Genomic DNA, 142,485 nt, shown 5'->3' with positions numbered 1-142,485 from the left:
AGGCTTCTCTGTCCCCACCCCAAGCCCTCTCCAAACACCTGATCCTCACAAGGAAGGATGCTGCCGCGAGGTGATGTCGATTCTGGGGCAGCACCAGGGGCTCCAGCAGGAGCTGGCTCCTAGAGTCCAAGCCTGACTCTGCATCCCGCAGGCCCCAGCTTCACCCATGGGAGAGTGATTTCCAGCACAGCTCATAGCTCACTTCTACCTAGCCAACCCCAGAGTCTGCCCGGTGGACAGAGGATTCCAGCCAGGTGTCCCATGCAGGCAGGGTCTGGGCCCTCACTGGCCACCTGCTTCCTCACCGGGGAGGGGTCAGGTGTGGGTACCCGGGCGTGTGCTTGGAGGCCCAAGAGCCCAAAGCAGCCCAGTGAGCTCTGCTGGGCAGACAGAGGGTAGGGGACTTCGCCCTGAATCCCCTGACACAGAGTGAAGGCTCCAAATATGCGAGCTGAATGGAAAAAATAAATGAATGATGAGAAATACCATGAAGAAAGGAGAATGGAGAGCTTTCTGGGAGTAAGGTGGGGGCTGGGAGAGAGAATGGTAAAATATGCAAGAGGTCTGCTGTGTTCTGGAATGTTCAAAGAGAGGGCCGGACCCCTGGGCCATGGAAACCAGTTTTCCCAAAGATGATCAGATTTTGACCATTTCTGCTCCAAAGTAGGATATTTTTTTTTTATCTTTTTACTTTGGAATCACTTAAAGGTTTACAGAAAAATTACAAAGATAGTATGGAGACTTCCCATACACCCTTCACCCAGCTTCCCCACAGCATCTTACTTAACCCTGGCGCACCTGTCAGAACAAAGGAAGTTGCAACAATTTTACAATGATACCAATTACACTCAGACTTATTTAGGTTTCACCTGTTTTCCACTAATGACTTTGTTGTTGTTATTGTTCACCCAGATGTCCTATCTCCTGACTCTCCTCTGTTGCGTGACAGCTTCCCCTTTACTCGTTTGTCATGACCTTGACAATTTTGAAGGACAAATATTCTGCAGCCTGCCCCTTGGTTTGGGTTTGTCTCATGACTAGACTGGGATTATGGGTTTGGGGGAAGAACAGCACAGATGTGAAGGGCTTCTCTCCTGGCAGCCAAACTTGCACACCACAACATGACTCATCCCTGGGGAGGTTAACCTTGACCACGTGGCTGAGGAGCTCTAGCCAGGATCCTCCACTCTAGACTCACTGTTTCCCTTTCCTCTACGAAGTCCAGTTCCCACTCAAGCTGAGGGGAATCAGGCTCCTTCCAGGAGAGAGAAGTGTCAACATATGTCATGCCAACTTCTCTATAACCACAGAAGGCCAGCGACAACAATTCTTTATTCCTTGGTAAAGTGGGCAGATGAGGTTGCATGCAGTGGCCAGTTAGAACACAACTGGAAAATTTGTCAAAATCCTAGAATTTAAAAAATCCTCTCAAAACCTGTTATCAACTCGTCTTTCTTTTTCACGGTTGGCCAAATCGATCTCTTAGCCCCAAAGGCCATCTTAGGCCTACTTCATCACCCCACCCCCAAATGTCTGAAAAATGGAAAACTTTACTTTAAAAAACCCCACACGAAACAAAAGCAACAACCAATCATTGACCTTGAGACAGTCACTTCCGTGCATCATTGCTGGCCTCCGTCAGCTCTGAACCGTGGTAACTTTATGCTGGTTTACAGGGAGGCCGAGTAACTGGCCAGGAACCCTCCACTGCCACGGGAGTCCTCGCAACTCCCCAGCCCACAGCCTCCTCCTGTCTTTCCTCTGTGGCACATTCACTGCCTTTTCCAGCTTAGAAAGCCCGAGAAGCAGAACCTGCCCTGGATGGAATAACTTTTATAAATCAGAAAACTTTCCAAAATAGAAACAAATGATGGGGCAACCTATTCATAGCTGTGGCTCAGATCGTACGGAATGTCTTCTCTCTCCGTCTGTAACATCCACAGGGATGCCCCCGCCCGCTCTCCCACCCACAGGCCCCCAAGCACTGTTTGCACGACTAGTTCGAGGAAATGAGACGGTCAGGAAGGAGGGAGATGCATCTTACCTTAGCGGCGCTCAGCGGCCTCTCACCATAGCGCTTAAACCCCGGCGCCTCGTGGTGCAGCGCCCTTCTAGCTGCGACCAGCCACTCCCGAGCAACCCTAGAGGAGGAGCCCCTCGCAGGAGTCCCGATCAGACCGGTAGCTCGTGGCTTCCTGCCGGCGGCGAGCACCCGGCCAAGGTGGCAGGATCCCCGGTCTGTGGTCACAGCCTCACCGGCCGCCCCCGAGGAGCCCCGCCCCTGCCGCCCAGCCCTTCGAAAGCTTCCGCGGGATCCGTGGGTCCAGGAGAAGCCCGTGAGGAAGGACCGAGAGCAGCCGGCCTTTCTCCGGACCTGGGCCACGCCGGTCACGATGCCCCTCTGCCACCAGAAGGTTTTCTCATGAGGTTTTGGTTTAACGACACGGGTGGTGTTTTTCCTGTAGCGAAGCTCTGGAAGGGAAAATAAACCTCCAGGCTGACTCTGCAAGGGATTTCGCTCTGGTCTGTCTGCAGGTCAGGCCGGCTTGGGCTCTGCTGCCTGGTGCCTTCTGTGTGAGCAGGACCGCCATTCTCCAGCCTTGCTGGGTTTGTTTTGTCTTTCAAAGGGTCCTGATGACTCCCTAGCCCACACGACACTAAGAGTACAAATGACAGACGGGGTGTGTCTGGCTCTCAGTACAGCGAACCTCTGTTCTCAGAGCACCCTGGCCAGTCCTTGACTCTGATCTCAGAGCCTCTTTCTTCAATTGTGCTGCTTCACTGGCCATGAAAAGTCAGAGGAGCAGAGAATGATGGAGGCGGTGGGGAAAGGACCCTAACATCTAGGGGGTGAGATGCTGTCCTGTACCACACCAGCTGAGGACCGGTGGGACCAGGAAGGCTGCTGAGATGACCTCCGGAGACTCACTGGTCCAGCCGGACATGCCGAGCCACTGACCACCTGCTTTCTGATCCATGGACCAAAGGGAGCCGATGTGTGGTCTCCTTTCCTGCCTTTATGTCTGGGAACCGTGGAGGCAGAAGGATGGAATTCAGACAAATCTGCTTCTATTCCGCCCTGGGATCACAGTCCCAAATCTCAGCTTTCTCATGGAGTTTCTTTCCTTGGATTTTAGGACTGAGACAATAATTTGCTGCAAGTTTCTGGTAGGAAAGAGCTTTTTGATGGATGTTCTGAGCGACAGCAGTAGCAACATAGAGTTCTTGGGTTCTAAGTCTCCTTGGAAATCACCTGCTTCATTTCCTCCAAAAAGCTTTTTTGAGAATAAGTGGATTAATGTATTAAAAAGTATCTATTGTGGTATTTAGCACATAGTGAGCTCCAAATAACTGGCAGCTGGTGTGACTATGCCCCCTTTAATTCCCGAATCTGATCTTAAAAAAAAAACAAAAACCAAAAACTGCATTGTAGTCTTCCTTCCTTGATGGCAAAGGGCCCAGACAGCGCCCAGGACCGGCCGTGCTCAGTGAATCGGAGGTGTTGTTCATCTATTTTTGTATTCACTTCCTGGCACCTGAGATGTGGACCAAAGCACTTAAACACAAGTTCAAAGAATCCCAAACTCCTTCCACTGAATGATTGAAAAGTTACTGGTTTGAGATGAGATTATTCAGTCTTGTTATTTCAATTTAACTAACACAACAAACTTTTGTGAATGTTTGCACACACTAGAGGCTGGGGGTACAGATACAAATAGACATGACCCTCCTCTGAGGCACTCAGCCTAAGGAGCCTGGGAAGGGGTCTGCTAGAGAGAGAACCATGAAGGGGTGTGGTGGGTGCAGCCACAGATACCTCAACAAGGCAGTGTTACAGCAGAGGCAGGAACCAGAACTCCATCAGGGGTTACTGGGGGAAGTTACCAGGGAGACGGCTTTGAACATGATTTGCCACTAAGGATCCTGCAGACATATCTCAGAGGCAGATACCAGGGTTAAGCCTTTTACTGACCAAGGGCCCAGGGATGAGGCCTGAATTACGTTCAATTTTTTTTTTTTTTTTTTTACCAATGGGGCTTAAATAAGTGAGTTTTGAACAACTTTTATATACTTGGACCCAAGGATTCAGAGAATCCAGTGGTGAGCAGGAAATCCACCTTCCTAAAGAGAAAATCCGTTTTCCTTGAACTCCAGTTCATCGATTCAAAGTTAGAGTGAGAGGGGATGTGAGAAGTTTATGGAGAATGGAGGTCCAGGTAAGCTGGGTTTTGTATGATCTGGGGAAAAAAAACCTTCACCTTTCTGTCCACCCCCAATAGACAGGGGTCGGAAAAAAGACCAAAAATGGATTCCATCAGTCACTCAGAAAAGAACGAGGAAATGACCTTGCTGTTGGTTTCAGTTGCCTGAGCAGAAGTGAAAGCTACTTTCAGCCATTTTCACCCCTGTAGTGTCACAGAATCCATCAGAAAGGCAGGGGAGGTGGGGGAGGGCCCCAGGGAGAAGAAGGGAAGCAGCAAATGTGTTAGTGAGGCGAGGGGTGTCCTGGGCAGAAACTTTTGTTGAGAACCTCAGAGAAGGCTCCCAGGGCTGCACTGAGACTGGACCCCAGCTCTGAACCCTCAGCTCAGGGTTCAGCCTCACTGGCTCCCCCATTTATTTTTGCACTTTTGAGGTGGCTTATGCAAAATTCAGAGCCATCCTTCCATGTGTCTGCACCAGCCTCCTGACATCAGGACACTTCTGATCAAACTCCACAGCTAAGGGCAATAGAATATTCGGATGGAAGAGACATTAAAATCATCTCGTCCAAGATTCACTTAGGAACAGTGCTGTGAGAAGCTGGGCGGTTCCCCTCCGAAGAAAACAAGTGTACAACCAAAGTTCAGGACCAGCCATTTAAAGACACCAGAGCACAACCAGAGGCAGATGGCAAATTGAGCAGTGCTTCATCTTGAACAACTGCTCCTGCGTCAGAATAGCCATGTGTCTGTGGTCTTGCTTTGGGGGGGGGGTCTTCTCCCCACCACCCAACACCGTGATGTGAACCACAGCATCACCTGTGGAAGTGATGGACCCTACTGGAGGGCTGGTAGTGAAAACCAGCAGCCAGCTGGAGGTGACAGATTTGGGCTGGAATGCGGGAGGTGAAAACCTGCCATTTATGGGTTAAAGGTCAGGGAATCAATTTCCAACTTAGAAGTCTGTCTGAAGCTGAACTAGTGAGTAGAATAAAGACATTTTGAGGGCATGCAAAGTCTCAGAACATGGATTCCACGTTCCCTTTTTCGGGAAGGGACCTGGTGACGTACATCATTAAAATGAGGAAAGAAGTCAAAAGAAGAACAGATCTGGGATCTAGGAGACAAAGCCGGCAACGTGTGAGAGGTGAACGAGAGTCCCAAGAAACTCAGGAAGAGAAATCCAAGCAGGCACAGGAGGCAAAGCCCACACCCTGGAGTAGCCCAGAGGATTCTGGGGGATTTCCGCAGGAAGGTTCATATTGCCTGGTGTGTTTGAATGTATTTGGGAGACACACACACAACCAGGGACAACTATTTGGAGGGTTGAATTAATGATAAACACATAGATAAAAAATGAAGTCAGTTATATCCAGGGAAAACTTCATGCTGTGTTTGAATGTTTGAAAGGACAACACAGGATACTGCATGGCTCAGCCGTGAGTAGCGTTTATATCATCATCATACAGACACTGAGCACTTCATAAAAATTATGTAGCTGTACTGGAAAGATGATGGGATGTGGGTGTGTTACACCAAAAAAGAGCTCCATTTACTTCATAAGAAGAAATAAAAAGATCATGTCTAGAACTGAAAAATCAAGAAGCAGCCATCTAAGCATGCTATTTGGCGAAATGGAGGTAAATGTCACAAGTATCCGCTGAAAATTCTGAACGCGTGGACTCCGGGCAGCGGAAAACAGCAGGCAATTAGCAGAGGCAAGGAGCCCTTTTTTCACGGCCAACCTCTTTGTGTCTTCAAACTACACACGTGTCTGACCCTGACAGACACTGAAAGAGAAGAGAAGGATGGAGAGAGAGAACAGGATTTTTTTTTAATTTACTTTTTGGTGGGGGGAGGTAACTAGGTTTACTTATTTATTTATTGTCAGAGGTGGTGCTGGGGATTGAACCCAGGACCTCGTGCTTGCTAAGCACGTGCTCTACCACTTGAGCTACACCCTGCCCCCACAGCATAAGGCCGCTTGAATAGCACACCTGTACCTCATTTTGGTGGGATGGCCTTTTGTATCCACTGGCTCCGGATGAAAGTCAGATGTCACAGGAAGCCTCTCCAGGCACTTGTGAGCACGTCCTTGCCCAGCTAGGAATCTGAGGGCACGCTGGTGTTTAAAGTTTCCGTTCCTGGTGAAGGCCCATCCCAAACCCCTTGTCTCACCCTGGAGGAGAGTGGACAGTGTGGCTTTGTGAGAAGAACTTAGTACTGGCTCTGCACTGCCTAAAGGTGACCTTGGTCAAGTGACTTAAGTCTTTGGATTTTTAATTTTCTCCTTTGCAAAACTGAACTAGCAATCCCTAGTCCAAAGTACGGCTGTTATTAAGACAAATGTGAACATTTGTACAAAGCCTGGCTGACAGTCCCAGGTCCCTCCATAAGTGGCCATCCTGCCCTCGATTGCAAAGGGGGATCTGCCAGACAGAGTGACCATGGGCTTCAGCAATGAACTGACGTGGGAAAGGGTCTCATCTGAGCGAGGAGCAGGTGTTCATTTGGGACCCCCATTATTTTAGTACAACTGAGACAGGGGAGCTCATTTCTAGAATTGCTAAGATGCTTCTTTATGCCAGAGTTCATGGACCCTGGCTGTCACCAGAACCCAAACCTGTAATTTTCATCCTCAATGCAAGGGTGAGAGTCACTATGCAGGGTGTCTGGGGCGCCTTCTCCCAGGAGCCAGCATCCTCTTTGTCTTCTAAAGCTCCCTCTGGAAAAGGGGCCCTCCCTGCCCCGCAAAGCTTCTCCCACCCAGACCCAAGGCCTCTGAGGGTTCTGAACTGCTCAAAGCCAGGCCCCAACCTGAACACCCCAACAACTCCATCAGTAACGCCTTTGGGCGGGAGCAGTGTTCTTTTGCCCCTTCCCAACCCCCACCCCCCAAAAGGAGAGGGAAAAATACCCTACCAGCAAACAAGCTGCCCCGTGTCACCGACACTTCAGTGGAAGGTCGTCTGCTTTCCTACTTGTCAGCTCATGGGAGCCAGGCCGTGGGCCCAGGAGATAACAGGTGCGGATTTTGTGCTGAGAAGTGGGAACAGGCCCAGAGCCACCTGCAGGGTAAGCTTGGAGCCAGCACTGGGATGCTCATGGCATGGAGTGGGGGTGGGGGCGATGTGAGGGCATTTGAAAGGGGACGGGCAGGCAGGAGGTGTGTCAAGAGCCCTGAAAACCTGTGTCCACCCCTCGGGAGCCCTTCCCGTGCGTGAGCGCCTCCTCTCTGCTCCCCGTCTCTGCACCACGCTCCGAAACGGGAGCCTGCCTGCCCTCGCCTCATCCCCACTGGGCATCAGCTTAGGCTCTCAGGCCTCACAAGCCCAAGACCAGTCTCTAGATTTCCACCCCCTCCCAGATCCACTTCTTCCCCTAGTCAGTGAATCAATACTGTCCAAAATGCCTGGTGGTCATCCTCTCCATCCCTCCCCGCGGGACAGCAAACCCTAGGCCCCACCCCTACGTGATCTAGAGTCGGCCTCCTCCCCTCCCCCAGTGCTGTCACCCCCGCAAGGTGCCACTGGCCTGGACAGTGGCCTTCTCTGGTCACTTTTAGCTCCCCCCTCCCCAGTTCCCTCCCTGCATCCCTGTTTTATCTCCTGGCTGGTGCTTATCCAGAGGCAGAGTTACCATGTTGATTGGCGAGGTGACTGTCATTGCCCGCCCCCCTTGCTGACTAACCACAGGTCAGCGCCACCAGAAGGGCCCTTAGGTTCTCTGTGTCCCCAGCCCCTCCAGCAGTTCTTTGCACACAGAGGCTGCTTGGTCATTGTTACTGAATGATTGACTGAGTCCTCCTCGGGGTCCTACTGTACCCATTTTACAGGGTTAAGAGAAGGAGAGAGATTTGCTCAGGCTGCAGGCTAGCAAGCAGGGACACCGGGACGAGATCTCGGGTCCCCTGACCCGCAGTCCTGTCCTCTTTTCTCCCCAGTGCTCAGCCGCTTAGCAGACTCCTCCCAGACTTCCATTCCGCAGTCCCACTAATGACGGGTTTGCGTGGAGAGCAGATGTTCTGGGAGCTTCCAACCCCAAAGGCTGAGCTGCCACAAATCAGACTTTCTCCATAGTTTAAAGAGAGGTCAGCAACGTGTGCAGCTCGGGAGCCCTGGGCCCTCCCCAGGCCCCCGAGGGGCCACCCCGGCCTGCGGGGCCCAGCCCTGGGGAGACACGCTGAGTCAGTGGAAGCTCGTGCAGGGCAGCAGCAGAAGCTGAGAGCCAGGCGGGTGACTCAGTGGAGCCCAGACCGAGCCCCAGGAGCACGAGGAAGCAGGCGTGGCCGGGTGGGATCTGGAAAGTTCTCCCCAGTGGGGCGGGGAGGCCCATGAAGGCCTTGGAATTTCCTGACTCACTGGGCTCAAGCCTCCAGGAGCTCCCACCCCTGCCTGAAACACTCCGCTTTAACTCCTCACTCACAGGCCGCTGTGCCACATTGTTCCAAAAAGGGCTGCCATCGAACTAAAGAGACACACGTCTACGACACACTGACAGGTAGTGTTTGTAAAGTAGACGGGTTCGGGGTCGGGGGAGTGAGTCAAAGGGGAGAATGAGAGTAGAAAAGTCAGATGGAGCCAGGCGTGACAGGAGGAGGTCTGCTCCTTTTGCTCAGGGGGCCACACACTTGGCTCCGGGTCCCCTAGAAGCCACAGGCAAGAGCGCAGCCCCGCAGCTCAAGAACCCCGGCGCCCAAAAGAGCGGAATGAACCAGCCGCTCTGAGAAGCCCAGCTCTCCTGGGGCTGAGGTCCCAGAAAAGCCATTGAGGCACAGAGTTGTCCGGTGGGTCCCCTTTGGGGGGAACACTACACAGGGTCAGACCTGACCCCTCCAAGCTCTCAAAGAAGCTTGGGCACAAGGCCCACGACCATCAGTTCAGGTCATGCCAAGGGCTGGCAGGGCCCGGGGAAAAGAGAGCAGGCAGAGGAAACAGCAAAGCCTCGTCTGAAGCCCCTTTTGGCCTTGGGTGCTGGGTGAGACAGGCCATGGGCAAATCACTTCACCTCTTCAATTTCCTTATCTATCACAAGAGAATAATACTTGTCTTGCAGGTTTTCTATAGGGATTAGCTGAATTATATTAGCACCGTTATGTGTCCCTCCAGCATTCATATATGGCAATCCCAGCCCCCAGTGAGATGGGATGAGGAGGGTGGGGCCTTGGGGAGGTGCTCGGTCATGAGGGTGGAGCCCCCACGAATGGGATTAGTGCCTTCATAGTAAGAAACTCGGGAGAGATTATTGTCTCTTCCCCGTGTGAGGACTCCATGGGAAGGTGGTCATTTGCAAACTAGGAAGAGGGCCCTCGCCAGACACTGGATCTGCCAGGCTCCACAAATGTGAGAAATACGTGCATGTTGTTTAAGCCACCCAGCCTGCAGCGAGAGGGGCCTGAATTCTCTCCCCTTGCTCACGTATTGGGAAGGGCTATACCCCCACAGGAATGAACTCCAGGCCCGGAAGTGTATGGGACCCCCTCTTTCCTTGCTCTGCCCCCACTCAGCGCTCACACCCATCCCACATACCCAGGTAAAAACGCCTCAGCTGCCAGGGCCTGGGGGGAAGGTGGGGAAGGTCGTGGAATTTTCCCAAGTCCTAATCACTGAGTGGAAAACACGTTTATGTCCGCTGCTCCTGCACTCAGAGCTGGCGGGGGATGACAAGCCCCGGCCTTGCACCAGGACGCTGGCAGCTGCGGGCCACTTGGAGAAATGCCCACTTGATAGCCTCAGCCTCTTCATCTGCAGAAAGGACAGAGCAAAGCTTACCCTTTGCTGATTTCCTGAAAGAGAAGATGGTGTAACCTACTACCCTCTTTTAGCTCCTTAGGAAAGAGGAGTCATCACACGGGCCCATTAACAATAGGGGAGCGAGCCCTTCCTGTCTTTCTGTAAGTCAGTGTCGGGGAGGCCAGAGGTGGCCAGACCGCAGCCAAGGCGAACTAAGGGAGCCCCATCGACACGCCTAGGGTGGGAGAGAACGGCTCTCAAACTACCAGCCCCACGGCCAGCAGCCCATCCCGGACACCCTGGCATCCCCTGCTCGCTTGTTTCCTCATTCCTTCTTTGGCAGAGGAGACTAGACACAAGGGTTTATAAGAATGTGTGCTCATTCATTCATTCACTTCTACAAGCACCATGACTATACCCTCCGTGTTCCAACCCTGTGCTGCACTGGGGGCGTTTCCAGGGGTAGAAACGAGTAAGACATCGTCCCTGGTCTCCCAGGCTTGGAATCTATTAGGAGAGATGGACAAGAGATCGGTGACCTCAGGGTGAGGTGTCAGAATAGCATTTTGCCTCGGATGACAGGGAAGCATAGAGGAGGGGCAGCCATTCAAGTTAGAGGAGTGGCTCATGGGGAGAAGACAGTGGAAATACACTCAGGGAGAGATTTGAGGATCAGTGTGTTCTAGGACCCAAATAGGTACATCCAACCAGATTTATTAAACACGTCTCTACTCCCTACTAACACTTAAGATGATCACACAGGTGTAAATACCCAGCCCAGAGCCTCGTGTTTTGCAGGCACCAGAGAGATTCATGTGGGCATGTTTGTATGTGAGTGGGTTTTTTAAATCAAACGGTTCTTCTGACGGCAAGAAGTCTTTTGTACAGACATAGTGCAGAAGGACTAAGATGTTTAAAATTTTGGATCTGAAATGTGTTTTAAACTTGGCCTCTGCCTGGTTTCTTTGGGGCTCCATCTGATTTCTCTTATTAGACTCTAAGTCCCACAGGACTGAGTTGTTTGCAAGGCAGGGCTTCAGGGTAAGAGGGCCAGGTTGAAGGGTGGGGATGGTGGGAGGTGAGAGGATTCCATAGGCGCTCTGGGATGCTGTTCATCCCGAACTGCCAACACGTCATTTTCCCCCTTGGAAAACTTCAAAGACAGTCCTCCCCCTTCAGTGCATGAGTCCTGACTTGCAAAAATGCAGAAATGCCCAGAGGGGAAACTGGCTCTGAAAACCAAGGTCAGGTCCAAGGAGAGCAGAATGGGTCCTACAGAGAGAAAGCAGGATGAATCCGGCTGAGGTCAGGGTGCACCGCAAAGGGTGGGGATAGGGGCTGGTCTCTGCAGAGCTCTCGGCCCCAGGCTGACCTGACCTTCCCGGGACAGCCAGCCCACCTGGCCTGTGTGGACCAAGGCCTTCCTGAGGGGCAGGGAGAGGAGTAGCACTGCTGGTTCATCCTGCCAGTGTCCTGTCCGCTCACACAGCCCTGACTCCGGGACCCCGGGCCACTGACGAGGAATGTATCCCACTGTCTCAGTCCATTCAAGCTGTTCTAAGAAAACAGCACAGATTGGATGGCTTATAAACAATAGAACTTTACTTCTCACAGTTCTGGAGGCCAGACGTCCAAGATCAAGGCGCCAGCAGATTGAGTGTCTGGCGAGAGCCTGCTTCCTGGGTCATAGCCCCTGTCTCCTTGCTGTGAGGGAGCTCTGGGGGTCTCCTTATAAAGGCACTAACCCCATTCACGAGGGCTCCACCTCGAAACCTAATCAGCTCCCAGAGGTCTCGCCTCCTAAAACCATCACATTTGGGATTATGATGTCAGCATATGGATTTGGGGGGGTACATTCAGACCAAGCACCTTTCCACCATTCGGAACATTTTCCTTCTTTTTTCCTCTTTCTCCCCTCCTCCTCCTCCTTCTCTCTCTCTCTTCCTTTTCATAAGCCGAAGGCATCATCGCAAACAACCATTTTCCAGGAGGGCTGATTCTGTGCACTAAACATTTTGATCCGATCATGAAAGTGGCTCATCAGGGCGTCGTGCAGAAGTGATTTCTCTGTGTGTTCACTGCCTTTCAGCGGGCCCTTGGTTCCCCTCACCCTTAGTCACGTTGTCAGCCTGTCTCTGGGCGCCTGCATCTTTTTTCCTCTCCTTGTCTTCTGCCAGTTCTCTCTGTGGACCAGAAGCAGTCCTGGTCCTAAGATGTGAATGCAGTGACAGCCGACCACGGCTGCATCCCCGCCAGGAAGTGCTCTGAGTCTGTGCCTGAGGACAGTGGCTGGACCGCGGGGCATGTTTGTCTGCTCCATGCTCCGTCTTGTTTTCCTAGTGTCAGGTTCCAAACGGAGCTACCTCGTGTTGGGGGAAGACAAACAAGGCAGCTAAAATATTCAGAATGTATTGTCCTTGGGGTACCATTCTTGGAAAGGGAATGAAGACCCACAGGCCCGCTTCCCCCAGAATCCCTCCCTTTTTTTTTTTTTTTCTGGCTTATTTTTAACGACTTTTAGAGAAACAAAATTAGAATCATATCATACATACTAATTTTCTATTCATTTCACTTCACATGGTTAACAACCACTCCACTGTCTTTCATGATTTGGGCTTGTTTCTGCCACTAAAGCACATGCTTCTAGTGGAGGTTTTCTTAGTGACTGAACATCAAGTTCAACTTCATCCCTCTGTGTGACAACTCCTCCTCCTGACCCCCACCTTGGCCTCTGCATCATCAGAGACAGGCTGGTGGAAATGAAAAGAATAAACTCATCAACCACTAGGAGTGCTGTTGAGTTCGTGAAGCAAGTGGACATCAGGGCAGTGCTTCCAGAAGGGGCAGGGTTCTCCTGCAGGCCCTGGACTTCTTCATCCCGCCTTCAGGTGGGGATCATCACCCCCTGTCCTGGATTAAAGCAAGGCAGAGGACAAGCAAGCTGGCCCCAGGATGTGGGGTGCAGCCTTGTCCATGAGTGGCTCACCTGCTGGCTCTCACTCCAGCCTCAGGGCAAGCCCCCAGGACACTTTTCTCCGGCTAGCTGGCCTCGACTTCTTTCTGACCCAGACCTGCAGTGTCTGCCAGACCCTCCCACTTTCCAGTTTCTGGTCCTGCCTTCTGCCCAGCAAAACATATTATATTCAGTGGGAAGGGGGTATCATGGAATCGTGCATCAGAAGATGTCAAAGCTTGAACCTCTCACTCCAGTAATTGACAAGGTTTAATTAGTAACAGAGCCAGGACTGAAGACTGGATGCCCTGGTTTCTACCACCCAAGGCTCTTTCCATTGTTCAAAGGAGGCGAGGCGATGCTCAGAGGAGTCTAGAAGGCGCTCCCCTGCTCGTCAGGGCTGCTTCACAGCTGTCATGAGTAGCATCATTTCTGCTTTCCTCCCAGGGCCGCGCATGCCCAGAGAGGCCTCACTCCAGCTGTCACTCAAATGTGCTGGTGCTGAGTCTGGAAATACTCTGCGGCCTCTTCTAGATGGTGATTCTTAGAAGTGTCCAGAAGATAAGGCTGCAAACTCTGCCGGAGATGTCACAATGGAGAGAAGTGTGCCCTGGTGACAAGAGCCCATGTTTGTGTGCAGCATTCTTGGCTTCTTAAACAAACCAGCAAGCCCAGCCTGTAATCAGACCCACCCCTAACATTCGAGAGATCCAAAGCCAGTGCACAAATGGAGGCCCACATGCCATGTGTCTAAATGTTTGAGAGTTGTAAACCAAGCTAACAAACTGTTAGACAATGTTTGTTCTTCCCTCTGGGCTAAACAAACACATCTTTATAAAAACCTCAAAGGTAGGTTCCACTTCCAAATACTTGGACGCCTGGAATGCCAGAGGTGGGAGGGTACAGCCTTGGCCCCACCTGTGGCCTGCCTTCTTTCTTTTCCCACAGAAGGGCCCTTGTGCTCACACAGGGGAAGCCCCATCCTGAGAGTCCAGCCTTCACTCATGCTCCAGAGACCAGGAAAGAGGCCTGTGCTGGCCCGAGTGTGGGCCTGGGGGTCCTGGATCCTGGTACTTAGAGCACAGAGCAGGGAAGGTGTGGACTTGGAGTGGGCGTGGCCTCTGGCCCCATGGCCACCGTACCTGGAGGAGACCCCGAGCAGGGCTGTCTAAAGCATGGGGTCCCAGGCAAGCCCTCTTGCCCGTGTCTCAGGACAGCACTACTACCATGAGTTCCCTTTTACAGATGGTGTACCTGCAGCTCAGAAGACTGGAGTGACTTCTTACAGACACACACCAGGAACAGGAGAGCCAGGGCTGGAACCTGAGCCTGCCTGCTCCAGCTGCCCCGCTGTGCCCCTTCCCCACGCTTGTCCGGCAACACCTGGGAAGTGCAGTGAGCCACTCCCCGCAGGGGGCTGGGCTTCCTCTCACCTCTGGTAAGATGGACACAATCTCTGTATCCGTCTCCTGGCCTCCTGTCTTGCCCCCTCATCCATCCAGATGTTCTAAGACACCAAAGCCATGACACGCATCCTTCTTAACCGGCCGCCTTCAGGATCACATCCAGAGACCTCACCTGACCCATCTCACCCTCTTACACTCTTTACCTTGACCGTGGTCAAGCCCCTTGGGGCCTGCACTCACTCTTGCAAATGCCCTCCCTGCCCTGCTCCGTGCCGGGCCTCCGGGCCACCTCTCCCAGCCAGCTCTCTCATCCTGCTGGGCTTAGATGGCATATGTCACCACCTCACCTCCAGTTCTAAGGGGGGTGCTTTGTTAATGGTCTTCCTACACCAGTAGGCTGCAGGTGCCGCGCCCTGACACTTCACAGCGGCTGCTACGGAGCGAACTGCCCATAAATGCTCGTTGAACTAATGGGTTCCCCACAGGATGGGAAGCTGGTCCCCATCTTCCTTCTGGGCCTCAGCCTGAATCAACTCCTCCTGAGAGATTAAGGCAGCAAAGAGCCATTACCGTTGCCAGCATCAATGCCTCCGGATGACAAACACTTCCTGGATCCTCTTGAAATGCTGGGCTCACGATGGAAAAGTCCCTGCTAAAGGCAGATGGTGAAAGCTAGCGGACTCTGACCCGGGCCTGCGAGTTCTCACTGCTCCCTGGAGCGGGGGAGGAAGTCACCACCCTCTGTGCCTTCCGGAAATAAGGCCAAACAGAGATTGCTTCTTTCTTTCCTTCTCTCATTTAATGAACAGGGACCACATTTGAATCACCAGGAGGGATTCACAGGAGATTGAGACAAAGTAGTTTGTCCTTGAGTAGCTTAAAAACTCCGGTGGGAACAGGTGAGACTAATTTAGAGAGTGCGTTGTGCGGTGGGAGTGACAGCGGCAGAGACCCCCCCCCCCCCCAGCTGTGCATTCTCTGCATTCCCTGGGGAAAGGTGAGTCCTTACCACGGTCTGCCAGGCCCAGGGCACCTGACCAGCACCTGTGCCTGGTCACCTCTCAGCATCATCCTCCCCCATGGTCGTTACCCCCTGCTCAGTGCACTCCAGCGCGAGGCCCCCTTGCTCTTCCTTGATTGTCTCAGGCGTGTGTGCTCCCAAGGTGCCTTCGCACTGGCTGTTCCCTCTGCCTGGACACCCTTCCCCCCAGTACCTCATGACCAGCTCCCACCTCTCCTTCAAATCTTTGCTCCAAAGTCACCCTATTCATGAGGCCATCCCTGGCCACTGCGCTTGGACTGAGCACATTGTGGTCACTAAGGCTGCCTTGCCCACTGCTTGGAGGGACAACGGGGTCAGTGCGACGCAGAACAAAGTGCCCTAGCTCGGGGTCAGACCGGCTGAGTCTAACCTCTCCATGTTTGGTGTCCTCCCAGGTAGGACAGGGAGGCTCTATCCAGGTTCTTCTCTTGCACAGGACTCCTGTAGGATCAGAAGAGACATCATCTTCCTCATCTTGCCTCTTGAAAGTCAAGTTGGATCCACAGGACTGAGCCAAAAGGCAGCTCTCGAATCAGTGTGCTGTTGCCAAGTCCAGACTCACTCTCCTGGGCTCGGCCCAATGTTCTGGGGTCCAAAGGGCCAACTGGAGGGGAAGAGCCCCAGGGTGGCCCCGCCGCCCCGCGCTCCAGTCCGGCCTCATAGCACCACACATAAAAGGCAGTTCCAAACAGAGCAGGAGACCTCAGGTATGTACCCAAACAGAGGCCATCCTCTCATTATGGTAGTGTTTCTTGAGGTTGCTTATTGCAAAAACTCTTCATTGTCAAAAACTTAGAAAATTAATGCAAGCCTATAGAGGAAATTTTAAATCCTCTGTTATCCCACCACCCAGAGATCACCACAGCTAATATTTGAATATACACTCCAAATATTTTTTCCATACAGATTAAAGAATTAGATACTAAATATTAGAATTAAAGGTTTCATAATGCCTTATTTACTCACACATTTGGTGTTCCAGTCTTATTTACTGAGAATGAAATCATTAGCATCTTCCTATGTCATCAAATATTTTTTGAGAATATTATTTGCGTGGCCACACACTAGCCAAAGCTGGAGCTCTAACTGTAACTCATTAGACCCCTGCATGTGGTTAGACATGAGAGTCGAGACGGTTCCAACAGAGACCAGGCTATTCTTCCTCCTCTTTCTCATCCCTCCCTCCCTGACCCTCCTGGTCCTCATCACTGACCACCCTCCCATCCAGGCAGAATGCGGGGCATGAGAGGAAGACCCCATCCGTGCCCTGGACAGGCTGCCTGTCTGTGTGACGACAGAAGATAATGTCCCCACAAGAAACAGGAGCTCTGTACCAAAGGAGGGGCTGGGAGGGTGAAGACGGGAGAAAGCATTTCCAGATGGGGTGGGACGGCTGCACCAAGAAGACACACGCTGGGGCCGGACTACACTGGTGAGTGGTGGGGCAAAGCCTGAGTGTTCAGCACAGGGTCGCATGGCCAGGGCCAGCCAGCTCCCCGAGTCGGGACCAGGTCTTCTGCCGGCAGACATGATTCCTGCCCCGCAGAGCCTACAGTCTTAGAAGAGACAGACACTAATCCAATAAGCTCACAAATAAAGATAAAATGACAACTGGTCCACAAGGGAGAGGTAAGTGGGGCAATGGGGTCATGTCACCTGGGGTTCCCTCAAGAGGCAGAAGTGCAGCCCCTCCCCCACATGTGGGAGGAGCGTCTGTCTGGAGAGCAGAGTGTCCAGCGACACCGGGCCCAAGAGGCAGACAGAGCCAGACCACACAGCCTGGCGGCCAGGCCGGGTTTTGATCCTGGGAGGGATGGGAGCGGCTGGGGGGCTGTAAGCAGGGGGAAGTGGGGATCAGATTTCCATTTTGCAGAGTTTGCTCTGGCTGTGGAGGAAGAGCTGGCTCAGGGGAAGGGGTGGGGAGCCAGGATTGGGTGCAGGGCAGCGGGCAGGGGCTGTTGCTGCAGTTGGGGCAGCTGACACGGGCCAGGACAGTGGCAGAGGGGATGGGAAGAAGTGGGGAGACTGGATCCGTATTTAGGAGCTGGGGTCAAGGGACTGGGTCGATAACGTGACTCTCCAGAAAAGCCCTGCTCAAGTACACCTGCTGGTTTAGAAGCATCAGCCCGTTGGCATGAAGAGGTGTTCCCATTAGCGGGATGTCTCCTTAGACAAAGTCCCTTAGCGGATGTCCTATTGAAGTGGGGAAGGAAGGAAGTAGGACCACCCGGAAGGGGAGTTGCAGTGAAGGATGCAGACACCAGGGGACAGCACAAGGATCTCGAGCATCTTGGGGGCTGAGTCCCACAGAAAACAAGGCCAGCCACCTGGGGTCAAGTCACTTTGCAGCCCCACGACTCAGTGTGTACATCTGTCCTGGAAATAATGACACCTGCCCTGCGTCCCCAGTGCTGTTGTGAGGATGACAGATTAGGTAACTTTGAAGGACCCCCGCAAACCCCAAGAGTCTAGGCAAAGAACTTGGCCGTGTCTAGCTTGCCCTGAGAGTGAGGCCAACTTCCAGTAATCAGCCCTGGGGTGGGAGGTCCCAGGAGAAGGCAGACCCAACCCCACCTCCCAACATGACCTGGACTGGAGTCCCCCATCTGCAGTCAGGACTTATCCTAAAGCCCAGGCTGGGACAGCTGTGGCTGCTGTCCTGTGTGTGTCATGGTGCCTGGAGCCCTTGGCTCTGGTAGAGCAGGGACAGGATCGTAGAATGCAGCTCTCCAGCGGTTGACACAGTACAAGGTATTCTATGCCCCGAGGCAAGCTGTTCTTAGTGGGGGAAACACATGCTCTGGGGCAGGCTTCCCTGGACTACTCCCAGCCGGTCTGGGAGACAGATCTGGGAGAAGGTCTGTTTCTACTTAGCCTCTCTGAGCTTCAGTTTCCTCATCTGTGAGCTGGAGATGCCCACATCTGCCCTGCCCAGTGGCTGTAATGGGGTGGCACGTGCTAGGCACTGGGCCCGGGCGTTGCCAGCTGGTAGCTGGAACTCAAACCGCTGGTGGGTGGAGTGTAGGCTCCGGGCTTGCCCACCCGCTGGAAGGGGGTTCTCCAGCCCCCTCCACGCAGGCAAACTGCTGACAGTGGCAAAGCCACGTTGCCATGCTTGGGGGAATACTGCCTTGGTTTCGGGTTTTGTTTTGTTTGTTTGTTTTTTAATCTGTTTGGGTTTGGTTTCGTCTAGGGTTTGGCCATCGCGTGTGGTTTGCTTCTGCTTGCGGCGGGGCGGCTGCTCGGGTTCAGGTCCTGGCCGGGAACGAGCCGCCTGGAGGGCTTTAGGACCCGGCGCGGGTCTCCCGGCCCCGGCGCGTCCCGGTCCCCGGAGCCGCGGGCGGAGAGGCTTGAATGAGAGGCTGGAGGGGATCGCGCCTGAAAGGGCTCGCGGTGGAATAGCTCCGCCGTCGCCAGGCAACCGCCCTGACGCAACGCAAAAAAAAAAAAAAAAAAAAAAAGTCCCTTAAAAAAAAAAGAATAGTGCTGAGAATTCACAGGAGCAAGAGAGAAAGGGAGGCAGAAGCCGGCTCAGCCCCGAAGCTGGGGCCAGAGGCTGCCGAGCGCGGAGCCCGCGTCGAAAGGAGGAGGCGGGGACCTGGGTGGCACCCTTGGAAGGGGCCTCCGGGTGCCCCGGGAAGGTGGGTTCGCGGCAGGGCGGGGACGATTTCAGGGCCGGGGGTCCGGCTGCGGTGATGTGTCTGTGGCGGGCGGCATGTGTGATGTGTCCAGGGGAGGGAGCTTAGGGGCGCCTCAGGTCCCCAGAGCAGGCAGTGGCGCGAGCAGCCCGGCCCGGGGCTGAGGGAGCACCCATTCCAACGTCCGCTGGGGTGGACACCCTGCACCTGCCCGCAGGAGACGGGGTCCTGCGTCACCGGCTCCTGGGGGCTTGTTCCCCTCAAGGGGGAGTGAGACAGCTCGGCCAGAGTCCATCTCCCATGTCTGGGCTGGCCCTTTCCGGGTTAAGATCTGGGTAGAGGTTTGGGGTTTGAGGTCTGGAAGGGAGGAGCCCCACTCAGTCTCTCCAAGTCGACTCCCAGACCGCTGGTCACCTCCAAGCCCACCTTGTCCCCTCTGTCTACTTCAGGCTCAGTAATGTGGGCGTTCCTGCTCCTAGGATGCAACCCCTAACTCAGGAGAAGTGACTCAGGGCACTTGGGGCCGGTGGCTGAGGCCTCAAGGGCTGAGGCCAGTGCAATCAGAGGAAACTGCTCAGCTTGAAGGGCCTGGGAATGGGCAGGTCAGCTCTGAGGCCGGGCACCCTGTCACTGGGAGAAGGTGGGAGGGTCTGTGGCTCCAGGCAAGGGGGCAGGTGTCTCCATGCCCTGTCAGGTTGGGCATTCTGTTTTTCAAAAAAAATCCTTATTGCCTGTATCTGTTTTTCATTCCTCCTGAGAAGATCTGGAAGGGGGCGGAGGGTTGTTCTAGGTGGATGGGCCACAGCCACTGTCAAAGCCACAGGTCTGTTCTCCCAGATTAAGTTTACACCAGCTCCCAGAGGATCCTGGTGGATCCCAGGCAGGATGAGTTCAGGTCCCACCAACAGGACAGTACCCAAAGTGCCAAAGGGAGGCGTGGCTCTAAAGCAGCTTCCCTTCTGATGCCCCAGAGACAGTCCCGCTGCCCACAGTCACGGGATGGAGGGTGGAGAGCTGAGCAAAGTCCTGGGAGAACAGAGGTGGCCGTAGCACCTCCAGCCTGACCGCATCTGCAGGATGAGAACTTCTGCTAGTGTGTTTTTAAGGGATTTTGCAAAGCAGCCACAGCTGTACTTGGAGTGCATATAGGTGATGGCAATTGTCTCCTGAGTGCATTTATCAGTCAGACACTGCTTAAGAACCCTTCACACCCACTGGTCATTTTATCCTCACCATCGCCCTTTGGGGGATGTTATACCCTGCTTTTGCTGATGGGTCTCCAAGAGATTCAGTAACTTGGTGCAGCTCATGGGGCTGGTGAAGGAGCAGAGAGATTCAGGCCCACGTGCATGACTTCTAAGACAGTGCTCTCCAAGGAAGGCTGCTTTTGGAGATCCGAGCAGAGAGGTCCAGAGCGGGGACCTGTGACCTGTGAATGCCCCTTGCCATCTTGAGGGCCCTGTGGAGCCAGAAAGCCATTTCTTGTATCAGGAGCCTGAGAGGCTCTGCATTGGTCCTGGCTGGCTTCAACCCGGCTCCCCTGAAGCAGAGGGAAGGGTCCTCCCTCATCCCCCTCTTCCTCCTTGCCCACTCGAAGACCCCCAACTTCTCATGCACTTGGCTCCTGTCTCATCCTCTCAATTACATGCATGGATTTCCACTAAATTAACATATCTACCAGCTTGGCCTCCTTCCAAGGGGGACTCTGGCAAGGAAGTAAATTAAGGCGGTGCCTGTTTGCTGAGAGAGCTCCACTGAGCCCCGGGCCGATGAAGGAGAAGCTGCTTGTTGGGCTCCTCACACATGCAGGCGGCTTTCTCTAGGTAAATTTTGATCGTGGAAAACTCCCTCGGCCCCCTAAGAGCGTCTGGAACCCCCAGAACCCTCTGGGAGCTGTATTCTCCCCAGAAATGCCTCTTGGCTTGCCTGGGATATAGAGCTATTTGCAAAGGTGGAGGATGAGTGATGATCAGAGCAGTTTGCCCCCCGGTTTACAGGCTCGGGGTGAGAAGTTCTCACTCACGAATCCGACATCCTTTAGGATCAACTTGGATGGCTCTTAACATGCACGTGTGCCCCGGGATTTGGATTGGGGTGAGGAGAAAGGAAGGAAGGCACATTCTGAAGCAGACTTCGAAGGGGTGAGCATTTGGCTACATCAAGGGCAGTGGGCATGGGGGAGCCAGAGGATGCGACTAGAGATGGGAAAGGGGTTTAGAAGGAACTTTGCCATCAGCCTGGAGAGTTGGAGCTGCGTCAGGAGGTCAAGTTGCCAACATGAGTTAGGAAGACTGCAAACGTTAGCTTTTACGTGGTTATGACAGCCGCCCTGGTTCGTGAAGGCCTAGTGTCTCCATGCTTGTCTCTGGAGAGATTCGGGAGAGGAAGGAAAGAAAAATTAAAGAAATGGGCAAGAGGAGAAGTTACAGGTGTGAGCTGCCCCCCACCAGCCCCTTTCCTACTGATGGCTACCTGACACCCCTCAACCCCACAAGGCTCATGCATGAAAACCTCCTTAAGGAAGGGAACCCAGGGCGCAGCAACCATCTCCCTGTGGGCACACCCACCCAGGAAGTAGGCAGGCAGTGAGCTCCCAGCATCAGAGGCCGCTTCACTCCCGGGCCCCTGCCCAGCAGCCTTCGCAGAGCCCTAGGAAGGGGTGGGGGTTCGGCTTCTCCAGGGGGAAAATATGAGTCCCCATTTCTTCAAGGTGATCTTTCCAGGATGGCCAGAAATTCCCCTCGGGTATCCTGATCCAAATGTGGGAGCTGGTCACGCGTTCCTGGAGACTCTGTCATAGGTCTTGTCCCTTACGTCCTGAAAGGCCCAGCTTAGATCTGGTTTCCAGGTACGTAATAGGCCCAGGCCACGACCTCCCTGGCGGCCACAGCTCAGGGCCCACGGAAGGCTGGTCAGCGTTTCCTCACGCCAGGAAGCCAGCAGGGCCTCTGAATGTGAGCTGGGCACTTCATCCCTGGAAGGCCAGCTGGGGAACTCCCAGGGTGAGGAGGATCCAGGAAGGTTCTGGAAGGTTCTAGATCAGGATCCTTGACCAGGAGGCCACTTCAGGCCCTGGTCACCCTTGTCCATCATCAAGGTAAAAGTGACACTGTCTCCCTCGTCCTGTGAGCATTTACATGTGCCTCACCCTGGGGACACCGCCTTACTGTACACTGACCTACCGTTTTGGTCTAAAATCTCAGATTTTGTTGTGTTGTTTGTTTCTTTGTTTGATGGCAGCCACTGAAAACTTTGAGGAAGGTGAGAGCCAATCTCATTATCAATCCGAATGAAAACAAGGCTCAGACTGAATTCTGCCACACGCGTAGACATTTCCCCAACACTGTCTGCAAACGGGCCCTGCAGAGTTCAGCCGGCCTGGTCTCTGGGCTTGGTGAAGTCACAGTCACCTGTCTCTCTAAGGTGCCGACCACATCTCCCCCGAGATCTCACCAGATTCTTTCACCTTGTTCTTTTAAGAGTCAAGAGTGGCTCAGTATTTGTTTGGCCCACATACCTTGAATACCTCTGTTTTCACCAAGGAGAGAGCATTTCTAACATTACTCTGCTAATTATCCAATGTCTGCTGTTGAGCAGAGAGAAAGACAGCCAGGGGCCTACCAGAGCCCTGTCAGGAGTGGGGAGTCTGCATGAGGCTGCCGGCCGGGGTTAGGGGGTCCCAGTTTGAACGCACCCTTGTTGAATGCAGCCAGTTGCGGCTGGCCCGGTGACACCACACGGAGTTTCCCACCGGGTCTGGGAAGGGCTATAAGATCAGTAACTGACATCCCACCTGGAAAGCACATGACAGCGGCCCTGCCCTCAAGGAGTGCGGAGTCTGGTCAAAGTTGCCGGTGAGGAAAGACAATTTGTGAAACCCTGAGTCCCGAGCTGACTGTCAGGTGATGTTGTGCTCCGTCTGGAGCACACAGAAACACAGAGCTAACTTTAGTGGTTCGGCAGCCAGGGAGAGGTCCAGCCAAGGGCTGTCGTGGGCAGGAGGTGACAGTCCTGAGAGGCATAACTAAGAATTCGCATCTCCTCTGTCTCATCGGATCCTTCCAAGACTTTGCAGTAGGTTCCATTGTGATCCCAAGGTCATAGAATTAGTGTCAGGGCTGAGCTATCAACCCACGTCCATCAAGACCCAGCCCTGCCCCATACCTAACCCTCTCCATCTCTTCCTCCTGCTCCTGATCCCTTCCCTCTGTAAGGGGTGAACTCAGGCAGCTCAGCGGCCCAGCTGTGATCAGCTCCAGCCGACAGGAACGGGGAGCCAAGTCACACATTCCTACTTTCTCTGCTGCCTGGGCCCTAGAGAGGGTGCAGGGCGGCCCCTGGGCTAGCTGCAGGCAGAGCTGGAACGGTCCCCGCACCTCTGCATCCTTAGGACGGGCCCTGCCCATACACAGGGACACTCTGAGGTCACGCCCTCCCTGGAGGTCAGCACGCCCAGGCCGAGTGCGCACGTGAGGCAACCTAAGCAAGCGCAAGCACGTCGTGCAGCTTCTTAGGAAGTCCTTGCGACACCCTCGGGCTTTGGATCTTGTGATGCAGAGTGAAACAGAAAGGCAGTCGTCCAGCAGTTCCCCAGTTGAGCTGGAGCTGGTTGCTTCTGCTTATTTGAGATTGGAGGCAATTATCCTGTGGACTCGGCTTGTTCAAACCCTGCCTTGGTTGGGGGCCAAGACAAATGCCAGTTAGGAGATACCGGGGTGGGGGGGGTGGGGGGACGCACACCACGGGGGAGGAGGTAGCCCCAGCATGGTTTGCTGAGAAATGCTGCCTGAGTTTCAGTCAGCTGTGAAATGTGCCCGGAGCACCCGTTCGAAATGCCGCCTGCTTTGATCTCTGCAAATTGCTCGAAAGGCCACTCCGTATCTGCTTTCTGTCCCCTAAACCCCGCTGCCACGGCCTGTGGCCAGAAGAGTCCTGAGGTCACATGAGGCACGGCGACAGGCTGCCTCAGTCCTCCTGGGCATCTCTGCCTCATCAGGGGTTCTCATGGGGGAGAACTTCCGCTTCAGACTCTGCATTTCCCACAGTGAATCCCCCCACTCCCCCCAGAGGACTCTCAGATTCTCAGGCACCTTTCTCCCTGCCTATCGGAGCCAGCAGCCCTTTCCCAGGGCCTCAGAGCCTTGGAAGGGTCACGGTGGTGGTGATTCTGGGTGGCCCGTAGCTCCCCCCCCACCTCCCCTCAGCGGCCCTGTGCTTCCTCCTCTCCTTTTACTGAGGCAATAAATTACATCTGTGGCTCCCAGGAGCCTCTCTCCTACCAACAGGGAAGCACGACTTTTTCAGCAATTTTCCCAGCCACTTCTTTCACTGGGCAAGGTGATACGAAAGGTTCCCACATTCCCAGCCTCACGGCAGGAGGCCTGTGCGTCTGCTCTCAGCCGCCCCCATCAATTATTCAGTGTGGACTGAGTGCTTTGAATGTGCAGAGGCCTTAACAAGTATTTTTATAGATTCTTGCCTCACCATGTCCCTGTATCCTAGACAATGAAAGCTCCCCTTGGAGTCTGAAGACGCGGGTCCAAGCCCAGCCAGTTCCCCAAACAGAGCTGTGTGACCCCAGGCAATCTTGTGATGTCTCTGGTCTGTGGTTTCTCTGTGGTAGAACTCTCTGGAAGTCCTCTCCAGCCCGGGCCTTTGAGTGTCGGGGAGAAGTTTGTGAACTAACCGCAGTGTGATTTCCAAATATCTGTGATTCCAGGGGTGGACATGGAAGCTTCGAATGATGAGGTGAGCTGCATCTGTTAGCACAGGACTTTGCAAAGCGATTTCACCGGGAGGAAAGGCTAAGAGAACTCAGGTAAGTGGGTTCCTGTGCCCCCGGCGCCCTGCGGCTGTGAGTTTGCGACAGGCGACAACCTCCCGCCTGCTGTGCTTGCTGGTGTGGAAGCAAGTGTCAAGGCCATTCCACCCAAACTGCACATTTCAAGGGAGAAGCAGAGCCCTGGGGGGAAGTGAGCTGCGCAGTCACTCTGGATGGAGGGGCGGGTTCCCTGGAGCTGACTGCCGGGCCGGGGACCCTCTTTCCCTCCCAGGCTGGGCCTGTCCAAAATGGTGGGCCCACCCCCCTCCCCAGCAGAGTGCTGGGACCCCGGGTGGGAGGCGGCCTGGGGCTGCCTGGAGCAGGGAAGGGAGGGAGGGAGGAGAGCAGCCCACCGGGCATCACACCACCTGCCGGTCCTTCACTGGCAGCCCCTGGTCCAGGCCTCCCAGCTGCCCCGGAGACTGGCCCGGGGACCCACCCAACAGAAAGTCCGGGGCAAATGAAGTGAGTCCTGTCCTAACTAAGCCAAGCACTTGGCTCACATTCCAAGAAGTGACTCAGGCAGGAGGGTTTCACGGCCATGGGTGGCAGAACCCTCCTTAGGCTCAGCTCCTTGCTGCCGGCGCTCCTGCCCCGTAGAGAGACCCTCGCGCTGCAGTGGCTCTGCCGCCACTGCCAGCGGGGCAGGGCCTCGGTCCAGCTGGCTGAGTCTCACTCTCCTCACCTGCCCAGGTCAGATTCACAGGAAAACAAAGCGTTGCCACAAGCATATTTAAGTGTTAGTATTTGCCCCTGAGCTTCCTAAAAACGCTGGGCTTTAAAACATTGAATCACTAAAAAGTGTGCGTTTCTGTCACTTTTCGGCATGTATTGTCATTTGGGGACAGGGTCACAGCACTGAGCTGGGCTGAAGTGCTGGTTCCTTCACTTACATGCATGTGACCTGTGACGTAATCCTAGTCCTAACTCAGGGTCATCCCAGGGCTGACCTAGACATCTGCACTGTGCCTGGACCACAGCAGTGCTGGGTGATGCTCCTCTTCCCCTCTGCCTCTTGATTCTAAGCATGTTCACTTATCCCTACATGCAGATAGAGAGAGAATGGCCACTGACGTATTTCCTTTATTTGCACAGAAAATATGCATTCAAGTTGAACACCAGGCAAGTAGCTGTAAGAAGTATGGGGAAGACTTGGAGACAGATTATGCCCTCTGCGATCTCACAGTCTAGGGCAGGTGGGTTACTCAGGTCCCCTTTAGATGACAAGAGACAGAAGTCCAGCTTAAGTTAGCTCAAGCGAAGGAGAGACTTTATATTGCACAGGATCGGGACGTGTAGATCTCTGCGCACTGACGGGGTCCAATGGCTTACAAGATGTTGTCAGGTCCCCATCTCTCTCTTTCTCTTTCCCAAAGGCTTAGCCTTCTTACTGCAAACGTGCTTTCTCCAAGAGGCCGAGAAAGATGGACCCTAGAAACTCCAGGTTTCTATCTGCCCAGCTGCAATACCCCAGCTGAAAAGACACCCTATATCTACATTTAAATGCCATGAAAATATTCAGATTGGCCTTGCTTGGCCGTGTGCACACCCATTGGACCAGTCACTGTTGCAAAACGAATGTCTGTGTCTGGGACACGTGAGCATTACTGGGGGTGGGTGCGATGGGCAGGGAGCCACGACTCACAGTCCCTTCGGAACCACCTGAAATGATGCGGGAGTGGTCCCCACGGAAGGGAGGCTGAACAGAGACACATCTGTCCATCTAACAGGCACATCAGAAATGTAACCAATTCAGTCCAAGAAGAATTGTCGGTACCTAAGTCTGGTGCAGAAAAGTGCCAAAAATTGTGTTGGGGAGGAGGGATTCCCAAAGGAAATCCGTAAGTGGCCATTCTTTCTCTGTCTGCGTTCAGAAAGCGCCTACTTGGAGGACTACAGAATGATGAGCTGGCATTTGAACTAGGCTCAGAGGCTTGGTCAGATTCAGACATGAGGCTACGAGGAAAGGATGAAACCTAAAACTGAGGCCAGCCTCCCACACCCCCCCACAGCCTCCATTCAGACTCACTAGAACCATTCTGACCTTGAATCTGGAGGAGGTCTTCTACTGGGCAGGAAACCATCTGGAGGTGTGGACTGCTCCGGCTAGAGTTTATTCACTGGTTCACAGCACCGCCGTCCTCAGCATTTATTGAACGCCTGCTGTTTGCAGAGCTCTGTGCTGGGAATACAAAAGAGAAATTAATGCCCTTTCCATCGAGGAGATAGACAGGGGTCGGGGAGCAGGACTCTCTGCCAGTTCAAGGTCGTACAGGCTAGTGTGCAGTGAGCATGACTGAGGCCAGTGCTGGGAGCATTCAGAGAACAGCCTGGAAGGTGGGCTGTTCTGGAGGGCTTTGGAGACGAGGCCAGCTCTCAGCTGAGCTTCAAAGTAGAGCTTTGGACCCAGGGAGAAGGGAGCTTCCCGAAAGGCCAATGATGGATGGACAAAGGGATAAAACCAACAGACCAGAAAGTCCTCCTTCCTTCATTCATCCATTCAATCACTCATTCAGCAGGTTTCTTGAGCAGCTACTATGTGCCAGGCACTCTTCTGGGCGCTAAGGTCACAGTTGTGAACAAGAGGAATCACTGCCCTCATGGGGCTTACATTCCCGTGAGCGAGATGCAGGACAAGAAAACGTGTGACATCCTAGTTCTGTGAGTGAGAAGAACTACAAAAAAAAAGGAAGCAGGGACAGCTCAGTGGGCAGGTCGGAGCTGGGCTCTGTGGAGGTAGCATCTGGGTAGACGGGAGTGAAATGGAAGCCTGAGGTCAGGGAGGGTCAGTGGACAGAGCGAGGCTTGGGGGAGGAGGGCACAACCTCGGACTCTCAGAAGGGCTCGCTGGAGTCTCACAATGGTTTGTGGCAGGAGGAGTGATCTGGGCAGCAAACAGATGGCTGCCAGGAAGTGGGAATTAGAAGGTTCTCCTACTGGACAGAATGCAGCCCCCGCAGGCATGCCCTCTGCTAAGGGGTACAACATGGATGTGTGGGAAGAACCCCAATAGCACCCCCACTTCCCTTACCAGCATCCCCCACCGCACACCCAGCGTACATGCAACAAAAAAGCCCCCCCACAAGATGTCCCAACTCAAATGGCCCACACCACGCACACACAGCTGGTGCCAAGGGTCTGTCTCTGCGCAGTGTCTTCCTGCATCTCAGGCACTGCCAACACCAGCCCTGACCAAGCCCTGGAATAAAGATGAGTTGGGAAAGATGATCTGTGGAGGGCCAGACCAGCGGGTGTCCCCTCCTGCTTCGGTCACCATGGCAACCTCAGAGGAGGCGAGAAAAACGGGCTCTCTGGCAGTTCCTCCAAGCGCCCTGGCTCCTGGCCACTCTGTGGGGCGCGGGACTGTCACCCAGTGTCTCAGCCCCAGTCATCAGGACTCCCCGAGGCTACAGAGCCCAGGCGGAAATGTCACAGCCTCCATCAGACCTGAGGCCCCGCCTCGGGATCTCCCTTTAAGATAAGCACCAAGGTTTTATGATTAAACACAGATGGAAAAGCCTGTCTGGTCACAGCTCCATCTCTGCGTCCCAGGCCTACTGACCCATCACCCACCTGGAACAAAAAGGGATTAGATGCTTTACAAAAGGAAAGAAAAAGATTCGGGTGTGAGCTGTGGCCTGAGCCGCCCTGAAAGTTTATAACACAGCAGGGTCCACTGAACTTCTCCCCGACTCTCCTTTCAAGACAACCCCATTTTCCAAAGAGAGGCTGAGACCCATGCAGGGGAGGCGAGCTGACTTCCCAGTCTCACAGCTCCCACCAGAGATGGGTTCTGGTCCCAGGGTATGGACTCGCAGCCTGGGGACCTGGGGCCCCCTGTCAGGTCCCAGCCTGTGGGTACAAGGTGGGGCTGTGGGGCCCTGCTGAGAGGTGGGCCTGGCTCTGCTAAACCTGGAGGTCAGAGTGGGTGCTGCCGCCCCCTGCTCCCCACAAGACGCTGCCCGTCCTTGGGCAGCCCCTGAGCCCAGGGCCTGAGTCTCTCTAATGAGGGCTTTTGGCATGGTGACACGGGCAGAAGGCCCCCAGCGCTGCTCTCTTTGGGGAGTGATCAGTCTGCCTGACTCAGGAGCCTGAGGCCCACGGCGGGGGAAGGTAACTGAGCCCAGCTGCGGGTACAGAGCGAGAGGCACTGCCCGCCTGGAGCGGGCCCGCCGTGGCGTCTGTTTCCTGCGGGGACATTTCTGCAGTGAAGAATTGGCTACCCTGTCACTTAGGCCCCCATGGGATCTGAATTTCCTCAGCGAGGCAGGTCTGGCAGGGGCGGGATGTCTGAAGGATTGGTTCCTGCCTTTCCTGGCCCCCCAGCCCCTTCCCATCACCCGCTGCCCTGCGGCTGGGTGGCCTGGGTGGCGGGCGGGGCCTCACGCACGTGTACGAAGGAGCCTGTGCGCTGTGCGTCCCCAAGCCTAAAACCAGGGAGCCACGGGCGGCACTTCTGCTGGAAGGAGCAGCGCAAGTGTGAACTCACACGTGTGGAAAGTTGTCATTACGTCCTCGTCAAGCGCTGCCTGCTGTACGCGGTCAGTTAGGAAACAGCAGCTGTGAATGCAGACGGCCTCTTAGCAAAAGCTGAGAGCGGACGGGGCCATCCGCTCTGTGGTTCTCGCCTGCAGGTGGCACCGCCCCCTGGAAGGGACGTGGAGATGTGGGGAGGGGAGCTTTTCTGGGTGGTCACTTTATTTTATGACACTGCTTAGCCCTCAGTTATGCATGTGTTGTGTCTCCCCAGATGAACTGCATGTTCCCCTTCACTTTGGTCAGGGCTCTTGGTTATAAGCAACAGAAAGCCACGTTATTGTCAGCTGTACACGGAATTGACAGGAGGTAGAGAACCAAGGCAGAAAACAGGCAGGATCAGGGCAGCTCAGGAAACAGAGGCGAGGGGCCCTGTGAGGATCTGTCTGAGACCCACTCATCGGGGTGCTAGGTTCTTACTCATGCAACACCCCCAGAACACGTCTGACACCAGATGTGTGAGTGTCCCACACCAAGCAATTCCCTCGTTCTCTGCAGAACTGGGTGTTCTGCTATTTAACTCAATTTGACACTCTCCACCTAAGGTTAGTGTCAGATCCCACCAGTTAAGGGTTAAGTCCCACAAGACTGTCCCCCACTTCACATGCCAATTTCAAGTCCCAGGCTGTCACCTGTACTTCTGACCAACTGGCTGTAAATCAGAAATTGCCCACAACTCCTTCCTCGGATTCAGTCGTTTGCTCAAATGGCTCACAAAACTCAGGGAAACATTGGGTACTAATATTTACCAGCCAGAGGAAGAGATACAGAGGGCAAGGCATGGGGGGAGGGGTGCAGAGCTGCCCCGCCCCCTCCCGGGGCCCCACCCTCCCAGCTCCTCTCTGTGCTCACCAACCTGGAAGTTCTGCAAACCCTGCAGCTGGGGTTCTCTGGGGGCTTCATTACACAGGCACGATGGATTAAATCATTTGCCATTGGTAGTTGACTCAACCTCCAGCCCCTCTCCCCTCCCCAGAGGTCTGGCTTGGGGCTGAGAGTTCTAACCTTCTAATCGAGGGTTGGTTCCCCTGGCCACCAGCCCCCATCCTGAGCGGTTTCCAAAAGTCACCTCGTTAACACAAACTCAGGTGTGGTAGAAAGAGGCTTGTTATGAATAACAAAAGACACTCTTTTCACCTTATTGCTGGAGCTCTTCGAAGAACTGGGGACAAAACCCGGATATTATAACAAAAAATACTCCTATCACTCTCACTGCTTGGGAAATTACGAGAGTTTTAGGAGCTCTGTGTCAGGAACCAGGGACAGAGCCCAGCTATATATTTCTTGTTACATCACAGTATTATATCCTCCCACAGTCCTTCAGCAGGGAAGGTTTGACTAAGATGATGCTTTTGACATCTGCCTCCAAGTCTTGATGCCCCTGCATCCTGGCCTCACACGCACCAGATTCAGAACCCTGGGCGCGGCATCTGACTGGCCAAGCTCAAGTCTCCTGCTCGAATATCAACCAATATCTACTGTGTTATTTTGTATTCTTTGTCCAACACAGGCTTATGTTGGTTACAGATGTCAGAAAACCCAGTTCAAAAGATCTCAGGCAAAAGAGGAAGCTACGTAGGTTCTATAATCAAGGTCAGGTGGGGCTGCTTCCCACAGGACCCAGCTAAGGGCATCAAACTATCTCGTCTACTTGGCTTCATTTGCCAGGCAGACCTTCTCCCTGTGGTGATCAAGCTGGCCCCCAGCAGCCCTGGGCCAGCACGGAACAGGAACACGGCCAGCTCCTGGATGATTCTGGCAGAGAAACCCAGGAGGGCTCTGACTGGTCCAGTCTGAGCCATGTGACCACCCTGAGGCCAGAGGGTGGCTTCCTCACAGCAAACAGGCATGCTCTTTCCAGGGCACAGAAGAGACACAGGGCAGAAATCACCTCACCTGAGGATGCCAGACATGGAGGAGGCCCCCAAGGTATCCCTGAGATGCTGGAGCGCCCTCTCTGCACCAGCGCCCAGTCCTGCCACCCGATGCAGGGTCTCCTAGGACCTGACAGCCTGTGTCTGGGACCCTGAGGTCTGAGCAGGTCTCACGGGAACAGGTGGGGAAGCCCAGGTCCCCTCTGCTTCTATGAGTCCGTCCAGACCTGAGCAAGCACAAGCCACAGCGAGCAGACTGCCGGGGCAGGGAAGCCCTTCTGTTCGCGCATTCATTCCACAAACATTTAAAGAGAGCAGGAAGGCTGGGGCTTCCAGGATGCAAAGCCCCGTCCTTGCCCTCATGGAGCTCAGGGTCCAGTAGAGGAGACCATCGAGAAAGTTCCTGGTAGAAGTGCTGAGACCTGAGAGGGCCGCTGAGCCCAGGGTTATGAGCCAGCCTGGAGCCGGACTGCAGGGGTTCAAGTCCCACCTCCACACTTAGTTCTGTGACCTCGGCCAAGCTGCTCGACCTCTGGGCCTCAGTCTCCTCACCTGTGCAATGGGGATGATGAGAACACTTGCCTCGTGGGCTTGTAAGGATCAGATGTGTTCGTGCACTGAAAGCTCTGAGAACAGTGCCTGGTGTGATCTGCTCTGAGCAAGTGTTAGCTAATGCTGTTGTGGTGATATTATTGTTTCCTCCATGTGCTCTCGTTGCCCCCCGGGGGCACACACAACTTGGGCAATCAAGGAAGAACTGAAGGAGAAAATCCCCGGGAACAGAGGCAGAGAAGGGCGGAAACAGCTTGTGCAAAGTCACTGGGGCTGTGAGAGGGCGTGGTGTTCAGTGTTGAAAGACTGTGTGTATCATGGAGAAACAATGAGACAATTCTAGGGGAGAACCCCAGGCTGGAAGGAGCAGACGTGAGCCTGTGGAAACGGAGAGATTGGCTTTCGAGCTTCTTAGGGGAACACAGGGCAAGAGGGACCGAGCTGAGTGTCCCTTGAGAGAGGGAGAGAGAAAGAGACAAAGAAAGGGAACAGGTCAGCAGCCCCCTGCATCCTTCCCTGCCCTCAGAGCCCATCTAGGAAGTGGGTTTGGAAGTGGTCCAAGTGGCAGATTAGGTCATAATGAGACGAGGCGTTGGCTGGATGACTGAGCTGCACCCACCTGGCTCCCCCAGCAGCCAGAGGAATTAGCTCATAGCTGGTCTGGCATCCTCTGTGCAGCCACCGTGGGCCCAGAGCAAGCCAGGAGCATGTTTGAACAGCAGTCCTTGTGTGCGGCGTGGGTCCCGGGCGCTGGCACGTCACTGCTGCAGAAAGGCTAAAGCGCCCTCGCGGGTCGTCCTCTGCTGCAGGAATTTTGCGTTCCCCTGCAGCTCGGTGGCCTGCTGGTAGGGCACGCCTGGGCCTGGTGGGATTACTGTCTGGCCTTGTTCTTCCAGATGCCCCACGTCCCAGGTCTGACAGCGACTGTCTTCCCTCCCTGGGCTCTCTGCCTTTGCCAAGTCCCCAGTGAGTGTCGCTTTGTGTAGGGCTCACTGTAGACCCGGCACTGTTAAGGGCTCGATGTTTGTCACTTTACCTTTCAAAATGATCTATGAAGTCAGTATTATTACCCCCTGGGCCAGCTTTTTAAGCAAGGGACCCAGACAGCCCCACAGGGCCCTGTGCTTGGGTTCAAGCTCTGCTGTCACTGTCTTCAAATTCTCAGCACAAGGAGCCCTCTGTTGCATTTTGCCCCAAGCCCAGCAAATTATGTAGCCAGTCCTGGTTACCCCTACTTCTCCGAAGAAGACACAGAAGCACAGAGTGGCCATGAAGCCACATGCCCAAGATCACAGAACTGTGCCCGGAGGGGGTTTGACCCCAAGGAAGGTCCACGCCCTCTGGAGTAGAAAGAGGCTGACCTGAATCCCTTAACCCTCCTGGGCTTGATTTTCCCAGTTGTGACACAGGGTGACCCCGCCTGCTCCAAGAGGATGGTCACACTAGGGCTATGTACTCTCTCTGAAGCTCAGGGTCGAGGGCCCGCATCAGCTGGCTCACAGCGCACCCGCTCCTACAGGTGCCTCCAAGTCGCCCGACACCGTCTGTGCAGGTCTTCGAACTGATTTAGAAACTGCTAATTAAAATAAGCTCCCCCAGCCCAGGAGGCGGCCCTGCAGAGGCGGGTCGTGTCGGCTGTTTCCCACCCTGGAAGCAAGACCCTTCCTAGCAGGCTCTCCCTCTACAGGGAGCGCGCAGCGGGCGGAAAGGGAGGGGGACGTGCATCCCAGCAGCTCCTCCTGCTCGCGGACCGCAGAGCTCGTCTGCAATTAGATCCTCTCCAAAAAGCTGCACTGGAGATAACCAGCGCTCCTCTGTCGGTGGAGGACGCCCTGTAGGGTAAAACCACCCCTAAAAACCGCTCAGAACAGACTCTGGCACCTCAGCAAAGAGGCAGACGGCGCCTGGGAGGGGCTCCAGATGGCGGCTAATAGGTCTTTAGATTTGGAGAGATTCTTAAGAAGCCTATGCGATGGCGCAGCTGCACAGAAGACCCCCATGAGAATACCCGACGTTTGCAGGGTATGCTGAGCCTACAGAGTGTGTTCAAACCCTTAGTTCTGCCGAAGCCCCAGACCTAGGAGGTTGATATCACCCCCATTTTACAGGTGAGAAAACTGAGGCTCAACAAGCCTAACAGCACCTACGGCGGGACCATCTGATCCCAAGTCTAGTGCTTCTGTCTCAAGACATGTGGTTCTCAATCCTGGTCATCTCAGATCACCTGAGAAGCTTTAAAATATGATACCTGAGTCTGGCCACAGAGTAACTGAATCAGGACCCCTGGGACGGGCCTGGGGCTCATGTTTGTGGAAGTTCCTCAGGGGTTCTCCTCTGTGCGGCGGGAGGTGAGCGCTAGGTCTCTCTGCCATTGGTTAGGGTGGAAGATTTCTTCTCATTCTTGGGGACAGGCTCAGAGCATCCCTCTGGTCAGAGGCCACTGCAGGAAGGGGAGGCAGAAACCGTCCAGAAAAAACAGCAAGCTCTGCCCTTCCGGAGCATCCCCCAGCCCCGGTGGGAGAGGAACCCACCGCCTCCCTGGTGGTCCAGCCTGGGTTTTGATGTTGCCCCTCCCAGCCTGCCTGCCATAATTCATGCCCAGTTCCCATCACCCCAGACCAGCAATCACAAGTCAGCTTCAGTTTCTCTCCTCGGGCACATGCAAGTCAATGAAAGCCTCTTCCCGCCTTTTCCACACCAAGGGTGGCATCCCTTCCAGGCTGTTAATATTTTTTTTTTCATGTAAGCTTTCTCTTGGACATTGTTCCATTTTCAACTCCATTCTTTTTCACAGCCACATGCCCGCAGCACAGGTTTTTAAAACTTACTCTGAAAACCAAGGACTTCTCTCCTTAGCCCAAGTCAGTGTCTCCTACTCTGATGGTCCATCTCTTGTCCGGACCCCGTGGGATGCGGAGGCTGGGAGCTCGGGGTCTAATTCTGACTCAGAGATACTCTACCCTGTGCCCCAACATTTTGGGGTGGGGGCCTGGCTCACACTTCCTCCCTGTGTGGGCATTTTAGGTGAACGTGAGAACCACCTTTCTAGAGCGGTGAGTCATGGCCTCGCTTTGTTTAACAACCCACCTGAGCGCAGTCAGCTCTCCCCTCAGCTACTGCAGGTTTATTTGCTTCCTCGTCTGACCAGGTGAGGTAAGGTGTTGTTCTTGGAGGACGAAGCTGAGAGTGTGCTGAGTAGGGCTCGCCCCGAAGAGCTGGAGCCCAGGGCGGGGCTGTGGTGGGCGAGCGGGGTGGGGTCGGGGTCCCTGGACCTGAGGTGCCCCTGTGCCTGCTCACCTGCGTCTGCTCACCTGCGTCTGCATGGGGCCCCTTTCGCCCAGGCAGCCTCTGCTCAGAGACCTGAGTCCACAGAGTCGATGACTGGCCTGTCCTTGCTAATCGCTGGGAGCTCTTGGGTATCATTCAACCTCTGGAGACTCAGGCTCCTCGTGTGTAAAAATGGGGACAAAAACTTAATGAGGATTAAATGAGATCACAGAGGTGAAATCATTTCATAAATGGTGAGACACTGTACAGAGTATTGATTTATTAACTTTTCTGCATCAAGTTAGAGCTCTGAAATGGCCTCTCTTCTAGTCCTGAACTAGCAGTCAGCAGCCCCGTCATGGAACCTCTCTGAGCGCCTCTGTCCCCTCCTGAGACCTCGTCAAGGGGAGGGGTCAGTACTGACATCGTCCCAATCCTTCCTGCAGTTCTCTCACCAGCCAGCAGCTTCTCACTGCCCGCCCTTCCCCGAGAGGAGGGGGCTCTGTCCTGCACCCCCGCCAGTCTCTGATCTGCCTGCGCCTCCAGCACAGGTAGATCTTCTTGGCAAAGCTGCCCCCAAAGATTCCTGCTAACACTTGTCTGTTCCTGCCTCTTGCAGAGCATGGCGCCCACAGGCCCCCGGAAAGCATCTTAAACCCCGAACGCCCGCAGCTGCTCCATTGGACACTCTGCAGCTCGTCCTCCGTCCCTCTGGACCCCCCAGGAGCTGCTCCCTTCCTAGCGATGCCCTCGGGAGCCTTGGCCCCAGCTGGATGAGACCGTTCCAGAGCAGGACCGACCTCGCCACCCACCAAGACTCCCACGCCCCCCTCCACCACCTCCCATGTCTGGCTGCCCTGGGCAGACTCTAGAATGTCTGTGCCCCAGATCCGAGTAGAAGAAGCGGAAAGTGGGGAAGAAGGGCCGGCAGGAGCAGCCCCACCTCCTGACGACCACCTCCGGAGCCTGAAGGCCCTCACCGAGAAACTGAGGCTGGAGACCCGCAGACCCTCCTACCTGGAATGGCAGGCCAGGCTGGAGGAGCAGACATGGTCCTTCCCGCGGCCGGCTGCCGAGCAGGGCGGCTGTGCGGAGGAGGAGCCCCTGCTCCCCCCGAGAGCGCCCAGGCAGCGTCCCCCACCCAGCGGGAGAGCCAGCCAGGCCGGCGGGCCCCAGTCCGCGGGCAAGCTGGAGGGCTTTGAGAGTATCGACGAGGCTATCGCCTGGCTCAGGAAGGAACTGGTAAGTGGCTGTCCCACCACGAACCCCCAGAAAAGGCGCCGTTCCCTTTCTGTCTCTCCACCTCCGTCCCTCTGTCTGTCCCTTTCTCTGCCTCCATCTGTCTCTGCCTCTCCCCTATCTCTGCCCCTCCCAGCTGCACATTTTCCCCTTTCATCAAGGGTAGGCCTCATTAATTACTCTGTGGGCACGTGTGATCCATATGTCCATCCGCTCCTAACCACAGGTATTTACAGAAAACCTGAGCCCATGTTCTGAAGGTGTCCCTGGCCTTCCCCAAGGCCACTCCTGGAATCAAGGTCTCATACTATCCTTTCTGAACTGCTAAGGGGGCCCCTGGATTGTGACTGCCCGTCTTTCTCTCTGAAACCCTCTCACCCTGCCGTTCACCCAAGCTGCCAGCCAGTCCTGTGACTGCTCGTTTGGCAAGCGTGCACGGCCCCCCTCCCCTTGGCGCTATGCGGGACGGCAGGGCTGTATGGGGCGAGCACAGGGCAGAGCTGGGTGGGCACTGCGGTGTGGAGCTTGGGCTCAGCCCATCACTGCTCTGTTAATGCTGAGCAGTGAACACGGGTGCCCAGGGCTGCTCTTTGTGGCTGATCAGCCTGCGGTGAAGGCTTTGGGCTGAGCCTTGGAGGCTGAGTCAGAAATTGACCCAGAAGTTGGGCTGGGAGGGCATCCAGGTGGAATTAATGCGAGCACTGGGTGTGCGTTTGGGAGCTGGGGTCAGCAGCTCAACCTTTTTTCTACCCAGGGGCACAGCAGGCTCCCATCAGGGGTATCGCTCAGCATATGAGAAGTGGGTGGGCGTGCAGAGCTGTGTGTCCATCACCCAGGGGACAGTCACTGGTCTCGGGCATGGTGGTGTCTCAGCAGAGCCTGGCATGATGCTAGTCACATGCTGCCCTGCCTGCCCTGCCCGCCCAGGTCGCACCTGCCCAGTCAGGCCACTGTGGCCACTGGTGAGCCAGCAATCAAGGGCCAACTGCCTTCCAGAGCCTCCAGTAACTCCTGGGCTCACGGGCTAGGCAGAGGCTTGCTCGGTTTGTCTGGCAGAATCCTGAAAACTAAATCCCCTTGGGGGCTGAGAGTCCTCATGAGTTAAGATAAATAACTGGGGCCAGGGGAGGGCGGCTCCAGGACTCAGGTACTGATTAGTCCAACATCTTTTTTTTGGTTTTAATCTTTGATGTTGAGACATCTCAAAACACATCCCTCCACCATGCTGCAGCAACTGGAGTGTAAGTTGCTTGCATAGAAGATGAGGCCCCTGGGGATTCACGCTGCGTCGCCACCAGGTGCTCATGGGGCATGTAAGAGGTGAGGAGGGATGGACGCAAGGTGGCCAGGACGGACCCTGGAAGCTGCTCTTTAAATTCTTGAGACTGAACTGCTTCGATCTGTCTTCATGAAAAGGAACAAAAAATATCCCCATTAATCAAGGATTCAGTTTGTTGGCTTTGGATTGCTGCTGGGAGTGGAAGCTCTTAGTTTATAATAAGTTAGCATTCCCCGTGGGTCCCCCTTTGGACTGGAAATCAGAGAATGATTTCACTGTGTGTGAACCAGTAGGGCTTTCTCTAGGGTCGTCCCCCTTGTCCTCCAGATGAGAGCTGCCTCTTGACCCTGGCTGTGTATCAGAATCACCTGGAAAGCCTTGAAACCCCCAAATCCTAGACCTCGCCCCCCGACCAGTCAAACCAACATCTGGGGATGGACCTGGGCATCAGGATTTTCTAAAACTCCCCAGGTGCTTCCAAAGCGCAGCCAGGGGTGAGAATCATTGCCACAGACCTACAGGCCCTGCTCATTTTTCTTGTCAAGACCCACTGCAAGCCAAACAGCACGAGGTGCCCCGGCCAGAGTGTGCTGGCTGAGAGGAGGACAGTGGACCAGGTCAGGGACGATCGTGGCTGATGTATGGGGTAACACTCCACAGGCAGGGAGAGGGTGTTAACTGCAGGACCAATTATTAATAATGCTTTATAGTTGCATATTTCCCACTTTCCACGCCACTTCTTTGTGCTACCAAGGGTGGATAATAAGAGTAATAACATTAATACCAAGATCTGTACTAAATGAGTGATTATTGTGTGCCAGGTACTTCATGTGCACAACTTACCTCTTCTGAGTGTCCCATCACCTTCCTGTTAGCCCATTTCACAGAAGAGGAAACTGAGGCTCAGAGAGGAATGTAGCAATAAGGGAGAGGGCAGAGATTTGAACAGTGTCCTGTCTGGTTGCATCGCCCGTATTCTTTTTCTTTTTTTGTTTATTGAAGTATAGTCAGTTCACAGTGCCGTGTGTCAGTTTCTGGTGTCCAGCACAGTGCTTCATTCATACATGAACGTACACATACTCGTTTTCCCATTTCTTTTCTCAGTACGCCCATGTTCTTCTTAGCCACCATACGATATTCATAGTGTCTTTCAAAGGCAGTTGATTTTGCTCTGTGACTTCTAAAAATCTAAATTCACAAAGATGTTGGCAGTTGCCGGAATGCGTGGGGTGGGGCACAGAGGGAGAAACAAGACTGATGGGTGCCCAGCCCTCAGGCCACGATCTCTTTGATTCCCACCACAGACCCGTGCCATTGCTGTTACTGTCTCCATTTTACAGAGGAGCAAACTGAGGCTCATAGAAGTCAGACGACCTGCCTAGAATTATATGACGAGTAAGACCTTCACCAGTGAGAGCAGAGCTTTGGGGAGGGAGGCAAGGGGTGGGGCTGGAGAGGAGGACCTTCCGCTGGGCCCTGTCAGTCCTGCCTCCTCCGGCTGCAGGAGGAGAAACTCTCAAACTCTAATGGGAAGATGCTCATCTTGTTAAAATGAAGATTCTGATCCTATAGGCCTGGGGTTGGGGCCATGGTTTTGAATTTCCAACAAGTTCTCTGAACCACACTTTGAGAATCAGGGACTGAAAGGCAGGCAAGACTGGGGCCACGGGACCAAGAAGGAACCTCACAGGAAGCCCCCAGGATTCTCAAGCCTGCGCCCTTTGCCTCGTCCCTGCCATAACTGCCCACTGGGCTTGGGGCTCAGCCAGTGAGTGGGCCTCCGGGGACAAAGTCACAGCGTCCATACTGAGTGGTCCAAGAACCAAATTCGTCCAGAAAACTGTTAAGTCTGAGGTCAGAGCAGCCCAAACACAGACAGGCAGGCAGGTCCACTGAAACGTGCAAGTCCGCTTGCTTCCAAGATTAACCAGTTACAAAGGCAACCTGTAAAACCTTTCGATTGACTTGAAAACAGAGTTGAACATTTAATCAACATGCCCATTCTCCTGTTTTAAGTCTCAGTCAAAACAATAAACTTCACGTCATTGTTTTTCTAATTTGTCACCTGTCAACTCATTGAAGGTGTCATTAAAAATTAACCTTTTTTTTTTTTTTTTTGCATAGTAGCTTTAAAAAGTGGCTTCAAATTACCTTTGTTTTATCTGAAGCCCGGGGTCTGTTTTTTTCCTATACCTGGGCAGACTCTGCCAATTCATCAGGCTCACATTCACAGTTGCCTTTTTCCGTGATGTGGCCAAGGAAACATTAAAAATCTGTAATTCAGTCAGCCGTGTGGATGTGTGCCCTGCAGGATGCCAAACACTCAGCTGGCCGGGACCTTGGGCTCAGCGGCGGGTCTGTGCCCTGGACGGGTCTCTGACCACCATGAGCTCATCCCAGGAGCAGTTAATGCAACCAGTGAGGTGCTCATTGTCAACACTGCCCCTCCCAGAGGCAGGCGATGTTGGGTCTAGAAGGACGATGTCACATCTGGAAGAACGGGCGGTCCACCCTGCCTCCCCGGAGGCCAGCTCAGTGGCAGAGACTGACTGCCTGTATCTTGTCTTATTTCCAAGGTCAGAGAGGACCCTGGCAGCTCCCTCAGGGCCCACCTTCCGTTGCAGCTTTCACCTCAGGGAAAGCAGCCGTCACTCCCAACACCCCCAGGGGCCTCCAAGTGGAGGGTATCCTCCAGAGTCACGTGTTGGGGGTACAAGGAAGGCGGGCCCTTCAAACCCTGTTGGTGCTGCTCCCCCAGCTAGGAGGGCCTGACCTTTGGCTCCCTGAGCATCCAGGAAAGGTCGCCATCCAGGCAAGGCTGGGAGGGCTGCCTCCCTCCTCAGCAGCTTCGGGCCACCTGAGTCCCCCAGGCTGAGGCCCAGCCTCGTTTTCTGGGGACACCGGCTCAGAGCTCGGCGAAGTGGCCCTCTGCCACTCCGCTCGATCCAGGCTGCTCCTGCGGCCAGAGGTCACAGCCTCCAGCTTTCCACCTTCGGGGTGGCCTCACTGGGTGGCCAAGTGGGCTAGGGTGGGGCGGGGGTGATGCTTCAGGAAGGAATGAGCTAGAAATGGCCCTGAGGCTGTGGGACTCAGCCCTCTCGCTGGGTCTGGAATTCAGAACATGTCACATACCTCTGCCTGCCTTGGGTCCCTGAGCTTGCAGCCCAGGGAAAGGGACGTTTCCTGCTGGCTTCTGTCCTCAGTCCTGCTAACACGCACCGCTCGTCAGCCTGAAAGATAAAGAGAAGGGAGAAATCTTCCCCTTGGCCTGGCTGGTGCCCAAACTAAAACCAGAGCAAAACATGCCAGCTTCCTAAGGGGTTGTCTTTGTGGCAAGAATCCCCGGCATTAGATATTTTTCTTCTCGGCTCAGGCAGGTGTTTGATCCCCGCAGACAGAGCCTTCTTCCTGCCCCTCCTCCCCCCAAAAGGTGTTTATGGTTGTTAGAAAAGGGAAAAAGAAACCTGACAAGTTTTAATAATTCTAAGGTCTGCCAGGGCAGGAGGCCTGTAGACCTGGACTCGGCTGGCCGCAGGGCTGGCCCCTCTGTGGCCTCGGCTTGATTCCAGCCTCTCCTGGTTAACCCTCTCTTGCCTGTGCTGCTCTCTGGACTAGCACATGACTGATGTGTCCAGACACAGCCCTCTGAGGCCAGGGTTACCCTCTGCTGCCGAATGATACATCCAAATGACAGCTCTGGCTCACTGAGCATCTTCTGATGGGGATGGAGGTGAGCGATGTGAAGGTGATAGCCCTAATATGGTCCCCAAAGGATGGAGGTGAGGGATGTGAAATGACAGCCCCAGTGTGGTCCCCAAAGAACTTTTACGTACAGTATCTAAATGAGAAGGCTTGGAGGCATTTGCTATTCTTATTTTACAGATGAGAAGACTGAGGCTCAGAAAGATGATGAGCCTGAGGGTCAGAGAGGTTAAGTGCCTTGCCCAAGGTTATACGTAAGGGTGTGGCTAAGCCAAGACAGACCCACATCTCCTGGCTCTGGACCTGGATTTCCTTCCTCTGTACTGAGTATAGGTGCTCACATCAAATATTCAAGTCAGCGGGGCCATGATTTGTCAAAAAGCCTATATTTAAAACTCTGCTGATTTCAGAACGGGACACATGTCAAGGGTTCCAGAGAGTTATTAGCAATGTGTCATAACAACTGTATAGCACGGATCGGGGCAGCTGTGCCCGGTCCATGTTGAGATGACAACTTGCTCAGAGCCACCCAGGGGGCTGCTGGCTGAGCTGGGGTTTGATTCACAAGTTTCTAGCCCAGGCGCCTTTGCCTGAGGCTAGGTCTTCTCCGTGTCGCTGGGGCCTCCAGCCTGTCCACTCCTGCAGGAGAAAGGCTGTCCCGCTAATCTGGCTAGATACTGCCCTTGAGTGGTTACTGAAGGATGGATAAACAAAGGTGCCCACAAAGGAAATACTCCAAAACATCAAAGATCTTCAGTTCTGGACACTGACATTATTCTTTGGACTCTTTTGGAGTTTCTAACATTTCTAAAATAGAATTATATATGATTAGGGAGAAAAAAGATTGTAAAAGACAAAAGAAAAGAACCAAGCTCCTCTCCATCCTGCCCGTGTAATTGGCACCTGTGCCTCCCCACATAGCCTCCAGATTAAATAAGGCATAGAATCTCCTAGAATAAGATAAAAAATGAGGCGTGCCATCCCCAGACATTCCACACTCAGCGTGAGAGCTGGTGAGGCGGGGACTGTTGACCAATGGGATGAAGTTGACCCCAAATCGGGAGGTCCTGCCTGCTTTCCTTTCCTTGGCCGCCTTGCAGTGCAAAGAAGGAGGTGGGAGAGGGCAGGAGAGGAGGCGTGATGGCCGCACTTAACCAGAGGAGCAGCCGTCCTGGGGCTGTAGGAGGCAGGCAGTCCTTGGATCCAGAGCTCTGTTGGTTCAGTACGAACCGGGTTCACTGAACACTGGGGCTTTGGTGCTGCCGGTACTGGTGGGGCCAAGGTGCCTGGGACAGGGCTCCTGTCTTTGGGGCTCCCCCTTTGTGGACGAGACAGACACATAAACAGTGACACCATGTGACAAGGGCAATGCTGGAGGTACAATAAATATAGTCCCAAAATGCTTTAGGGAGCGAGCGGTCACCACCTGCCAGGCACGGTGGACTTTGACGTTTACCAAAGGGAAGTACGCAGCCCTAACTTCCTTAGCAACCAAATCCATGCCTCCGAGGGGGGTCGACGTTAGCCTTCTCCTTATACGCAGTCACATTTTCCTGTAATAATTAAAACCCAGCTCCTCTGATGGGCACCCTCCCAGATGGAATAACTACACTCCAGGCCAATGTGTAATGACTACTGATTGGATCAGACACCCAGGGCACTGGGTGAAAACAGATCCCTCCCAGGGCTCACTGGGAATTCGGATGCTGTAGAGCTGGGAGTTCACTCGTGCCTGCGGGTGATTCTAATGCACCGGGGCCATTAGCTGGCACCAGGTGGAGTGGGCAAAGCATAGCATTTGTAACTAGATGGGGCTTGCAGTCAGGTCTGCCACATCCTCGCTGTGACTTTAGGAAACCCAATTAACCTAGCCATGGGTTTTATCATTGTAAAGTGGGGATAATAAATACCTACCTGGCAGGGCATTGTGAAGGACAGTGAGGAGGGCAGGTGCAAGGGCAGAGGGCACTCGCTGGGGTCCGGAGATGGACAGGGACGTCATCTGATGCGGCACTCTTTCACGGTGGGCGCTATTACCACCCCCGTTTCACAGGTGCGAAAAGTGACTCGCCCAAGATCAGCCAGCAGAGCAGGGATTAGAACCCAGACCCGCCCGGCTTCAGAACCCCTGCTACACGGCCGTTCACTCCTGAGGGCAAATGAGTGCGAAGGTTGTATTTCATGAGGTCTTAGGCTCATTCGACACGTTCTCTCAACTCCTGGAGTTTTGGGCCCTTGTTCTCTGATGTCTACCCAACTCTGCACCCTTTTCAGGCACTCCCCTCTCTGAGGACGCTGGGTGTCCTGGCACCGAGGCCGGGTCTGGCGGCACGCGGGTTCAAGGGACTGTTCCCATGCAGGGAGCCCCTGGGCTGGACGATTCCTTTCTGGAGGGAGTTTTATTTTACAAGTTCTGGACCCACCCCTCCCCCAGGGATGCCGCCAGGGGCCAAAAATCCAGGTGCCATCCCGCAGTGGTTGGCCAGTTGTTGGCCGTGTCCTGGGCTCAGGCCTGAGCCAGACATGCCTCCGGCTGACAAAAGCCAGGGAAAGGTCGCAGAGGCTCCCTTCAGGCGGCTAAGCCCCAGGCATCAGAGACGGTTTCCAGGTCCACACAGAGGGCCTGGCACTCAGGGGGCACTGCTCTCTGCTGCCGGTGGGCCTGGCCAGGCCCCAAGGGGCTCAGGAGCCGGGGGAGAGGGAGGCACCAGGCGGGCGGGCAGCCCTGGCTTCTCTCCCTCCTAGGACAGGTGCCCCCGCGGCACAGTGACTGAGGAGGACAGCACAGCTGCTTCCAGCAGTGCTGGTTAGAGCTGTGGACGGAGCCCTCAGTGCTGGAGCAGAAAGGAACTCAGGGCGGGGGGATGAGCCCTCACTTTCCAGCAAGGGAGGGGATGTAAGGAAAGGCCCGTGAGTGTCCATCACCTCCCCCGGCCTCTCCATCCTCTCTCACACTCATGCCCCCACCCCCACCATCATCAGTCACACTCACGGTGCTCAACCGTCCCCAAGAGTTCTGAGCACCCAGGGTGGGCAGGGCGCCCCTGGCTCCGACTCACCCCTAACTCTGGACCGTGAACGGGGGAACCAGGTCACAGACGCTCCGTGGGCACTCCCCTGAGGTGGGCCCTGAGTCCCCCCAGCCCCGAGGCTGCATGAGGCCCCTCCAGGGATGGAACCCATGTGAGGAGGGTTCCAGGGTAATGGAGCATGAAATGACTTTGGAGAGCAAATGGCCTCACTCTCGCCTGGAAGGTGGGGCCGAGAATAAATCTGCTTCACTTCCTTTTGAAGGCACAGGTGGGAGTCTGTCTACAGAGCCTGCAGGTGCAGGGGCACCTTAATTACTGATTCAAACCCAGCGCCATGGGGCTCTCTCCCCACGGGCAGCCCTCACTCCTGGGCAGTGGGGTTACCGCCTCACTCTTGGGCAGTGAGGTCTCCTGGGTGGTCTGTGGGCTCACTCGGCATCAGATGTAAAATTCCCAGCCCATCAGTTTCCAAGCCAGGAAGCTCAGAGCCCAAGAAAAGTCTAGAAGTCCCAACACGGGTGCTCAAGGGGTTTTCCGGGGGCTCTCTAAGGATGCCAGGTGTCTCAGCCTGCTCCTTCACATCTGACAACCGCCCTGGCCAGAGCTGGTGTCCAGGCAGTCACTTAATGAAGCACGATTACCGCCTGTGACGGTGAGTGTGTCCTGCGGGTGGAAGTTCAGAAGGCAATGTGAGGTGCGCACGGCAGAGCAGGAAGCCAGCCCCCATCCCTGCTCTGTCCACTCTCTCACCCAGGGACACCCCAGCAGGAGAGGCGAGGGAGCCAGCCCCTCCCTGCAGTCTTGGGGGGCCCAGTGGGAATAGCCAGGCCGTGGGTCCCGCTGCAGCAGCCTGGCACGGGGGCATCATCCTGGGACTAGCTGTTGGCCCAGCAAGGCCCCCACTTGCTGTCCGGGGTAGCAGCAGGGAGGCTGGGGTGACCATGGTCCACCCCGCGGGCCTGGACCTATTGTGCCCAAGCTGAAGACCCCCGTGCCTGGGAGGTGCCTCCACGGCAAATGCTGAGGTGCTTCGGCATTGCTGGCTCTGTGACCCTGGCCAGGCCACTTGATGACAGAGATGCCATGACTGCCCTGCCAGCCCCGCCGGGCCGTACTTGGTAAAATGGTGTCAGGTGTTAGCAATCACTCCCAAAAGTGTGTGGGAGGCTAGCTGGTGACTAGCTCTGCTCCAGGCACTGCTGGGGAACAAAGGAGACTCACACTGCGCTCCAGACTCCTAAACCCAGTGGGAGAGCAAAGAGTGCCATGTGGACCAGCGAGTGGTGGGGAAGGACTTTGGACCCACGAGCCGATGCTCTGTTCCTTCTACTCGCCGCCTCTCCGCAGGCCCGAGCGCAGCCTGGGTGGGAAAGTCAGGGATGGTTTTCCAGGGTGTTCCAGCTGTGGACAATCCAGACCTGGCTCTGGGGAGACTTCATTCATCATTCATTCATTCAACAAATGGCTTTTGAGCACCATGCCTGGTGAAGGCAGTCTTGCTCTCTCCTTGGTGGAGACAGATGGATAAACAAACACAGTGAACGCCGTGTGCAGGTGCTGTGGTAGGAGGTACTCACGGTGAGGGGTCACCCAGCCTGTAGGGATGGGGGCAAGGGCTAAGCTGGGCCTGAAGGATGACGGGGTAGGAAGGCGTGGTTCTGGGGGCGGGGAAAACAGACGCAGTGTGGCTGGCCTGGTGGGGGGTGCTCAGAATGCGGGGTGCACGAGGCTGGAGGGAGCAAGAGAGCCGGGAGGGCCGGCTGTAGCTTTGAAAGGTTTGAAGAAGGGGAGAGACCTGACTGCTGGCCTCTTGGATGCAGGGCTGAGCTCGGAGAGTGGGAGGGAGCAGGAGGAGGCCGGCATGCAGGTGAGAGGTGACTGTGGGCCTGCTGATCTGGGCCTCTCTTTCCTGGCCTGGCAGCAGCACCCAGCTCCCCTCACTCACTTTTGGGCACAGAATTCCTTTCCTGGGTGTACGGTTTCCAGGGCTCCCTCAGGTCCAGGATGCAATCTTATGATGTGAGAGCAGGTCATCCCCTTTCCACAGGGGGTCACGTCCCCCGCCCAGAGCCACTTGTCTCCTCACTGGCTGGACTGGGATGTGCCTTAGTCCTTGCAGGCCACTGCAGCAAAATACCGCAGACTGGGTAACCTATAACCACAGACATTCAGTAGTTACGGTTCTGGAAGCTACAAGCCTGGAATCAGGGTACCAGCGCAGTCAGGAGGGGGCCCTTTACCCAGGTGAAGACTTCTGGCTGTGACCTCACACGATGGAAGGGGCAGGGGACCTCTCTGGGAATAAAAGCCCATCCTGAGGGCTCCACCCTCACCACCATAGGCCCAGATCCTAACGCCATCACATTGGGCATTAGGGCTTCAACATATGAATCTGGGGTGAGAGGGTGGGATACAAATATTGAGACCAAAGCAGAGTGGAACCCAGAGCCTCCGGGGGCAGACCTGGGGCCTTCAGAATGCATCACCCGTCCTTCCCGAAGGCCAGCCTTGCCTGTGAAAATGGCAGTTTGGCCTCAGACCTTCCCAGTTTGATAACCAGAGAGCTTATCATACAGCATGTAGAGCCTGGCTCTCGCCACAGTGAGTGGGATGTCCCTGCTGGGCCTGAAGCATCTCCTGCTCTCTCTGTCCCGGCTCCGGGGCTCCGGTCCGACTTTCCCTCCCAGCAGAGATGGCTCTGGGGGAGCACAAGAGCCCCTCCAATCTGAGGAGCCCTCCAGACAGAGGGGTCATCTCCTGCCAGAGGATGGGAGCCGGATGCCTCCCGCCCACCCACCCCCCAGGCCGGGGGCGTCAGGGGAACCCAGACCCAGGGCTGGGGGCAGCAGAGTGCATGGCGGCCAAGAGCGGAGGCTGAGAAACGTCCCAGCACCTGCCCGAGTCGACGGCACCCCCGGGTAACCAATTCACAGACTCAGTTTGGTTTCCAGGGGTGTAGACAATTTTTTTTATTTTAGCCGGCATTTGAGGTGGCCGTCAAGCCTCACATCAGTGACACCCGTCCCTTAGCTTCCGTGCGGCATGATTTTCTGGCTCTTTCTCAGAGGCCAAAGCCAAGATCAAATAATGAGTCATGTTTTATCCAGGCTTCTAAGTGTGTTTCTACACAGCACTGATTAAAACAATAGCTGGAACTTTAGTTAAATCATTGGACAGGTTAGCAAAACTGTTTCCAAGTTCAAGAATTCCATCTCATGGAGAGCGGAGCACATCTGAGAAAACGGCCTGAATTTTACATCCAGTCTCTCTTCAGCTTTGATCAGAGGCTAATTGTAGTTGCTGGGCTGGGCTAGACCAGCCTCAGAAATGGGGACTGAACAAAGCACCCCTGATCACCTTGGGACTTTTCTCTTTTCCTGTCTGCCTGGATACTGCCCATTCCGAGAACTGTAAGAAACAAATAAAATAATTACTGCGCCATATAAGCTAAATAATGCCGGCCAAATAAAGGTAAGTATTTTACCGTTTAGATCCTTTCTCTCCGGGCCAAGATGTAGGACGTGGAAGCCTGGCAGGGCCTCCCAGTTTTAAGCCTTCGTTAAAGAGTCTGAGACGCTGGCCCTAAAACCTGGCGCTGGTGACTCAACTGTCAGCGTGGGTTTAATGCTGTCCCTGGCAAAGACTCAACTGTAGGATGTGCTGATTTGCAATCCCCTCTCCAGGGTGGCCCGTTGCCCCTGCAGGATAAAGGTATCTCTGGATTCTCTGAGGCGCGGCCTGTAACTCCAGCATCCTATAATTAGGGCAGAGCATTTGGTGAAAGGGTGTGTTCCCACGGGACAGGGAGGTGCGCGCAGGGGGCGGCGTGACCCCTGGCCTGTGGTGAGAGCTGTGCTGTGGTCAGCGCTCGGCCTGAGCGGCAGGAGTTTGACTCTCTGAGTCAGATAAGAGTGAGTCTCAGGAGAGCTCAGCTGTTTCTTAAGGTGAAAGGTGAAACCCCGAGGGTGGGATGAAGTAACTGAAGGTGGTAATTAAGATGCTTTGAAAGAAGACGAGGGAGATTTCCTGAGGGAGAGGAGGAGGCGTGAGGGGCAGTGGGAAGGCACCAGGGGTGGCGGCCAAGGACACTCAGGACAGACGTATCTGAGTGTGCAATGCTTTGCTGTGAGGTCTCTTTATCTGAGTCCCATGGGTCACTAGTGATGTCCTGCAGTGAGAAGAGGGGCTGACTCCTGCCTCTGGGCTGGCTGGGATCAAAACAGGGGCTTCTATATAACAATGCCGAGAACAGCATGGCGGTTCCTCAAAAAATTCAGCATAGAACTATCACATGATCCCAGTCCTACTTCTCAGCATCACGCAGAAGTAAAAGCAGAGACTCGAACACACACTTGTACATATGTGTCCACAGCAGCGCTGTTCACAAGAGCCCAGAGGGGGAAGCAATCCAAGCGTCCGTGGATGGATGCATGGACACACAAAATGCGGTCTATACATACAAGGGAATATTACCCAGCCTTAGAAAGGAAATTCTGACATGTGCGACAACATGGATGAACCCCGAGGATATTATGTGGACTGAAATAAGGCAGTCACAAAAGGACAAATATTGTACAATTCCACTTACATGAGGTACCCAGCGTAGTCAAATTCTTAGAGACAGTAGATACTGGTTGCCAGGGGCTGGGGGCCGGGAGGGGGAATGGGAAGTGATTATTTCATGGACACAGAGTTTCAGTTTTGCAAAATGATAAGTGTTCTGAAGATGGCTGGTGGGGACGGTTGCACAACAATCTGAAAGTACTTAACGCCGCTGAACTGTACGCTTCAAAATGGTTAACGTGGCAAAATTTCATGTTATGTGTGTTTTAACACAACTGAAAAAAATCCTGGGGGAAAAAGCCTCTTAGCCTGGCCCATTTTGCTCAGGCTTTTTGGGGGCTGAGGAAACTCCTTTCTACATAGATTTGGCTTGATTCCCACGGACTTATCGCTTAATTGGGGACTCAGTTTGGGGTTTAAGGCATGGAGCGCCCCCTGGAGAATTCCTGTGCGGCCCGCAGAGTAGGTGGGGGCGCGGCAGGACCGCCGCTCTGCCTCGCAGCCCTGGGGCAAACACGGCTTCTCTGAGCATCAGGTGAAATAGTTGATTACATTCAGGGGTCATGACAAAATGTGTCTTCCAGGCGACTCCTTGGCAGGCTGCTCACACTGTGAGATGCCCTTAGAACCCAGGCCTGCTGGGGCAACTGCGGATTCCCAGCCCCAGCCCTCACTGGCGCAACAACAAGCAGTGTGACCAGAAGTGCCTTCCTACCCACAGCGGCCTCCCTCCTCTCCTTTCCCTTATGCAGGGGTGACCGCCTCCAAGCTCAGTGGGTGTGCAGGGTGGCTCCAGCGAGGCGGCCTTTGTTCAGTCCAAGGAAAGTGCACAGTGCCTTACCATCTCCCCTCTTTCAGCGACTCTGATGGGTTTTAAATCCTAAATTGTTCTCTGACCTTTGACCAGATCTATTAGTCATGGAAAAATAGCCCCTTTCCCCCATCAGGCATCCCTGCCGACCGCCATCTCACAGATGCTTCCAGATACCTGCTCAAAATGGGAATTCTCCAACTTTAAAGGATCTTTTTGGACTGAAGGTCCAATTCCTGAGGCCAGTTCCTTGGTTCAAATCTGAGCCACAGGGTTCCTAGATTTCAAAGTGATCTATCTTCAAATTACAGAATACCCCCAAAGAGAAGTGGTTCAAGCAAAATTCCCAGAAGACCATGTTAAATAAACTCGTTGTTTGGGCTGGCACTGCCTTTCTGACAAAGTTGACCCCCATCTCCTTCAGAAGGGCGCAGGCAGCACCTAGCCCACTTCCAGGCATGGCTGGAGGCTCCGAATAAATGAATGAATGACCAGCCATCTATGACCAGCCCACCATCATTGATCTGGCACTCTTCTAGATGAGTACAATTTCTGATTGGCAATGCATCTGAGATGTGATGCCCAAGGACTGAGAGGTAAACTAATGAACTGGAAGCTATGAACTTTAATCCCAATTTTGCCATTAAATGCTTTGCTGATCCCCAAGGAAGACTTTCTATCCTGGCTTCACTCATCTATAAAATCTGGATAAAAGAGATCTGTAGAAGTCCATCAAAAAATGAAAGCAAGAAAATAGAACAATGAAGTGCTTACAGGTTAAGTCGCTAATTTTGCTGCCCCTGCAATGCACTTGATTCCAAGCCTGCAGAGGGGAAAAGTGAGAACGTTGGTATTCATTTGCATAACCAGGAGCAAAGTCCATCTGGGACCTCATGGTTGGTTTTTCTAAACTGGTTTGGCTCCAAGCCCCAGGTGAACAGCACAGCTGAGCATGAAGACACAAAAATACCAAAACATTAACCACTTACAAGCAGAGCCGGAGAGAACAATGAGAAGGCACCGGATCTCGTGCCAAGTCAGAGCAGGTGGTGACCTGGCTCAGTGATGACGTGTCATTAATGGAAAACGCTCTGCACTAGGAGCCTGAGGAGAACCCCCAGAGCTCTGGACACCATCTCTGCCACAGCACAACTGTGAAACTGAGCAGCCAACTGAAACTCTTCCAGATTCAATGAAACTGCCTCGCCGATACGTCCAGAGCTGGCTGTGTGGTTCCAACAAAGTTAACATGTAGGTGAATTTTGGAAATTGTCAATATTAAGCCAGGTGAGGAGTTATTATCACATCCCTTCCTCAACAGAAAAAGCACTGAGACACTAAAAGGATCATGAAGCGTCCGCCAGGTCACTGAGAACAGAACTGGTTCCACGCCCCGACACCCCAGCTCTACCTGGAGGTGCAGAACTGAGTGGTCAGAAGTTTGGGCTCTGAGGTCTGACTGTCTGGGCTCCTAATCCCAGCTCTGCCTCTGACTTCGCTGAGCCTCTGCCTCTTCGTCTAGAAACTGCGGACAGTGACGGTGATATTACTTCAAGAGCTGTAGTCAAGATTAACTGCTGCGTGTTCATATACTCTGTTTGTGTCCCCTCCCCCCAAATTCATGTGCTGAAGCCGTAACCCCCATTCTGACAGTATTTGGAGGTAGGGCCTTCATGAGATAATTAGATATTGAGGTCATGAGGGTGGAGCCCCTTGACGGGATGAGCGTCCTTATAAAAAGAGGAAGAGGGACCAGAGCTCTCTCTCTCCATCAAGTGAGGACACAGTGAGAAGATGGTCACCTGTGAGCCAGGAAGAGGGTCCTCACTAGGAGCTGAATCAGCTCACACCTAGATCTTGGACTTCCAGCCTCCAGGACTGTGAGAAGTAAACGTCTGCTATTTAAGCCTCCGTACTTTGTATGCAGTCTGGGCTGGCTGATACCTACCCAAAGAGCTTAGAACAGCGCCTGGCTCATAGTAAAACATTCAATAAATATGAGTATGTATTTAGGTTTGGCTCTTTTGAAACTTATTAAGAAATATTGCAGACATTCTTAAATAGGACAGCCCCCTACCCAACATATCACCAATGGAGTTGAAGCCCCTATCTACCTTCCCCAATTGCAGTCCTCCTTCCCCCCGCGGAGGTAACCATGCTCCTAAATTTGGTATTTATCATTTCCATGAATTTCTTTATACCTTCATGTATGTATGTATGTATATGTGTGTATATATCTGTACGTATCTGTAAACACTGTGACTGAGCTGGAAATACCTTTAAGCCAGGACTGACACATCTTCCAGAAGGATTCAGACACAGTCTCTAGCTTAGCACAAAGGATTGTTTGACAATACATCATCTGTCACCTCACTTTCTATATCTTTTCACCTCCCTGAGCTGGCAATGTGCTACTATTTGTAGGTGGACCCCAAATGGTGGTGCAAGCCATTCATTAGGGCCCCTTTTCAACGGGTCTGTGCTGGTCAGGGACTGACCCCCCTCCTCCCAGCTCGGTGCTGACGCCTCCCCTTCCTCCCTTCCAGATGGAGATGCGGCTGCAGGACCAGCAGCTGGCCCGGCAGCTCATGCGCCTGCGCAGTGACATCCACAAGCTGAAGATCGAGCAGACGTGCGACCTCCACCGGAGGATGCTCAACGACGCCACCTACGGGCTGGAGGAGCGGGACGAGCTGTCCGACCTCTTCTGCGACGCCCCGCTCGCCTCCTCCTTCAGTCTCTCCGCGCCGCTCAAGCTCATTGGGGTCACCAAGATGAACATCAACTCCCGCAGGTTTTCTCTGTGCTGAGAAGCCCTGGAAGGAGCGGAGGAGCCAGAACGAGGGTTTTAGGGGGCGGGCAGGGGGCGTGGGGAGCTGAGGCCCAGCTACCTACGTGGGTCTCCCTGGAGGTGGGGCGTCCCCAGGACCTGTCGGCAGGTGTTTTGGGGGGCCCAGCTGTGGAGCCCAGTGTCCCCATGCCTGGCTCTGGTTTAATACCAAGAGAGTCCCGCAGAAGGGCTACAACCTCTGATGTTCAGTGAGGCCAGGTCCCCAGCACGGCACATCTCACCCTCCCCTCGTGACCCGCATTCCTATTTCCTAGAATCATTGGTGCTATGACCTGGGAACCCAAAGGAGGGGCCCCCAAAGCTGTGATTCTTGCGGAAAGCTTCCCCAAGGGCACCAAACCCCAAGGGGGAGGTGATCAGATACGTGCCAGCTCACTGTGCCAGCCTTTAAGTACTGGCTCGAATTCACCCTAAGCGGGTGACTCAGCCAGCTCGACGGGGACCCACCAGGACAGAGCTAACACATGGAGTGTGGGAGCCAGGACCCACAGCCACAATCATTGCTGCCCCCCCTCACCGTGAGGTCTTGGCTCTGGCCCTAGAGGTGCCATGTTAAGTGTTTCCAGAGTGTGCGGTCACACCAGTGTGACCAAGGGTGGAGCCGGCACAGCTGCCCTCTGCTGCCTACTCTGGCCACATGCACAAGTCCCAACCTCCAAAGAGCCCCCTTCCTGCTACCCACAAACCCGGGGAGCAGGTTTCCCGGGGCCAGCAGAGGCCTCCTGCTGGATTCCAACGGTGTCCCCACCGGCACCTTCGTGCCCTCCCCAGACACTCGCCCTGAGCCACCTCTGAGGTTCTGTGCCTGACTCAAACAACTGATTTTAATTGAATCAGACTTACGAATCTGTTGCTAACTTGTTAATAACCGTTTGATTTTTGTCCAAATGGCGAAGCCAGTGGGTAGGTCAAGTCAGAGGTTCAGGTTTGATTTTTAAAGGTTCTCCCAAAAGACAGGTGTGAGGATTAGCAAGGTGAGAAGTGAGACCCTGACAGGTTGGGGGGGGGTTGACCCTTGACCTAGCTAGTTGAGCCCTCTGGTTCATAAAGAGAGTGAGACCAGGGGAGAGCGGCCTCCCTCATGCTCCACAGCTCTTTAGTGGCTACAGAATATTGATGTGGTAAATCATTATGAATGAGGCCTACACAGATCACGTATCAATGATCTTGAACTCCAAAGATGGTACGAATGCTTTGCCAAACCCACAAGCTGCCAACCCACCCAGCCTCCACCTCACTCAGCCCCTCCCCCTCCCGAGTGACAGTTCCCACCACCAGTCACAGTTCCACAGCTGAGTGAGGTGTCCTGCTGCTCTTTCATGCTTTGTCGTCCTGTATAAGGTCACTGGGGCCCATGCACACTCACACACACACACGCACACGCGCGCCCGCCATGATCCACACTGGGAAAAGTGGGAGGGTATAAATGACTGGTCCCTAGTTAGACAGAAGAGAATTTGGTGTTTCCTTGTGATTTCAAAGAGCCGAAGGGTTTATGCTTCCTCCAAAGGCATAACCATGTAGCCAAGATTTATTTTGGGCCTGACTCGAAGCAGTGGCAGAAGTCTGAGGCCCAGAGGGTTCGTCCCCGGGGAAGGCCAGGCCCACCTCAGGCCTGTTCCCCCTCAGGCAGGGAGGAGGGAGATTTTCTCTACCTGGTGACCTCTCTCCTCAGGATTACGGACGAGCACTGCCAGGTCCCCCAGAGGCGTGGCTGCAGGCTTCTTTGAGAAGAGTCTCTGGTCGTGGGCGCTCAGGCTGGCCTGCACACACACACACTCCGCACACTCAAACCCACACAGGCAAGCCCATTCTGTCTTTTGGGGAAAAAAAAAAACCCACACTGATTATTTTTCCTTCTAGAAATCAGTCATGCTAGTAACTGAAAAAGCTTGATCTAGCTCAGGCTGAGGGATTTCACTGCATTTCTTCAGCCCAACTGAGTCAGAGGCAACTGGGCAACTGAGTTGCTCAGTTAACCTACTGATTCCGTCCTTTCTTTGTTCTCTACGATCAAGGCACACAGTTTTTGGAAGAGGTGAGATGTCTCAGCTATTTTGCTTCGTTCATCCCAAGGGAATTTTATTTAGGGGTAAGGGAGGAGGGGCTCAGGAAGAGGAGTGGAGAGAAAAGACAGGTGTTTTCTTACTCATTGTCCAGTGTCTGTTAGCATCCTTATTGCCACGGTGAACACAAACAACTCACCAAGTCAGTTCAGCTCTGTGCAGTCTCTGCCTCCCGTCGTCGGTCCAGAGATGGCTGAGTCAGTCACAGCCTAGCCTGCATCACCAGCTCCCCAGGCAGCCTGCAGGCTTACCACGAGTACGCGATGCGGTCGCAGTGTTACTAATTAACTACCCATCTCTCTGCCGCCCCCAAGGCCCCCTGGGTGTAAAACTCGAAGTCTCCTTTGACACTGCTGAGCGGGCTGATGTCTGATGCCTTCACGGGCTCGGCAGGGACCACAGAGGCCTGGGGAGCCCGGGCCTGACCCCGCCCCAGGCCTCCTCCCTGTAGCAATACCAAGTGCTATTACACAATCGATGGACAGTTTATAATTTTATTTTTTATGATTATTTGTTTCTATATTGCTGTTAGAAAAAGTGAAGTAAAGATATTTCAAAGGAAGCTATTTATAAAGAGGAGAGATGTGTTTCCTTTTACCTTGTTTTGTTACTGCACGCACAGGACCAAGCACTGAACTGAAAGAAAGAGAAAAAAAGAAAGAGAGGGAGGGGGGTAGGAGGAGAGAGAGGAGGAAGGGAAGGAGGGAGGGAAGCATAGAGGGAGGGAGGGAGGGAGGGGTGCAGGGAGGGAGGGGAGGATGGAGGGAGGGGTGCAGGGAGGGAGGGGAGGATGGAGGGAGGGAAGGACGCAGGGAGGGAGGGAGGGGTGCAGGGAGGGAGGGGAGATGGAGGGAGGGGTGCAGGGAGGGAGGGGAGGATGGAGGGAGGGAAGGACGCAGGGAGGGAGGGAGGGGTGCAGGGAGGGAGGGGAGATGGAGGGAGGGGTGCAGGGAGGGAGGGGAGGATGGAGGGAGGGAAGGACGCAGGGAGGGAGGGAGGGGTGCAGGGAGGGAGGGGAGATGGAGGGAGGGAGGGACGCAGGGGAGGATGGAGGGAGGGAGGGAAGAAGAACAAGCAGCCAACAACTGGATGGAGGTGTGGATGGAGGGAAAGATGACCCTACTCACTCTTCTTCATTTACCACACCTTTCTCCTTGGTGGTGGTGTCATCAGGAGCTTCCCAGTGTGGGCTACGTGAGCTCAAGATGTAAAATTAAAAGAGGCAGCAGTTATTCCTGAATTTGACCAAGGCCAGAGCCAAAACAAATCCACTCTCTCCTACGTTAGCCGCTTCCAAAGGTAACTCTGATTGGATTCAGAATATCTGGGTCAAACTCAGAGCAATGCTAGACTGTGGACCCACAGGACATAGCTGTCAAACCATAATTCCATCACCCAGTTACGGTGCTTAGCACTGCCATGCCGTGCGGAGAACTTGTGTCTTCAACAGTTCCACATCTTAAGCAGCAGTCCTCAAAATGAAGCCCGCAGGGGGTCACCTCGGCGCCTGCTGCTCGTGACAGTCCCAGGAGTGTCCTGGGCTCCACACCAGGGGTGTGAGAGAAGAGAAAGTCACTGTGGCAGTGCAGTTGTTAAGGAGAGAGGGGGAGTGTAAGAGTGTCGGTGGGGAGGCTGGACTGGGAGAGGAGCTAAGACACTCCTCCCTCTGTGGCAGGAGGTGGGGAGGCTGGGCTGCGGCTAAGATGCTCAGGTTAGGAATCTCCAGCAGAGAGAGGAGGAGAGGCCCGCTGGATCTTTCCCAATTTCTCTATGAAAGAGGAGAGTGACCTGGAGAGGTGGAACATCAGAGGTTGGAGGAGAGAGAAGTTTTGAAATAATTATCTCAGCAGATGGGCATGTTAACTTATGAGACAGGGTAGCTGACACATCGGGCAGGGCTGGCTGCCCAGGGGAGGCTTGTGGTCGTTCCGTGTGATGCAAATCCAGAGTGTGGTTGAGTGTCGTTCTCCAGCAATGCTGAGATGCTGCAGTGCAGACACAGAGCGGGCAGACAGACAGTGGAGAGGCAGGCACCGGGAGGACGAGGAAGGCTAAAGTGACAGTGTTCTGCAAAGGAGCGATCGTAGTGTTGAACCAAGGAACCCAAGCCAAGTAAGGAGGGAAGAGGGGGTGTGGGGACTTGGGGACAGGGGTGACAGCAGTGCCAGAGCAGGGGGGCGAGGCCTATGGTTGGAGGACTCGAAGCTGTCTGGGACTTGCCAGAGTGAGAGGGCTGGTGGAAAGAGACTGAACAGAGGTGACGATCAGGGGATGGGAACAGCAGAAGTGACATTTGGGAGATGGTGCAGCTTCTTCCTCTAGAGACACAGCCTGATGCCGCATTAGCTGCCTGGTGGCCCCGGCTAAGCTTGTGCCGCAGGGACTGATGACATCAATCAAAACTGTGGCTTCCAGATCCTCCGGCTCATCTTATCTGTCTTCTTTAGAAAGGGGCTTTTGAGCCCTGTTGACGACGTTCCCTTTGGCTTATCAGCAAGAGCAGAGCATCTCCCCCCTTCCTAACTCTCTGTCAAAGCCCCAGGTGTGCGGTCATGATGGGTTGGAGGAGGACAGGAGTGCGGTGGAAGGTGGCCCGGCCAGGACACACGGGCCCAGCATTACCGAGGGCCTATCCACGGGGAACCACTCAGGAACATGCACGGTTTCAGACAAGGCTATTTTTAAATACCCTGCTCTCAGGCTCAAAGCAAACAGCGGCGGAGACAGCTAGGCGGTCTCCGAGGGAACCTGGCTCCGGGAGAGGAGCCGCGCGCGCTGGAGGGCCCTGCGCAGCGGTCACCCACACTCAGCGCCGGAGATAAGGCGGGTGCCGGCGGCTCGCGGCCGCAGGGGCAGGCGCCGGGAGCGGGCGGAAATGCCCCGGGAAACAACCCGGCGAGGCGTGGGTCGGCCCTGCAGGCCCAGAGTGCATTTGCTTCCTATTTATTTCCTAAAGCGCCCACCCCCTCCCTTTCCCCAGTCCACAGTTGCCTCCGAGCTCGCCTCTCTCTAGGGAAAGACAAGACAGAACGAACCATCGTGAAGATGCAGCACGGAGCCCGGGAGGCGGAAAGGGATGTTCTGAGAGCAAGTTCCTGTTACAAGTTTCCAGCCACCTCTATCTCTAGCAGAGGAGACAGGGAGTCTCCCTGAGAAAAACCGCTTGAGTGGTCCCTTTCAGGCAGGATGTGAAGGAGTCAACAGCCATCCGTCTGGGGGACTCTCAGCGCTGATGCAGACCTCGTCCCCCAACCCCTACGGTTGCCGCGAGGGGTGAGCAAGCTGCATCCAGGCAACAAGCTTTCCGAAGAAATCGACCTTGACTCGCATTACAGATTCAAAAGCATCTCTAAGGCTGAACGCCTGACTCCTTCAGGGGTCTGGCTGGACCCAATCGCAGATGTGCGGGGCTGTGAGACATACGTGAGCCGCATCCCAGGGGCTGGGGCGCCGCGAATCTGGTCCACTTAAAAGGAAAAAGCAGAACACCAGGAGCAGCCTCGGGGAGTGATGAGTCTTGGGGAAGAAGGGAGAGGAGACAGACTCGCCGTGATGAAATGGGGCTGGAATTAAATCATATAAAATATTAAAGGAGCCTGGCCTTCTATCGACCCCAAGCTGCAGGTGAAACACACCATATGCTGTCAGTCAGGGGGATTAGCAATTAGACTATGATCTTTCCCTGTTGCAAACAAAGAAACAGGTCCAGGAGCCGGAGGAGGAGGTCTGAGAAGGAAAATCAGTGAAGCTCTTCCCTTATAGAGTAAACAATTTTTTTCTCCCCGGACTATGTAATGCAAACCTATTGAGTAAAGGAATTCTAAAGTGCCCCCTGCTGGAGAATCAGAGGAATCTATTCACACGTAGATTTTTTCCAGAGTGTAGCCGCATAGTTTACGTACTGGTATTTCTCTGCATTTGTGACTGTCCTTGCTTTCCATGTTTGCTGGAAAATTCAAAGTTCAAATGCTATTTCCACTGCTCAAAAACCAGTATCTCTAGCTGGAGTACTCTGTCACAATTTAATTAAATTCTACAAATGCTTTTTAATATTTACTATGTGCCAAGCACTGTGCTGATTCTAGGAAAGCACGGTGACTAGAAGCTGAAGACTGGTACAGCACTTTGGTTTCATTCATGCCATCTCAATGGAAATTCATGTTTCATCTCAGTTCTGGAATGCAATCCTTTATAAAGAAAAGAAGATGGCCGTTAACCTGAAAATAGTGTGATCTGTTTTAAAATCTAGCAATTAATTTGGTGCTTTCCTTCTTGTTTTTAAAAGCTGCAGTTTTGAGTTAATGAAGCCACTTCCCGCAACACAACTGAAAAGCAAGAAATCCTTATACCCTTTCTTCACCTGCTGCCTCCCATCAAAACATCTGGACTCCTCCAGACCCCCTCCTCCTTGGCCTCACTCAGTCCCAAAGCTCCAGTGGTCTTTCTGTGCTTGCAGCTAAAATGTGGCTTTCTCTTCAAGAGGGACAACCTTCTAAGACATAAATTCAAGTAATTCACTTTGCCTCTTCAACCCTCCTGCTGTTCATCTCTCTGTCTTTCCTCCCGTGAGTCAGAAACAAAATGACTGCATTCACAAAATGCTTTCTGTCCCTTACAGTATAACTTGCCTGATGACCAACTGTCCTCATTCGGATGTGTCTCAATTTCATTTTGTTTTTACGGTCTCGCTGGCTTATTTTTTTCCTGCCTCTCTGGGTTGCCCCCCTCTCTAACTGGCCACCTTCCTCTCTAACAACCAGTCATAACTTCACCTTCATCCCTGGCAGCATATCCAGATATAATTTATAACCACAGCAAAGTCCGTGTGACTAACAGAGTTTGTAAATTAAAGGGTGGGGGGCTCTCTTGAGATTAATATTGACTTGAGTTCAAGAAATAATGTGATACGTTACTATTTTTTTTCTCAAAACCTGAATGGAAAGATGATTGAAAGGAAGGAATAAACATGAAAACCAGCCCAACAACCTCTGTAACCTCAGAAGAGCTGCATGTGTGATCCTCCCTTTCTGGACCAGCCCGTACTCCAACTTTAAGTTTGTCACCAAACGCGAGGTGTAAACACATTAAGCACCTAAACTATACAATAGCCCCGTAAGTGACCTGTTGTCTAGGTCAGGGATTTTTTTAATTAAAAAAATGTATATGTATCTGCCTGTATGAGCACCTGGTCCTCTTTTCCTGTGTTCATCCTGACTCTACAATTACACTTTCCTTTTTAAACCCCGAGTTCCTAACTCAGTACCCAGCACAGTCAGGACCCTCAATAAATGTGAGGAAACTCTGTAGCTTTTGAATCATTCTGAACCTCATCTACATCAAGTGTTCACACAGAGTGACTCTTTGGATCCTGGGGACGAACAGCACTGTCCCATCGTTATGGTCAGACTGAGTCAGAAGCTGGCCTTCTAGAGCTGGACGATCACGTCCCATGGCCTGGGTCGCTGGCGCCCTCTACTGGTGCTCCTTCCAATTATCCACGATTAAGGCAAGTCACTTGCAAATCAAGACACGGCCCTTCTAGGCATGGCAGACCTCAGAGTGTCCTCGGTATGAAGACATCACACCAGATATCCGAAAAAAATCAAGCTTAGAAAACAGTAGAGAGGGCCAATGGCAAGAGAAGTCCTAAGTATACCAAGTCCTAGAGAGGAGCCCAAAGGTACGGGAGGTCAACCAAGTGAGGATGTGCAAGTCTTCCCTGTCTCTAGACCTTTCTATTTGAAAAATCCCCCAATAATTGGAAATTAAGCAACATACTAGTAAATAACCCACACGTCAAAGAAGGAATCAAAAAGGAAATTAGAAAATATTTTAAACCAATTGAAATGGATTCATATCAAAATTTATGATATTCCAATTAATGAAATAGAGGGAAATTTGATTTAAATATTTACATTAGAAAGAAAGAAAAGTATAAAATAAATTTTCCAATCATCTTCCTTAAGAACTTAGAATAAAGAGCAAATTAAACCTGACGTAAGCAGAGGAAAGAAAACAAAAAATACTAGCCTCCAAATTAATTACATGGAAACAAAAACAATAAAGAAAATCAATGATACTGAAAGCAAATTAATTTAAAAGATCAATAAAATTGATAAACCTCTAGTTAGACTAATCAAGTGAAGAGAGAGGGAGGTTTCACACAAATTACCAAGTAGAGGAGTGAAAAGGAAGAACCCTACAGATTCCTAGAGATAATAAGGGAACATTATTAAAACATTTATGCCCAAATCCGACAATCTAGGTGAAGTGGAAAAACTCCTTGAAATGAACAGAATATCAAAACTGACCAAAGTAAAAATAGGAAATCTAAATAACTCCACAACTGCTACAGAAATTGAACTCTTAGTTAAAAGCCTTCCCACAAAGAAAGCTCCAGGCCCAGCTGATCTCACCAGCGAATTCTATCAAATATTTAGAGAGAAAAAGAATATGAATGTTATGCAAACTCTTGCAGAAAATAAAAGAAGACACACTTTCCCACTCATTTAATTAAATCTTCATCACTCTGATACTAAAACCAGACAAAGGCAATTATTAAAAAGATAGAAAATATTATTATCTCTCATGGAAAAAAAACTAGCAAATTCAATTTAGGAAAACACAGAAAGTGAGGTTTTCCCCAGTTATTCAAGGTTGGTTAAGATTCACAAATCAATTAATTTAGTTCACCTTAACAGGATAATTGAAGGGGAAAAAAAAGATCATTTTCATACATGTAGAAAAAAACATCTGAAAAGATTTTATCCCCATTGATGTCACAAACTGTTAGCAAACTAAGAACAGAACATTTCTTCAAACTGATAACGAAATCTATGAGAAACCTAGAGCTAACATCATACTTAATGGCAAAAGACTGAATGCTTTCATCCCCAGTTTGGGAACAAGGCAAGGATGCTCACTCTCATGGCTTCTTTTCATCAGTGAACTGGGGGTCCTGGACTATGTAACGAGGCAAGAAAAAGAAAGGCAGAAAGATTGGAAAGTAAAAAAGTGAAATTGTCTTTACTGCAAACTGCAATCATATATATGGAAAACCCTAAGGAACCTACAAAAAAGCTATTAGAACTAACAAGTGAGATTAACAATGTCTTAGTTTACAATGTCAATATTAAAAAAACCAACTGTATTTCCATATATTAGCAATTAGAAGCTGAAATTTTTTAATTAGCATCCAAACTCTTTTCCAGCGATAGAAAGTCTAATCACCAAGCGATACTCAGAATCACGGGGCCAGCCCATCTGCACCCATGGCCCTTGCAACGGGCACCATGCTAACGGACCAGTGCATCCTCTGGTGGAACTTCCTGAGCAGATCCTCCCTCTGCACTCCATTAAGGAAGTTTGCAACACGACGTGAAGGGCACCTAAATTTTGAAGCACTCTCTCTGCCCACTGTGTGTGGATTTATAGCCACTGCTGTGTGTATGTGTGAGCTGCTCGTTTGTACTTACCCACAGAATGGTATTTTTAGGCCTTGAGCTTATGAACTAGTATTAATATAAACAAAAGAATGCTGGAGAAAAGCAGTATACTGGAAGAAACACTTGTCTGGGAGCAGGAGGCCTGTCTGGAGGACCAGTTCCACTTTCAACAAATTTCACTCTCTGGGACCCAGTGTTTTCATGTATAAAATGAGTCTTCTACTGGTCAGGAAATATCCCTAAGATACTAATTAAAAAAAAGCAAGCCAAAAGAGCTGAAAGCAGGGACTCAAGCAGGTATGTGGACGTCCAGCACTATTTGTGTAAGAGATGCAATGTGAAGTAACATAGGAGCCCATTGATGGATGAGCAGATAAACAAAATGTGGCCCATGCATACAATGAAGTATTATTCTGCCTTAAAAAGGAAGGAAATTCTGACACCTGCTACACATGGATGAACCTTGAAGACAGTGCACTAAGTTCAATAAGCCAAACACGAAAGGACAAACCTGGTATGATTAACTTTTATGAGGAACCTAGAGGAGTCAAGTTCAGAGACACAAAGTACAATGGGGGGGTTGCCAGGGGCTGGGAGGAGGGAGGAATGGGGGATTATAGTTTAGTGGAGAGCATTTCTATTTTGCAAAATGAAAAAAAAAAAAAAACTGGGCAGTGGTGGGTGGTGACAGTTGCACAACAATCTGAATATTCTTGATACCAACGACCTGGACACTTAAAAAGGGTCAAGATGGCAAATTTCACATAGTGTGTATTTTACCCCAGATTTTTTTAATTGGGGGGAAAAGCAAGGTGCAAACCAATATATAATCAGTTGCTTTTATGTTAGAAAGGTGGGGAGAGGATAAGGCTCTAGTATTTTATTTGCTTAGATATGCATTTTTAAAGCCCTGGAAAGATGCTTAAGAAACTAAAAATAAACTTTACCTTGGGGGGGGTGGGAATTGGGCAGATGGAGGGGAAGGGTGGATGTGACTCTTGTCACGTACCTTTTATAAGTTTTAGTTTTACATAAACAGGTCTCAGAAGTTCACAGCTGCTCAGGGAAAAGCAGAAATGTCCAGATTCGAGGATTGCATAACAGCCACGTGACCGCCTCTGAGTGATAACTCTTTCTGGCGGGGTTTACCTTGACCTGCCATTGACCAGTGCCTTGTTATCTGTCTTAACTCACCTGGCGTAAACCCTCAGACCAGCCAGCAGAGCATTTTCCCCTGGAAGCAGCGGATGCAGGGGCACTGGGAGGCTCTGTTGGGAACCTTCCCCTTGGGGGCCGGTCCATCCTGCTGCTGGCTCTCTGTCCGTTCCATGGATGTTCCTTCATTGGTGATCCTGCACTGGCCAGTCCCCAGACCTGCCTGCCAAGCTCTTTGACTCAACCATGAAAAACAATAAAATAATGCCATTTGCAGCAACATGGATGGACCTGGAGAATGTCATTCTAAGTGAAGTAAGCCAGAAAGAGAAAGAAAAACACCATATGACATTACTTATATGTGGAATTTGAAAAAAAAAGACAAACTTATTTACAAAACAGAAACAGACTCACAGACATAGAAAACAAACTTATGGTTACCGGGGGGAAGGGGGTGGGAAGGGATAATTTGGGAGTCTGAGATTTGCAGATATTAACTGCTATATATAAAACAGATAAACAAGTTTATACAGCACAGGGAGCTATATTCAACATCTTGTAGTAACTTACAGTGAAAAAGAATATGGAAACGAATATATGTATGTTCCTGTATGACTGAAGCACTGTGCTGTGTGTGCCAGAAATTGACACAACATTGTAAACTGACTATATATAAACATACACATTTTAAGTATATTTTAAAATATATATTTTAAATATATAAATATATTTTTAAAAAGTAAACCTATAGAAAAAATATTAGGTTCTGAATAAATGCAAGTTTAGTTACCTCCCCTCCAATACCGTTTCTGTTCTTTTTCTTAAAATCTTTTGGATTCTCCACTATCACAAATCTCCTTCCTTTTCCAGCCAAGCTCCTAAAATGACTAATCTGAACCTGCCTCTCGGTGGCCATGGCCATGGGTGGGGGCGAAGGGGCGGCTCTCCTTCTCCACTGCAGGGGGCGTCACCAGTCAGCCTCATCCCGGCACACGAGGGCGCTCCCCGGGCACAGTCCCAGGTGTGAGGTTCTGTAAATGGTCTCAAGCACTACCACCTGCCCTTGCAGTGGACGCATATCTGGGAGTAGTTCACCCATTTGAGGAAAGACATCCCTTCCTGAGCCCCACCTCCGAAGAATCTGCCAGAAAGAAACCCCACCAAGCACCTACTGTGCGCCAGGCGCTTCTCAGACACCTGCCCACCTAATGCTTCCCCCAGCCCTATGAACTGGGTGCTGTGATTATCTTTGTTTTGCAGGTGAGGAAACTGAGGCTCAGAGAAGGTAACTTGCAGTGGGTCACATGGCCGGGAGGGTGGAGTCAGGATTTGAAACCAGGACAGTGTGGCTCCCTTGGCCACGCCTTTCCCGAGACGGCGCTCTTCCGTGCATCACTAACTGAGCACTATCTGTAGAACAGTGCTTCTCCAACGTGTTCGTGGGATCTTGTTAATTCTGACTCACGGGTCTGAGGCAGGGCTGGGAACCTGCATTTCTAACACGCTCCCAGGGATGGTGCTGCAGTCAGTGGACCTCACTTTAAGTAGTAAGACAGGTGAGGGCACAGGGTGGGCATAAATATGACCCAACGAGTCACCGGGGTCCCTGTTTTACGGGTGCATTGGCTAAGGTGCAATGGATTGAAAGTTGTGCGCCCCTCCAAATTCATGTGTTGAATCCTAACTGGCAATGTGATGGGTTGAGGCAATGGAGCCTCCAGGAGGTGACCAGATCATGAGGATGGAGCCCTCATGAGTGGGATTAATGCCCTTATAAAGGAGACCCCAGAGGGAAGCCTCGTCTCCACCAGGTGGGGACAGAGCAAGAAGACGGCTGTCTGTCAACCAGTAAGCAGCTCCCTGGGACTCTGCCTGTTCCGTCGGATCCCAGGGAGTTGGGTCACATCACTGCACCTGCCCCATCCCGACAGAACTGGTGCCACCCTTTCCGACCTGGATGTTTGGTCTCATTTCCCAAGAAAAACCCGCATGACCTCCTTCTCTCCCTCTTATGAAATTAGTTTCATGAAGAATGAGAAGTCAGGGCCTTTCTTGTCTCTAATGTATGATTTCGGCATAAAGCACTCCCATAACTGGCCCATCCAGCCAGACTTGCTTTCCAGAATGCACATTTCTTGGCGGATGTCTTTCTAGTCTTAACCATGTGCAGGACGTGCTTCCTCCCTCTCAGCTGTGCGGCAGGAACACTGGTGTGGCATCCTTGCGACTCTCCAGAGGACAACACGGAGCTGGCCCAGAGCTGGAGGCCCCTGCAGCTTTGACACCGCTGAGAACTCCCGAGCTTGCAAGTGCTCAGCTGACTGTCATCTCTTCTCGGCCTGTGCTACCTGCTCCATCACCATCCAGGGACATCTGCCAAGCACAGGTCCAGAGCTTCCCACCCAGGTGCTGAAGCTGCACTTCTGCACACGGCTCTGGTTTCTGGAATAACAGGCCCTGCCGGGGTTCCTGGCCATGAGACAAAAAGTCCATGGGGCTGAGATTTGAAGAATGGTGGCTCTTACTTGACAACAGACCCCCAAGAGCCCTAGACAGGGAGCAGTTGCTGCCCCTGGGTCCACTCCCAGATAAGTACCACAGGGCCTCGGGAGGAGGGAAGATGAGGAGAGAGGTCCAAGGGGCCTGTCAAGACGAGGCCAAACACACCTGCTGCCTTAGCGACAAGGAAGCATTTAACCCCCTTCCCAGGAGCACAGCCAGGTCACAGGCCCCGGTCACTGCTGACTCTGGCAACAGGGGAGGTGTTACCAGCTCACAGGGTCTGAGGCAGAGGGGCCTATCAAGATGGGGGCTGAATACACCTGCCACCTTAGCGACAACGTGGCATCCACCCTCCTCTCCAGGAGCCCTGCCAGCTTCACAGGCCCTGGTCAGTGCTGACTCTGGCAGGAGGGAAGGATGCCATCAGCTCACGAGGTCTGAGCTTCAAGGCAAGGGCAGCGCGGCTGATAAGCTAAGTGGGGCCTGGGAACCGCTCCAGGCACAGGCACACGCCCGCCCCCCACTCCCCCAAACCATGCTTTTCTCTGGCTGACCACAGCTGGGGCTATGGAGGACGGCCCGGCTCAGACCTGGTGCCTGGCTCAGAGCCTGGGGAGGACAGCCAGCCCCTCCCCCGAAATGTGCTCCCAAACATGAGCCGTGTTTTCTCCCAAAGGTACAGGTAAGGACCCCTGAACACCATGGTTCTTTACCCTTTAGGGTAGACTGGGAGCCTCGGAGAATCTGATAAAAGCCAGCACTCCTGCCCTGAAAAACGTAGCATCTAATGTGCTGCTGGGAGTTTGGTTTTTGATCCCTCTGAGCCCTGGTCGATAGGCAGATGGGAGGGTGGAGGATGGAAAAGCCACTGGGACAGCGCAGTGAGAAGCTGGCAAAGGCCTCGGGGCCCGGAGGAAAGGAACAGGTAGAAGTGCTACCTGAGATTAAACCCCGAGGTGAAAGGAAAGACTGGAGGCCGGTGGAATAGAGGATGCCTGATCCCAAAGGGGTGGAGTCAGGGCTTAGCGGAGCATCCTCAGTGGTCCCGACCGGGTCACCCGGCCAGGGCAGAATCCAGCAGGGGACCAAGAGCACACGTGACCTATGAGAGTTTTGGGGAGTAACCTGCAAGTCTTTCCTCACCCCCTTTTCCCTTTGGGTCTTAGTAAATAATTGTAACACATTGTGATGAATTCAGGGTGCTGGACAACCATCAGACTTGGCCATTATGGCCCCACTGCCCCCGCCTCCTGGTGTTCACTTCTCTGGGGAACCCCCAACCCTTGTGTATAAGCAAGAGCTAGCCTCTAACCAACAGTGAGCAAAGGTGATGGAATGTCACTTCCTTGATTGGGTGACATTATATAAAACTCTACCCTGCTAACGGACTCACTCTAGAGACCCTCCTTGCTGGCTGGATGAAAGAAGTGACCCAGATGGGAAAGCCTGTGTGGCAAGAAACTTCCAGAAGCCTCTAGGAGATAGGAGTGGCTTCTAGGAGCTGACAGCAACCCCCAGCCAACAGCCACAACAAGCCAGGGCCCTCAGTGATACAACCACAAGGAAATGAATTCTGCCAGCAACCTGAGTGAGCTCAGAAGCACTTCTTCCCCAGGCAAGCTTCCAGATGAGAACCGGCCCTGGACCATGCCTGGACTCGGCCTTGTGAGACCCTAAACAGAACACTGATGAGGATCTCTTAGCGTCGTACCTGATCCACAGAAACTATGTGTGTTGTTTTAATCCACTAAGTTTGTTACACAGCAACAGATAAACTAATACGGCCACGGACAGAGAAAGCAGCTAAATGGCTCCCCAGACCTGCACCGTGCGGGTTAGAAGTGCCCGTCCCGGTAGAAGACAAAAGCAGAAAGGTTCCAAGACAGGGGTAAACAGTTGCTCCATTTTTGTCTCGGGAATCCCTGCGTTTGCTTCAAGTTTAGCAGGTGTAAATTCCTTACGCTAGCAGAGGAATTCCTTTTATTCTATATGTAACCCTCAGCCCCGGGAACTTACTGTGAACCGCCATCTAGATCTCAGGAGAATCATAGTCACTTAGTTCTTAGAGGAGTTCAAGGCGGAGACAAGGAACGTGCAGCTGTTACTGGTGGTTGCAGAGGGAGAGCTGGCGAAACCTGCCCAGGTACTTCCGTGGTGTTGAGTGGTCCAGGCTGAGTAACCCTGCTCATTTGGAGAGCTTTTATGTAACTCTGGATTACTGTATCAACCTGATTTCAGATTACCATTTTGTAGGTTTCCACTTACTTTTGATACATGTCTAATTATCGGTTACATAATACTAACATCTGTGAAATGCTAGATGGCAGATCTTTACTCTTCCATTCAACTAGCATTTATGAGATGCCAATAGTGATGCCAGGGACCATGAGAGTTGGCAGAGGATGAGAGTGGCTCAGGTTGCTTAAGTGACTTGCTGGTCTCAGGTAACAGGGCTGAGGCTGGAATCCAGCCTTCGGGCTGCAGAATACTTTTGGCCATAATGTGATATTGCAGGAACATGCCTAATCCCTTTACCTCAAGGCCATCCTTAATCTTTCAAAGAATGTCCCTTCTTGCTCCTACGCAATTCAATCCAATATGCAATCATCGTCAAATGCTGGGCTGGAGGGACCACTTATGGAACCTCTGAAATCTGGACATCAAGGCTTTCCAGAGGCTCTGAAGATGGCGAATGGGGGCTGGTGTCCCTACACATTCCCTGCCTGGCCTGCAGAGTGACATGTGGGGATGTGAGACCACACCCTTGGGTACCCTCAAGCTCCGTTGATCAAGATCAAGCCTTCCATGACAAGTTCCTGAAAGCGAATTCCCTGCGCTTGACTTCGTTCCTGCAGCACTAAGTACAAGTCAGCTGTTTCCAAGCAGTGGAGGCGGAGAGAGTATCACACGTGGCCAAAGATGAGCAGTAACCCGATCAACTTGTTTCCAGAGGGCTGTTGCCAAGGCAAGGAGAAATGCATCTTGTCTCAGCTGCATCTGACCCGGGCCGGGCCAGCCTCCAGGGCTCTGAATGCGTCCTTTTCATCCTGGGTGTGTCAGGTTCCATGAGAGGCAAAAGTGAAATGCCATCAATTGTACTCCATCAAATAAAATTCATTTGCATTTCTATGGACAAGAATCATGTGCGTTACTTTCAGTTAAGTGAGAGAGTTGTGAAATAACTCAAAAATAATGAAAGACATAGATAACCCAGACAGGTCTGGTAATAATCCTTTTGCCCATTTCAGTTCTTTTCACAAATCTTCCTGACAGTAGCAAGAGATCTGTGGATAAGTCTAGTTTGAGATGCCGTTTGCACATCCAATTGGAGATGTCAGAAATTCAGCGTGATCTAAAGCCTGGAGAACAGGGGATAAGCGCTTAGATTTCCCTTCCTTAGGGAAACGCTTCTGACCAGCATGATCCTGGTCCCCAGCTCACCACACAACTATGGGGTCCTTCCCATAAACCATACACCTTTTTTTTGAGCATCTCCCACAGTGTACTCTAATTGCCTTTTTACTTTTTTCTATTTCTCCCCACTAGACTCTTACCCACTCAGAAGAGGGACTGTTTTATTTTTAATAGGATCCCCAGCACCCAATAGGGAACAATTAAGATAAATAGGGTTGCAACCACACTGTTCCACCATTCTGCAATCCACCTGAGTACCTGGTAAAGAAACTGATAACCCCACATTGACGTCACTAACCTGTGTGTGATACGGTAGAAGCCAGAGAAAGAGGCTGGAATGATCCAGGGACGTACATCTACCTCCAGTCATGGAGAAACTAGTTAATTAATGAATCAGTTGATTAATTTCTTAGAAAATCAGTGAAGCATTTACCTGGAACACTAAGCTGAAATTCATAGAAGAATTAGGAATGGCAATGCAGGGGAAGATGCTTCAGGAAAAAGAGAAAGTGAAGATAGAGATCCTGAGGCAAAAGAACAGGAAACGTTTGGGGTATCACATATCGGGACAGCATTACCTTCAAGGGAGCTAGTGGGGAGGAATGAGGCTGGATAGCCCAGAGGAGCTGGAACATGAAGGGTCCCCTAAACCATTATGTTGATCAAAAGAAGCCAGACACAAACTTGTACGTACTGTATGATTCCATTTACGTGAAGCTGAAAAACAGGGGAAACTAATCCATGATGATAAATCCTGGAATAGTGACTCGCCACTGGGGATGGGGGCAGACGGGAACCTTCTAGGGTGCCGGCAATGTTCTGTATCTTGATCCGGCTAGTGGCTCCATAGGATATATGGATGTAAACATATATTAAGCTCTAAGAGACAACTGTTAAGAAAATGTTCATTAAATTTAAAAACTCTGCAAAAGACAATGTCAAGAGAATAAGAAGATAAGCCACAGACTGAGAGAAAATATTTGTGAAAGGCACATCTGAAAAGAATCCAAATATACAAACACAGAAAGCTCAACAATAAGAAAATAAAAAACCAGTTAAAAATGGGCAAAAGACCTAAACAGACACTTCACTAAAGAAGATACACAGAGATACACAGATATATAAGCACTCAGAATCATGTCATTAGGGAATTGAAAAGTAAAAGAAACAAAGTAAATACCACTAAACTCCTATTAGAACAGCCACAGTCCCGTCACCAGCAACACCGAAGACTGGCAAGGATGTGGGGGAAGAGGAACCCCCACTCGCTGCTGGAGGGAATACAAAACGGTACAGCCACTTTGGAAGACAGTGTGGTGGTTTCTTACAAAACAAAACACCCCTTCCCGTGCGATCCAGCAATCTCACTCTTTTGTATTTACCCAAAAGAGTTGAAAACCTAGGTCCACACAAAAACCTGCACACAGGTGTTTATTAGCAGCTTTAGTCATAATTGCCAAAGCTTGGAATCAACCAAAATATCCTTGAATAGGTGAATGGATAAATATACTGGTATCTAGACAACGGAATGTTATTTACCACTAACAAAAAAAAAAGAGAGCTATCAAGCCATGATAAGACTTGGAGGAACCTTAAGTGCATACTACTGAGTGAAAGAAGCCAATCTGAAAAGGCTACATACTGTACAAATTCTAACTGTATGACATTCTGGGAAAGGCGAACCCTTGGAGACAGTAAACAGAACAGTGGTTGCCAGGAGGGGAGGATGACTAGGTGAAGCACAAAGGATTTTCAGGGCAGTGAAAATACTGTATGACACTGTAACGATGGATACGTGTCTTTATACATTTGACCAAGCCCAAAGAATGTACAACTCCAAGAGTGAACTCTAATATAAACCTGGACTTTGGGTGATTACAACGTGTCAAGTGTAGGTTCACTGACTGTGACGAATGTACCATCGGGGGCGATGGTCATAACCGGGGAGGCCGGGCACGTGTGAGGCCAGGGAGTATATGGGAACTCTCTACTTTCTGTTCCATTTTGCCGTGAACCTAAAACTGCTCTAAATAATAAATTCTATTATAGTGATACAAAATTTTATCTAAAAAAAATTTTAGCCAAGTTCTGCCTTTAGGATCTGTGCACTTCTGGGCATAATAGTCAATAGCAATTAAAGAAATAAAAACCACAATGAGATGCTGCCACTCACCAGAATAACTAAAATGAAAGACCCTGAAGACACCAAATGCTGGCGGAGACACGAGCGCACGCGCGCGGCTTGTGAAGACTGTTCGGGAGGACAGACCAGAGCTGAGCTGAGCAAGGGCGTCGCCTATCTACAGACCCCAGGCTACACTCCACAGAAATGCAATCTTACATTCCCCACATGATGTGTAAAAGAAGGTTCACGGCCGCCCTGTTCATAATAGCCCCAGCTGAAGACAACCCAAATGTCCATCAAAATTAAAACGGATTTTTAAAAAATACTGGCTTTGTCATGCACTGGAATACTACACAGCAGTAAAAAAAAACATCGGCCACCCTCAGCCCCATGGATGAGTCTCACAAATACAGTGCTGAGCAGAAAGAAGCCAGGCACCAAATAAAAGGACCTTCTGGTTTTATTTACAAGCAATTCCAAAACAACAAAACTTGTCTATACAGACGGTTCCCGACCTACAGTGGTTTGACATAAACAATTTTCCGACATTAGATGGTCCAAAGCTGTATGTATTCAGAAGAAATTGTACTCGAATTTTGAATTTTGATCCTTTCCCAGGGTGAGCGACTTTGCGGTACAGTCCTCTCTCCGGACCCCGGGGCAGCGGCAGCTCCAGTCAGCCCCACGATCAGGAGGGCAAACAACCCTAATACACAACCCTTCCCTGCCAATCAGTCTGTTTTTTACTTTCCTACAGTATTCAATTAATTATGTGACATATTCAACTCTTTTTTATAAAAATAGGCTTTGTGTTAGATGATTTTGCCCAACTATAGGCTCGCGGAAGTTTCTGGGCACATTCAAGGTAGGCTGGGCTAAGCTGTGATGCTGCGTAGGTTCGGTGTGTTAAATGCATTTTTGATGTACGATCAAGGGGGATCTGTAGTATTAGGTGTAAGGGGGTTGGTTACCTTTGAGGCAGGACTGATAGTAACAAGGAGGGGGCACGAGAGGGTTCTGGGGTCTGATGTATCCTGAATCTTGATCCTACGTGGTCATTACAGAGATGCACATATCTGTAAAAATGTGTTCATCTGTACACAGGAGATTTGTACACCATGCTATGTTATACTTAAAAAAATGTTTAATATTGGGGACTAGTAAAATTACAACACATTTACCCTCACAACAGAGTCAATAACAAACCCTGCACATGATGAATAAAGGAAGGGAAACAAGATGGTAAATGCGCATCTATCTTTTAAGTGAAAAGGGGGCAACTGCCAAAACCAGAGTTTTAAAATTTCTACTGGGGATAGAAGAGGTATGAGTGATGTATTTTTTTAAATTACGAAGTCAGTCTAGGTTCCCTCATATTTGCTGTGAAAAATGCTAGCCAAACAGAAGCATTCACTAAAGTGAGGACTGAAATATAAAATAAAGGACACTGTTCATCAGTGCCAAGGAGTCTTCCCCGGGAATCTTAAATCGTCTTTACTTAAACAGAAGTGCTGAAAACAGTCTCCATACAACTATGCAAACTGCCAGCTGGCCAGAATTCAGCAGGGACACGTTCTGAATCTTTTCAAAGAACGGAAGATGCTGAAAAATCATCCAATTCTCCCTTTCAAAGAGAATCCCATCTGTTTCAAGCCTGAATAAACATTAGCACAGCAGCCTGTTTCCAGAGTTTAGTAAACACTGCAAAATCAGTTTCAAAACATATGGCAGATACTTAACAAATCCCCCCCCCACTTAAAAAAGAAACAAAACTATGACAGGAGAAAACAAGGAATTTTCAGTTAGAATCTCAAGCATCTCATCAGTGAAGGGAAGAAACAGGCTGCCGTGTCCACCTCTAATGAGCAAAACTGCACAAAGAATACGTGGCCAAGGCGGGGAGAGGGAGCCCGCGGGGATGGGTGGACCCTGAGCACAGTGCTGAGTGTGCAGAAGTTGGTTTTCTTACGCCTCTTAATTTACATGTTTACAGTCTTTCCAATGTACCCAATGTTTAAGTATAGACAGGTTTCTAATTCCCTGATTGAAACCACAGCTTTGGAAGGCCGGGGCAGCAGCCCTGCCCAGCCGGGCTCACGCCATTTCTCACAGCTGGTCAAGCTTCACAGCCGGGGGCAAGAGGACGGCCAGAAGTCATTTCTCTTCCGGGTGCAAAGCTTTTTCCCCAAATCAAACCCGCCTCTAAAATCAGATATTCACACTTTTGCACTTGTTAGGAAGACATGTCGATTTCTCACGGGCCAGAGAGGTTCATGTTCAAATACAAAAGTGTCATCCAGGAAAAAATGGAGGCAACGTTCATTTAAAGTGTCATTTGGTATTTGCCAGGCGATGAGTCTCCCTCGGGTTCCTGGGACCATGATTCTCAGCACCTGGCGGTGTCTGCAGGCTTCGGCACACAGAGAGGGGAGGGGACATCCACCTCTTCTTATTCCAGCCTCTTCCTTTTTTTCCCACTTGTTTTTGTTTAACGGAGATACTGAGGGTAGAGCCCCAGGACCTTGCGCATACTAAGCACACACTCTGCTATGAGCTATTCCTCCCTCATCCCCACCGCCTCAGCCCCTTCCTTTTTCAACTGAAAGGTGCTGGTATAATTAAGACATAGGGCGAGCCTCCCACTGACCATTTCCTATTCTACCCTTGGCCTTGGGGGTCCTTCCTGGCCCTTTATAACAGTCCCACTTCCACAAAATACCCAAATAGTTGCAACTGCATTAATGGAAAACTGAAATTTCACCTAACACTTCATGGAACAAAAGGGAAGAGTCACCTTAAGGACCCTAATGTGACAACCCCCCACTGGACGATCCGTTCTTTCCCTGAAGCTCTCTCCCAGCAGCTCACATCTCCTCTGCGGTGTACACATCCTGACACTCTGTGGTCACCTTCAGCAACTCCTCCAGCGCCCACCTGATCAGTTAACCCACCAGCAACGTAAATGGCACGGCTGCAGGACCCCCAGTCATCTCAGCCCACAGCAGCAGCCTGAGCAGGGCGGGGCTGCCCTTGACCCCAGTGGGTACAGATGCAGCCCGAGCATGATACATCCACTCAGACTCGCATGTTTTTCACACTCGAACATCTTTAAAATCGGGCTCTGTCCTACAACCCCTGCTGGCCAAGGGGCGATGCTAATAGCGCTGGCGTTGCTTACACAGGCACCATCAAAACCAGCATCCACCCTGCAGGTGGGTGTCAGCTTTTCAACCCCTAGGAACAGGAGTTGCAGTTTTGGGGTGAGTCAGGTACATCTGGCCACATTCCTGAAGCAATTGTCAAAAGCAGACTAAATTGATGTTATCGGAAAGTCGGTTTACACCATCAGTGATTTTTTGGTCTTTATAAATTCTTTTAAGAAATGCTCTCTCTTCAACATGCTTATTGGCACAGAGAATAACATTCGATGCAAACAAAGACATCAACAACTGAGTAAAAAGTGATTCAGGAAAGTCAGACCCTAAGTTTTAGGTATACTAGACATGCATTTGACTATTTCCCTTCTTATGAATCCACAAGTGGTAAACATCTAGTCTGGCGAAGTCTAAAGTATCCTTCAATAAAGAAAAACTTCCAACTAATGTGAAAGCATTGTCTGCTTAATGGAAAAGGTTTTTTTCCTTTCTTACTGGAACATAAAAATATTTGTGTTACAAACAATGGCATATTCTAATGACATTTTTAAAATTATGTTTTTAACGATACATTTTCTGGATGCCTTAAACGTGAAAAAATTGAAAAAGCAAATCCTCAGGGGAGGGGAGGCTTCTCTGGTTAACTCTTACACACCAGAGATTATCTTTAAACTTCTCTCAATAATCTACATACATTAGATTCCTGAAGTTACATAAGAATTACACCTCAATTTAAAAAAGGACTATGCAAAATGAAAAATGAAATATTTAAATAGTCTCGTTAATAAATCAAAAAAGAAATCTTTAGTACTTGAAACAAATGTATCAATAGAGAATTTATCACATATAATCAATATAGTGCAAAATTGTCTTCCGAAAGTGCATCTTAGAGAGGCTCACCTTACAGCTGAGAGATCACCAAGTCTCTCACAACAGCCTCCGCGCTGTCAATAGCCTGAACAGAAGGCTGCCGTGGAAACGCCAGCCTCAGTCAACCTCCCACAGCGCTAATCCCGGGTGCTGGCAGAACAGGCTGGGAAGGAGGCAAATTAACAGATTTGGTGATGCTCCCTGAGATCATAAAGCGACAATTTCCAGTGCTGGGTGTCGCTGTTTAAAAAGCAATACTGTAACGCGTGGCAATAACAGGATGGATTTCAAACGCCCTGCCTGCTGTTATGCGTGGGGTGCCTGTGGTCTGGGATAAAATTTCCATCAACAGCATCACATAATTGAGTTTTTAAAATGTTGCCTCTTAAACTAATTGGGAGAAAAGATCACTCACCCTTGATTTGTTAGATGACCACAAAAGTCAATGTCAAAAGTGAATTTGAAGTGTGAGTAACATTCGTGAAACGTGAATGTAATGGGGAAAAGCTCATTTCTTGGTTAACAGATGGACACATTTGAAACCCATAACTAATATTAAAGGCATATATCTTACCATCTCGTCTGCAACCCTGAGTTAAATTTTTCAGTTGGGCAGAAAGGTTTTGGGAGGATCTTCACATTGCAAGATGAGGTACTGTCTATTCAGTTAAGTCCCCACGCAATCAAGCATGCATGATATTAAAACCATAAAAACTGACATAAGATATTCTATTTTCAAAAAAGTTAAGTACCCTAATTTATTGTAACAAAATGTGATTTAAAAATAGAATTACTATCTCAGGGATGGCTTATGGAACCAATGCACTGAATTTAGAGGTAGTTACCTTGATTAATGGCAGATTTAGTATCTTTTTCACACTATTTCAAACCTTTTTCAATTTGAATCTTAAGATTGTCCAGTAAAGAATAAAGTTTACAGTCCCAAAACCTTTTTTTTTTTAAAAAGTATAACTTTTAAATGTAAACCAGATCTTGGCAAATCAATATGTACCAAGAGAAAGCGTGTAGATGATGGAGCAGAATTTCATCAGAAATTAATTCATTCATTCTCAGTAGGCATCTGACTATGTAAAATTAAGAGGCAAATAAAAGTGTTCATACTTTTTGACCTAGCCATCATACTTGTGGGATTCTAAGTAAAGCAACTGAATAGTGGGATGATTGCATAATTAGGACATTCCACTCAATGGATTAGTATTCAGCTGTTTTTAAAAAAATATTAAAACTGCATTTATGTTACTTATAACACACATAAGACAACCAGATGGGAATGTTTAAAAAAAATAGCTAGTATGTTAGGTGGCAAAAATTTTTACAAAGCACAGACTCACAGACACAGAGAATAAACATAGTTACAGGGAGGGGAGGGGAAGGGATGGGAAGGGATAAGCTCGAAATTTGCAGATACTAACTACTATATATATAAAACAGATAAACAACAAGTTTATACTGGATAGCACGGGGAAAACTTTATTCAATATCTTGTAGTAACTTATGCTGAAAAAATATGAAAACAAATATATGCATATACATATGACGGAACTATTATGCTGTTCACCAGAAATTGACACATTGTAAACTGACTATACTTCAACTGAAAAAAAAAATTGCACTTGACTCCTTTCCAAAACTTTCAGCAATGTTGTCTTAGCACTACTTTTATGGTTTAAAAAAAAAAACGGTTTGTCATCTACTACTATGCTGTGTGAGCACGGGGGAGTGCAGGCACACACTATACTGTTAACATCAGTTATTGGTTGGGTTTAAAGGAGAAGAAAACTTTTTTCCATTACATTATCTTTTAATGATTTGACTTCTCAATAGGAATATTTTTAAAGGAAAAAAAAATGTTCGTGTCTTTTAAAAACGCTCACGCCCTTACCATAAAATGCAGGAATAAACTGGCGATCTGGCCTATGCGAGTTAGCAACTGCTATCAGCACCCACCACGCCCTTCTACAGTAAGTGTCCTGAACAGCACCCCAGCACTCACTGCCCGGAGCCTGTTTCCCGATTTTGAACAATGTACGGGCTGAGACGTTCGTGGAGACACATGGTGGCCACGTCACCCAGGAAACACACCAACAGGTCTGGTCACCCCGTTGGAAGCCTATGGAAATCTTCAAGATGAAAAACACCAGGGCCAAGGCACCCTTTGTATTCTCTTAAAATCAAAAAACTATTTTTGTGGTGAAACCCACACTTTCCCCTTCGCAAGTAGCTTTTCTGATCATTTCCAAATCAACCATAAAAAAAATTTCTTTCTCCCAACAGAAAGGAAAGCTTTTTACAGTAAAACATTGAGTCATCTCCTGGGATCCCAAGATGTACACCAGACATCGAGTGTTCAGACAGAACTCTAGGCAACTCTAATTTTAGTCTTCAAGTGCAAAGCTGAGTAAGAATCACCCTTACAGCTTGAAGCAGTCATTGTTTTTTCATGCTTTGAATTTCTCCCAGAGGTGTATTTATAGATTTAGGAAGATTAAAGGAAACCATTCCAGGACAAATCCCTCCAACAGGCCGTAATTACAAGGTCATCCAAGGAACCTGGTGGATGTGCAAGACGACGAGGGTCTACGGGACAAAGGGCCACTCAAGTCAGTTGCTTCTTCCCTTCTCATGGAAGGAATTCATTTCTGTTCCGTTAGGATAACTGAGAATAATTAAGAGGGCTTAAGAGTCGTTTTTTCAAACTGAACAAATAGAAATAAATGAGCTCCAAAACGCAATTATCTACAGATATTCATAACGGCATTTATTCCTAATTAACTAAAAAGTGCAAACCACCTAAACATCCCTCAAATGATGAATGGACAAACAGAACATGTTACATTCACACAATGAAATACCAGTTAGCGATAAAATGAAGTCCTGACACACGCTACAGCATGGATGGACCCTGAACACACTACGCCAGGCGAAAGAAGCCAGACACGAAGGACACATGCTGTGTGATTCCACCGACGTGAAGTGTCCAGAGCAGGGAAATCCACAGACACAGGAAGTCAATTAGTGGTTGCCTAGGCTGGGGAGGGTGTCTTTGTGGGATGCTGAAATGGCCTCAAAGTAGACCCCAGTGATGACTGCACTCTGTGAACGTACTGAAAAATCACCGAATTGTAAACTTCAAATGAGTGAATTTTACGGTATGTGAAATGTATCTCAGTAAAGTTGAGATAAAATACATCTGTATATATTTGTATAGTAATTGCCTCACAGGGTTAGAGGAGCTTTTCTGAAGGTGCATCTACGTTTGCAAACGGGCTGCAGCAAGGAGTTCTCTTTAGAGAATCGTGTTTGGATCTGGTCTAAACTAGGGGGTTGCAGCTGGAAGAGAGTAATGGTGGTCCTTCGAGATTCCCATCCCACTGATCGAGTCCACCTGAAGAGGGGAGCCCAGAAACAAGTCCTCGGGAGACCGAAGACCGACACTGCAGGTGGGGATCGTAGTCCTGGTCACCACCCCTCAGCTCACCAACAGGAAGGCAATCAAAATAAGAGATGCTCCCCCTTACTAGTTAGATCATCTCTGATGTCCTTAATTTCCTACAAATATATCTTCTTGTAGAAAAATCAGAAGTGATCATTTATGACAGGGTTAAAATCTCTTGAACATTGTGAACTTGGGATTAATACATCAGATATCTTTTTTGTTCTGATGGGATAGTGAAGGATTCTTTCACATCAGGAGATCATTTTTGGTAATCTTTAAAATGTAATCTTAATCTTTGGTCTTAGTCAAGAGAATAATGGAGTCTTAGGAGTGATATTTAAAGTAACTTTAATTTAATACAAACGTCACATACTTCCACCTTCCCAGAAATGGTGGCTTCATCTTAATTACGGAAATGGAAACTATTATGACTTAAGCCTTCATTCTGTGGTGTGTGTGTTTGGACAAGTTTAGGCAAACAGCAAAGATTCAGAAGTCCTACCACCAAACCTCCAGCACTGAGAAAACGCTAAAGCCAACACAGTCTTCCACCTGGTAGTTCAATATGAGCTGCAAAAATTTAGTCCCATTAGTCCTTCAATTCCAGATTGTCTGGATTCCTTGGGGTCTGGAGACTTGGGGTTGTTCTGGTTTACCCCCTGCCGCCCCGGGACTCACGAGCTTTTCCTCCGGCCCCTTCAGTTGGCTTGTGCAATTCTGCTCTCGGAACCATGGAAATTCAACATGGTCGTCACCAGCTCCGGGAGGTCAAAATCGTGTTTCCACCCCCAGTCCTTCCGAGCGTTGCTGTCATCAAAGTTCATCGGCCAACTATCCGCTAGGACAAGACATGGGAGAGGACCTGATGTTATGTGGGCTCTAGATCTGCAGAAAGGTCTAGAACATTTAAAATCAAGGTCTGTCATCCACAAAAGAAATTTCCTCTTTGAAATCCCCCCTTGAGCAGAAGAGCGGCTATCACGCGCATCAGCCGTCACCTCCTCAGCCTAGAGGCCGGCGGAAGCTGGCTACCGCCAGGTGCGGGGAGCGGTCACCTACTAGTAAAGCCTCACGCACACTTGTGACGTGGGGCTACTGGGCTCAAAAGGCACTCAGAGTAGCAGTCGCAGCACTTGAGAACCCAGGGCTACTCTCACACTGCATCTGCTCGTTTTATGTTTAAACTGTCACACGGCGAAGTGCAGACAAGCTGTGGATCTGGGGTGGTTCTAGTCCACCCACTTTAGAGAGCATTTCCCAAAACCACAGCACCTGCCGGCTCTGGTCCCAGCACTTCCTCCTCCAGAAGGTGTCGGGCCCCCTGGGGAGGCGCTGGGCTCCCCTGCGCCTCCATGGTTTATGTCCTCGGGGACCTCGCAGGGAGGACTGAAGCCTAGTTTTGGTTTGGACGGGGGTTCACAGAGAGCTACCAACCTATGGCCTGGCGGACAGAGTCCACGTTGTACGTGATCTGGAATTCCGGGATGTGCTTGAGGACCTCCTGGGCCAGCTCCGCGGGGGTGAAGCTCATGGCATTGATGTTGTAGGTCCGCATGGAGAGGGACTCGGCCGGGGCCTCCATGACCTCCAGGGTGGCCCGGAGACAGTCATCAATGTACATCATCGGGAGCCGCGTGCCGGGTTCCAGGTTGCACTCAAACCTGCCGTTCTTGACAGCGCTGTGGAAAATCTGCACCGCATAGTCTGAAAGAGAACCTCGTCTGTGGGTCTTCTCGCAACAAAAGCACGAGCGAGCCTCTTGGATTAAGGCAGTGGTTCTTAACTGTCCTACTCTCAGAACCTCTCTATGCACTTAAAAAACGCTGAGGACCACCCCCCCCCCGAAAGAGGCCGTTAATGTGAGTTACAGCAGTATCAACTATCCCAGAAATTAACTGAGAATTTTTAAAAATATTTCTACATTTTGACAATAATAAACTCTTCACACATTCATATGTAGGATATCTCATGTGAAAAAGAACATATTTTCCAAACAGAGAAAATTTATTGCAAAGAATGACGTGTTTTACATTCTGAAAATCTCTTTACTGTCCAGCTTACTGGGAGACAGCTGGTCTACCTGCTTCTGTGTTCAGTCCACTGCGCTACATGTATCACGTAGCCTTGGAAAAACTCTCCACGGAGAGTGAGAGAGGCAAACAACATCTCAGTATTGATATGAAAATAGCTTTAACCTTCTGGACCCCTCAAGGATCCCCAGGGGGCCCCAGTGCACACTTGGAGAAGCACCATGTTAAGGCGAAAACTTTTTTAAAGTAACCAAAACCAAAGGCTCTTAAAATCTCTCCAGTTTTGTCAATTATCTTTGACGGTATCTCAGAATCCCTCACATGGGAAGGGTCTCTGACGTGAGAGTTACTGAATACAACACATGCTTGAATCCAAAACAGTAAGAGCAACAAAGATGTGGAAAACAGTATGGAGGTTCCCGAAAAAAACTAAAACAAAACTACCACACAACCCAGCAATTCCATTCCCAGGGATACATCCGAAGAAAACAAAACACGACTGCGAAAAGGTGCATGCACCCCACTGTTCACAGCAGCATCATTTACAACAGCCAAGACATGGAAGCCAGCTTAGTGTCCATCAGCAGATGACTGGGTAAAGAAGCTGTGGCGCACGCACACAATGGAATATTACTCAGCCATAAAAAAGAATGAAATCTTGCCATTTGCAACAACATGGATGAACTTGGAGGGTATTATTCCAAGTGAAACAAGTCAGACAGAGATAGACAAATACTGTATGTTAGATTTATGTGAAATCTAAAAAACAGAGCAAACTAGTGAATATAAAAAGACTCAGATATAGAAAACAAACTAGTGGTTACTAGCCAGGAGAGGGAAGAGGGAGGGGCAAGGTAGGGGGAGGGGACTAAGAGGTACAAACTAGTATGTATAAAATTAATAAATTATAAAGATACATTGTTCAGCATAAGGAATATAGCCAATATATTATAGGAACTATAGAAAGAGTATAATCTTTAAAAATTGTGAATCACCGTGCTGTACACCTGAAAGTTATAAACGCTATAAATCAACTATACCTCAAAAATAAAAAATGAAGTTACCATGCCTGGCGCTTCAGTCACCAGTGAATAATACAGCAAAGTAACTGGCTGTACTAGAGATGGGCACTAAGCCACACTCATTTTTGGACAAGCTTTTCTAAAATAAAAACTAAGGCGATTTGGATAAATAATAACCACCACCACAGGAGCAAGGCTTTGTTCTCTCTTAATACGCAATGCAGAGTGGCTATTTTAATAGATCTCTGTATTAAGAAGCTAAGGTGTATTCAAAGAAAGAGGCTATTTCTCTTTCGGTGTCTTCCCACAGTGTGGGTAACAAGCTTGTTCTCAAAAACGGTCTGTTTGATTCCAGCACTGTGGGCGGGCGGCCAATCTCACTGAATTTACAACACCAGCAAGAGCTGCCCTGAACACGTACATCTAAGTCAAAAGGGTACAATGAGCTTCTCAGATGCACTACCCCCCCAGCAAGGAACAAGGATGCTCAACTCCTATCAGCACATGGTCTGTCCCCACTCTGCCTGGCAATTAGCAAACTTACCTTACATCAGAAAAGAAATCGAAAACACTTACCAGTTGTTCCTCCTCCAGGCTGAGAGTCAGCAGAAATGATCCCAGGGTATCTCAGGCAGCGGAAATCTAACCCATACCGGTAGTAATAATACTACGAGAAAGGGAAAACTCACTTTCAAAAGAATCTTTTAAATCAGGTAGAGCAATGCAAATAAATGTCTTTTTCTGAAGTATCATCCCAAACATTCACATTAAAATACTCCTTAAAAAAATGAAGACTCTCGAACTGAGTCACTTTCTTTTAATAACTCTGAAGTTTTTCTCTTCAAAGAATCATCATTCTCGTGATAGCATCACTAGACAACAGAGCAGAGAATAAATCAGCCTACAGTAAGCAGGGATTTCCCACCTTTCTCTGCAAGGTACCCCCTGCTCACTATCCTGAACAAATGTCCACGAGCCTGTCCTGCACTGCGGCCGTGGGAGGAGGACAGGGCAGGACGGCGACTTGTGATTTGTCAGCTGAAGGCTCAGACACCAGCTAAAATGCGCTATAGAGCTATAAAGACAGAGAATGTAAAAAAATAAGACCCAAAAGATGTCCTGAAGTTTCCGTAATGCAAAGACTACCAGCACTGGGAGCCTGAAAGATCAGTGCGGTACAAATGAGACAGGAAGCGAGTAAAAGAGGAGGTGCCGTTTGAGAGCCGTGCAGGAAACGCTGAGTGTCATCACAGGGCTAGGACCCGCCGGAGCCGGGACCCGCCACTTGGCAAACACAATCAGTTCATGAGCATTTCCGGGGCCAGGGCTGGGGGAGGGAGACAGCCCCCCCCCACCGAGGATGAGTCAGCAGGTGTTCGAGGTAAGAAAAGGCAACCCTGGGCCCTCTCGCCAAGCGATGCTTACCTCCCCCATGAGCTCCGCGTGGACCTTGGACACCCCGTAGATAGTCCTGGGTCTCTGAATACAGAGATCGGGGGCTGGGTTCCGCGGAGAAGTCGGTCCGAAAGCCCCAATGGTGCTTGGCACAAACAACCGCAGGCCGTGTTCCGCCGCAACATCCAGAACATTGTGCAGCCCTGCAACGAGCAGACGTCGTAACCCGGGAAGCCTCCTCCCAAAGTGCTGGGGAGTTCGGCAAAGAGACCGCTGGGGCAAGACCCAGAGACCCACCAGTGATGTTCACGGCTCTTGCCAGGGACACGTTTGCTTCCCCCACTGCGCTGAGCAGAGCACTGTAGTGAAACAGCCAAGTGACGCGGTTGTTCACCACGGTCTCCCGAAGGTTCTTGTAATCCAGGATGTCGGAATAAATAAACGGGCCTACAAGCAGTGAGATCAGGAAAGGGAGAGAGTCGGGGGCTTGAAAAGCTAAGTGTATCTTGTCCCCTCCTGCTCTGACTTCAAATTCTATTAGCACCAAGTTGGTAACTGAACAACACGGATAACATCCAGCATTTTTCTTAAGGAAGAAAAAACAAACCCCAATTGCCTCCGGCTAACAACAGCTAATAGTCCTTACACCTGCCAGGCTCTGTGCTAAGGGCTTTCCATGTATTTAACTCTCTCACAGTCCCTGAGGCAGATATTTTGCTGATGAGGAAACTGAGGCACAGAGCGGTTAAGTAACCGGCCAGGATTAAAAAGAATAAAAGTAAGAACTGGCAGACAACCAGGCAGCTGTTCACGCCAAACCTACAGGCACATGGCGGTTTCCCTCTGCTTACAGGCTGCATGTTTTAAAGGAACAGAGGAAAGGGTTTTACAAAACAAGCCACACACACCGCAGTACAGAGGAACCACGCATCGTGAGTTCGCCACCCCCGGTCAGGCTAGAGGTAGAGCTGATTTTGGGCAATGCCAACGCCTCCACTTTCAGCAAATTAGCGCTCTTCCCCACGGTCAGCAGCAAAAGGCTGTTGCGGAACCAGGAAGGACCAGGAAATGTGATAAAAAAAAATGTTTCTGAGGTGGTAGAAGACTTGGCTAGAGGAGTATGAGGCTTGTGTGGGCGCCCAGTAGTTTAAGAGCAAATCCGTGCTGAAAAATGAGGATTAATTTCTCCAAAACTGAAAGTTCCTTGTGTTGGTGGTATAGTGGTGAGCATAGCTACCTTCCAAAATTTAAAGTTCCTTTTCCTCATTACAAAACCTGATTTTCACTTTCTCTCTGAGCTAAGTTAACTAAAAACTCCAAAAAACAGGACTCAACGTTTTTATTCCAAAGATACAGCTCCAAAGAATATCCCAAGATATTATCCCAAAACTTTACTTCAGGTTCCAAAGACCTCGCCTGTCCCTGCCTCACCTGAACGAGCAGCAGCTATCCCCTAGACATGCTACAGAACTAATGGGGACGAAAACATGAGACACTTAGAAGTGACACAAATGTGCCTCCTCCTTTAATTCACAGGCCTGGGGAGCAGCTGTGACACTGACTCCGGAGCTGCCCCTCCGACTGCAATCCTCTTACCGCTAAGGAAGACGTGCTCGGGCGGCTTCCGAATGTCGGACAGAATCACGTTGTCCTTCCCAAATCGCTTCCTACAGGGAAATCAAACACGCGCGTTTGATCGAGGATATAACAGGTCCTATGAAAACAGTCTTTCCAACAGGAACTGTAGTGCCCGTCGGCCTCCAAGTGCCTCCTTTTCACGCCCTTCCTCCCTCTTCATCCTCAACTCCCACCCTGTCAGTTCCAGCCACGCTGGCGGCTGCATCTCCTGCTTCTGCCCCACCTCGGCAGCATCCCTGTATCCGTCACCCATTTCTTCCTGGTGCCCCTGAGTCTCTCCCCCTCATTCTTCTCTCCTCTTATCCTTCCCTCCCACTCCCTCCAAATCGCACACTGTTCCTTCTCAGTCTCTACGTGCACTTCCCTCTGCCCCCAAACACCTGAAACTCAAGTGACTCATTTAGAGGTGGGTGTCCTATTCTGCTGAGCTTAGAAAAGGCAGAGGACCAGAGTGAGGGACGCTGAGTCAAGGACCTGAAACAATGTCTCTGATACTAACAGGCTCAATGAAATGCATTCTAAACGGGCCCATAGATAACGCTATCGTAAAATGGTCAGGAGCAAGAGGAGAGAGAAAGATTCAGTGGTCCAGTGGAGCCACAGACAAGCTTCACACACCGAAAACCTCAGATTTTCCATTTCAACTCAGGGCTCTTACCTCAAAAAGCTAGCAAGCCCCACTCCAAGCTGGCCAAGACCCCCTGGAAGAAGAAGTAAAACAACAAATCTTTAATGCAAATCTAACCAATTCAATTATTCCCAGAATGAAACAACAGAGTGAGATTCTCCTGGCAGCCTTAGCAAGTTAGGTAGAGCCCCAGGTTGGCCTGACAGACCTCAGAGAGCTTCTCCGAGCCGGGACAGAGATCAGCACAGGCCAGGTCAGTTTCAGAGACAAAGCGCCTCCGAGAGCGGAGTGGCTGAGGGGAAGCCCGGGGGGCAGGAAGGGAACAGTCACGAGAGAGCAGGACCACTTCCTGGCTCCCCGGGCCAGGAGTCCACGACCAGCCTTGTCTTCATTATTTGATGGGCTGGGAAGCAGAACACTCAAAGCCAGATATGCCAGTATGAGATCAGCCTCTGGTGGATTATCCAGAGCGCCCTCCTCCATCAGACCCACAGTGGAACAGGAAGGGGGAAGCGAGGGGACAAACGTCACCTAAAAAAGGGCAAATAACTGAATGGACAAGGAACTGCTGAGAACATTAAAAATGAGTATTAGAGCATCCTGATTTGGAGACTTACAAATGCCCTTGGTGGAAATGGGAGCACTGGGGGTCTGGGAGCACAGACAGGGGGATACAAGTGTAAACTTCACTTGGGAGAAATTAACGAAGCAGGAAGATACAGAAAGCAGGATTTCCTGTCAGCATGTGTTAACAAGGGACTACAACCAGCCCAGTGACAGTAACCCTGGGCCCTGGAAGATGCTGTTGGTGGAGGGAGGAGGGAATCAAACAACACAGACAAGAAGCTGGACGAGTGGTGGGTGGGGGGAGTGCAGAGGGAATCGACCTCCCTTCCAGCCCATTTACAGCAGGAGAGGAGGTGGCGGCGGCAGTGGAAGACAGACAGATAGACAGACACACACACACACACAGAGGAATGGAAGAAGCACAATGATGTGAAGCCAAGGGACAGAAATCTGGCAAAGAGAGGACAATAAAACATGTCAATCAAAATCAGAGGCGGGCTTGGGTGGGCTAGAAGGACCTGTGGACGGACAGTCAAGTTCGCGGTGAGCGGGGAGGGGACAGAAACAGGTGTTGGGTGGACACAGGGTGAGGAGGGTAGGGAGCAAGTCTGGCCACAACGGGATGCAGGCAACACAAGGTGCCAGTGAGGAGCTCCTCGGACAGACCCTGGCTATCTCCTCCGTCTCCAGCACACAGCCGTACGGGGACCACCTGGGCCGAGGAACTTGGCCGAGGAAAGACGCACCCGATCCCAGAGTCTCCAGAGTCCACATTCTGCCCGTGACCCTTGGCTCCTAGGCCATTCCTGGCAGGAAAGGGGAACCAAGTCTCACTGCAGCTTTTCGGCCCCCAGGTTCCTAGGTCCTCCCTTCAGACAATAAAAGATTTTGGCTGGGAAACCAAGCCTTGGAAATAGTGTCAAAATAAGAACTAGGGACTTGCAACATTCCAGAAGAAGCCAACAGTGAAAAGAATCTCTGATTAGTAAGTGTTACCCGGTGGCATGCTAGATGTTCCAAAAACAAATGCACAGACACACAGAAGAGAAAAGAACGAAGTCACAAATGTGGAAAAAAGAAAAACCCAACCTGTAATTAAGACACGTGGCGGGTCTGCTTCAGAGAACGAGGTGGAGTGGAAGTTGGCATCCGCTGGAATCTGCCGAGGGGAGGTGCCCAGAAACCGGCAGGGCAGGGCGGGCGTCCGGCAGCCACAGGCCGGGCCCTGCAGCATCCGGCCGGCAACCTCCCGCAGCATCCTGACCACCGGCATGCTCGCAGCAGACACCCTGGAATGCAAGAGGAGGAGAGTTCAGTATAGAACTGCTCACTCTCCCGACCCCTCGAAACACAAACTCGTTAACCAAAACTAACACTAGGATCGCCAGCTCGTGAGCAAAACCACGTTCTGGATTCACGAACTAAACTAAAGAGACCGCTGAGTGCGCCAACAGGGAGCCGGTCAAGAGCCATCTGTAAGCCCAGCCCTGTGACAAGGGGATAAACGTTGCTCGTGCAAAGTGCAGACAAACAAAGGCCGGCCAGATTTAGAACTGGAGCCGTGCAGTGCTGACATCAACTGGGATCCAAAGCCACAGAGGACGTTACTGTGTACAGAGCGGTCCACCCCAGAGACACAAAGTCACGGATCCTAGCGAAGGCCTCAAATCTCTGCAACTGTTATCATCTGTCCACGCACCACCGAGGCGCAAATGGGTCCCAGATTCAGTAGCACAGAGTCCTGTAAATCTTGCGCTAACTCAGATGTTATCTTCAGGATGAGCCAAACGAGAAAAGAAAATGGACAACATAAAAAGGCCCCCAGCAATGTTTATTAAGAGGTAACTAATTCCCTTTTCACTGCCATCTCTTTAGAAAGATTCAGTTAGAAAAGCCATTTTCTCCTCTCTTCCCAGATCATGGGTATTTTATTTCAGTCCAGCTCCTCTTCCCTGTCCGCTTTACCCGGGCAAGCATGTCACAAGAGTAACTCAGAGCTACAGGGGTTGCTCCACTGGTTTTAACAGCGACCTTCCTGCCCAGCCCTGGAACATCGGGCCTCTGCCCTCTGCACGCAGCCCCGTGACCTCCACCTCCGTCAGCTGTAAGATTTCTAACAGGACTGGTACAGGAGCCACGAGAGTCCACGCTGGTGCCCAACCCCCTTGCCAAGAAACGGCCAGATCTCAACCATCTTACATGCTGCACCATGAGGAGAAAAAGGTAAACCACCACTAAAGGCAGTTCCCCTTTAAGATCTGAACTGAGCCTGGTGTCACACTCAACCCAGGGCCTCGAGTAGGTAGCAGAATTCTAAGTTAAAGAGCCAGAGGCAGCAGGACCTTTCCTGCAATCCCTGGGGTCCCAATTATAGAAAACAAAAGGAAAAGACAATCTTCTGAAACCATGTGCCTTCACACCCTTTCCTGAGCCTCGGCAGTCCTGTTCTTCTGGACACTGAAATAAGGTGTGGCTTCTGTCGGGTCAGTGGCTTGGTCCATGAGGGTCCCCACCATCAGACGCAGCCCTGCCGAGCTCCTGGGGCCCTTCATCTGGTTAACTTTTCCAAATAAGCAGAGGACAACCTGCTGCTGGCGCATCTCAGGATTGGAAGGGAGGTGTCCAGGGTGGTCCACGTTACAGGAGAGGCCCGCTCTTTTCTTCAAACATCTGTTTAAATCATCCGTGCGGCCGCCGTCGACATCTGAGACCAGGTAAGAATTCTGATTCTTAGACCCACTTATTTCAGCAAGTTCAAGGGGATGGTGAGGAAGCCATGAAGCAGCTAGATTTACCAGAACGTCTAAAACTCAGAGACAGTTCCCACTTCCCAAAAGCAAAGAAATGATGGCCACAGGTGAAGTTTGTTTTCCCTTTAAAGTTTGAAGAGGCTGGAGTCAGGGAAAAGGCAAACCCTGAAGATACAAAATAGGTACAACTCTATTTATCTTTTCTTTCCCCAAAAGGGGAAAGCACGAAGGAGGCTCACATTCTTGGTTGACTATGAGGTATTTTAGTTTAATGAGGACAATTCATGATTGAGCTGGTTCTCATTCCACTACTATCACTAGACCACATTGGATGCTCCCTACATGCCACAGGCCTGAGTGCCTTCCTGTATTACAGCATTTAACCATGGCAATCACCATCCTTCTCGGGGAGCCCAGTTCTTAAACGCCAAGCGGCACTGTTGTCCATATTATGGGACTGCTTTGATTAACAGTGCATGGACAGTAAAAACAAAACCAAAAAACCCCCCAACCATACACAGCATGTATCTATTACAAGTCAACATTATTACCTTGCCACTGCCAAGTTCAAGTTAATAATTTTAAGGCAGCAGTTCTCAAACTTTTCTGGTCTCAGGGCTCCTTTACACCCTGAAAAATTAAGGACAGAGAGCTTTTGTTTACGTGGGTTCTATCTAACAATATTTGCTGTAACAGAAAGCAAAACTGAGAAATGTTTAATGCATGAATTCATTTAAAATCAACAAACATGTTAGCAAACATATTTTTATGAAAATAACTATACTTTCCAAAACAAACAAAAATTTACTAAGAGTGCCACCATTTTACATTTGTATGTCAGTCTTCCTTAAAAGAAGACGGCTGATTCCCACATCTGCTTCTACATTCAGTCTGTCTGGTGCTTTGATTGAAGTAAATGAGGAAAATTCAGACTTACATAGCAAAGCAGTGGGGAAAGGAAAAAGTATTTTAAAAGCCTCTTCAGATAATTCTGGATACTCATCTTGGCTATCCCCAAACTAAACACATGGTAGTTTCTTAAAGGTTAGTTGCAAGATGGAAGCTGAAGCCATGATCAGTGAACCTTTTGTACCTGTTAACTTAAAATCCACTGGTCCATCTAACACTTTGAATAGGTCTTTTACTTCTGCATGATTCTGTAATTTCACGCATTGGTCTTTTGGGAAATATTGTCTCAGGGAGTCATGCAGAGCTTCCAAATGTTAACACACTTTACCACACGATCTCAAAGTCTTCCTGGTTGATATCACTGATCTCATCAGAAAATCCCTAAGTATTGAGAAGCTGTCAAGTTCACAGTAGTGGGTATCAGTTAATTTGCAACAAATGCCATTTGTTGTTTCCTTGACAGGCTCATTTGGTTCATTTTTTAGAAAATGTATGCCGATTATCCAGGTATGAATAACCACGGTTTGTCAGTCATTCTTTCAAGCAAAAATGGCTCTTCATGAAAAGAAAAAAGTGGCTAGTTTAGCTCACAGTTCAATGCTTTATCTCAAGACAACCATCATATTTCAATCATCCATTCTCACATGACACACTAAAAAGATATGTCTCAAGGGTCAAGATTTAGTAAAGCTAATCACTTTTACTGTTTCAAAAAGGGCATTCTTAAGCTTTCAAATTTTTGTTTTATATTGAAAGCACACGGCAGTGAAGAACCCCATGGCTGTCCAGCCTGGTACCACCACTTGACTTGTGCAGTCGGTGTAACCTGTGCACCGTCAGTGCAAATTCAACACAGTTGCTCCAGAATAAACCATGACATCCAAAAAAAAACCAAAAAAAAACCTTATTCTATACTGACTACTTTGACACTGTTTGTCGCCAGCCACTAAAAAGATATTCTTTGGTGACTGGTTGGCACCGACACCAGATGAAGACAAAAACAGCAAGTCCTACCATAGCTACAAACTCCTCCGTTTGTAAGGTGAAAATACACCTCTAGTCAGTCTTCACGTTTGCAGCTAAATCTTTAATTTGACAAATCCCTGTATTATTAGAGGTGGCAGTGCTCTGATTCCTTTCAATGCTTTTTCATCCAAGCAAGGCTTTATTGTGTGTTTCTCCAGGCACTGCAATTTGATAACCTATCCTTGAAGACACTTCAATAGGCTTTTCTTTTCTAGTTTGGAAAGTTGTAACAAATAATTTTGGGCTTTTAAAGAGCTCATCATATCTACATTTAATTCATTCATCTCCTTTTTCTTTACATGACGGAATGGTTGGTCTCAGAATAATGCTATTGCCACCAAAATATTATTTTTAAAAGTTCGGTGGCATGAGACATAGAAGGTAAATTTCTAACTTCTGTAAAGCTGAGGAAGACTTTCACATTCTCATGGATTAGTTTTGCACATTTATCTGGAGTAAATTCCTCTTTCCATGAGTCAGAGAACTGTTATGTCATTTCATTTTTTTTTTTTCCCAGTATTTAGAGACATAGATGGTATAGCTTTGAGTTGAAAAAAAAAATCAAGTTCTCTAATATCCCCCCTTTTAAGCCAATGATCTATCCTTAAATATAAAAACATATAAATACCCTTTTACTTAAGAATAAAATATTAAGTTCAAAAGAATTTTTGTACCATTTAAAAATTCAGAAGTTTTCACATCAAGACTACAAAGTATATTTACTTTTTGTTATTTTTCCATCTAGTCACAAGGCTCAACTTAGGCATTTCAAAGTATGACTTATTAAAAGCAAATGAGGCCCCAGAGATGACAGCAGGTGTAACTGAAGGCAGCTACTAACAATGCACACAAGTGCTGAAGAAGAGACAGAGTTCATCTCTGAAAATGCACATATCTATACGCTAAGCCTACTATCCTCAGAAGATTCTAGAAACACAGAAGCACTACCACACATCTCATTAGCCATCCGAGGAAAAGCTCATTACCAGTTATACAGCCTCTGGAAAACCCCATCATACACCTGTGAGAGAAAAAAACGAAACAAGGCAAATAATAGTATTATTTTTATAATAGTTTTCACCTCATGGACCCTACAAAGGTCTCAGGGAACCCCAGGGTTCCCCAGATCACACTTTGAGAACAGGTGTTCTAAAGTAAAACTTGCTTTGCCAAGCGAGTTACTAAACTGACAGAGGGAAACCATCAAAGATGAAAGGTCAGATTTCCATTTTAAATAGTCCGTTTACCTCTTCTGCATTAGTTCTGAGAAAGCAGTGACATCATGAAGGGGGTGGTGGGGAGGGGATGGTGGAGATACAGACTCAGCTCAACTGGCTTTGGGGCTTGTTTGGACGTGGGGCAGCTGGTGATGGAATAGAGGACACCGAGTTCTCTAAGGTGCACTGTTGCAAACCTGGGCTACCTGGAGAAGCAAGTGAGGGAAGAGACAAAGAAGCTTAGTTCTGAGCGTGTTGGTTTCAGGTGCCAGAACAACACAGCCACCTTCCCTGTGGAGCTGAACTCTGCCGAGCACTTCCAAGAAGTGCCAGGCGCACGTCAGAGCTCAAACACTGTGTCGAGCAGGTGGACAGAAAGGAGAAACTAAGAAATATCAGGGCTTTGTCTACACCACAATAAACAGAATGCCCCCGGTGTCAGAAAAAATTACTTCAGTTTCTTAGGGGAAGAAAAAACTGTGATTGTGATTGCTCTCAAAACAGGTAATTCTATTTCAGGAATATTAAAAGAAATGCCAATTTGAAATATTGAAGACCAACAAAATAGGCCTTTTTCCTAAGGGTGCACCATCAGTTTCCCTCAACGTTCTATCTTGTGATTTCCCCAAATTTCTAGTTCTAATCATTCTCAGCAGGGAGACAGTAAATAAGGATGTATTAAGTAATGTCTCCAGCACATTAAGCAAGACGCTAAAAGTATCCGGCCCCCAACAGATGAATGGATAAAGAAAATGTGGTACACACATGCGATGGTATATTATCCAGCCTTGAAAAAGGACGCTGTGTCACAGGCAACAAGATGAAGAACTTGGTGGACATTATGATGAGTGAAATAAGCTAGTCACAAAAGGCCAAATACAATATGATTCCATTGACGACTTATAGGAGTGCTCTTTAAGTAATAAAAAAAAATCATAAAAACAGTAAGTAGAAAGATAGTTGCCAAGGGCTGGGGAAAGGGGGAGGGGATTCTACTGTTTAATTAACAGGTGTGGTTTTAGTTTTGCAGCATAAAACAGTTCTAGAGATCTGCTGCACAACACTGAATATACTACTGAGCTGTATACTTAAAAATGGTTAAGATGGTAAACTTTATATTGTGATTGAAACCACAATTTAAAATTTAAAAAAAAAACCCGGCCCTAACAATTGGTCGCTGCATACATATATTGCTGAGGACCTAGAAAATTCGCGGGGTGGAGATGAATGCTGCTCCAGAAACCCATCAAACCCCAGTCCCTTCCAAACTCTCAAGCCCACTCACTGAACCCCCTAAATGGTTCTTTTCCCTCTGCTTATAAACCTGCCGAAATCTCTTACTCCATTACTCGTCTTTCCCTTTCCCTCCAGTCTTAGGGGTGTCCAGTGTTCCCACGGCCCCAAACCCTCATTCCCTGCCCCTCCAAGTGGGGTGTCTTGCTCTGAACCCCGTGAAACTGCTTTCACCAAAGGTCAGCCGTTGCCCAGCTGACAACTTCCTGGCCCCAGTGCCCTCTCCCAGTGCTGACCATACCCACCTGGGTTCCCCCGCTCTCTCCCTCTGCTTTAAGGACCAGTAACCCTTGTAAGACATTTGGAAAGGCAGTCTCCACTTTACATCCTCCAGTCCACTAAATCATAACAACAATGTGTCCTTTTCAGAGTAATGATCCAAGGAAAAATCAGGCACCTCAACGACTGTGCGCTGGAGAAGCATCTGTTTTCCTGAACTCCTATCTGACCCTCACAGGAACTGTGAAACTGGGATCTTTTCTCCATTTTGCAAGATGAACTGACCCGCCCAAGGTCAGGCAGATACTATCAAAAGAAGGGGGTGGAAACCAGGTCCTTTGAGTCTCAAACCTTGCTTCCACCACCCCCACTCTTCTCCCTCAAGAGAAAACATCAGGTACCTAAGACAGGACAAGGAAGAAACTCTCCGTCGTACCGCAGGGGCACCTTCCCCACCCCGCCCCTCCTCCCTTCCAGCTGGGCTCCCCCTCCTCCCCAGGACAGCACAGACCCGACCAGGGGGTTCAAGGCCAGACACCGGCCTCCCTCGCCGTGCGTCTGCAGTCTATGTACACTACCTTGCGAAACCTCAAGTTTCCCCATCCTTAGAAAGGGGACAATGACAGGACCACCATATTGGACCGTTGAGAGTATTTGACAAAAGCAATTTATAAAAGCAGTTAGCAAACTGCTCAGTCCGTGTAGACTCCATCAACAAGCTGATAAAGTCCACACTTAATACGGGGATAATCCGAAAGCCAGAAATGGTCCGGGGGAAGAATTCCCGGAGCCCTAAGCGTGAGCCACAGAGGGTGAGTCTTAAACGGAGGTCTGGCTCTGCGGAGCGGCGCCCCACGCCCTCTCATGCACACCTACCCGGCAGAGGGAACTCAAGAAGACGCGGGGACTTGAGACGCACGCGGGTCTCCGGCCTCGGCCTGCCGGCTCGCTCTGGAAAGGGAGTGGGGCCACCCCTCTGCGGGAAATGACTGGATAAACCGGTTTTATGAGAAGAGCCGCTCCCACCCATATTTCCTGGCAAACGGTGCCCTTCCAAAAAGTAAGAAGGGCCGGGTGCCACGCCTGCCGACCCCAGCAGCGCCCTGGCCCTTCCCCGGCCCCCCGGCTCCGCGGTGACGGCTGGGGACCCGCGCCCGCGCCCGGGAGCTCAGTCTGCGGCGCCGCGCCCGGTCACACCAATCGGGCCAGGGGGATCAGGAGACCCCACGAAGTCGGCCTCTGTTCCAAAGGGGCTCAGCCTCTGGGGTCAGCTGCAGGGGGACCGTCCGGCCGCCTCCGCACTGACCTTTCAACGCAGGCGCCGGGAGATGCTGCGCTGCGGCGCGGGAGCTGGAACTGCACGTGGCCGAAACGCTAAACGCAGCGAGCAGAAAACCGAGTCCGCGCCCGGCGTCCGGCGCCTTTATGCTCCCCGCGCCCAAACCCGCCCCCCGGCGCACCAATCCTCTTCTTCGGCCCGGGCCGCCCCTGCGTCGGCGCCGGGTCACCGCGAGGGAGGGCGCCGGTTGCCTTGGTAACCCTCGCCGGGTCTAAGCAGGGCTCCTGGGCGCGCGCGCTGCGCACGCCGGCGCCGCCTCCCGCCCACCGTTTGGAGAGCTCGTGGAGGGCGAGGGGCGCGTGCGAGTTTCCCGCGCAGCGTCTCGGGCAGCGGCGGGGCCGGCTCGCGGGGCTCGGCATAGCGTTGTCCGTGTCGGGGCAGCTCAGGGGCATCTCACCACGCTGAACCCGGCCTCTCCGCAGCCCCAGAGGACAGGCTTGTGCTGGCGTTTAGTGGCTCCGCAGTGGACTTGGGGAAGAATGCGGGAAGGGAAGGGAAAGCTGGAAGGATTGGTGGAGGAAGTAACCTGGGACCAGGATCAGGAGATCTGAGGGAGTCACTTTATCGTGGTTTCCTACATGGGAAATATCGCTGTGAAATTAGGTGACCTCCAAGGCCGCGGACCAGCAGAATTAGCATCACCTAGAAGCTTGTTAGAAATGCAGATTTAGGGCCGCGCCCCAGACTTGCTGAGTCAGAATCTCGGTGAGGGCAGGGGGGGGGGCCCTGCCAGCTGTGGTTTCACAAGTTCTCCAGGTGATGGTGATCTGCACTGAAGTTGAGAAGCGCTGATCTGGCAGTGCTGCTCCAACTCGCTGCCGATTAGAATCGCAGGGGAGTTTTGGAACCTCCCAAATAAAAATATCTCATTGGTGAACTGGAGGGATGGGAGGGCAGAAAGCGCAGGCATAAGTAGGTTTTGTTTTGTTTTGTTTTTGGTTTTTAAGCTTCTCCAGTGTTGTCATGTGCTGTCAAGGTGAGAGTCATGGATAGAACAAAGTGTGGTCCCTGGAGAAAGCAGGCCTCACGCAGATCTACTGAATCACAACCTGCATTTTCACAGGCTCCCCAAGTAATTCGTATGCAGGTTTGGGTTTTGGAAAAAACAGCTCTAAGGCTTCCTCCAACATTTAGAATCTATGAGTTTATGAAATACGTCTTTCTGTTTTACAGACTCTTAGACGGCTCCATTTCTTCAACTTTTCTCGAAAGACGATCTTCATTAGGAGTCTTTGTCTAGTGCACTTGAATTTTGACATTTTAATTAGACTTCCGGCTTCTCAAGAGACCTAGGAGATTATTAAGGCCACTGGGCCCACTTGACAGAGGAAGAGGGGAAGCCCTGTCTAGACAGGTGAAGAGTTTCCCCCAGGCCAGGGAAACCAGAATGCTGACGTGGGGCCCTGGGTCACTGCCCGTTCTGTTACCCCACATAGTATCCTGAGGAGTTATTTTTTGGTTTCCTCAAACATTGCGGTGCGGGCAGCGATGACACTGAACTTGCGCTGCGTGGGCTGCAGACAGGGATGTTTTGGAGTGGAGCAGCAACCCACTGGCAATGCTGTCAGTCTGGCTGGTGGGTGGGGGAGGTGGGCACATGGTTTCAGCCTGTGCTTTTGGGGACAAGGGAAGAAGGGGTGATTTCCAAGGGACTGAAAGGTTGGTGGTTTGTGGTATGGTTGAAAGAATGTCACCTGCCATATCAGTAAGCAAGGGATGTTGCAGCCATCAAGCCGGCAGTCCATGCAGCTGTCCCACCCCCAAAATCCCCGGCTGTGCACCCTGAGAGAACTCCAGATGGAGAAGAGCAGGACCCCGGGCCTAGAGAGCTCAGGTGCAGATCCAAGCAGTGCTTTTGGGAAGCCCAGACTCGCATCCTCCCAGACATAGGAAAGCACTAAATTCATTAACTTGAGGTGTCTGGTTTCTTTAACAGTAAACTTTTGATGTTCCGAGTACCTGATACATCCTGGCTTCTCCATCTGAGAGGCTGTCTTCTGGGCTTAATCCTCAGAAAATCTGCCAAATAAAATATAATTCTCAACTTGTAACTTGTGCTTTTTTATTTTTTCCTTCAGTCGACAATTTTGGTGACCACAAAGGGGCCCAGAGCAGACTTCTCTCCTTCGCCTGAACTCTGCAAGGGTCAGGAGCCAGATACCACAGAGGCCTCTTGGGCCTGTCTGCCTCCTCAGAGGGTCCAGATTATTTGGGGTGAGTTTCTCCAGGTTCTCACATCTCCTGTTATTGGCTGATTATCCTAAATTTTATTTGGTGGTGTTATATAAACTCCTTTCTGGAGGAGTAGGTTATCCTCGAAACTTAGTTTTAAAAAGAGGTACCTGAGTTATCCTCAGTGAAAGACACGGGGAAGATTTTTGCTCAGACTGGGAAGATTTTGCTCAGTTGAAAGACACTGAGCAGGGTTGGACTGGGTAATTAAGTGGAAGATTGACCTGTCATTTTTCCTTGAATTGGCTACTTTAATAGAGTTTGTTGAAACAAAAGTGATCGCAACAAAATGACCTCAGATTGGGAAACAAGAAAAAGGAATGACAGATTGCCAGCCTCCAGCTAATTCCCCAGCCAGGTTTATGCACCTACAAAACTTACAAGTATTTACTTGAGAATTAAAGAAAATTTTACCCTGAAAATGACTACCATGGGGTGAGTGCATACGCAGTTAAGATAGAAAAAGCCGGCTTGATAAAATATCTTTTCAGAATCCTGACCTTAAGGAAACCAAAGCCCTTCTAGGGGAGACTTGCATTTCTCTTCCTGTGCCTTTGAGGTGTAAATGCACTACCTGACCTTCTTAGGTGTTTTGTGTGTGTGTGTTTTGAGAACTTGGTCTTTGCCATCCAAAAGGTACACGTATGGTGTACATTTGGCAGCCAATTGAATAGACTGGGATTCTGAGCAGACTTTTGTCTATCAAAAAAAAAAAAGGTTTAAAAATATATATAGCTAATGCTTAATCTAAGAACTCCTTTCATTTAAAACAAACAAGAAAACTCAGTTTGGGAGGCCATATTTGTGGAAAAACCTCAATGGGTCTTACAGATGCTAGTAAAAACATTAAAATAGTTAATGTTAATTAGATTGATTAACAGGAAAATAAGGAAAAAAGCTGAAGGGAAAGTCTAGAGACTTTTTCCCAACCAGGTGGAAATTTTAAACGGACTTGTCCCAAATGGATAAAGAAATCTTTAGGTGGATATTTAAAAATGGGATAAATAAAACAAGTTAATGGGATTAAATCAGAGGTTGGATACAGCACTACATAATGTTGGATGAGCCAAATGGACCCCCTATTGGTCCCCAACATTAAAGGGCCCCAAACAAGTCTGCTTTATTTGCTTCAGTTTTAAATAAATAAATATTTATTTATTTAAAAGACTGGAAGAAAATGACACTGAGATAGCTGACCAACAATTACTTGGGGCAACAGTTAGGCCAATTAATCAAGTGAAAAGATTGACAAAAGGTCCTGAGTCCCTCAGCTTAACCCCTCACTGGGGACTCCAGAACCTTTTAAACAAAACAGAGTAAATGGTCAGAAATTGAAAAGTAAGGAAAACTCTAGGACTCCTTGTAAAACCAAGGCTTGTTGATTGGGTCTTAATGGAAACTAAAAGATTTAGAATTGAGATGAAAGTTTATAAAAATAGGTATAACATAGGCTTTATATAAGATGGTTACATCTCTTTTGCTTAATTAGCGATAGACACGCTTCGCTGGGGAATCCTTCCCCATGTAGATCTGCCCCCCATGAGATGTTGAACACACTAAAGGAAACTATTAGGGTTACCTTGTGAAGGAAAAGCTGGGCTGGTCTAACAAGATAACTCACAAGTCTAGGAATGTGAAGTAGAGGCCGGGCTGGGCTGACAAGATAACTCACAAATCTAAGTATTGGAATACTGATCTGAGTTCTGCTGGACTAACTTGTAAATCTAAGTTAATTAGTGTTGGTTTGCTGTTCATGTTTTTTGGCTAGCCAGCTGGGTTTTCAAAGATACATATCTGGCTTTGGAATGTTGGTTTGCTGACTCCCTGCCTCCTCCTTTGTGATGATAATGCTGCTAAAGCTGTTCCATGCCTATTGGCCGAACACCCCAAGCTTGTACTTTACCCTATAAAACCTCATGCGCACATCTTGGAGGTGCTCAGAGCTTCGGAGCAGAAGCCCCCCTGAGCCCGCCGGCGTAATACATCTGAGTACTCCAACCCTCCGAGAGGTGCTTGTTTCTTGACTGGCCTGTCGTTTCCGTAACAACCTGATCCCATACAAAAACAAAAACACTGGGAAGTGATAAAAATGATAGTAGACATGTTGCTCTGAATTTAATTTGTGCACTCAGAAAGATGACCTTTGTTGAGTGCCTTATGCCAGCTTCAGAAGACATAATTAATTAAACTCTACAGTTCTAGAACATAGTTTAGTTGGAGCTTTTCTCACTGATACAGAAAAGCAAATTAAAGAAAATATAGTTGGGCAAATTGATCTTTTAATGTCATCGAGGTGACAGACCAGTTCTTTGGGGGAATTAAAAGCAATGGTCTTTGTCTGACAAATCTGTACAAATCAGAAATGTACATACAGCCCAAGATAGCCTGAGACTGAGCATAATTAGCTCAATCAGGCAGAACCTGAAACGAAAGGAAACAAAGGGAAAAGTGGCCTTTTTAAACTCAAACTGCTGGAAAGCCTCCCTCAGCCAAAATCTAATCCATAGTCTCCTAAAAGTGTTTATCAAAAACAAATACAAATCTTGAAGTCTTTTCCACAAATACCAAAGCCCTAGTCATCTGAGCAAATAAATTCTAACTTATTCCAACTGTTACAAATAACTAGTAAGACTGCATTGTAATACCTGATTCAAACTAAGTATTAAAATGAAGCAGTGCGATCTCTAGTTTTGTCTGCTTGTGTGTCTCTGTGCACATTATATGAGATGTCTCTACCTCTGGAAAATATTATCAAAATCAGATTTATAAAAGAGCTCTATTTAACTGACTTAAAAGTAAGTGCTTACAAGTTAAATATTTCTAAATATGAGAATAACTGGCCAGAAGGAATTTCAAGTTCACACGATTATATTCAATTTTAAATTAACGTCTGGTATTAAAGCTATCTTAAGCTGACTGGTTTAATCAATATGGACGTGTCTTACTTTTACTGTACCTGGGTTTATTAAAGGTCAGTATGGTCTTGTTATTTCTGTTACAGAGTTTGTCAACAACAACAAAATATTAACTTGGTATGGTAATATTTTCGTAAGTTAAAAACAAAGGTAAATGAGATAAGAGTTTTTAGGTGAACTCTTTAGGGATAATTATGTCTTGGGTATGTCTGTCTAAAAGAGTTTCTCCAGATTTTTGGTAACTTGAGTTTTGTTAAGTTAAATTAAGTGATAGGAATTCATTGACTATCCAGGTCATTTCAAATAAGATAAAATACTGGAACAATAATTGCTAAACAGGTCTAAATTTACCTAATTTTGTCTCTCTACGAGAGGGGAACTAAAGATGTTTGGGTTTACTAGACAAACGCCTGTACCACATTGCAAAAAGAAATTATATTATGTGTTTCTAGAGGTTATGGAATATCCCATCAGGAAATGTTGGTATGACAGACTGTTTTCAATTACTTGCTCCTTGTCAGTTTTTGCTATAGATTAAGGTTTTTAAGGGTTAAAAAATTAAATTAACGCTACTAATGAAAATAAGGGAAATATTTCAGTATGTAAGGAAAGTAGGGTGTGTATTTTCAAGAGAAGAAGATATAAGGATGGAAGTGATACAGGGAAAAGTTGTGGGGCGAGAGGATGTCTTGGTTGAGTCCCTGGGACGTGCCCCGCCAACTGTGGGCCCTTGGATTTGCACAGGAAAGAATTCAAGAGTGAGCCACAGTTGAGTAAAGGTAGGTTTATTCAGAGAGATCCACACTCCATCGACAGGGTGGGGTCCGTCTCACAGGGAAAGGAGAGCACCACGAGGTGTGGGAGGTGCTAGTTTTTATGGACTTGGTGACTTTCTATGCTAACAAATGGGAGGGTTATTCCAACTGCTTTGGGGAAACAGCTGGGATTTGCAGAAACTGGGCCACCAGCCACTTTTTGACCTTTCATGGCCAGCCTTGGAACTGTCACGGTGCCATTCACCATGTTAATGTATTACAGTGATGACGCTCAAGTTCAATGGAAGTCATATCTCCTGCCGTCTTGGGCCTCAAGGCCTCCTGGCAGTCGAATCTTCCTCCACCTTGGTGTTAATTGCTCTGTCATTCTTGTAATGGCTTTGCTCTGCCCTCTTCCTTTCTGTCTCAGAAATACATTTTGTTAAGGGAAGGGAATGGTTTTGTCCTAGAGCTGGTTGTTTTTGGAAAGAAAAATAAGGGACAGACTAACATGGATACAGAAAGCTGTGCAAGGTTTGTAGGAAGGGACCCTGAAAAGGAGTTTTATACACGGTCAGGCCGGGGTTAGATTAAATTTAATTAGATACATGGGTTTTGTTTTTAAAAGTGGGCTGAGGGAAGACTAGATTTGGTTTCTCTCTATTAAGGGAAAGTTTTCTTGGAATATTGCTTTTGGGAATAGATTGTAAGAGTTTCTTTTCCTTTAAATGATCTGTATTTGTTCTTTGAACTGTTTTTGTCACTTTGATTAAATGAATGAGTACTATTTCACAGTGACCCTCTGATCCTATTTGACCAAGTGTTTTGAAACTTTTTTGAAATTTTGACCAACTTCCCAAATGTCAAATTCTAACTAAATTTCTTTTGACCTCCAGCGAACTCCGGATGCTTGAAAGGAACCCTGAGACATCTTGGAGAGGAATACTGAACTAATTAGGATTGTTTGGTATGTTAAGTTACTTCAGAAGCATTGGAGATAAACTTCAGTTAGATTATCTGGACAAATATCATTAATATACATATTCCAAAATTTATATGGAATTCCCAAAAATGTACTAAGTCCTGGAATAATGTTATCAGTCATCATTCTAATTATTATCTTAAAATGTTGTATGTCACAGAAATATCCAGACTTCCTGTCAATTTTGTTGTAATCGGATCTTTAACCATGCGATTTTAAGTCTTCTGTGATTTTTAGGCAAACCTTGTTTTACTCTGATGCTCTCATAAAATGAAGATCTTCACGAAAATTCATAAAAAGGACTTTTTGATAAATATGAGTTTCTGATAGCTTTTAGATCATACCACTTACACTGGATAAGATATTACAGAACCCTCATGGAAAAAACCTGACAATTTCATCCAGATCAACAGGAATTAATTATGTGGGACTTAATGAACTGAGAAATATGATTTATAATTTTATAACTTTTTCTGAAATATACCAGCTTTTAACCTTTGTCTTCCAGAAAAACCTTCTTATGCTGTGACCTACAGTAAGTTGATTAAGTATACCTTTCTAAACAAAGATGAAACATTTCTCTTTTTCTTTCTATTTGACCCTTCCAGGATTTGGCTTCTCCAGCTGGCTCCCCTGTGGACTTGACAGTTTATTGCGACCAGATTACAATTAGTTATACTAATCATTGTTTTAATTTGTTCTGTTTGTTTTCAATTTGTTTATGGTGGGTGTCGCTCTCTGCTGCATTATGACTTTATTATGTTGCTAGTTGTGTTGCTTACATCCTGTCTGTTTTATAAGATTGTTCTCTTGCATTTCCCAATGTGTATCCAGTCCTCCAACAAAATTAAGGATGTCTTGAGAGAGTTAATCATATATATAACTCTACCTAGAATAACAGTGCAACTCTAGGTATGGGAAGAAGCAACAAGGGAAAATATTTCCTGGGTCATAAGTGACTGATGAGACAGGCGAGCCAGGAGTTTGAGATTACCCACAGGGTCTGATCCAGAAAAGGTCACTAAACAGCCTATCAACAGGATCTTCGCCTGATCTAGGGACGAGCCTTCCTACTGCCATGGGACAAAATTGGTCATGAAATGTCTCCCAAACACTGGCCAAATTTATGACCAAGGGGAGACACTGTGGATGAAAAATGTCACCTGCCACATCAGCGAACAAAGGATGTTGTGGCCATCAAGCCATCAGCCCCTGCAGTCACCCACAACGGTGCACCCTGAGGGGATTGAGGATGGACAAAAGCAGGAGTCTGGCCCCAGATAGCTAAGGTGCAGGTCAAAGGAGTGATTTCAGTGAGCCCAGGCTCTTGCATCTTCCCATCCACTAACTTGAGGTGTCTGGTTTTCTCGCAAAGTCATCTTCTGATGTTCTGACCACCTGGTGCATCCTGGTTCCTCCCTTACCTCTTCAGAGCAGTTCTTCAGAGCCATCTGAGAGGCTGTCTTCTGGGTTTAAATCCTCAAAATATCTGCCAAATAAAACATAATTTTCAACTTTTAGATTGTGCCCCTTTTTTCAGCTGACACTGGCTACTTAGCAACTATTTCTTCTCTTCCCCACGGACACCACCTGGTATGAACGTCATCAGCCCTCTGCCTCCCCCAGCGAAGGGGCAGACACTCTCCAGATTTGAATCCTGATCAGAGTGACCGGGAGTCTGAAGACAGCAGGTGCTGTCCCCACCAGCAGAGGCCCGCTGAGAAGGTCAGTCCTGCCTAGGGCCATTGTCTGTGGGCTTCTTTGCTCCAGGACCACCTTGGGTTCCTGCGCCTGTCCAGGCTGGTTTTCCCGTGTTCCCAATGAGTCAGTGTCTTCCTTACATCCTTTGGCTTAAAGTAGGTTTCTGTTACCCTAACTTAGGTAGTGAGACAGTGATAATATTAGGACTTTCCCTCCATTTTCAGGGTCGAGGTTTTGGCTCTCAGATCACAAACCTAAATAATAAATAAAATAGATATCCCCTAGTTCAAACGGATGTAAATGAGTGAATGAATGAGTTAGTTCATAGTGCTGCCCCCGTTGTTAATGCCTTGTTTTGAGAATTGTCCTGTGTTTATGTGAGAAGTTAATATTAGGGGAGGCTGGGTGGAGGGTATAAAGGAACTCTATGTACTATTTTTGCTCTCTGTAAATCTCAAATGACAGTAAAAGTTTAAAAAGTATTCTTTAAACTAAAAAAATTGCATGCAGTTAAACCTGTCACTTAATAAAAGAAGACAAACTCTTCTGACCAAATATAACTATGTAAAATTTCACTTGAGATGAACTGACTTTGTAGAAATGATGACCAGAAGAGGAGATTCACAAAGGGAGCAATGTGTTTGTTTAAATATAAAATGAGCAAAAATAACCCCAAAACCTAATGTTTTGGCAGAGATTTCTTTAAGTGCCAGGACCTTAAAAAAAAAAAAACTAAAAATAAGCAATTAAAAAAAATAATCTCTTCCGAGAGGCGATGGCTCCCGCTCTGACGTCGCCTGTGCTCCTTGAGGGGTGACGAGACCACAGATCCGCGGCCACAACTGAGGCTGGTGTAAATCCGGAGGCCTCCCCTCTTGCAGGCGCCCACCTCACCAGAAGCCATTAGACCTTGTTCAGCAGTCATGTAACTGCAAGTGGATCCAACTGGTGTTCCAGGTTCTTGTCCCGTCCCAGAAAGAATTCAGAGACAAGACATAGAGGTTAAGAAAAGTAAAGTGAGGATCTACTAAAGGAGGGACAGCACACTCTCAAGGGGAGAGCGGGCAGGCTCAGGGGAGCAGCTGCCCTGAGTTTCTCTGGCAAGTGAGTTACATAGGGTGTAAAAACGAATGGGTGGAATATTCCATCGGGGAGGGAAGGGTTTGAGATCGTATTCCCTGATTTTCATCCCAACTCCACCTTCCTGAGGGAAGGTGGGATTTTTGTCCTTGTTTAGACTGAATCGGAAGTGTCATGGCATTGGTGCATGCTGGGTACTTCTAATCTGCAAGGCTAATTTTATTGAAATGAGGGCATAATGAGCAAAAGTTTACATTCGGACACTAGAAATTCCTGCCTTTTCTGACCTTTCTTTGTTGGTCTCCAGGCCAAAAGGTGTGGCTCCTTATCAGCCCAAAGATTCCTGCTTTTCTTTCTCTGCCCAGGGACCCCTGGTGCTTACATGATGTAGGGTTTCCTACATTTGGCCTGTGCCCCTCCTTTCTGCCCGATTCCTGCCATTTGCTCTGTGTCTCCCTTTCTCTGCTCATATTTAGCTCTCTACCTGCTCTGACACAAGGGTCTTTGTAAAGGAGCCAGTGACGCCACCAAAACTCTCAACAGAGGCATCTCTGAGGTCATCGTGATGGCTGCGGACACGAGCCCCCGGACATCCTCCTGCACCTGCCTGCCTGCTGTGTGAGGATGAGAACGTGCCCTACGTGTCTCTGCGCTCAGGCAGGCCCTGGGGCGGGCCTGTGGGGTCTCCAGGCCTGTCATCGCCTGTCCTGCCACCATCAAAGAAGGCTCAGAACTGAAGCAGCAGATCCAATCCATCCAGCAGTCCATTGACAGGCTCTTAGTCTAAACAGGTGGCCTCCACCACACTCCCTGCTGACTCCTCCCCCAGAGGTTATGTTTCATGTTGTCTGTTAGCATGTAGTATTTCCAGCTACCTTCTATTGTTATAAAATATTGTAGTGCTAAAAAATAGAAAATAAAATAATTCTTCCAATCTTTGCAGCTCAGTTCTGTGTTGGGGCCCTCCTTCAATACCATGCTTGCACTGAATCTACAGCTCTGCTAAGTGAAAAGTGTGGGTCTTCTTAATACTTTTTTTTTTTTAACATTTTTTATTCATTTATAATCATTTTACAATGTTGTGTCAAATTCCAGTGTAGAGCACAATTTTTCAGTTATACATGAACATATATATTCATTGTCACATTTTTTTCGCTGTGAGCTACCGTAAGATCTTGTGTATATTCCCCTGTGCTATACAGTATAATCTTGTTTATCTATTCTACAATTTTGAAATCCCGTCTATCCCTTCCCACCCCACTCCCCCTTGGCAACCACAAGTTTGTATTCTATGTCTATGAGTCTGTTTCTGTTTTGTATTTATGCTTTGTTTGTTTGTTTGTTTTTAGATTCCACATATAAGCGACCTCATATGGTATTTTTCTTTCTCTTTCTGGCTTACTTCACTTAGAATGACATTCTCTAGGAGCATCCATGTTGCTGCAAATGGCGTTATGTTGTCAGTTTTTATGGCTGAGTAGTATTCCATTGTATAAATATTCCACATCTTCTTTATCCAGTCATCTCAATACTTTTTTAAACATTTATCTTACTCTAGGCATGCACATGACCTAGATTACCTAAATTATCCCATATACATGAGTTTATTTTTAAATGTCTTTATTTCCCAAAGAATGTCCCCCAGTTTTTCCTCCCATGTTGTAGGTATCTTGACCATTATATATCTTGACTGTAATATTTTGGCCCTGGTGTTTGTGGGCTGTTAGTTTTCCATGCAGTATTTTCAATCAAAGCCCACTGCCTTTCCAGCCTGAGTTTCAAATTAGGTAAAACAGAGATGAACACCTTTGGTAAGTCCTTTAGGTGTCCTCTAGCCAGATTACAAGACAGAAACAATAACTTGTGACTAGAGTCTTCCCTGCTCCCTTCAGAACCTGACATTAGGGGCCCCCAGACTGCCCTATGCTGGTGAGGGGGTGGGCAACAGCAGTAAAGATGCCACGAGTATTTCCTACAGTTTTCAAGTTACCTTAAAAAAAAATTCAGCATGTTCTTGGCTGCTGTAAATCTTTGTTTTCCAGAGTTCTGACAAACTTGATTTTGCAGTTTGTTTTTCAGTGTTTCTGTGTGGGGATAAGAGTTTGGATCTGCCTACTCCTTCAGTTTGCTGGTGTCACCCTAAATGCTTTTTCAATAGTTTATTATTTTCTGGACATTACAGTAGTTTAAAAATATTTAAAAATTTAAAAATTGGTTTATTAAACTCACAATGTTATTTTATTATACAATTTTAATAGTAAAAATACAACAAAATCTAGCATCTTAATAATTCTTAAGTGTACAGTTCAGTATTAAGTATTTTCAGAACAATATATTGTCCCCTGCCTCAGCCTCTGGCAACCACCATTCTACTTCCTGTTGCTACAAATCTGACTACTTTAGATGCCTTACATAAGTGAAATTAAATAGTATTTGTCTTTTTGTGACTGACTTATTTCACTCAGCATAATGTCAAGGTTTATCCATGTTGTAGTATGTGACAAAATTTCCTTCTTTTTAAAGGCTGAATAGTATTCCATTGTATGAGTAGACCACATTTTGTTCATCCACTGGTGGATATTTGTTTTGTTTCTATCTTTTGGCTATTATGAATGTTACTGCAATAAACATGGATCTGTGTATATATCTTGCTTTCAAGTTGTTTGCATATATACCCAGAATTGCTGGATCATAAGGTAATTTTATTTGTAATTTTTTAAAATTTTTGGACATTTTCTTGAGGAGCATCGTACTGTTTTCCATAGTGGCCCCACCATCTCACATTCTCTCCAACAGCACACAAGGTTTCCAGTTTCTCCATATGCTCAACACTCGTTATTTTTTGCTTTTCTTACAGTGGCCATCCTAATGGGTATGAGATGGTATCTCATTGCGGTTTTGTTTGTATTTCTCTAATGAGTAGTGATGTTAAGTATCTTTTCACAGGTTTCTTAGCTACTTGGACATCTTTGGAGAAATATCTATTCAGATACTTTGCCCACTTTTTAGTCTGGTTATTTGTTTTTGAGTTGTAGGAGTGTTTTTATATATTCCGGCTATGAACCCCTTTTAAGATACTTGATTTGCAAATATTTTTTCCCATGTGTATAGTCATTTCGCTCTGTTGATAATTTCCTTTGATGTGCGTATGTTTCTAGTCCCATTTGTCTATTTTTGCTTTTGTTGCCTGTGCTTTTGGTATCATAGTCAAGAATTTATGATTGCCAAACCTAATGTCATCAAGCTTTTCTGCTGTTTTCTTCTAGGAGTTTTATTGTTTAAGATCTCATATTAGCATCTGTAATCCATTCTGAGTTAATTTTTTTGTGTATAGTATAAGGTACGGTCCAATTTTCATTCTTTGTCATGTGGATATTGTTTCCTGACACCATTTTCTGAAAAGACAATTTTTTACCCATGATGTGTTCTTGGCACCCTTCTTAGAGATCATTTGATTAGCTTTGGACTGGGTGCTGTTCCATTGGTCTCTGTCTGTGTTTAGGTGAGCACCACACTGTTTTGATTACTTTGTAAGATATTGAACTCTGACTGATACACCATTCCTTTTTCTTAACTTTTCTGAGTCCCTTTGTTTTAATTCTGTCAGGTGTATGCAGCATAGAGTTGGGTTTTGCTTTATAAGTCAATTTGAATATTTTTTCTTTAAATGGATGAATCAAGCCCACTTATATTTATTGGTATGTCTGATGTTTGATTTCAGTTATCATATGCTTTACTTACTGTGTGTATTGTTATGTTTACTGTATTTATTTATGTTGTTACTTTGGAGTCTTTATTTCTTTGGGCATAAAAAGATTGGAATTTTTTTCCCCTAGAGTTATCATTGTAATACTGTTTATAAAGGTGGCCATTGACATCTTTATCCTAACTTTCTACAATTTGATTTGTTAGGTTTGAATGATATGTTTGACTCCTATAATTTAAATGACTGTGACTGAAATATTCTACTTTCTCCCTTTATTTAAAAAAAATTGCCTTCTTTCTACTTTGTCAAAATACATAAAGTCTGCATAATATTCTTCCCACCACTGCCTCTACTTTTGTCATAGTCTTGATCTAGAGTTACAGTATTATTTAGAGCCCTAATCTGTAGTTTTCCATCATCTCATAATTGGGCAAAACACATCCTTTCACAGATTTCTCAGGAAGCACTCTTAACTACCATGTTCCCTGAGTCTGCAGGCTTAAAAACTTTTTCAATAACTTGGATTCTTAAAGTATAGGTTGGCTGAATATAAAATCCTTGGCTTATAATTTTTCTTTGCATTTCTTAAAAATGCTTTTCTCCTCTCTGTCTTGCTTTATGTGTTGTTGAATATTCTAATGGCAACCTGATTTTAAGTGACATTTTGCCCAGCGGCCTTGGGGATTTTGTTCCCCCATCTTCATATTTAATGTCCATTGGGTTTACTAAGCTATGTCTTGAAGCTGACCAATCTGGATCCAATTCCACTCAGACCTTTTATTTCTGGAAGCACTTCTTAGATTATAGGTTTAAATATGAGTCCTCTTCCATTGTTTTGTTTTTCTCCTTCAGGGATGCTAATTACTCAGACACTGGCCCTTCTCTGTGTGTTCTCTGTGTTCATTCCTTCCTCGCTGATCCTTTTTGCTTGATTTTTTTTTTTTTCATGCTTGGCCTTTCACACTTTTCTTCAATACTGTTTAATAAATCTTCAGTTGAACCTTTTCCCCCTTGAGTACCTTGTAATTTCACCTTCAAGATGACTTTTTTATTCCTCAAATTCATTCCTGAATTCATTCAACTCTTGTTTTCTAACTTCCTGGTTTACTTTTGGTTTATTTCTGTTCTGAGTTTTGTAATTTCTCATTTGAGGTGTTTTTCCATATCATATATGGATGTTTTGTTTAAAGGTATTTATTCCTTTTGGGAAGTCTCACAGTTTTCTTCCGCTTAGTGTTCCATTTATTGGGGGATGATTTTCATCAGCTGAAATATTTTGATTCTCATTTTAATTTTATAGCCTTACATGGATACCATCTGCTATTCCCTATTAACTTTTTGCTTTTGAACTTTTAAAAAATAATTTCAAACTTACAAAAAGTTTTTCAGTCTTTCCTTTTCTCTATAAGCAATATAATTTTTTTTTAAAAAAGAATACACTTATTTTGTAGAATGCCAATTTAAAGTTTGCCTGATGTTACCTCATAATTAGATTCAGGTTGTGCTTTTTGTTTTTGCAAAAATGCCATAAAATTGATGCTGTGTTCTCAGTAGATCCTATCAGAAGGCACATGATGTTGGTATGTTCCATTACTAGTGATGTTAATTGTGTTTGGATAAGGTGATGCCTACTAAGTTCCTTTCCCGTAAAGTTACCGTCTTTCTTTTTGTAACTAATAAGAATTTTATGGAAAGATACTTTGCGACTATATGCTTTTGCTCACAAACTTTTACCTGCTGGTTTAGTAGCCACTGACCATGACTCCCTACCTCAGTTACTATTGTAATTATTGCCAAATAATGACTTTCTAATGTCATCATTTTTCCTACATTTCATACTGGGCATTCTACTTAGGGGAGATTTTCCCTCACTGATTTATTCATATCACTATGTACTGAATAAGTAGTATACATAATACACACTCCTAATTCTTGGGAGATACCTGTGAAGTACTTAGGTGGCAAGGTCACGATGTCTGCAGCTCTCCCGCAAATGTTTCAGCAAAATAATGACACTTACACACTCAAGAGTGTTAAATACAAATGTAAAAAAAAAGTTAACTATTCAATCTAGGTGAACAGTATATGGGAGATCACTGTTTTGTGCAACTTTTTTGTAGATCTGAATTTTTTCAAAATATAAAGTCCAAATATATATAGCAATTTTAATCAAGACACTGCCAAAATCTTCACAGATAATTGGGGGAAAAATTAGCCTACAGATCTAATTTACTGCATTTGAATGTATTCAAATTTTATTACCATTCTGTAGAAATTTAACACTAGCATCTGTGCAACAGTCCTCTGAGGCAGAGGGAGATGCAACACACAAATCTTATGCACTAAGGTAACAGTACCGTGTTTGACAAGACTGTTTCTCAATTCAATAAACCAGGCTTGACAAAGTAGCCAACTTGGCATAAACGATTCCAGCCTTAGCCAATAAGTGACCTCATCACTTAAGGGAACATGACAAATATTATTAAAATGTTACACAGACTTAACAAATTTCAGAATTTTCCCCTGTATGCAGACAGGTTCACAATACTGAAACCTGTATGTATGTTACAGCACTCTGAGGTTTTAGCAAAGCATACATTATAGACACATTTGGCATACAGTGCAATTTTATTGTGTAAGACATGAATAATAGTGCACTTAAATCCAATAGTCACATTCAAATATATCAAGAGTACAATCCAAATGCCTGGCTATTGAAGAAATACATACTTTTTTTTTTTTAAATATCTAAGCTGTACAAGTATATTTTCAGTGTAGATGGTAATAGACCTATAAGGATTCTAAACAGAACTCAGGGGGTGTCTGTGTGGAATAAGTCTCCTCTCCAAAGATATGTGCATTTGAGAAGTGAAGCAAATGTCTTGGGCAGACAGACACAGGCGGTGTTGCACAATTTGTATGCTCACAGATGGTTAAACAGAACGGCTCTAGAAGACAGGAAGCTCTTTTTCAGGACAATGTAGCATCTCCAGTGAGCCCTGTTATCTTTCCACTAACTCCAGCACAAACTGCAGTTCTGCAGTGCAGTTCAAACACAGGCTGTGAGATTTCTTGAAGGGGACTTAGGAAACAAGTTCAGGCTTTCTGAAACCTAGCCATGGAGTTTCAGGGGGTCTCTTCTTGGCAATCAGTGGTTTAAAGGAAGAAAATGCTATGGATACTGGATTATAAAGACTCAGTGAAGGCAGAAGTAGTTTTATTCAAGTAAACCAAAATTAGAAAGCTGACACTACCAGGAAATTAGCATTTCATATCATTTGAGAATAAATTTTGATGTAGAAATCAGTCTATTTTTTGTTTAGATGGTGAATCACACAGAAATGCTACCAAGTAATAACTGAGGGTACCAGCTGTGGAGGGGGAAAAGATGCGAGCCATGTAAACAGTAAGAAAACTAACCCATGCTGTCGGAGGCACAGGACAAACCTGTATTAGGTATACTGAATGAGTTCCTTCTCCAAGCTTCCAGAACAGGGGATTAACTATTCTAAACATTGCCCATTTTTTTGTCCAGGAAACAGCTCTCTGATAAAGAGTGCTCATAACACCCTCATGCAGTTTCATTCATTAAATCTGGTCAATACCAAGATGGGGCCCCAGGTTCAGGTCTGATAGTAAGTGAATCTGATGACCTAGGGAAGACTGACAATTAAAATCGCTAATCTTGAAACCAGACAACTTCAAGAGTTACATCTTTAAATTTTTAAAGAATTTTTAAAATGCAACAACAGCTGTCAAGGGACAACTACTGGTCAAATCTTTTCCATGACACTGATTTTTTAATTTAACATAAATACTGACTAAATCAAAGACCAGAATCTCCCCGAAATTCTACCCTTTAAGATGAAAAGCAATGACATATCACCTCTACAAAATCAGGCTTTGGAGTTCAAAGATAAATGTTAAAATTCCCCATAAAGGAACTTGAATGATTATGTCTCCCAAAGTTTTCCCAAAAATTACTTTAAAAACTTTTCTTCAAAAGGCCTTATTTTTCTGAGAAATAAAATACATTTGTAGGTTGTTTTAAACCTATCAGGTTTTATAATTTCCGCTTTTTTCTTCCGATTTAATAAAATCAGAATGAAAAATTTCAAACAATTAATTACCGAAAAGTCTTACCACCCAAAAAGTTTCAGTATTTTTATATAATCAACCAACTATGTTCTTCTGATTTAAAAAAAAATATTAATTTAAACCTAAGGACCCCTGTACTGCTGACAGAGGATGATAACAATCCTTTGTATTTTTAAAATATTCTTGTGGAGCCTGCTTTTCTACATCCCCAAAATGCAAACCTTCACTATAAATAAACACGCCACATTTATCAAAGACAGTTCTCCAAACTGAACCTTTAAGAAGTATCTTCTCATGAGTACATCCATCGCACTTGTTCCTTTCATCCAAGGGATGAGCTCCTTAATAGTATTACTAAAAACTTTCTTCAGATTATACTGATAAAGCAGTTGTTTTTGACAAAGTTCTCAAGTTTGGGGAAACCTTAATATTTGCGTTATTAGATGACCCCTTTGAAAGTGCACTGACACCAAAGTTTGTTTTCACACCCTGTAAACAGAACTGAGGTTTGGACAATCCCTAATTATAAATTAATACTATAACACAAACTTCTCCAGACAGCTTATGATTGCTGTCTCAACGAGAGAAAGAAAAAAAAGTGAAGCATGAAAAGGTTACTGCGCTCTCGCTCACACAGAAAACGTTCACCAGGAAGACAGGCGTAAACTGATGGCACACGACTTCTCCACGACCAGCCTGAGAAGAACCCCCTCCACAGTTCCCACCCACGGGACCCTCATGGCCGGTCAGCATCACCAGCGGGAATCCCTTCTAAAGAATTGCTAAAAACATCTCTAGATGGTTTTCCTTATGGGTCTGTTAACTGAGGAGGAAAGGTTCCTTCTGCAATTCTGAGGGCCCCCCAAAAAGCTGGGGTGTTTCCTCTTTAAAAAAAATCAATAGACATTTCACACAACACAGAGATATTCAGAGCAAGAAAAGTGCGTCTTCTTTGCTCCTTGCCTTGGCCTTTCGGTGGGGGCTCTAATGCCCCAAGACTCACAACTATGGCCAAGAAAACAGGTCAGGAGTTAAACTGAGCTTACGGAAGGAAGACACATTTCCCGAGAGAGCTCTGACTACGGATTCTTGCCCAGCCTTCTGCTACAAGTCTGAGGAAACAGAAGAAAGACAAAGGTTGGGAAACTGGAGATAGAAAGTATTTCTAAAGCTGGAGATGGGCTTTCTAAGGCCTCTGAATGTGGCCATTGATTTTGCTGGGGTAGGTTTTTAAGGATTTTATTTTTAACTTAATATACAGCTCTAAAGCAGGATTCAGTTTTGGTGTTTTACAATGAAATGGTTATATACAGATGGGATGGAAATAGTACTGAGGATTACTCTTGAATTATCCTTTCAAAGGAAAACCAGAATTGATAGTTTTTGTTAAAATGAGCAGTGCCACAAAACAGAAATGTACGTGGAAAGCACCAAACTACCAACTTTTAGAGTTGCAGGCATAAACCAGCACAGCATACAGTCATCACTGTTTCTGTAACGTTGAGACATTCAAACTGGCTTCTGAAGTTTAAAACATAGCTGCATCATGTTCATAAACTTTCGCCTCCTCTTAAAACTATATTTGCCTAACACAATGGACAAACCAGCAGAGTCATGGTAAATTTTCAAACAGCTCGAGCCAATGTGAAAATTTTAACGTTCGTATTAGTAAACTCTTAGAATATTTAAAAATAAAACAGAACACGATAAAACATACACATAACATACATAAACCAGTGCAGTAAGAACTTGAGACAAGGGCAGTGCATCTCTGGTTTAAAGAAACCATATTTGTAGCTTAATTATAACAAATCGACATCTATTCTAAATGATGGTTTAATGTTACACCCAGCATTCGATACACATTTGTATGGATGGTCAAAACCCTGAAAAACCAATTCAACACTAATGATACCTTATCAGTAAAAATTCCTATTTTTTTCTGCATTGCACATACTTTTGTCTACTGTTAAAATAAATTTACTTCTTAAGGTAAATATCAGAGGACTATAACTACTGCCCTTGTAAAAATAATTTACCTTGAATAAATATTCCGATTTTCCTTTCCTGACAAAGCAGAATGAGAATGAATTCAGCTCTGTCAGTACAAAACTATTTTAAAGAGAATGGCTACATTATGTGGCAAAGATATTGCAAACGGCATATTAGACACAAAATTCTTGGTTTACCAACCATTTCAAGTTTGAAAATATTTCTGTATTTGGAGTGTTTAAAAGTCTGATCCTTTTTTAAACTAACAAATACTCCCTAAAGAGATTAATCATGTCCTTGACTGGTCTGGAGCACTGTTTGGGAAGTGGACGCAGAGAAAAAGGCTTATGCTAAAATGGCATATAACACAAATGGCATTAAATAAGTCACCTGTTTCACATAAAATAAAATTACTAGCACCTCCTTCCTGCTCCCAAAGTGAAGATGACTCGCAGGCCACATGAAACACGAGTAACTATAGTACGTTTCATTCATAAAGTACTGAGAACCCCATTAAATTAGAAGGTTCTCACATCTAAAGCCTTAAGTTCAAGGCTACTGTGTGAAAGTGAACTGAAGGGCAAAGGAGAGATAGGTGGGCCAGCGGACGGACGGTCCTTCTGGGGCGTGGGGCTCCTCAATTCAGGGGCTCTGCTGCATCCCATCCTCAGTCTCCAGTTCTGCCAGCTGCCTCCTAAGGATATTCACTTTCGCCTGCAATGCCCTGTTATATTCAATGATGTTAACCATTTCTTCATATGCTTCATCCAAGTACCTGGAGGATCTGTTCCAACGTAGGAAAATACCTATTGAATCCAGGACAGGAACACAGGAGGGAAAAGATACACACAACGGATTAACATTATAATTGTAGGTAATAGGGAGTCCCATGCATTATAATTCTGTTTTTTTTTTTATCTCACAATTCACATGTGTGTTTTATTATACTCTCAAATATACAGAAACCCTGAGGTATTGAAAGAGTACAATTAACTACAGCACTTAATAAGTCACTGTGTACATGCTCATTAATTCTTCAAAAAACCCCACAAAACTGTAAAATAGATCAAAAACTGTTCTCTGATATATTCAGGAATACAAGTTAACCATAAACTTTCCAATTTCACAATACAAATTAAAAAAAAAAATTATAGACCTTTACCCAGAACTGTAAGACCTCGTACATGTGTGAAATCACTTTCCCTGTACAGGTGGCAGTTACGGGAAAAGCAAAGCCACAAAGCTGTCACTGAAAAGCCTGGACTTCAGTGCGCTCTCTCCCTCTCTGTTACTTAGGAGACAATCTTCCAGTTCTGCAGGCAATTGCCTCCTTCCCCAGATAACAATAATTATCCTTTTATCACGGAGTGAAAGACATTTTCTCTTCTACACAGACATACGTTAGCGATACCATCCCAAAATAATGGCTTAAAGACATTCAAGTCAGGAAGTACAAACACTATTCAGGCTGCGACGTGCCAGCAGCTGGCAAGTTCACAGAGGTTTTATGATTGAGTAAAAACCCTTTCTACAAGCTGCCTTGTGCCCTAGAGAGTCTCGTGGTGTCCAAATGGTACTCTCAGAGAGGAAAAATAGGAACACAGCCTAAAAACTGACTGACCTGTGTTGATTTTCCTATTTAATGAGCTTATTTTTAAAATCCTGTCCTTCAATACAGGAATTTCTTAATGGTTCAGTACAATACAAAATGCAAACAGCAGAGAGACATTTTCAGGCCGGAGTAGTCTCAGTATGCAACCCATGTACCTACCATGAGAGTATTCCACATCACACAGACTTTCTTCCAGGTCTAATTTGAGCAGACAGTAAATACACAGCGAAACCCTGTTCTTAATGGACTAGCAGGAATTCATTCACAGAACAACACAAATTTTCTTCTATCGTGTAATCCCTGAACTCTCAGGGAGCTGTGGTAGACACTAGTTAAGCTGTCCTTTATGCCACCCGACCCCCAATCTGGTCTTCCTCACAAGTAGCTAGTCTCCTACTTCAGTTGTTAAACAGGAAAGTGGCTTTTAGACAAGGTGCCCCAGAAGTCTTAAATAAGAAGTGCAGCATTTGTAATCTCTCATTTAAGAGATCGCTTGTCCTGCACACCTGACTGTCTGAACAATCAAGAAAGCAAGCCAGGAGAAGCTCTGAGCAGCCCCAAGTCCCCAGGGCACTGAAGCTCAGGCTCAGAGAAGCGCAAGACTATCGGTGAGCGCTTCCCCACCATTCTAACCAGCGGACACCTCGACAGAGAAGGTCAGAGGCATGAACTGAGGGGAGGGCGCAGCTGAGGACAGACTCGCCAAGCAGAACAGCTCTGAGAGGTGGAAGCCAGAGAAGGGACAGAAACAGGCTTGGTCTCAAACCAAGGAAGCAAAGCCATCTGAGAACCCTTTACACGCAAAAAGCAAACAGGTCCCACACAAGAGTTGTCCTTGAGAGCAGAATTTGTCAGAACCTGGTAGAATAACTGACTTTCATGGTGGTTCAGCACAGTTTATCCAACAGCTACCATTCCTGCATGTATGCCTTTTGCTGTTCAATACAAAGATGGATAAAGATGTACTTACCACCTTCAAAATGACTGAAAGGAAATTAAACGGCATTTTATAGTCTTTGTTTAATGAATGCATAACATATTTTAGATAGATTTTATTTATTTTTTAAATAAGCTTCGGTATTTAAGGAGATAAGCTTCAGGAATCTGAAAAATTAATGTAGGTAAAGCATCTTCTTTAGAACAGATCTGAAAGTGAAGCCTGGATTACTGTTTCACATAAACAACGAGATGCCTGTGTTGCTGCAGTGATGGACGGTATACACGCAGATTTATGGAAACTTAATAGAATGACTAGCTCGTGAAGCCTTAAATGGCATTTAACAGAAGAACCTAATGACTACTTACTAAAGTAACAGAAACCAGCTCCTAGGAGCGTACGGTTTACTCCTGAACCAACCACCTACCACTTTCTTACCAAAAACGAATGAACTTTCCCTCACACCCATTAGGACGGTCACCACCAAAATGGGGAAAAAACCCAGAAAGTAACAAGTACTGGAGAAGATGTGGAAAAACTGAACACTTGTGCACAACATGGTGGTGGGATTGTAAAATGGTGCAATCATTACGGAAAACAGTATGCAGTGCAATCATTATGGAAAACAGTACGCAGTTCCTCAAAATATTAAATTATCGTATGATCCAGCAATTCTACCCGGTTTACAGACACAAAAGAATGGAAAGCAGAGTCTTGGAGAGATATCTGCATACCTGTGTGCCAGAAGATGGAAGCAACTCAAGTGCTCACTGACGTATGAATGGATAAACAAAATGTGGTATATACATACAATGGGAAATTATTCAGTCTTAAAGTGGAAAAAAATCCTGTCCCAAGCTACTACATTAATTATGTTAAGTGAAACAAGCCAGTACAGAAGGACAAACACTGTCTGGTTCCACTTACATGAGGTCCTAGAGTGGTCACGGCCAGGGGAAAGCAGAACGGTGGTTGCCTGGGGCTGGAGAGGGGCACTGGGAAGCTGTCACTTAGTGAACACAGAGTTTCAGGTTTGCAAGATGAAAAGCTCTGGAGGCCTGTTTCACAACAATGTGATACACTTCATAGTGAACTGCACATTTAAAGATGGTTTAAAGTTGGTAAGTTTTGTGTGTTTTCGTCATAATTTTAAAAAGTAATGTACCTTCTCATCGAGAGAAAATATCCAAAATAAACAGCAGTATCCACTAAAGGATCACTGTCAGCTTCCCAAGTGGGGACTGAAAAGAGCTGCAACAAGCCAGCAGACAGGAGAGAGAGAACACTGCCTACACTGAGCAATGACAACCGCACACAGGTCGGAGGTCAGGTCCACCTCACCACCTGCCAGTGTCAGCAGTGCGCACTCACAGGCATCGAGAGGACGGCCTAGACCATTAACAAAAGGTTTGCAAAGGATGCACAGCTTACCCTCCCACAGCTGAAGGCTCTGTGGAGCAACCGAAGGCCAGATGACAAGATTGTTGGCTTCAAAGAGAGGGTTGGTGAACTTGCTCAGTTCACTGGGCCGGTTGACCCAGGACCACAGAGACATCGTTTTCTGCTGTAGCTTCAACTTACATCTGATCAAGAAAGGAAATTACCATTACAGCAATTAACTTATGACGACTACTATTAAGCGCTCCTTCCAACAGGACACTTTCTTTTCTAAGTATGTTAGAAGGCAGAACACGAGACTTTCAGCAGAGGAACAAGATATCGTAAAATAAAAATATTCATCAGAGAATTCAATCAGCATTTTAACTGTCAACAACAACAACAAAAAAACTGTTTTACAGTCTTCCAAAGCTGGAAAGAAAGTTAATCCATCAAGAAGATATAATAATTATTTTTAAAAAATAATAATAAAAAATAAAAAGATGTAATTATAAATACATATGTATGTTGCACCTGAGCCACAAAATATATGAATCAAAAACTGACATAACGGAACACAAAAATAGACAATCCTATAATATAGCTGAGGATTTCACTATCCCACTTTTGCAAACGTACAGAACAACTAGACAGAAGATAAATAAGGAAACACAGGACTTACACAGTATATAAGACAAATATAGAATACTGTACAGCAGTACACACATTCCTCTCAAGTGTGCATGAACATTCTCCAGCACAGACCACACGTTAGGTCACAAAACAAACTTCAATAAATTTTTATGCAAATCACTAAAATGAGGTTTACACCACTTTACAGCCACCTAGGGTGACTACATCAAAAGGGCAGACAATAAAAAACGGTGAAGACATGGAGAAAGCGGAGCCCTCATACTTTGCTGGTGGGAATGTAAAATGGTGCTGCCGCGTTGTTTCACAGCTCCTCAAAAGGCCAGAGTTACCATATGACACACAATTACAACCCTAGGTTTACACCTAAGATAAATGAGTATGTGTCCACACAAAAACCTACATACAAATGCTTAATGCAGCATTATTCATGGCAGCCAAAAGGTGAAACAAGCCATTCTACAACGTGGCCGAACCTTGAAAGAAGCCAATCACAAAAGACCACATATTGTAGGATTCCATTTATATGAAATACTCAAAGAGGCAAATTTATGGATTTGCAAGAGCAGATTACTGGTTATCAGCGTAGAGGAGGGAGGGAAGGAGAATGAATAGTAACTGCTGGTGGATATGGGGTTTGTTTTAGGGGTGATGAAAATGTTCTAAAATTAGGTGCAGTGATGGTTGTACAGCTCTGAATATACCATATGTTAAAAACTGCTGAATAAATACCCTTTAAACGGGTGAATATTATAGTAAATGCATTGTATCTCAATAAAGCTGTTTTTAAAAAGGTAACATCTTCCCTTTTAATTGAAGTCAACTTTTACCAAGAAGTTTCAGTGGTTTTTAAAGATTTTTTACAATAAGGCCAGTTAATATTTCAATCTGCCAAATTCACAAAGTTCAAGTAATTTTAGACTTTGTATTCATAACAAACCTTAAAAGCTCTTATTCTTTTGTATATAAAATTTAAAAGGAAAAAAAAGTGTGATCATTGCTTTCTCTTAGGTCATTTCTTCTAATTAAACTCTATTCTGAGCAGCAAAATTCTAGGTTTTAGAAGAGAGAACAGAACCCTGAAGTCAGGAAGCATTAACCCTTTCATCTATTGTTAACAAGGAAAAACAGGAAAAAATTATCAATAGCTTATATTTTCTTTGGATTAACTGTGATGTTAAAGAATAGTATCTGGGGTGGAAAGGGCAACATTTATGGCATTTCCATCCCAAGTCAATTCAAATCCTACTTTTTGGAAGTAGGCCTGTTCTTCTGTATAATATAATGATTACAAGTAAAATAAGATAATTATTACTAGAAAGCTAATTTAAAATGATATTAAAATACCCAAATACATTTCATTAATTGAAAAAAACTGAGGTACAATGTTCAAAAGATTCATTTAAGCCTAAACTATGAATGAACAGCCCAGGATAATCCCTACCTGCAATCCACCCGAGTGTTTTTACACAGGTTCAATTTTGCAATGCCAACATAAGGCATTTCAGCTTGAACAAGTTAATCCTGTCCCAATTACATACTACTGTCAAGGAAAATACTCAGAGCAAATACCGCTGAGGGTACAGAAGAAACAGAGTAAATTATAAACACATCCATGAAATTAGTCAAACTGATCGCACAAATCACATGTGGCTACAATAACCAGAGTACAATGAGGACTCTGTGGTGATGGACAACTTTCTAGAGTAAATAGTTCTAAATTTCCCCTACTTCAGAAGACAAAATCCATAAAAAAAAAAAAAAGTCAAAAAATTTGCCAATCCAGACTTAAGTGAAAAACAAGTATTGCACTATGTGCTTAAATTTTAAACCGGTAAAGATGCAGTAATTCCATTCTTTTGTGAAAACTATTGTTTAAATTTATTATTCAATTAAATGATGCCAGCTACCAGCCAAGGGACAAATCCTGCCTCCTACCTGGAGGAAGCCTTTTGATTGTCCCCAAATGAGAGTACCAGTTCAGCAGCTTTAATGGTCATTCTGGTATAAACCTCCCACTTAAACCCATAAACTTGATGGCATGTGAACTAAGAAGCACGACTGTCACTCTGGGCCGGAGGACAATTTCTCGACGTAAAAGAGGAAAGGAAGTCTACAGCAGGAGTGGGAAGGCCATTCTTCTGGTGCCTGACTGGCTGTGTGTCACTGGACAGGTGACTCACCTCCATGGCCCTTCTCTTCCTAATCTGTGAAACTGGACGGAGAGCAGAGCTGGACTATACGTTAGAGCTTCTCCCAGAGGTAAGAGACTGTGCTCCAGCATCTAAAATGGCCGCCCAGTCTACTCAAAGCTGTTAAATCAGCGTATGGACTAATTTTAATCTAACAGAACGAAATTCAGGATGTGTTCTCACCTAGCATGTGACAGGCTCATACTAAGAACACACTTCATGTAACTTAATTTATATTAACTGTAACCTCTACCATCTTATAAATAACATTAATGCAGAACGAAACCCTGGTCTCTTCTAGGAAGTGACCAAAACAACTAAAAACGAAATGGCCCCCCTGTGAGCAGTGTACCCACCTTTCACTTTCATTGTTGCCCAGAAATGTTCCAAACTGCGAGGCATACGCATGCTCAAAGAGCATGATGAGGAAATTCTCATTAAACTCAAAAGAACAAGGGAACTGACGAAGAATCTGCCACACACAGTCCAAGAAGAGAAGAAACACAGGCGACTCCCACTTCTGCCGACTGTTACAATAGGCTGACTGAGCGCAGCGCTGTTGGAATGGGTGACCAGCCTAGGAGAAAAGACGGAAACGCGGCAGTCACTTCCTGGTGAGGTCACATGACAGCACGTTCTAGTCACAAATTTCACATAGCTGCAACACAACTATCACTAAAGGGAACAGCATATAATTCGCTCTTTAATGATTTCTTGGTTTAAGACAATTTTCAACAGCTAAGGAAAAAGACATTGATTTCCAAATCCTTAACGAGGCTGCGCAGTTAAGACACAACCATAAGAACTGCAGTTGCTCTTGGAATATCAAGTAGAAGAATAATGAACTCCAGGAACAGGAAACATCCATCTTTCCAGGTCTGTGAGATCTGGATCAAAGTCAGAGAACATAAGCTGTTCAGGTACAAAACAAAGGACACCCCCCCCCCCAATCCCTGCTCTAAGCTCCACAAGCCTCACCACTGAGCAGAGGTAAATGTGGGTTCTCACAAACTTCATCGGGTCACTCCTGACATTAAACCTTCAATTACATACGAAAAAAGGTTACTATCATGAAGACAACTCTAGGAATACTTTTACATTGGACAAGGCTGTCCTTAATTTCCCCAAAAATAACTTCTCCCAAAATAATTTTCTCCCAAAAATATTTGGAAGAGCCTGCCATCTACTGACCAAAGGAAATAAGAATCATCTGGCTCTCTGGCCCACCCGGGACCTGAGTGCTGACCTTGTCCCCCAGATTACGCCCTTCTAGGCACTTCACAGACCTGCTGTTTCTTCGGGTCCTCATACTACTTTATCTGACAAAGACAGTGCCATCAGCATGGATGGGATTTTGATACCCATGAAAATGGTAATACATACATCAGTAAGCCATACTCATTTGTTTGTCTGCTGTGCATCATAAGAAATGTAGCTGAATAGATTTTCAACACAGAGATAAAGGTCGGCTGTCAGGGTGGGCAGACATGGTATATGCATCATGGCATTAACACAGTTAAATAATGAACTGTAACCAGAAGGGCCAGAAATGATTTTTCTCCAGAGATACTTCCACTTTCAAGATACATCTAAACATTTGTTTTCAATCACAATCATGTACTAAGTTACACCGGGCACGTACATTTCTAAGTTCATCTCTGACTTGGAGGATTTCAATCTATTTTATGGGACCTTTATGTTAGCTGTCCTTCAGCATTATGTGGCAGCATTGTGTTGTGTTCTAGGGACAAACAGCTGAATTGGGCAAGGTTCCTTGAACTCAAAGAAGTCACTTTATTTGGGTCTAGTTCAGGAAACAAGGCATGAGGAAAATGGGTCAATTTTACCTATGAAGGAAGTTAAGACCCCAAAGACCTCATGAACGCAGCGACGCTTAGCTGGGTCTTAAAGGGGGAGAAGGGTTTCACCTGGCGGGGAAGACGACAGAACGGAGCCAGGCGAGCAGAAGGCAGACAGCGCTAAAGCACACGCCTCGCACTGTTTTTATCTCTAGCAAAACTAAGTTCTGCAAGACAAGATTATGTCTTACATCCTTTTTGTTTCCCCTGCAGGTAACAAAATACAACTACAAAGCATTTGTGAAGGAAATGAAGTGCCAAGTGAGCAATACAAGCAAAGAGGGAGATGGAAAGTGAGAGGCAGTAAAGACGACACATATTTATTGAGAGGAAGATAGAAAACTAAACATACAATTTAAACATCTGAGTCAATCAGAATTTCATATGAAAAATTGTGCTCTACACTGGAATTTACCACAACATCGTAAAGTGACTATAACTCAAAAAACAAACAAACAAAAAACACACGGCAACCTTAAAATGAGGATCAAGACAGGAAAAAAAAAAAAAAGGATTCCATACATTATGCCCATTCCCACAAACCAGCATCAGAGCCCAGTTGGGGCGGTTCCTCTCTGGACCAAACAGCTTCTCTCACCTGCAGCCACTCTCTTTCTATCAAGGCCTCAAAGCCACGGATGGTCCTGCTTCTTGGTTCCAAGATGATCTGGGCCAGGGAGGTGACCTGCAGTGTGGAATCAGTTCCTTCTGTTCCGTGAATCAGTATGGATGCTCCTTCCCTGATGGGAAAACCCAGAGCACAAATGGGACACTCCCAACACGGTCAACCAGCTTTGAAATACTGTCCTCAAGGCGTGTTTATTATTAACAAAGTCTTGTAAGTCCACTCTGTCCTACAGGGCTTAGAGTCTAACTAAGGCATATGAAGGGGGCTTCCCTTGGGGAAAATATAAAACCAGTGAGTCCCGAATTCCACATCACAAGAACCCTTTTAAGTTATAACAAGTCAGAGAATTGTTTAGCTGAATTTTTTTCTTCTTTTACAAAACTGGGCAGCAAACCTCATCACACTAGTAGACGCTGACCTTTTCTGCTTTAATAGCTGACAAAGGTCTTTTCTCACCAAACCTAGAAACACACACTTCAGGTTATTTTTCTGTATCTCTCTGGCCTTGATTCTTCTTTCCACCATCAGCTCACTGTAAGGATGCCTTCATGAACTGTAATGGATCTGGGAAACAAGTCCTAACCATGCTTTGAGAAACATGACAGCAGGAAGAATTTTTAAATATACACACATATACACAAAGCTGTCAATTTAGGAAGTCAGTGGCAATGACACTGCTCCCCAGGAGGTGCCCAGGACCCCACAGTTCTAAGAAGAGTGGGAGGAAACACCAAAAACTAAATTAACTACACCTCTCCTCCCCTTCTGCTTTTTTAAATTGAAATGACAGTGAAGGAACTTATGGAAAAAAGGCAAATGAGCTCACCACTTTCCCATTAAAGCTTCATGTTTGGCTCCTACTGTTAATTAATTCCCCACACACAGACACTTTCACACGTCTGTGACGAAGGTAACTTCTTCTCACTTCCACTGAAAACTTAGACAACGTGGTTGTAAGTGTCTATTAGAACTCATGTTTCATAAGCAAACAGAAACCTCTGCACTCAGTACGTAAGGGGAAATATTTTTAACTTAGCTTAAAAAAACCCAAACCACTTAATATTAACACATCACTCTATGTTATTTATTTCTCTGCCACAGAACCTTAGTCTTTAACTCCCATATTTTATCAGATGAATGAGCTTCACTTTCTAAAACAAAGAATAGTGACATCCTGGGATTCCTGACACCAAGAGTCTGCCCATTCGTGGCACCCGGTGCCCATGTGGTAAATCGCTAACTCACCACTTGATCTTAAGCAACCGTTCGATTATCAATGTCTACTAACCATTAAAAAATTATTTATAGAGTCCCCTAACTTGGAAGCATCAATAAAACAAAGTCTCAAAGAAAAGTGCCATCCAACTCTGTGGCGGCAACCTACCTATTGCTTCCGCGGGAATCCCCTTCTTAAAAAGGGCATTCTAAGCTTCTGCAACAACTTATACCCATCCTTTGTTCAAGTCTTCTGCCTCAAGTCTCAAGGATTAGCAACCTTCAACTGAGTCAATAAACTAAAATCGCTTCATATGCATCACATCACTAGCGTCAGGTTTCCTCAACTTGAGACCCAGGTATAACTGTACATAACAGGCAGTTTGTAACGAGACAGCTGAGACATTAGAAAGGATCATTTACTGTGTAACAACGTTACATGTTTCTTTTCATTGCTATTTCAAAAATTTCTTGAAGGCCAAGTTTGGCCCTCTGAAGAGAAATAAAACATCTTTTCATTCTTTTTCAGTTTAAGAAAAGGAAAATTGGTAGATTCGTAACTTAAGGATCTTACAGGAAAAAGAAATCCTTTAGTACTTAAAAAAATCTGAGTCACTGAAGACAAGTATAGGTACACGGTTCACACTCATTCAACAAACATCACCAATTAATGCTAGACTCTAGGCACACAGTTCGCTGGTAACTGAACGGCACTGACCACGGTTCTGTGGTTGTTAGTAAAACGATGGGAACCAAAGACCTAGCGCAGGCACAGACTGTAACATAATACACAGACATAGGCCTGGACGGAAGCAAGGCCCAGCTGGCGTGAGCGCCCCGCCCCGGCACACTGAGATGCCCTCTACCTGTCTAGGCACTGAGCCACCAGGCAGGCGGTGGTCAGAATCTCCTTGATGTGAGTCAGCCAGTTGGAGGCCTCCAGTTTACTGAGCCACCGGTCCATGTTGTGTGTTTGGTCATTGCATGCTTCCACGAGTTTGACTAAGCTCTCCTGAAGAATGTGATACCTTTCAAAAATAAGAAAAAGTAGGGATAAAAAAAAAAGAAAAAGAAAACAGAGTATAGGATGAAGGAATAAACCAAACCAAAAACTCAGCCTTCAATATATCCAAGAGCAAAAGCAGTTCAAAATACTATAAAAATATTCACCTTGCTATATAGTAACTTCAGGGTTAAAGACCGAAAAACTAATATTTTTAAATGACTGCAAAGAGGCTTAAAATGCCTGTGATGCTAAACTATTCCTCATCTGAACAGATTAAACCCAGAAACACGTGACTGGGGAGAAGGCCAGGGCACTGCATTTTGTGACAGGTCACAAGACAGCGCCACCGACATCTGCAAGGACACGTGCACGGTGAGCAGGGATGCTGAAGGCCAGCTCAGGACCCATTGTTTCATTAGCGCCAACTCTCATCCATCCACCAACAAGCCACTAACTGCAGGCATAAAGGAGAGATGACGTAGTTGGAGGAAACAAGGTGTGAAAATAAGTGAGAATGGGGGAAATTAAATCTGAGTCTTTTGACTTAGGAAAGTATAATCACCCGTAGCGCATCTTTTCAGTAAGTTTGGTGGCCTGCTGACTTTTAAGGAACAGGAGGACAGACTTCGTGGTGATGACATTTCAGAGCTAACTTAGAAAAAAATGCTATTTGATTAAAACTCATCTGTCAGCATCCACAATAATCTTATAAAACACAAAGACAGGATACACAGCCAATTTTGGACTCTAAGTTAATATGCAGGTTCGTTTGAAAACTTGTGATTTTTCACCCATTCTAATTAGCTTCACTAGGAGTCCACTGCCGTCTCCTGAATCTTTTACCTCTCAATGGACTTATGAATCCGCCTCCACTGGGGATAATGAGCTTCTTGCTCGAAGCCGCCTCCTTTGGCTCTGGCTTGCTGAGCTACGTTCAGAGGCCGGGTGTCGATGATGTAGCCCCGCTTTCCTGCTCTGAGGGTAGCATTTATCAGCTTCTCATCTTCTTTGCACCGTCTCCCATTTGTGCCAGTGAGTGGCTGACCACTTCGCATAATTACCTACAAGCACAATACAGTCTAAAATTTAGCAGTAGCTGCTTTCAAAGATTCTGAAAACAGAAATGAATTGGCTAGATAAACAGTATCTCAAAAAACTGTGTGTTACTTTGGAGAGGGGTTTGATCCTAAAACAAACAAAATATTTTTATACACTGACGACTGTTGATAATTGTAAAACAAAAATAAGACTTGCACTCTCACATGATTTTCCTCCTACTATCTCAGAATACTTTCACATAATAAATTATAGTTTCTCTTTAAGACCAGTATTATAATTCATTTAATCAGTGAACTAATTATCCAGCAGATCTGGGCCTGTAATTAAGATAATAATAATGGCCTGTATGCCAGTAAACTTTTGCTTCAACTAGATAAACTTAGGGTTGGCAGGTTTTATTAAGAATTATAAAGAGAAAAGGCACCAATGGTAAAATAAAAAAAAGCTTATGCACTATTATTCTTGTTTTGGGAATCATTTTTACTATCTTGAGAGCTATCTATCTCTGAGTTATTCACCAGTGGCCCTCTTCCATGCAGTATTCCAGGACTTAACCGCCTGTCTCCAAATACCACCAACTATATATTTTGAAAGGTTTGCTTTTGAAACTTTTCTCAAGAACTCAATGTCTATTATACTGATCTCTTCCCCAGTGAATGGTTTAGTTATTTCAACCTCAGTCAATAATATACACTTAACTACCTTGAAGGTTAACATGAACAAGGAAGGTCACCCAGAGGATGACAATGGCTCTCAGGCTGCACTTACCATGTAAATGGACAGAACAGTGTATTTTATATCAGTTGTTAAAATGCTTTATGATGAACCTAGTAAAGAGAAACACTACTGAGCAAGCAGGATAGGTGACCTGAGTTTTAGAAATATTTTTATCCTTAAGTATCTATGCTGGACTTACTATAAGAGGAAAAAGGAAAACAGAGGATAACTGTAACTTATCTCCTAATTTACTGCCGGATTCAAAACGAGAAGCAGAGTTTACTGACTGAGAGAAAATAAGAGGAGAGAAACAGATTTAGAAAAAAATTTAGGGAACGAACACACAGCAAGCGCTTGCCTATTCAACTCCTGACTCCACGTTTACTTAGGTTGTGACGAGTGACACGTCACTCTTCACCCTTTTGAAAATTAAAACGTCTGCTCAATTTACTTTTCATAAGAAAATTTCGTGAGAATAATTAAAGTATAACAGCATTATTTTGGTCAGAGAAATTTATTTTTCTACCTACGAGTGATAGTTTAAGTGTCAAAGGAACATTAGTTCCCTTGGTCCTGAGTCCTGAGGATCTACCCAGCTGGGCTTTGCGAAGGTTAAGCAGCCTCAGGAGAAGAATCCAAAGTCAGACCCCGATCACAGAAAACACTCTACTTCTGATTCCCCAAAGTCTAAGTAAAAGGCAGTCCTGGCAGGAGAGACTTCTCCTTCACGTCAGGGAACAGGTACACAGGAAAGGGGAACGTGTCTAAGAAAAGAACCTCAGACCAGTTCTTTCTGTAGACCAAGCTGCTCAGTACTGCTTGTCCACTTACCATTCCGTTTTTTTTATGGTAATAGCTGAGAACTGGGAAGCGGCCTCCGTGTCGAAACGCAGCTACCTTCCGGAGAGCTTCGTCTTCGATGGCTCTGGGCACGATGACAATTGGTGGGTAAGAGGGGCAGACAGCAAATTCCTTATTGACGTAGCTTAACCTCCATTCACTGGTCTGAAAAACACAAAATACTTCAAAGCTAAGCAATCATCACAGTGTCACAAAATAACCTGAGAAATTTTAAAGGAACGAGCTTGGAGATCAACTTTAATACAGGAAGAAGCCATCTCTGGGGAACTAACAGAAGGATCCAGCACACACTTAAATCATCAGTGGAGCGCCATTCCTGAGGTCAGCTTTCTGCAGTGCTAGGTACCCTAGTTCCTAGAAAGTTCTTCCTCACACTGAGCAAAACTTGGTGCTCTGTTAACTTCCTCTATTGTTTTTTTAAACTGTGATTTCAGTTAAGTTCCCTATTTCATACAACATCCTTTGGAGCACATAAAAGACAGCAGTTTCTCCCTAGTCTTGTATTCTCCGAGACAAATATATTAAGTGTGTTTATGGGTATCAGGGCCAACATCATCTCATCATCCTTCTCTGGGCACCACTGGCTTTGTTAACGGCACTCTCCCTTAAAGCACAGCAACAGGAAGGCTAGCACTCCAGATAACGCTTAACTAGAACAGGGCAGAGCAGAGCCGCTACCTACGTCCAATCCCTTGCTCATTTCTGTTATTTAAAAAAGGAGGAAAATGTAGGATTGGTAACTTCTTCCTTAAAGCAACAGCAACTTAATACTAAGATTAATACTTATGAGCCAATGAAATAATTTCTAATTCAGTATACTAAGGACTAAAAGTATACAATATAAAACTATCCAATGACAACTTATTTCTAACATCAAAAATGAAAACTACTTGAGGGCTGTAAAAACCTTTGCACAGCAATCAACCAACCAATCAAATTATGTGCATGTAAATTTCGGTATGTTCCTGTAAATCAGAGTTGGCCTAACATACTGGCCATGGGTTGTAGCATCAGGAAGATAAACTGAAGCATGTTTGATATAGTGGAAGAGTATTTAAAAAAAAAAACAAACCTTTATAAAGGTACAATATCATATTTTTAGTTAAATTTTTTCACTGTTCAAAGTTATTTGTTGCTAATTTAAAAGACAGTTTTTAAAAGATTCTTTTTTTAATTTAATTTTATTTATTTATTTGGGGGAGTAATTAGGTTTATTTATTTGTTTCGAGGAGGTACTGGGAATTGAACCCAAGACCTTGTGTCACTTGAGCTATACCCTCCCCCACATTATTTTTTTTTAAAAGACATTATCTGTTTCCTGCTCACCCATGATCTAATTCCCTTTCCCAGAAATAACCATTTTCAACTCTTTTAGCTTTTTGTGGGGGGTGGGGTTCTACTATTAGGTTTTATTCATCGATTTCCTACTCTGGAGAATGCTGATTCTCCACTGACCTGCAGTGCCACCTCTGTCACATACAAGTTTCCACACGTGCGGGACTCTATTCTGTCCCACTGGTCGGGCTGCAGTACGTCGGTAGCTTTTAGAACAAGCTTGGTAGCTGGTAGGTTACCCCTCCTAGTCTCCTCCTCCCCACTTTTATTCTTTAAGAGAAACTTGGCTTCTCCTGGCCCTTCGCTCTTTCATGGAACTTCTATCAAACTCCATGTAAAGACTTGCTGGGGTTTCAATACGACGGCACTGACTTTACAGACTGATTTAGAGGCACTACGTCTTTATAATATTTACTCTCCTTGTCTATGAGCACAGGGACTTTTTAAAGTTCTCTTAATTTTTTCAATAAAGTTTAGAATTCAAGGGACATCTTGCATATCTTTTCTTAGATATACTCCTTGGAGCCTTATATTTTTATTGCATTTTAGTTGTATGTCTTTAAAATTGTGTTTGGTATAGAGAATGTCATTTTCAAAATTTAAACAAGTGACATTTGGAGCACACTCAGTCCGCTAGGAGAAAAGTCACTTAAGCGGCAGCACTGAGAACGAACGGTGCGAGCCTCTGAGGGGCAGAGGCTGCCGCGCTCACGGCCAGCAGCGCTTCCTCCAGGCTTGGGCACGTCAGCTGCACGTCATTCCCTGTGGAAAGGAAGTGACCGTTTTCACAAGAAGAGTTAGGTGCTGGGTTCCTTCTCACTACCCATAGTTCTCTCAGGAGGTACTCACAGCTGAAGAGTAGAGTTCAAACTCCTGCTCGGGGAGGAAGGAATGCCAGCCGTCTTCTATCACGTCAAACATGGGCCGGTAAAAGAAAGGATACATCAGAGTGATGGAGTCCAGGGTGGACAAGGCCTGGGGGAGAAAGGAGCACACCACAACTCGGAACACTTTCTAGCTGCCAAGCTGGTATTAAACAAACATGGCTCAATAATGATGGACACCCAATACATTTCTCTAACACTGTATTTCTCACTACTTCCTGTTATAGCCTATGGAGGCTAATTTCCATGCTTTCAGCATCTAACAAGCTATCTGGCACATAACACACTCAATTAGCATTTGCGAATGAATAAAAGAACAAAACCATCTGCACACTTATTCTAGGAGAAAAATGAAAGAAATCCTTGAAACCATTTATAATAAAGCCTAATAAAAAGGGCCAAATATTTCTGGGGATCAGAGAACAGGTTTTGGTTAGTCAGTAAGGTCTTGGCTCAAAATCCAGTTATTAACTATATAAACATAAGTAAATTATTTTAAATCACTATTTGTTAGCAATTATAAAAGAAGGGTGATACAGCTTAGTAGCCAAAGAGTCAGAATGGAGTCAAATTCCAGGTCCCAGTGCAACAGGAGTTAAGCAATGTAACCACTTCATGCCTAGATTCCTCAATTATAAAGTAGAGGAAACAACCATACTGACCTCATAGGGCTATTAAGAGCATGAAGAGAGAAAACGTAGGTAACAGGGCTAGAACAGTGCCTGGCACATAATAAACCTTAAAGTAATTCCATCAACGTTCATTTCCTCCCTTCCTAGAGCGGCGTGGCCAGCTGTCATCACACCTGTGTACGCTACACTGACCCATTCTCAAGCCAGGGCAATAACTCAATGTTCAAAATGAGCCCCTGTTCATCTGAAGCACTTGAATTCCGGGTGATACCAGGTAAACCTGACTAGATGGAAGTACAGACAGATGGAACACAGCAGTTTCATACTTCTGACAGAGGAGCTATAGGAAGCGTTTCTATGGCTGGGAAAAAGAGGGCACCAAAATCAATGAGCATAATGCAAACTGCAGTAATTATGGAGACACCTTCCTGGAGTGGGGACGGAGACTCACCATCAATACCCCCAAACCCTCAGGATAAAGCGACCTCCTTCTAGGTCACACAATGATCAGTCTCACAGAAGGATGGGCCCATGACTTATTAAAAATAGACCAGACATGTAGTTTAGCAGTTTAACAAAAACATCCCCATCCGAAGTTACTCTTCTGTCTGTCCGTAAATCGTGACATCTTCGCCACAAGGCTCATATAACAGAAAATAAGCAGCATGGCTGTGTAGTCCATTACTGACTTCTCCATCGTCTCTGGCTGCCAAACACACCAAACAGAGGCAGAAAGGCCAAGGCCCGCATCTGATCTAGGCCAGAGCTGTCACTGGGTAGCAGGGCCTGTATTTCATTTTATTTATTTAATTTTTAAATTTTGTTGTATTTATTTATTTAAAAGATATTCTTTGCAATATTAATTTTTTTTGCAGCTTTACTGCAATATAAATTGACAAATAAAACTAAGAGATATCAAGTGTACAGTGTGATGATTTGATAGACACACACATTGTGAAAGGGTTTCCCCTACTGAGTGATTTGACACATCCATCACCTCACATATTTACCTTTTGTTGTTTATAAGAACATTTGAGTTCTACTCTTAGCAAATTTCAATTATATAATATAGTGTTATCAACTACAGTGCACGTAATAGGTTAGACCTTACTCATCTTGTACCTGAACATTTGTAACTTTTACCAGCCTCTCCATGTTTCACTCCCCTACCCACCCCCAGCCCCTGGTAACCACTTTTCTACTTCCTGTTTATATGAGTTTGACTATACATATATATATACACATACACACACACACACACACACACACACACACATATTCCACATACAAGTGATACCATGCAATATTTGTTTTTCTCTGTCTGGCTTATTTCACTTAGCATAATGTCCTCCAGTTTCATCCATGTTGCTGCAAATGGCAGGATTACTTCCTTTCTCAAGGCTGAATAATATTCCATGGTGAATACATACCGTTTTCTGTACCCATTCATCTGATGACAGACACTCAGGTTGTTTCCATACCTTGGCTATTATGAATAAGGCTGCTATGAACATGGGAGTACAGATACCTCTTTAAGACAATCATCGTAGTTCCTTTGGATATATACCTAGAAGTGGGACTGCTGGATCACATGGTGGTTCTATTTCTAATTTCTTGAGGAACCGCCATACTGAACTTCCATACTGGTTTCCATAGCGGTTGGTACAAACATTATTTTAAATGCAAGTCAGTAACCTTTCTGGCAGGCAGTAAGCACTCAGACTTGGACTTGTCATGATTGCACTTTCACGTCACTGGAGACAGAACCTTTCCTTTAAAAACATTAATGCTGAAAGAACTGAAATCATCACAACCCCAAAAGGCAACTGAAACTACACGGGGAAAAGGCCCATCAGACTTCCTGCTGTAATTCAGGAAACAGCACTTGCCAGCTATCCTTCCAATGGGACTCTGTCTGTGGCAGCAGAATGCACTTGGGCAAATGGGCCCTTGATAACAAAGAAAAGCTTAACTGTGCTACATAAGAAATTCACTTTTTACTCCTAAATTATGTCAAGATGTATAGAAGAAGGGAGGGAAATTGGGTGCCAGGGAAAGGCTAGAGGCCAAGTTCACTATGTGCATTTACTATGCTGTAAAATCAATCAATAGAGAATCAATTTCTGAGGTCAAAGTATGAGAATGGCTCAGAATTTATGGCTTCTTTTCAGCCATGAGAACTTCTGCACAATCAGCCAGTTTCCACAGAGCTTTAGGAAACATGTACAGCTAAGTAAACGACTGATCAGTGTCTGATGCTAAGTAAATACAAGCACACAGTGGGGTAACAGGCTTTGCCCTGTTTCCTCACCAGAGGCAACTTTACTAACACTCGCTGATCAGCTATCTCACAAGTTGGAAAAGGGCTAAGGAACAAAAGAGATGGGTCAGTGAAAGTCCAACCCCACAACTGAAAAAAAACACATGCTCAGCCGCAGTGGGTGAGCAGCATTCCCCCACCCAAAGAGCAGGACGGCGCTTCCTTTTTATAGCCTAGAAGCCACAGGGTATTTCTCACTCACGCCAGCGGATCCAGCCAGATCAACATTACCGTGTTATTCCCAAATGATGAATATGTAAGACCAACAGTTCAGCTCATCTTCTCATTTCTTTAAGGAAAATTTAGGAAAGGAAGAAAAATGCTATATGCCATTTTCTCAGTGCCACGACAGTTGTTTCTCTATTTCTCTACTTTTGTTTAAAAGCCACATGAAATCCTACTTACAGACTTAAGCCTCTCTGCCGCCCTTTAATAATTAAGCCGATAGCATTTATTCTGGATACAAAGCCAGATTTGTCACTCAAAGACAGAAGGAAAAAAAAAAAACCAGTGTGTCTCTATAATTATCTAGAAAATACCGTAAACACAAAGTTAATTGCTATAATTTAGTGGCAGTGATTTAAAATAAGGCAATTCAAAATCTGAGCATGTACCAAAATGGTTAGAATGGGAAAGAAAATAGTGTGAGCTCTTCAATTGAAACATTAAATTATCCAGATACAATTTCTATTATTTGCAATCTGAACAGACATTCAATATTGTTTATGTAAATGTAAACAAACACATCCTGTCTTAAGCAAACCTGATATATGGAAATTCAGATTAAGTAAGAACAAACATAAGACTACAATCACTGGTGATAATTACTTACTTTACAAAAGAAATGTTTTTTAAAAGTCTCACCATTTACGTACACACGATAGAATATTATTCAGCCTTAAAAGGGAAGGAAATCCTGTCACATGCTACAACGTAGATGAACCTGGAAGAATAAGGAACACTAGAAACTGCCACAAGTCAATAAAATCCTATAAAAACACCTTAGGGTGAGACCTTTCCTTCCAGTCTTCAGTATCTGAGTCGTAGAACATGATCAGATAACTAACAAAGAAACGCAAGAGCTATTTTGAATCAGAATATAAGGTTCTTTCTTATGATTCTTTGTTTTCATTAAATTTTTCTTCCAAAATACTTACCTCAATAGAACTAGCTATATTCAAACATTCCTCCATTCCAGGAATATCCAACTGAATAATTCGAAAATCTTTACATTTTATGATGATGGTACCCAGTGGTCCCACAAACCTATTAAAAAAAATTACAAATTACGTTTAGGAACATATATACTCCCAGCTCAAAGTATACGATTATTTCTTCAAAACCAGAAGGTTAGTTGCGATCCCCATCTACCCAGGCAGACCTCGTTTTACTGCACTTGGTCGAGCTTCATAGATACTGTGCTTTTACAGACTGAACGTTTGTGGCAGCCCTAAGTCCAACTATTGGTGCCATCTTTCCAATAGCATTTGCTCATTTCATCTCTTTGCGTAATATTTTGGAAAGTCCTGCAATATTTCAAACTTGTTATGGTGATCTGAGATTGATCATCTTTAATGTTACTGTTGTAATTGTTTTGGGGGACCAGTAACTAGGCCCATATAAGACAGCAAACTTAATTGATAAATGTGTGTGTTCTGACTGCTCCATCAATTGGCCGTTTCTCCATTTCTCTCCCTCTCCTCAGGTCTCCCTACTCCCTTGGACAGAATATTTAAATTAAGCCAATTAATAACTGTAAGTGAAAAGAAGGGTCACATATCTCACTTTAAAATCAAAAGCTAGAAATGATTCAGCTTGGTGATATGTCAGAAACTGAGATTGGCCAAAAATTAGCCTTCTTATGCCAAATAGTTAGCAAGTTGTGAATGCAAAGGAAAAGTTCTTAAAGGAAATTAAAAGTGCCCCTCCAGTGAACACATGAATGGTAAGAAACCAAAACCCCCTCACTGCTGATATGAATAAAGTTTCAGTGGTCTGGATAGAAAACCAACTAGCTACAACGTTCCCTTAAGTCAAGCCTGATCCAGAACAAGGTCCTCACTCTCTCTTAATTCTCTGAAGGCAGAGAGAGGTAAGAAAGCTATGAAGGAAAAGTCTGAAGCCAGCAGAAGTTGGTTCGTGAGATTTAAGGGAAGAGGCCAACTCCGTAACATAAAAGTGCAAGGTGAAGTACGAAGTGGTGACGCAGAAGCTGAGCCACCCAGGAGATCCAGCTAAGAGAGTTAATTAATGAAAGTGGCAACACTAAACAACAGATTCCCAATATAGACAAAACAGCCTTACATTGGAAGAACGTGCCATCTAGGGCTTCTCGTAGCTAGAGAGAGAAGTCAATGCCTGCTGCAAAGATTCTAAGGACAGTCAGACTCTCTTGTTAGGGGCCAATGTAGTTAGTGACTTAAAGTTGAAGCCAATGCTCATTTACCATTCCCAAAGTTCCAGGGCCCTTAAGAATGATGCTAAATTTACTCCGCCTGTGCTCCATAAATGGAACAACAAAGCCTGGATGGCAGCACATCTGTGTACAACAAGGTTTACTGAATATTTTAAGCTCACCATTGAGACCTATTGCTCAAAAAGAAGATTCTTTTCAAAATATTACTGCTCACTGACAATGCACCTGGTCACCCATTATCTGATGGAGACATACAATGAGATTAATGTTGTTTTTATGCCTTTTAACACAATGTCCATTCTGCAGACCATGGATCAGGGGTAATTTTGATTTTTAAGTCTTATTACTTAAGAAATACATTTCATAAGGGTATAGCTGCCACATACAGTGATTCTTCTGATGGAACTGGGCAAAGTAAATTGAAAACTTTCTGGAAAAGATTCACCATTCTAGATGCCATCAAGATTATTTGGGATTCATGGGAAGAGGTCAAAATATTAACATTAACAGGAGTTTGGAAGAACAACCCTCATGGATGACACTGAGGGGTTCAAGCATTTGGTGGAGGAAGTCACTGCAGGTGTGGAGGAAACAGCAAGAGAACAAGAATTAGTGGGGGAGCCTGAAGATGTGAATGAACTGCTGCCGTCTCAAGATAAAATTTTGATGGGTAAGGAGTTGAGCAAAGAAAGTATTTTCTTCAAATGGAATCTACTCCTGGTGAAGATGCTGTGAAGATTGTTGAAATGACAACAAAGCATTTAGAATATTACACAAACTTAGTTGATAAAGCAGCAGCAGGCTTTGAGAAGACTGACTCTGATTTTGAAAAAAGTTCTACTGTGGGAAAAAATGACTCCAATCTATATAAGAACTAATAAATTGTACGTCTTCACATTTTTAAACATTTGCTCTCTGAAAGACACAGTTAAAGAGAATGAAAAGACAAGCCACAGACAGAGAGAAAACACTTGAAAATCTTTCATTTGATAAAGGATTTGTATCAGAACATACTTTAAAAAAAAAACAACCCTCAAAACTCAGGGAAGATTCTGTAACATGGTGCAGCGGGAAACAACAGAAATCTGTCTTCTACCTAGACAACCACTGCACTGGCAGACTCTCTTTGATGCAACTGTTTTGGAACTCTGATGTCTATTAAGGGCTTGGGAAAGACTTGGATGATAAACTGCAGTTAATTTTGGATAAATTGAGCTTTTAGCAAAATAGTCGCCACCCATCCCCCACCCCCAGCAGTGTGGCAGACAGCTGTGCACATGTTCCTGGAGCAGCTTGCACCAGCTTGCACACGGCTTATTTGAGCCAGGGTGGGCAAAAAGGACCCTGTCCTGCAAATATCAGGGATCTGTGCTGTGAACGTAGACTGCTGCTTCTGATCACAGAGGTGCGAAGAGGCAGGAAGCTATTGTTTCCATTCTTACTACACTTGAAACAAAGGCAGAACCCAAACGAATTAAAGACCTAAAAACGAAGGGTAAAGCTGTAAAGCTAATATGGAAGAAAATGTAGGAGAATGTCCTGGTAATCCTGGGATAAGGAAAGACTTCTTAAGTAAGACTTAAAAAGCACAAACCATAAAGAATTGATGAATTCTGCATTAAAATTAAGGACTTCTGTTCAACAAAGGGCACCACACTAAAGTTAGTAAGCGGCTGAGAAATAAGAAGATATCTGCAATGTCTAACTGAAGAATTAAAACCTAAAGAGTATAAAAGGAACTGTGCAAATCAACACAAGAAAGACAACAAATCTAGTTTTTAAAAATGGGCCAAGGCAAAAAACATTTTAATGATTTGCTAAGAAGTATATTAAGAGATACTTAAACCCCCTGCTAATTAGAGAAATACAAATTCAAATAGAGATACTATTTCATAATCATCAGATTGGCAAAAATTAGAAGGACAATAATACCAAATGCTGGTAAGAATGTGGTGGAGATAAGGACCACGGTGGGAGAGCAAAGGGGAAGAGCCATTTTGGAGAGCCATCTGGCAGGACTTCGGGATGTGAACCATACGTCTGCTTTCTAGTTCAGTCTCATCCCAGACACAGTCTCAGAAAAACTCTTGCACAAGACTGTAATGGGACCTGAATGAGTCTGTTTACCAAAGTCATTTGTGACTGCAGGAGCTGGAAAAGGGTCAGATAAGTAAACTGTCATAGGCACTTCGGAATTCTGTGCTGCAGTCAGAAGCAGTGAAATAACAGGTGTACATACAGCAACATGAAGAGATCTTGGGAAAAAAGAGCACTGAGTTAAAAACGTTGAGAAACAGACAAGATCTACAACATGATCCAACTCAGGTGAATGAAACTCACTCACCCACATGCAACGGCGCTGTCCTCTTTACAGGGATACACACATCCCTGAGGACAGGCAGCAGCACTCAGCACAGCTGTCTGTGGGGACTGAGGACAAAGTGGAAAATGGGAGTGAAAACTAGGGCTGAAAAAGAATAAAATAAAAAACCGAGGAAACCTGGTAATGGATCAGCCATTAAAGTGATGAGTCATTAACTGAGCAGGACTAACTCAACTTTCTACCATAAAAAGAAAAAAATGAACAATTGTAAAATTTGTGTACCCTTGTCTGCTGAAAAGATCAAATAAAATTTCGTGTGCTGCGTACACGAAAGTATTCTACAAGCTTGTAAAACCTTATTCAAGTACAAGTTACTAGAAGATACGAGGGGGCTGCAACAGAAGCGAGGCTCAGGGAGGTACCGCAGCCCACCCAAGGGCACCGGACGAAGAGGCAGCGCCCAAGGACTCCTTGCTAGTCCTGCTCTCCCTCTCACAACCCACTCACAGCTCCCCAGCAGGGCGTGGGGCTCAGCCTTCAAAATCCCTCCCAAAGCTGATGGCTGCTGACCGCCCTGCTACTGCTGCCACTCCCAGCCGCCATCACCTTTTGCCCCTAACTGGGCCTGCTGTTTCCACTCTTGCTCTTCCACAATCCATCTTCTACCAGCGACCAGAACCATCTTCTAATAGTCTACCGACTGCTACTTCCTTGCTTTCAACTCTCCAAGGCTTCCCATGAAAACCATCACAATGGCGCGTAAAGCCCTAACGACCTGGCCCCTGCTCATCCCTCCAGCCGCAGTCTCCCCTCCCCCTAGCCTCTCCCCGGTGCTCATCGCCCTCCTGCCACCCGGCCTCTTTGTTCCTCCTCGTGCATGCCAGGCATGCTCCTGCCTCAGGTCTCTGCGCTCAGGGTCCCTCTGGCTGGGAAGCTCCTTCCTCTGATGCTCACATTGCAGGCTTCCTCCCTTCATTCACATGCCACTCATTCAAATGGCACTTGGCTTCTCTGATGTTCTTTCTAAACATGCTGCCTCCTGGCATTCTCAATCCTTGCATCTTCCCTTATCTTCCTTCCTGGCACTTATTACCTGCCATCGTTATACATTTGTTAGTTGATTTATTTGAATGCCCAAGTCCTCCACTAGTACATAAGCTCCTCGCCTGTCTTCATCATCATGGGATCTGCTTGGCCCAGACAGTGCTCAGCACATAGAAGACACACAGAAGTAACTTTTTTTTAAAGCAACGGTGAAAAAAGCTCTGATCTGACCACCTAGCTCACACTCTTTCCATTACATCATGCTGCTTCCCAGGAAAATGCTAAACGTGCACAGTTTGTCATTTCTCCCCTAACAGATTAAAATGTCTTTGTCTTACATACTTTTTTAAGCTTTACCAGGCCCAGCATGTAGTAAATGCAAGGTAAATATGATGAAATGAGAGAGTGAAAAGCAACCACAGAGGTAAAGAAGAAAGAAAAGAGCTGATGGCATGCAGTTTGTATTCTACGGCACCACTGACCACTCAGGGGTCATCTTTTTCTGCCCCATGTGCCCATCTGCCCAAGACACAGGAGATAAAAATTAACCAAATTTGAGTCCTGGATTCAAGGAGCTACCATATATGGAACTATCAAAACACAAATTTTAATATATACCTTTGAAAGAGATATAATTAAAGAGCTATCAGATTTCAAGGTGAGGGAATTACTTCTAGTTGTGGGATGAACAGAAGAACCTGTGAGAAGAGGCGGCATTTGAAATGGCTAAACTGAATACTGAAAGGTGAGTAACAGTTGGATGATAGCCTATAAACCTCCAGGAAGAGCTGTATTTTATTCATCTTGGTGTCCTTAATGCCCCAGAAAATGTCTGAAACATAATGACATTCAATAAATGTTCAATCAACTTGGGAGAAGCAAGCATTCTAGGCAGAAGGAAGAGCGTCAGTAAAACACAGACACGAGAGGATGCAGGGTATGGATGAACCGAAACTGTGGGGACTGGTTGGTAAAAAGGGTTCATGAAAGGGAATGGCAAGAGCTCAGGAGGGAAAAGCAGGTTTGCAGCAGAACAAGGAGAGCCATGCCTGACGGACTAGCGGGGTTAGACTGCTGCGCAGGCCAGGAGAGAACACTGAACACTTTCACGCAGGAGCAGGTGATCTGAGGAGTCTAGGAGGAGCCCTCCGCTTGGGAAAATAAACCCATCTCCACTTCACCCATATTGTTTAGCTTCTGCTATTAGAAATAATTTTCATTTAAGGCGTAACTTCTCTAGGGATCTTAATATCTAAATTCTCCTGAGGGGTAACAGAAAAGGCTCTTGTCATTCATTTATACTTTAGTGTAAGTTGGACAACAGTTTACCTCCTTCTGGCTAGAGTAAGTACTGGGGAAATGGTAATTTTGACTGCAGATGAAAGATAACTTTTTGACTCTGAGACACTGCTCTGGAAAGACAAAGTCTGGGGTGTAAAAAAAGAGGTTAATTAATTAAATACTGTTTAAGAACAAACTCTGTTCTTTCCAAAAGCACAACAGAATAAGGATAAATAAAAGACATTATAGTCTCCCATAATGAAAGTCTTAAATTGACGACCCGGAAGGTAAGAAATTAGGAGAAATATGATCAGCTGAGCATTTCTGAGAGGAGGGGGAAAGGTTTTGTGGAATTTGACACTATATGCTGAATTCTTTGCGTTTTCCTCGAAAGTAGCAAGTAAAGATTTTACCAAAATCACATTCCATCACGACTTCATGAACCATGATGGACAAGTAATATTCAAGAAATATGATGATGCAATTTAAAATTTAAAAAGAAAATTAAAAAGAAAACGTTGCAAATCCACCCAAATGGTGTTATGTACCAAAAATGATGATCACGGTAACAACCACGTGATAAGCCTGGAAATTCCAGCCAGATTGAATGGGACCCAGGTGTCTCATATGGACGGTTCTCTTGCTTTCTTAAACTCAAATCCCACATCTAGGCCAGAGGGGCTCGTTCTGCTGGCTGGCTGGGCGATGGGACGCAAGGAAAACACGGGGATGCGTCCCCGCAGAAGTCCACCTAAGGACCCCAGGTCCCCTGCGGGATAGGAGGTGGAAGGGGCACTCACCGTTTGTCGATGGCATCGATGTTTGAATGGAGGAGCCATAGCTCCTCCGTGTTGTCCTGCCGGGAGGACAGGATCAGGTGGTGGCCAGTCAGACACAAGGTCCCCTCGACGGCGGGGTAGAAAGGCCGGTGCAGCACCACATTGTCCACCCGCGGGGTCTTAATCAGCTCCGCAAACTCCATGTTCTCCAGCGGCCGGAGGCAGGGGACTGCCGAGCCCCGGAGGTACGAGACGGTCAGACCGCCGCAGGGCTGAAGGGAATGACCCGGCGCTGGGCAGGCCGGAGGGGCGGGGACCCGGGCGGGACGGCGGCGCCCCGCCCCAGGCTGGGGTGGGCGCGGCGAGGCGTGTGGCCACCCTCACCGACCGCGGGAAGACCAGGGCTCGGCCCGGGCTGGGCCAGGCCGGGCGTCACTGCCGCACCACTCGGTCCTCCCAGGCCCAAGATTCGGGCAGCGGGGACGCTCTGCGACAGGCCCAGCAGCCGCAGCCGCCACCTGGGACCCGTCCTCGGGTGGGCAGGCTGAAGGTAGGAGGAGGCCGCCCTAAGGCCACTTTCCAAGTCCGAGATGCTAAGGACTCCTGGCGGAAGTAGCTGCTCGCAGCCAGAGCCTGAGCATCTCCGGGCGGAAGCGGCGAGCTCCAAACTCGGAAGACAGGGAAGTCCGACCGGAAGTCAGTCCCCGCTAGGTCCGATGAGAATGCCCCCGGAAACACAGCCGGAACGGAAGATTTGTGTTCCTACAAGGAAAAAAAGCTCTTCTTTGCCTGCACGCCCCTGCCTCACCCGCAACCCCTACAAATATTCCTTATGAGAAAAGGCTGGGGAAGGAGGGACGACTCAAAAAGTCCCTGACCTCCCTCCCTCCGCCTGAGCAGTAATCCCTCCAGTAATGCCTCTGCAGAGCCTGGGGCTGCCGTAAATTGCAGCGATTTTCACCCGTTCACCGTGAAGAGATGGCAAGTGGGATCGAATCGGTGACAGTGACCCCGGAGAAGCGCCAGGTGTAAGGGAGGGAGGGGCCTGGCCGGACGCCGCAGACTCCCGGAGAGAGCCGCGCCCAGGTGCTGTGACCTTGAGCAAGAGAGGAAAAGCATTACAAACTCCTGTGAGAGGGAGTCGAATAAGTAGAAATACATACATTGCACAGAA

The 142,485-nt window shown here is 47.5% G+C and overlaps 4 protein-coding genes and 1 long non-coding RNA gene across 9 annotated transcripts in view; 2 read left to right on the top strand and 3 right to left on the bottom strand.

Annotated features, from left to right (window-relative positions):
* BLK (BLK proto-oncogene, Src family tyrosine kinase) overlaps positions 1 to 14,956 on the bottom strand; it is a 53,147-nt gene extending 38,191 nt beyond the window's left edge. The window contains exon 1 of one of the 2 annotated variants that reach the window (XM_064482502.1): positions 14,864 to 14,956. The gene's annotated coding sequence lies outside the window, so the exon portion shown is untranslated. Of the gene's footprint in view, positions 1 to 2,044; positions 2,262 to 14,863 lie in introns of those variants that run through there. The other variant, XM_064482500.1, reaches the window with a different exon arrangement.
* Positions 14,957 to 18,498: 3,542 nt separating this feature from the next.
* FAM167A (family with sequence similarity 167 member A) lies at positions 18,499 to 55,140 on the top strand. Of its 2 annotated transcripts, none has more exons than XM_031442119.2 (4): positions 18,499 to 18,976; positions 24,693 to 24,791; positions 35,643 to 36,265; positions 52,196 to 55,140. In XM_031442119.2, the coding sequence occupies exons 3-4, from the start codon at positions 35,897 to 35,899 to the stop codon at positions 52,457 to 52,459; spliced, it is 633 nt and encodes a 210-aa protein (XP_031297979.1). In that variant the 5' UTR covers positions 18,499 to 18,976; positions 24,693 to 24,791; positions 35,643 to 35,896; the 3' UTR covers positions 52,460 to 55,140. The 2 variants fall into 2 exon arrangements, with proteins under 2 accessions (XP_031297979.1, XP_064338569.1); XM_064482499.1 differs by lacking the exon at positions 18,499 to 18,976 and adding an exon at positions 20,620 to 21,114.
* A 23,880-nt stretch (positions 55,141 to 79,020) lies between these two features.
* Positions 79,021 to 94,828, bottom strand: LOC105101953 (L-threonine 3-dehydrogenase, mitochondrial). 2 transcript variants are annotated; one of them, XM_010995224.3, is made up of 9 exons: positions 94,690 to 94,828; positions 87,059 to 87,258; positions 85,433 to 85,475; positions 84,733 to 84,803; positions 83,434 to 83,583; positions 83,167 to 83,339; positions 82,318 to 82,408; positions 80,124 to 80,393; positions 79,021 to 79,527 (listed from the first exon to the last, which is right to left on the bottom strand). In XM_010995224.3, exons 2-9 carry the CDS (start codon positions 87,240 to 87,242, stop codon positions 79,388 to 79,390), a joined length of 1,122 nt encoding a protein of 373 aa, XP_010993526.1. In that variant the 5' UTR covers positions 87,243 to 87,258; positions 94,690 to 94,828; the 3' UTR covers positions 79,021 to 79,387. The 2 variants fall into 2 exon arrangements, with proteins under 2 accessions (XP_010993526.1, XP_064338568.1); XM_064482498.1 differs by lacking the exon at positions 94,690 to 94,828 and adding an exon at positions 89,271 to 89,344.
* Positions 94,829 to 95,958: 1,130 nt separating this feature from the next.
* LOC105102947 (uncharacterized) lies at positions 95,959 to 105,285 on the top strand. 2 transcript variants are annotated; one of them, XR_010379233.1, is made up of 5 exons: positions 95,959 to 96,076; positions 96,801 to 96,936; positions 101,521 to 101,591; positions 103,216 to 103,331; positions 104,864 to 105,285. It is a non-coding gene; the product is annotated as an uncharacterized LOC105102947 (long non-coding RNA). The 2 variants fall into 2 exon arrangements; XR_010379234.1 differs by lacking the exons at positions 103,216 to 103,331; positions 104,864 to 105,285 and adding an exon at positions 102,215 to 102,265.
* A 5,045-nt stretch (positions 105,286 to 110,330) lies between these two features.
* Positions 110,331 to 141,965, bottom strand: MTMR9 (myotubularin related protein 9). The gene is made up of 10 exons (XM_010995237.3): positions 141,333 to 141,965; positions 134,626 to 134,734; positions 130,482 to 130,607; positions 128,268 to 128,441; positions 126,504 to 126,721; positions 125,521 to 125,682; positions 123,410 to 123,551; positions 121,309 to 121,529; positions 118,164 to 118,315; positions 110,331 to 114,989 (listed from the first exon to the last, which is right to left on the bottom strand). Exons 1-10 carry the CDS (start codon positions 141,512 to 141,514, stop codon positions 114,826 to 114,828), a joined length of 1,650 nt encoding a protein of 549 aa, XP_010993539.2. The 5' UTR covers positions 141,515 to 141,965; the 3' UTR covers positions 110,331 to 114,825.
* Between the last annotated feature and the right edge of the window lie 520 nt (positions 141,966 to 142,485).

This window comes from Camelus dromedarius, chromosome 36, assembly GCF_036321535.1.
Source record: "Camelus dromedarius isolate mCamDro1 chromosome 36, mCamDro1.pat, whole genome shotgun sequence".
NCBI classification, from domain to species: domain Eukaryota; kingdom Metazoa; phylum Chordata; class Mammalia; order Artiodactyla; family Camelidae; genus Camelus; species Camelus dromedarius.
The sequence above is the reverse complement of the archived record's forward strand: the minus strand, read 5'-3'. Positions and strand labels throughout refer to the sequence as shown.

Coding starts and splice junctions, on each gene's coding strand:
- FAM167A (XM_031442119.2), top strand. CDS start 35,897: ATGTCTGTGCCCCAGATCCGAGTAGAAGAAGCGGAAAGTGGGGAAGAA. Junction 36,266..52,195: donor CCTGGCTCAGGAAGGAACTG/GTAAGTGGCTGT, acceptor CCTCCCTTCCAG/ATGGAGATGCGGCTGCAGGA.
- LOC105101953 (XM_010995224.3), bottom strand. CDS start 87,242: ATGCCGGTGGTCAGGATGCTGCGGGAGGTTGCCGGCCGGATGCTGCAG. Junction 82,409..83,166: donor ACGCGGAGCTCATGGGGGAG/GTAAGCATCGCT, acceptor CCTTTCTCGTAG/TATTATTACTACCGGTATGG. Junction 79,528..80,123: donor CTCTGTCCGCCAGGCCATAG/GTTGGTAGCTCT, acceptor GTCTTGTCCTAG/CGGATAGTTGGCCGATGAAC.
- MTMR9 (XM_010995237.3), bottom strand. CDS start 141,514: ATGGAGTTTGCGGAGCTGATTAAGACCCCGCGGGTGGACAATGTGGTG. Junction 128,442..130,481: donor TTGAACTCTACTCTTCAGCT/GTGAGTACCTCC, acceptor TGTGTTTTTCAG/ACCAGTGAATGGAGGTTAAG. Junction 126,722..128,267: donor ACCATAAAAAAAACGGAATG/GTAAGTGGACAA, acceptor TTGTGCTTGTAG/GTAATTATGCGAAGTGGTCA.